At 46.7% G+C, this 110,541-nt stretch overlaps 3 protein-coding genes and 1 long non-coding RNA gene across 5 annotated transcripts; 2 read left to right on the top strand and 2 right to left on the bottom strand.

The window, feature by feature from the left end:
• Nucleotides 1–9,688: 9,688 nt before the first annotated feature.
• Nucleotides 9,689–46,061, bottom strand: LOC125341895 (vesicle transport protein SEC20). Its single transcript, XM_048334025.1, has 8 exons — nt 45,909–46,061; nt 43,649–43,741; nt 41,184–41,275; nt 39,139–39,240; nt 35,791–35,909; nt 33,560–33,757; nt 10,614–10,623; nt 9,689–9,701 (listed from the first exon to the last, which is right to left on the bottom strand). Exons 1-6 carry the CDS (start codon nt 45,990–45,992, stop codon nt 33,561–33,563), a joined length of 687 nt encoding a protein of 228 aa, XP_048189982.1. The 5' UTR covers nt 45,993–46,061; the 3' UTR covers nt 9,689–9,701; nt 10,614–10,623; nt 33,560.
• Nucleotides 10,509–14,845, top strand: LOC125341768 (homeobox protein Nkx-2.5-like). Its single transcript, XM_048333863.1, has 2 exons — nt 10,509–10,866; nt 14,217–14,845. The coding sequence occupies exons 1-2, from the start codon at nt 10,509–10,511 to the stop codon at nt 14,843–14,845; spliced, it is 987 nt and encodes a 328-aa protein (XP_048189820.1).
• LOC125341896 lies at nt 22,153–39,218 on the top strand. The gene is made up of 3 exons (XR_007209102.1): nt 22,153–22,164; nt 25,500–25,503; nt 39,091–39,218. It is a non-coding gene; the product is annotated as an uncharacterized LOC125341896 (long non-coding RNA).
• A 9,832-nt stretch (nt 46,062–55,893) lies between the features above and the next one.
• On the bottom strand, nt 55,894–109,130 carry LOC125342225 (CREB3 regulatory factor). Of its 2 annotated transcripts, none has more exons than XM_048334374.1 (9): nt 109,021–109,130; nt 76,197–76,382; nt 73,330–73,455; nt 70,524–71,607; nt 62,821–63,015; nt 62,045–62,234; nt 60,581–60,654; nt 59,482–59,604; nt 55,894–56,864 (listed from the first exon to the last, which is right to left on the bottom strand). In XM_048334374.1, exons 2-9 carry the CDS (start codon nt 76,203–76,205, stop codon nt 56,749–56,751), a joined length of 1,917 nt encoding a protein of 638 aa, XP_048190331.1. In that variant the 5' UTR covers nt 76,206–76,382; nt 109,021–109,130; the 3' UTR covers nt 55,894–56,748. The 2 variants fall into 2 exon arrangements, with proteins under 2 accessions (XP_048190331.1, XP_048190330.1); XM_048334373.1 differs by lacking the exon at nt 109,021–109,130 and adding an exon at nt 107,885–108,038.
• Between the last annotated feature and the right edge of the window lie 1,411 nt (nt 109,131–110,541).

Genomic DNA, 110,541 nt, shown 5'->3' with positions numbered 1-110,541 from the left:
AGAGCACATCTTAGCTTCTTTCTGTGTTTGTTTATATGATCCATTATTATTATTATTATTATTATTATTATTATTATTACTATCTTGCCACTCCTGGGGCCTGAGCACTGTCCCTGAGCTTCTTTTGCTCAAGGCTACAACTCTACCAATCGAGCCTCAGTGCCACTTTCGGCTTTTTCTGTGTATATGGTACTGAGGAATCGAACCCAGGGCTTCATGCATGCTAGGCAAGCACTCTCCAGCCAAGCCACATTCCCAGCCCTGCTCCATGATTTTTTTTTTAATTCATGGGATTTAGGACTGAGGTGTGTGGCTCAATGTCAGCTTGTGTTTAGTCTCTCACCTAAAACAGAGAGTCGAGATCCCTATGGCTTTCATGATATTTGTCCTAAACTTGTTGGTAAAGCTTTAATTCTGTGCCAGGCACTGATGGCTCACATCTGTTATCCTAGCTACTCAAGAGGCTGAGACCTGAGGACCCTGGTTGAAGGACTTGCCTCTCCCTCTAGGCCCATTCTTTCTATGTATTATGTATCCAAAGATGGAATATGAAGGATTGACCCCCACCCTATTGCCCCAGGCTCATACAGACACCAGGCAAAACCCCAGGTATGAGCTGACCTGTCTTCTAAGCCCATCTGTAAACAATCCATTACATTAAGCGTCCAAGGAGAAAGCCACCAACTTCCTAGATCTAGTGGTGCTTTCAATAACCTCTGTCTCCTTGCTCAGACCCCTCCCTTCTAAGCCTAGTGCCAAATTCACCCCCTCACACAACCTCCAAAACAGCTGGAAGGTCTGTACCCCTCGCTGTTCCTCAATAAACAGTCCTTGCCTGTTGATGATTCAATCCAGCCTATTCCATTTTTCCTACAGTGGTTCCAAGGTTCCAAGCGAGTCCTGGCAGAAAAGTCTGAGAGACTCTTAGGTCCAATAAACTACTCAGAAAAAGCTGGAAGTGGCACTGTGGCTCAAGTGGTAGAGCATTAGCCTTGAGCACACAGAGGCTCAGGGCCAGTGCCCAGGTCCTGAGTTCAAGCGCATGCATACACACACACACACACACACACACACACACTCTCCACCACCACCACCACCACCCAGGGGGCCTTTGCAAAGGCTGAAGACCTCTTCCTACCTCCTTTCCTTTCCATCCACTAAATCAGCTTCCACTCCAACTCCAACTCTCCAAGTGATGGGAGCTGGGGAGCCAGAACACTGCTAGATGCACGGGTCCTCCTTTGCTCCCCCAAATCTCAGAGGATCCAAAATTTCTACCCTTCCCTCCCTCAAGTCCTCTATGCGTGACCCCATCTTCGCTGGGGAAAGGCGGGCGGGTGGAGGCTCGGGTCTCAACCCCAAGCCCTGCCCTGGGGCGAGAGCTCCCCCCCACCCCCCACCCCGTCTGGGTCCCGGTGACCGGCGACGTTTGGGGACCCAGCGGGGGAGATCAGGTGACACGGCAGGTGACACTGGCCGCACAGGAAGCCGGCGCTGTTGCAACCGCCCGATCTGTTACTTTCTCTCCGGGAGAAACGCTGCTTACGAGTGGACGGAAGATGTCCCCAGCCGCGGGGCCCGCGGGGTCCGGGGCGCCGGGGCGGGGGACGAGGCCCGCGGGGGCCCGGGGCCGGGGCCGGGGGCGAGGCCCGGGGGGTCCCAGGGCGGGAGGCGAGGCCCGCGGGGTCCGGGGCGCCGGGCTGGGGCGGGGCGGGGGCGAGGCTCGCGGGGTCCGGGGCGCCGGGCTGGGGCGGGGCGGGGGCGAGGCTCGCGGGGTCCGGGGGCGCCGGGCTGGGGCGGGGCGGGAGGCGAGGCCCGCGGGGTCCGGGGGCGCCGGGGCTGGGGCGGGGCGGGGGCGAGGCTCGCGGGGTCCGGGGGCGCCGGGGCGGGGGGGACGGGACGAGGCCGGACCCCGCACATTGCGAACACTCGAGTCCACGCGCCGCGCGGTGGCCCGTGGGCCCCAGGTGACGACCAATCAAATCCTCCCCCCGGTTTTCCGCCGGGGCGGGGGGGGGCGGGGACGGGTCCCGCTCACGGCGATGTCGGGCGTGGGCTCCGGGTCCCCTGGGTCCGGGATTCGCCACGCGCCGGCGGGGAGATCGAGGTCCGGGGCCGACGCGAGCCGCTGCGCGCGCGCGGGGGGGACGCGGGGACGGGGGGCCGCACCCGCGGGAGAGGGGAGGAGGGAGGGGGAGGAGGGGCAGAAGGAAAGGACTAGGGGGGGAGGGGAGGAGGAGGGGGAGGCGGCGGGGGGGGGGGGAGGAGGAGGAGGGCGACCACCCTTCCGCAGGAGCCCCGGGTATCTGCGGGAGGTAGGGACCCGGAGCTGGGCCCCCGGGAGCGGGGAAACAAATGCGAGCTGCGGGGACTGAAACCCGCAGCTCCTCCGCGGAGACGGGGACGGAGCGAGGAGAGGGCTCTACACGCCGCCATCACCGTGACCCCCGCCGTCGCGGCGGCCCTGGCAGCTTCCCGCCGCGGGCTCCGCGCTCCGGCGCCCGGGTTTGGAGAAGGCGGCGCCGCCCCGGCGCACGCGGGACCCGGATCGCAGCGGCGCCGCACGGAGCAAACGGCACCGCCCACACAAACAACAACAACAACAACAACAACAACAGCAACAGCAACAGCAGCAACAACCGGGCCGCGCGTGCGCGCTGGGCTCCGCGACTGCAGCCGGACCGCGGGGAAAACAAACCCAAGAAACCGACAAGAAAGGCCTGGGCGCCGGAGCTTGATTTCGTTCTCTAGGCCTGGTCCAGAAAACACGCGAGCACACCCATGCACACGCGCGCATCCGTGCACACGCGCACCACGTACACGCCCGTGCACACGCACACACCCACGCACGCGCGCACACCCATGCGCACGAACACCGTGTACACGCACTGCACACGCACACCCACGCACACGTGTACACGCCCGTGCACGCGCACGCGCACCATGCACACGCACACGCCCATGCACGCGCACACCACGTACACACCCATGCACCCGCATGTAGCCATGCACACGCACACCCATGGCGCGCTCCCACACACGCACGCACACGCGTGCACCCGTGCAAATGCACATGCGTGCGCGCACACCCGTGCACACGCACAGCCATGCGCACACGCACGCGCTCATCCGTGCACGCGCGCGCACACAACTATCCAGAGTGACGGTAGCAAATTCTCGAGCCTCAGTTCGAGTGTGGTCTCCGGTATTGGGCAAAAAATATATAAATAAAGCGATCACGGAGAAGCCATAAAAGAATCCAGCGTCGCCGCGTCCCCGCGCAGACACCCCGCTTTCCCCGCACAGACACCCCGCGTCCCCGCGCAGACACCCCGCTTCCCCGCGCAGGGTCCCGCGTCCCGGGGCAGACACCCCGAGTCCCCGCACAGGCACCCCATTCCCCGCGCAGGCACCCCGCTCCTCCAGGAAGACATCCCGCTTCTCCAGGCAGGGCCCCGCGTCCCCTGACAGACACCCCGCTTCCCCGCGCAGGGTCCCGCGTCCCGGGGCAGACACCCCGATTCCCCGCGCAGGCACCCCGCTTTCCCGCACAGACACCCCGCTCCTCCAGGAAGACATCCCGCTTCTCCAGGCAGGGCCCCGCGTCCCCTGACAGACACCCCGCTTCCCCGCGCAGACACCCCGCTTCTCCGGGCAGACACCGCGCGTCCCCGCTCAGGGCCCTGGAGCCCCCGCCGGCCACCTCGCCCCGTGATGGGCGCCTCCCGCAAGCGCCTTGCTGAGAATCGCGCCCCGCGCCCCGCAGCGCCGCGCGTGTCTATCGCTCGGTTCTACCGCGATGCGAATCCACTGCGGGGGAAGCCGCCATGGCGAAGGCGCGGACCCTTGGCGGCCACGCAGGCGAGCTTCTCCCCCGCGCTGCGAAGGGGCCGCCTCTCCCAGAAGCGGTGCTCCCGTCGAGGTGTGGCTCAGGCCCCGCGGTGGCCCCGCGAGCCCAGGGCGTCCTGCGGAGCCGGCGCGATCTCAAGGTCGCAGGGGTGCGCGCCGCGTCGGGGCCGCGGTCCCGGGCGAGGGGAACCAGGGCACCATCCCGCTTGGAGCGAAGAGATCGCAGCAGGACCAGAGGCGCTGCCTGGAGGCCCCGACCTTCCAGATCGGTGTGGGGTGGGGGGGTGGGGGGTGGAAGAGGGGACCGCGGAGGGGCGGGAGGCGGGGGGTGGGGGGGGGGAAGAAGGGCCCAAAGTCAGGTAACAGAAAGGGTTGGGGCAGCCCTGCGGGGAGGGGCGTTTGCAAGCCTTTAGGTCACCTTCACCTTTCCCCTCTGACCCTTTAGCCCCCATGCCAGAGACACCTCCCCCCCCCCCCCCCGACCCCATATTCAAGCAGCTAGTCTCAGGGCACTGGTTCCTGTGGTACCCTCCAGACCTGAGCCTGCCCTGCACTGTCTGTCAGAGGCTTCACGCACATGGATTTTAGAATTCTGGGAAACATAGCCAGGCATCAGTAGCTGTCATCTCAGCTACTCTGGAGGCTGAGATCTGAGGATCACAGTTCAAAGCCAGCCAGGGCAGAAGACTCCATGAGACTCTTATCTCCAAGGAACCACCAGAAAACTAGAAGTGTCCCTGTGGTTTAAAGTAGTAGAGCAGGCTGGGAATATGGCCTAGTGGCAAGAGTGCTTGCCTCCTACACATGAAGCTCTGGGTTCGATTCACCAGCACCACATATATGGAAAACGGCCAGAAGGGGCGCTGTGGCTCAAGTGGTAGAGTGCTAGCCTTGAGCGGGAAGAAGCCAGGGACAGTGCTCAGGCCCTGAGTCCAAGGCCCAGGACTGGCCAAAAATAAATAAATAAATAAAGTAGTAGAGCACTAGCCTTGAGCGGATAAAAAGCTGAGAGACAGGGCCCAGGCCCTGAGTTCAAGTCCCATGACTGACAAAAACAATTCTAGGAAACAAAATGGGACCCAGATATTCTTTTTTGTTTTATTTTGTGTTTTTATGCTAGTCCTGGGCCTGGACACTGTCCCTGAGGTTTTGTTTTTGAGTTTTTTTCCCCTCAAAGCTAGCACTCTACCACCTGAGCCACAGCTCCACTTCCAGTTTTCTGGTGGTTGGTTGGAAATAAAGTGTCTCATGGACTTTCCTTCCCCCAGCTGGCTTTGAACCTCTATCCTCAGCTTCCAACCTCCTAAATAGCTCGTATGAAAGGCCTGAGCCAGGGGATGCCTGGTTTAAGTAATTCTTTCTTAATGGCTATTGATATTCTGTGCCAGCATATAATAGGATTTTTTAAAACCAGTCACCTAAGATAGTGTGTGGTAAATATTTTCATTCCGAAAACTGCAGTGAAAATGTTCTTATTTGCATGTGTAGATGTCTATAGAATGAGATGATGTATTCAAAAAGCTGTCATAAGCAAGGCTGGTGGCTCATGCCTGTGATCCTAGCTACTCTGGATGTGGACATCTGAGGATATCAGTTCAAAGTCAGCAAGGGCAGGAAAGTCCATGAGATTCTTATTTCCAAGGAACCAACAAAAAGCTAGAAGTGGTGCTGTGGCTCCAAGTGGTAAAGCGCTAGCTTTGAGCAAAATAAGCTCAGGGGCAGCACCTAGGCCCTGAGTTCAAGCCCCAGGATCAGCACCAGAAAAACAAAACAAACAAAAATAAACCCTTGCATATGGTGAATTTTGACAATACCAAATTGCTCCAGAAGAGGTTTATCATGAAAAATTAACATGAAAAGGGCTGAACATCAAACCTGATATCTCTATCCCTGGGGCCCTCCCATCCAATTAAGTGGTTGTGGTTTTTTTTTTAATTAACTTTAAAAAGTAATTTGCTCCACTCTGTTGAACCATATCAATTTCTTGTCCTGGGGCTTGAACTCAAGTCCTGAGCACTGTCCCTGACTTCTTTTTTCCTCAAGGCTAGCACTCTACCACTTGAGCCACAGCGCCACTTCCAGCTTTTTCTATTATGAGGTGCTAAGGAATTGAACCCAGGACCTCGTGCAGTAGGCAAGCACTCTACCTCTAAGCCACATTCCCAGCCTCAAGGATATCATTTTTTTTAACCTTGTCAGTTTGATAAGTGAAAGTGAATTTTCGCTCTGTTCTTCAATTTGCACTTTTCTTTCCTTCCCTCCCTCCCTTCCTCCTTCCTTCCTTCCTTCCTTTCTTTTTTCCTTCTCTCTGTCCAGTGGGGCTTTGTTATTTTTTTGCCATGTTTTCACTTGTTCTATGCAGTCATTAAAAATTTGATTTATGGAAATTCCTTGAGCCAATACCTTGTACCATTTTCTCTTTGTGTTATTCTTCTCTTTGATTCTATTTATGGTATTTTTGTTATGCCAGAGTATGTGTCCAACCTTGCGTGGTTGCTAAGTCTTTGGTTATTGTCATCCCCTAAAATATGCGAGCACACTGAAATAATGTGTCTCAATAAAACTGTTACTAGTGGAAGGGGGTAAGGAAATAAGCTAGCTAACATAGCTAAAGCTCTCTCTCTCACACACACACACACACACACATCAGGAACAGGAAATCTCCCTTGTAAATGAAGTTTTTGTGAGATTCAGGGTCTCAAAATGTCCTGTGTGTGTGTGTGTGTGTGTGTGTGTGTGTGTGTGTGTGTGCTGGTACTGGGATTTGAACTCAAGGCCTGGGCATTGTCCCTGTGCATTTTTTGCTCAAGCCTAGCACTCTACCATTTGAGCCACAGCTCCACTTCCAGCTTTTTTTGGTGCTTAATTGGAGATGAGAGTCTCACAGACTTCCCTGCCCCTGGCTGGCTTCAAACCCCAATCCTCCCACCTCAGCCTCCCGAGTAGCTGGGATGACAGGCTTGAGCCACCGATGCCTCTTCTTTCACTATAAAAAACAGAGATGACTAGGAAGGCCACATCAGCTCCGCAAAGGGATTGTGTGGTCGCATGAAATGAGGGTCCCGTCCGGTTTGGGGGACCCTCCCAGAGTCATTTCTCTGAGCCAAGCAAGAAGAAGCCTCCCCCTCCCAGCCCCAATCCCTACTCTAGGACATCTTTGAGGGCAAAAGTCTCACTCAAGGCTGAATCAGAAAGGACAAGAGAAGCCATTTGGATGAGGTAGACGCTGGTGCAGATAGGCATTCTGGTGGGGTGGCACCCAGAGTGGCAATCCACAGCTCCCCCTCCTCCCCCCCCCCAGCCTTGGGGCCGGGCTGGGGAGGGTCGGGAGGGGGGTCGGAAGCTCATCCATCAGCTGGAGAAAGAGCAGAGTCGTGTTCCTGGCCTTCTGTTTGCTTTCTCGCCAATTATTGCGGTCTCCAGTCCCGGTGTGTTGATGCAGTCATCGTCCGAAAGAAGTGCTAATGTTCATTTATCAAGGGGACCCGCCAGGGACTCCCACTCCTCGTGGTCCTTGCCCAAATATAAACACGGAGGAGGGGAGCGCTCCAGACAGAATCCTTCATCTGCTCGGCCCCGGGCCCGGAGCGAGAGGCCTTGTTGAAGATAAAGCCGAGGATAACGAGCCGACTCCAGGCGGGTGTCTCCGGGTGCATTAGGGACGAGGCCCGTGGTGATGCCTCGCTTATCTTTCAATTAATCATATATACCTTTGGGAGGGGGCTCAGCCCCTGGCTGATTGCAGGAAACGATCCCTTTTCAATGAATAATCATTTCTCTGCGCACCACGCGCTCCCCAAGCCCCCCCAAGCCCCCCATCACTGTGTGAATGTGATGGAATTCCAAGACATCCAGTCTTTAAAAGGCAAAGAAATGGTTGTAGAATTGTTGCCTCCCTCCCTTCCTCTCCACCCCCCCCCCCCCAGCTCCCCGGCCTGTCTCCATTCGTGTCTCGGCCTTTCCCAGGTTGAGAGCTGTTTGTTTGTCCTGCCAGGCGGGGTTTAATGTAGGCGCAGGCAGAGCCGCCACTGTGGGAAAAGAAAGACGCAGCCCCTGGGGGTGGGGTGGGGGGGAGAAGCCAGCGGATATAGAGTTTCCGTCTCCCCCCCCCAGACTGCACCCACCCCAACCATGGCGAATTCTGTTTAAAAATTAAATTGTGTGTGTGTGTGTGTGTGTGTGTATGTGTGTACACACTGCTCTACGAAGTAGGAAATTGCTACTGGAGATTTCTCTATGGAGATCAGCCAGGAGCACCTCAATTTCGATTTGTTTAAATGTGTATCATCCTCCTCCTTCTTCTCTTTGTATTATTATTATTATTATTATTATTATTATTATTATTATTATTATTGTGCCTCACTTCCTCCTTTCTCTTTTGAAAGGCCCAGAGTCTTTTCTGCAACCTAAAGAATGAATGAGCAGAATTATCCAGGGTGTAAAGAGGTGTGTGGGGGGCAGGGGGATACTGTGAATATTGTCTGCTTTCCTCCCACCCCATCCCCTAAAAAAAAGCCAAGGATTTCCATCCGTTTTCCTGACACCTGACCTACGGGATTTCGGAAAATAGGTGATAAATCTTCACCTCCTTGATTTACAACGGAAATGCTCATTGAAAAATTTCTTTTTCCAGAACTACTACTTCAAAAAAAAAAAAAAAGGAAAAAGTAAGACAGAGATTCCGGATGCGGCCTCGATGTCCCCCCATTAAACGGTAATATTTCAGGCGAAGGCTCACCCTAATCTCTCAAACTGCCATCGCGAGCGGACAGGAGGAGCATTACCAGGACCCTGACTTCTAGATCTTTCCATTTTCATCGAATCGGATGTGGCTCTCCTTTGCCAGGTGCCACTGCAAACTCCCCCCCCCCCCCAAAAAAGAAAATCTTCACGCAGTAGAACCCCCAATTGCTTTCAAGCAATAAGTAGTCAAAAGCCTTGGTGATATATTTTTTTAAAAAAGATCAACCAAAAATAAAAAGCTAGAGATCTGTGAGAGCACTGTGTTTGGGGGGTGAGCAGATGAGGGAGAAAGGTCCCTGGTGAGCCCCGCGGCCGTGGCTTGGAACTGGAGGAGCGGTGGCTTGGTGAGGGGCCCGCGCGCGCGCTGGGGGCCGGGGCCTGAACGCAGGCGTCCGGGGCGCAGAGGGTCCGGCCCCGGGCATGCTCGCTCGCTCGTAGGGGCCGCGGGCTCGGGAGCTCCAGGAATGGTCTCAGTCTGCTGTGGCCCTGTGTTCTAGTTGAGCGCTTCTACTTGCTTGAGAATAGGTGTCATCAGCTCGCACGTGAGGGGGGCCGTGAGCATCCCCCCCCTTTTTTTTCTTTCTTCTTGGCTCCCCAGGAAGCCAGGCCTTGGGGGTAGGGGCATCGGTGCTTTTCCTGGGCCCGGCCATCCTTAGCACCCCTCGCTCGTCCCGGAGCCCCTCTGTCTGCTCCCACCCTCTCTGAAATCGATCCTGGATTAACAGTGATCACCCCACCTGTCTCTCCTGCTTCTAGGCCCGGGTCCCGTTGACAGGTCGCCCTGGTTGCCCGGTGGGTGGCTCGAAGGAGCTCGGTCTGCCGGGGCTCCAGCCCTCGGGTGACTGAGCTCGGAGCTGTCGGGGCGGGAGGCTTCGCTGTTGTTTTCCCGGGGGCCGGAGGTGGTGAGGGGGAGCCGGGGTGCTGCGGCGCCCTAGGAGATGAGGCTGCCCAGGCCTCTGCCAAAGACAGTTCTGGGTTGGGGGGGGGGACGGAGTCAGTGGAGCGAGGGAATGGCTCAGATCCGCTTTGTTGAGTGGCAACTCCTTAAAGATAATGATGGTATTATTAAGAGGAGAGTCCTTCCCCAGCGGCGAGGGGCGCCCCCTGGAGTTGTGCTTGTGTAACACGGTCTCTTGCAGGTGGACAGCTGTAAGCTTGAATCACCCCCTCTTTCTTGCCTTCTTTTCCAGCTCCCTCTCTCAAGAGTGAAATCTTTGGGGAAGGAGTCGCTGGGGGTGTCGCTCTTGGTCTTGTCCATGAAACCCAACTTGCAGAAGCTTGCCCCTTCTGCCTGCACCCCAGAAGAGCTGTCTCTGGTGACCTGCTTCCATCCATCCATCCATCAGCCAGCGCCCCTGGAAATAACTCCCCTCCCCAACTCCCTTTCCTGACTCTCCCATTCATTCCTTTGGGCTTGCTCCCTCAATCCTTTCTCCCAACACCACACAGATCCAAACTCTCCCAGAGCCCCAACTCCATCACAATAAGATCTCTGTGAGTATGTGTGTGTGTGCACACGTGTGTGATCATTCAGGGCTTTACACACTCAAGCCAAGCCATCTCCGGCTACCGAAGCTATAGATTTCTATATGGGTCACTGCCCCTTTAAAAAAAAAAAAAGCCCAGGCAGATTTTTTTTTTCTAGCAGTATGACTATATTAGGTGACACCCAAGTGCCCGGCGGCTCCTCCGGCCACCCAGCCCCTGGCCCAATAGCAGACCGGATCTCCCCCTCCCCTGCCCTGGTCCCGCCTCTCCAAGCCCCCCCTCCCGCCCCCCAGTGCTGGGCCAGGCGTTACCTGCTGCCCAGCCAGGGGCCCGAGGGGCGGTGGGCACCATGCAGGGAGCCTGCAGGGAACGGCGGGCAGCGCTGTGAAAAAACAACCACACAACAACCCAAACGGGGTGCTGTGACTATGTTCCCCAGTTCCACGCTCACACCCACCCCGTTCTCGGTCAAAGACATCCTGAACTTGGAGATCCAGCAACAACAGCAGCAGCGCAGCCTGGCCGCCCGGGAGCCCCCCGTGCGCCCCGAGGCCGCCCTGGCGCCCTCCTCCTGCATGCTGGCCGCCTTCAAGCCCGAGGCCTGCGCCGGGCCCGGGGCGCCCGCGCCCGGCCTCCTTCCGGAGCTGCGCGCCGCCGCCGCCGCGCTGGGCCCGGCGCCTTCGCCGCCTCCCAAGTGCGCCCCTGCCTTTCCGGACGCCCCAACGTTCTATCCACGCGCCTACGGCGACCCGGAGCCGGCCAAGGACCCCCGAGCGGATAAGAAAGGTGAGGAGAACACAGCTGACTTTTTTTCTTTTCTCTGATCGTTTTTTGTATCCCCTATCCCTTCCAGCAAGAAGCCCAGGCCCGCGCTGGGGATGGGGATGGGGGGGGGGGGAGGGCCGCTGGGAGCTGGGAACAGAGAGAGAGAGAGAGAGAGAGAGAGACAGACAGAGAGAGACAGAGAGACAGAGAGACAGAGACAGAGACAGAGAGACAGAGAGGGAGAGGGAGAGACAGAGAGAGACAGAGACAGAGACAGAGAGGGAGAGAGAGAGAGAGAGAGAGAGAGAGCCAGAGAGAGCTGTGACTTATCACCAGGGTCCCCAACTCCCCACCCTGCATCCAATGGGAAATGTAGAGGAAATGTGGGATTGAAAGGATCAGAAACAAAAAACAAATGATTTTTTTTTAAATGTATTTTGGCCTAACAAAGACTCAGGCAGGCAGCACCCCGCCCCCCATTTCTTGAATCCGTTAGGAAGGGATCCGTTTGTGACACTTAGCAAGGGGATTAGAAGATCTCTTTAGCAGAATGATTTAAAATAAAAATTCCTCGTTGAATTTCGGGAAATCTTTTGTTTTTAACTTCCAAGGCGAACTATGAAAGAGAAATTCAAGCTCTGGGTAACACACGCTCCTGGACCCACGATTGGAGGAGGGCTGAGTACTTTGTATGGTCCCTGAGTCTGGGTGTCTGGGCCTCTCCTACTTTTGTGCCAAGGGGAAAGTTGGGCCTTAATTTTTAGCATGAAATACTACACACTCATAAGGAATCTGATTTAACTTTATTATTTTTTCAAGCATATTTTCAGGCAGAACCAGGGCCCAGATTCATTCACGAGACATGTAACTATAATTATTTATTATTTGTCTTTTCTTTTTTGTGCTGGGGATGGAACCCAGGTCATTGCACTTGCTAGGCAAGTGCTTTGCCATTGAGCTACTCCCAGCCCATGTTGTTTGTTTGTTTGAAGCTAAGCAACTGTTATGTCTTCAGCTGTACTAAAATAGTCATCAAAATGTAGATAAAATATTACAATTAAAATATTTTGTTATCATACATAATTTGTTAACTTCGTTAGCTATATATAACATAAAAACAGCTCCTTTGCTGGGCGCCAGTGGCTCTTGCTTGTCACCCTAGCTCCTCAGGAGGCTGAGATCTGAGGATGGACAGTTCAACACCAGCCAGGACAAGAAAAGTCCACGAGAGGCTTCATTCTGCATTGAACGGGCCAAAGAAAAAGGCAGAAGTGGAACTGTGGGTTTGGGTGGGAGAGCATTAGCTTTGGGCAAAATAAGCACAGGGACAGTGTCCAAGCCCTGAGTTCAAGCCCCAGGATACACACACACACACACACACACACACACACACACTCTCTTTCTCTTTCTCTCTCTCTCTCACACACACACACACACATTAAACACAAATTAAAAATAGTAAAAGCTAAACAGACATCTGGGAGTAAAGGAGACAGCCACAGAAGGTGGTCTTCTTGGGGAGGGGAATCCAGGCTTTCCAGCCCTAAGGGAGGCCCTTGTCCTTTTCATAGAAAGGGACACGGTTGGGGAGACCCCGGGCCCAACTTGGAATCTTTAGGATTCCACAGAAGGCCAAGGGGGCAGGGAGCAAACCGCCACTGAGAAGTGGAAAGCCAATGTGAACCCCTCAAGTTGTCTAGGGGCAGAAAAAGAAGGCCGGGGGAAATCTTGACAGGCACTAGATTTCATACGAAGCAAAATCCTAATGAGTGGGTAGGCTGGGTCCTGGCTGTGCCCACACCAGCCCGGGCACCGAAGGTGTCCTTCCTCGGCCTCGGCAGCTTTGAGCACTGGACTCAAACTTGTAGCCTTTTGGTGTTTTGGTTCCTTTCAGACACCGAGCCGGCGGGGATGATCGCTCTCCAAACACCTCACAGGTTCTCTTGGTCTTTTCATTTTGAGGCTGGGCGCCCACCTGGAGGAGGAGATGCTGATCCCTCATTCAAATTCCAAACCCAAGTTGTCTATTTGTTCAATTCCCGAAGCCACCTGCTTTGATTTTCTTGGCAACCAGAAAGCTCCTTGTGTGATCCATCGATCGCACCCCACAGGATTCAAAGTGCCCAAGGGCCGACACTTCCCTCGTTTTTGTTTTTGTTTTGTTTTGCCCCTTTTAGTGCAGGTCCCGGGGCTTGAACTCAGGGTCTGGGGGCCCGTCCCTTACTTTATTATTTGTTTATTTATTTATTGCTCAAGACTGGCGTTCCCCTACTTGACCTACTGCTCCAATTCTGCCGCCTTCCCCCCTTTTCTTTTTTAAATGGTAAGGAAAATCGGGTGGAGCTTTACTGAGTGAGTGAGCAGGCAAAGCAGACAACGAACAAGCCCGAGTGGGAAGCAGGAGACTCGCTCTTAACAGCGTGTGGGTGCTCTCCAAGCGGGTGGGGGGTGGGGGGTAATGAGAGAGACAGAGACAGACAGAGAGAGAGAGAGAGAGAGAGAGACAGACAGACAGACAGAGACCCTCTTTTTTATTTCTCCTGGTTCGTGGGCAATCGATCTCTTGTACATATTTCCGGCCTTGGTTGGCTTTGAACCCTCCTCCCTCTCAGCCTCCTTCAGACGCGGGCTTCCTGCCCTTGATGAATGGAGGCTTTTGTTAATTTGTTGTCCAGTGTGTGTGTGGGGGGGGTAGCCCTCTCACTGATGATTTAGTCTTTCAATTAATTGTAAAGGGGGGGGCACGGACAAAATCCAGGGCGAACTAAACACAGAGACAGTATCCAGGCCCTGAGTTCAAGCCTCAGGACCGACACGCGATCACACACACACACACACACACTCATTAAGATGTTCATATGAGTAAAAGAGGTTAATCAGACATCCGGGAGTAAACACACACACGATCATGAAAATGTTCATATGAGAAAAAGAGGTTAATCAGGTATCTGGGAGTATACACACACAATCATTAAAATGTTCATACAAGAAAAGGGTTAATCAGACATCTGGGAGTGAACACACACACGCGCACACACGCGCGCGCGCGCGATCATTAAAATGTTCATATAACAAAAAGAGGTTAACCAGACATCCGGGAGTAAAGGAGAAAGCTGCGGAAGGCGGCCTCCCGGGGAGAAGGCTGGGGGTGTCCAGGCTCCCTAGCGTGAAGGGAAGGAGCTTGCGCTTCCCACAGAAAGGGACCTCTCCACGGTTGGGGCGCGCAGTGGGGCGCAGTGAGGGCCTGACCGGGCCCGGCCGGGCTGGGCAGGGCAGGGCAGGGCCGGGCGGCCCCTTCGACGGCCCGGGCCGCCCTGACAGCCGCGCGGGTCCCTCTGTCCCCCCCCCCCCCCCGCACCCCCTTCCCGCAGAGCCGGAGCCGGAGCGGGCCCGGGCGCGCCGGCGGCGGCGGCCCCGCGTGCTCTTCTCGCAGGCGCAGGTGTACGAGCTGGAGCGGCGCTTCAAGCAGCAGCGCTACCTGTCCGCCCCGGAGCGCGACCAGCTGGCCAGCGTGCTGAAGCTCACGTCCACGCAGGTCAAGATCTGGTTCCAGAACCGTCGGTACAAGTGCAAGAGGCAGCGCCAGGACCAGACTCTGGAGCTGGTGGGGCTGCCGCCCCCGCCGCCGCCGCCGCCGCCGCCTCCACCGCCGGCCGCCCGGAGGATCGCGGTGCCCGTGCTGGTGCGCGACGGGAAGCCGTGCCTGGCGGACTCGGCGCCCTACGCGCCCGCCTACGGCGTGGGCCTCAACGCCTACGGCTACAACGCCTACCCCGCTTACCCCGCCTACGGCGCCGCCGCCGCCCCGGCCTGCGCGCCCGCCTACGGCTGCGCCGCCGCCTACCCCGCCGCGCCCGCCGCCCAGCCCGGCGCCAACGCCGCCGCCAACGGCTTCGTGAACTTGGGCGGCATCGGGGACTTGAACGCCGCCGTGCCCAGCCCTGGGATGGCGCAGGGCAGCCCCGGGGTGTCCTCGCTGCACGGTATCCGGGCCTGGTAGGAAAGGGACCTCGCCACGTCCGGGGGCGCCCCTTCGTCCATCCACCCAGATACCCAGCCATCCACCCCCCAACCCCCCATCCATCCATCCACGCATCCACTCATCCATTCATCCATCCATCCACTCATGTATTCATCCATCCACCCATCCATCCATCCATGCATCCACTCATGTATCCATGCATCCATCCATCTTTCCACCCATCCATCCATCCGTCTTTCCACCCACCCACCCATCCATCCATCCATCCATCCATCTATCCACCCACCCACCCATCCATCCATGCATCCACTCATGTATCCATGCATCCATCCATCTTTCCACCCATCCATCCATCCGTCTTTCCACCCACCCACCCATCCATCCATCCATCCATCCATCCACCCACCCACCCACCCATCCCTCCCTTCATCCCATCTCGCCAGAAGGGGACCCTGAGGGTTGACCCCGGAACGATTCCCCCCTGTGCTTTTCTATGGTGAGCAGAGGCGGAGCGAGCGCGGCCTGCGGTCCGGGGCGCCGTCCCCGCGCGCCGGTTCTTCCCCCGTCTCATTGCCACCTCTCGGGACCAGACGGAGAACTGAGAAACGGGGCGCTGGCCTGAGACCCACCGGGCGTCCCAGCCCCGGGCCCTGCGCGCCCTGGCCGCTGCCCGTCCCACCCACCCGCCCGTATTTATGTTTTACTTGTTGCTGTAGGAAATGAGAAGCCGGCCCCACTGAAGTGACTGCGCCCACACCGCCGGCCTGTGCGATTTTTTGAGCTGGCAGCGCGTTATAAAGGACATTTCTGCCAGCCGGGGCAGGCCGGGAATTGGTTGATAATAAAAAGTGTCTCGTCCTACCTAGGCCCTTGTCAGACCGTCTGAATGATTCCGTACCGTCGAGGGAGACCTTCTTTTCTTTTATTTGTATTTTATTTAGTATGTGCGCACACATGGGACTTGAACACAGGGCCTTGGTGCTCCAGCTCGAGGTTTTTTTCCATCAAGGATTTTAAATGATTACCTAGAGGGAGATGAGTCTCATGGACTTTTCTGCTCTGCCTGGCTTTGAAGCACAATCTGGGCCTCTTGAGTAGCTAGGATGGCAGGTGTGAGTCCCAGCTCCCAGTAGGTTCCTATTTAATTTTAATTTAAGTGTGTGTGTGTGTGTGTGTGTGTGTGTGTGTGTGTGTGTTGTTTGAATGTACGTGTGCTGGTACTGGGCTTGAATTTAGGGACTTACTTAGCTCCCAATTGGGTTTTCTGCTCATGCCTCTACTACTAGAGCCATCTCCTTCCAGCTTTTCAGTGGTTCCTAGGAGATAAGAGTCTCACAGACTTTCCAGCCCTGGCTTTCAACTGGGATCCTCAGATTTCAGCTTCCTGAGCAGCTGGGATTACAGGTGTGAGCCACCAGCACCCGAGAGAACACCTGTTTTAAGGTGTAGCTCTGACATTCCTGTGAGCCGCGATTATTCTTCGGCAGCACGGGTAGAATTTGGTTAGGTTCCTCTTGCTCCAGACAAACAGATCGCCTTATAGCTATTGAGCAGCACATAAGGCATCTGACTTAAAGGAACTCGCGCCTGTCATCCTAGCTACTCAGGAGGCTGAGATCTGAGGACCGAGGTTCAATGCCAGCCAAGGACAGGAAGAAACTACCAAAAAAGCCAGAAGTGGCACTGGTGGCTCAGTGGTGGAGCACTAGCATTGAGCAAAAAGAAGCTCAGGGACAGCACCTAGGTCCAGAGTTCAAGCACCAGCACCAGCAAAAAATAAAAAGAAAAAAAATTCGTGAGCCCATGTGGGCCGTCTCATCGTTTGATTTTTGTTTATTTTGTATGTAAAATGAAGAGCAAAAATACGCCTCCTTCTGAGCCCAGATTTTGTCTCAGGGTGCGGGGGTTCCCCACCCGCACACCTGGACCCCAAAGGGCAGCTGAAATGTTGCTGCTGAGCGTCTGCTGCAGTTTTCTGCACGGGCCTGCATGGTTGATTTTTCATTTTTATTCTTCCCCCCACTTCTGATCTTGAACTCAGGGCCCGGGCACTGCCCCGTAGCTCGTTCCTCTCAAGGCTGAAGGGATTTATCCGGGCTGCCTGCACACCAAACCCACCCAGCGCGACCCGCACCAGCCCCGGCCCTGTGCGCCTGCTTCTGGAGAGTGTGTCCCGGCCCGCCTAGGCCGGCGCTTGCGGGGTGAGGGGAGGCCCGCGGGGCTGGGCTGGACCGCGGGGTCGGGGCCAGGCTGGCGGGGGCTTTCTGTTCCCTAGCCCAGCGCCTGCATCCCGCGCTGGAGACCAGTACGGAGCCCACCGCGGCCCGGCCGACCGGGGAGCGCCGACGGGCTCGGCCCTAAGCGGCCCGGCTCCCTCCCCACGCTGCTCCCCAGGGTGGAGGCCCGACCCAGAAATCGCCGGACCCCACGCCGCCCTGGCTATTCAGAGGAGGAGATCTGAGGACATGGGTTCAAAGCCAGCCTGGCAGGTGAATCAGAGAGATTGTTACTTCCAACGAATTAGTAAAACGCCCGACAGGGAGGTGTGGCTCAAGGGGTAGAGTGCTCTACCCCTTCCCTCCCTTCCACTCTCTCTCTTCTCTCTCTCTCTCTCTCTCTCTCTCTCTTTCGCTCTCGCTCTCGCTTTCCCTCATTCCTTTTCCCTCTTTTCTTTTCTTTCTTTACTGGCCCCTGGGATTGAATTTAGGGCCTGGATGCTGTCCCTTTGTTTTATTCTTTCCATAAGAAGAAACACTCTACTATTTGGGCCACAGCTCCACTTCCTGCTCTCATGGGGACTTTCCTGCCCAGACTGGCTTCAAACCCGGGATCCTCAGATCTCAGCCTTCTACATAGCTGGGATTACAGGCATGAGCCACCTGCATCCCGCTGGTCTCTTTCATCTTAAACTTGTGTGCAGGGACATTAGAGGCAAGATCAAGATGTTATTTCCCATGTATTTTTGTTTGGGAGTTCATCTATTGTTGTGAGGTGTGTGTGTGTGTGTGTGTGTGTGTGTGTGCGCACGCGCGCGGTAGTCTTGGGGCTTGAACACAAGACCTAAACACACCGTCCCTGACATTTTTCACTCAGGCTGGTGCTCTGCTACTTGAACCATAGCTCCACTTCCGGCTTTTTGGTGGTTCACTGGAGATAAGTGTCTCAGGGACTTTCCTGCTTGGGCTGGCTTTGAACCTTGATCCTCAGATCTCAGCCTCTTGAGTAGCTGGGATTATAGACTTGAGCCACCAGCACCTGGCCTTGTTAATGTTTTGTCCTGGGGATCAAACCCAAAGTCTGCCTTAAGTAAGTGCTGTGTCTCTGAGCTCCAGCCCCAGACTCTGAGCTGTCTGATTCACTCTCCCTTTCCTGGTTAGCCTCTTCTTCAATGAACAGGTGCATCTATGTGCATCTTTCCCTAGACCTTCACAGAGGGACTGGCTGGCTGGTGTCTGTGGAGAGGGGCTCAAAGCCCAGGACCCCTGACCAAAAGCTTTAGGAAAGTTCCAGCACCTAAGGGATCTTCATCCCCAAGAGGAACCCAAGTGGTTGTGAGAAGCTGCAGAAATGCCCCAAGTCCACGGGGGGGGGGGGCACAAACAGGGTCTTATTGAGTCCCTTAGGGTAGATTCTTCAGTTAAAAAGGTGGGGAGGGGGATGGGAAGCTACAGTAGCTCATGCCTGTAATCCCAGCTACAGAGGAGGCTGAGATCAGAGGATCAAAGGAAAGTCCAAGAGACTTATTTCCAACTAACTAATTAACCCGGGTTTGCATAGTGATTCCTTTCCCCCTTATGGATGAAATCAGTCTTTAAAAAAATATTTAAGTCATTATACAAAGGAGTTGCCATTTAACAAGCAGTTTATGAATACATCTTGTTCAGTGTCACCCTTTCATCATTCTGAACCATCCCTCCCTTTTATTGATTAAAAAAAATCATTATTACGTAAATGACTTGGACGAGGTGAGAAATTCTGACCAAGGCAGAAACATAGGAAAGAAAGGAGGGTGAAGTGAAAAGCAGCTGGGAGCCCATGAGACACAGGGCCTGGCAGGGGCGGCTTCGAAGGACACAAAGGGGACTCCATTTAGATTTACTAATATTTCAAAACAGCGAAGCCGAGCCCAGTACCGGTGGCTCACGCCTGTCATCCCAGCTGCTCAGGAGGCTGAGATCTGAGGATCACAGTTCAAAGCCAGCCCAGGCAGGAAAGTCTGTGAGTCTCTTATTTTTTTTACTTATTTTACTGTCAAATTGATGTACAGAGAGGTTACAGTTTCATACGTTAGGCCTTGGGTACATTTCTTGTACTGTTTGTTACCTCCTCCCTCATTCCCCCTTCCCCTCCCCCTTTCCCTCTCCCCCCCCAGGAGTTGTTCAGTTGGTTTACACCATATGGTTTTGCATCTGTGAGTCTCTTATCTCAAGTGAGCCAACAAAAAGCTGAAGTGGAGCTGTGACTCAAGTGGTAGAGTGCTAGCCTTAGTCAAAAAGCTCAGGAACAGTACCCAGGACCTGAGTTCAAGCCTCAGGATTGGCATATATTTATATTATATATTATTATAAATATTTATCTTTATGTAAATAAACATACACTATATGTATATGTTATATGTATATATATGCATATATATATATATATAAATTTAAAAAAGACTCCAGGCACACAGTCCATTCTCCTTTATTTCCTTGGCACAGGTTTTGCCAAATCAGAACTGTTCCTATCCTTTTCCTTTTTCTCTCTCTCATTCTTTCTTTTCCTTCCTTCCTTCCTTCCTTCCTTTCATCATGGGGCTTGAACTCTCTCTGGGCCTGAGCTCTGTCCCTGAACTCTTATGTTCAAGGCTAGCATTTTACCACTTGAGCCACAGCACCACTTTCGGTTTTCTGGTGGTTTATTGGAGATAAGAGTCTCATGGAGGGGCTGGGAATATGGCCTAGTGGCAAGACTGCTTGCCTCGTATACATGAGGCCCTGGGTTTGACTCCTCAGCACCACATATGCAGAAAATGGCCAGAAGTGGCGCGGTGGCTCAAGTGGCAGAGTGCTAGCCTTGAGCAAAAAAGAAGCCAGGGACAGTGCTCAGGCCCTGAGTTCACGGCCTAGGACTGGCCAAAAAACAAACAGAAAGAGTCTCATGGACTTTTCCTGCCTGGGCTGGCTTTGAACTGTGATCCTCAGGTCTGAGTCTCCTGAGTAGCTGGGATGACTGGCGGGAGCTGCCAGGGCCGGGCCCAGCCTGTCCCTTTTGTCCTGTTCTGTTTCTTGGAAGGTGGCAAGCAGGAGAGAAGCTTGCCAGGCCTGCCACTCGGGTCACCTTGCCCGTCCCCCACCCTGCCCCAGCCCACAGCTGCGGGAGACAGCTGTCCAGCCGTCGTTACCTCATCCGAGTTGGTATTTATGCCAGGCCCAGTGCTCACACTGACCCTTCAAAGCTGCTGTTTGCCAAGGGGGAAACTAAAGTCCCATTCAGGCAGGTGCAGTGGCTGCCTATTATTCTGGCTACTCAGAGGGCTGAGATCTGAGGATTGTGGTTCAAAGCCAGCCTGGGCAGGAAAGTCGTGAGACTCTGATCTCAAGTAAACTACTCAGAAAAAACTGGAAATAGAGCTGTGGCTCAAGTGGTAGAGTGCTAGCCTTGAGCTAAAAAGAAAAAAACTGCAAACATCAGGGACAGTGTCCAGGTCCTGAGTTCAAACCTGGGGCTGATAATAAATAAACAAATAAATAAAAATAAATATTAAGGATGTCACCTACCTGTGGCCACTCCAGGAGTGAGGGGAGAGAGACTGTGTTTAGTGTTTAGATTCAGAGGTCTTCCTGGGAGTTCTGTTTTTTTTTTTGTTTTTTTTTTTTGTTGTTGTTGTTTTGGCCAGTCCTGGGGCTTGGACTCAGGCCCTGAGCACTGTCCCTGGCTTCCTTTTGCTCAAGGCTAGCACTCTACCACTTGAGCCACAGCGCCACTTCTGGCCATTTTCTGTATATGTGGTGCTGGGGAATTGAACCCAGGGCCTCATGTATACGAGGCAAGCACTCTTGCCACTAGGCCATATCCCCAGCCCTGGGAGTTCTGTTTTGTTTTTATTTTGTACCAGTCCTGGGGCTTGAATTCAGGGCCTGGGCATTGCCTCTTAGCTTTTTTGCTCAAGGCTAGTGCTCTACTACTTGAGCCACAACTCCACTTCCAACTTTGTTGGTTCATTGGAGAGTCTTATAGACTTTCCTGTCCAGGCTGGCCTCGAACCCCAATCCTCAGTTCTCAGCCCCCTGAGTAGCTAGGATGACAGGCATGAGCGGCCGCCAGCTCTGTCTCCTTTTCTAGATGGCACTTATGGTGAAGGCTGGCGCTGTTGTGGTGCTCCCCTTCACTGGATGTGTGTCCCCCAGGGGTTCACAGGGCCACATGGGACCTGCAGGGCCACCCGTGTTGTTCTGAGCCCACAGGACACAGGGTGGTGTGGGGTCACTGGGAGGTGTGCCCTTGGCCCAGATGAACACAGGGAGGCACCCCCAGTGACCCTCCAAACCCCTCATCAGAGTCCATATCATGGACTCTCCATTTCCGGAACTATCATCAAATAAAACCTTTTGTCTTGACAAGCCTCCTGACCTTGGGCGTTTTGTTACCATAGTGGGAAACGGGCTAAGGAAAATGGGAGCCCCCACAGGGCTGACAATGGAAAGGATTCTGGAAAGAGCACAGCTGGTGCATGGGTTGAAATGAAATCCAAATGTCCCAACAGCAAGCTCTCCGGGGGGGGGGGGGGGGTCGTCTGTGTCCCCAGCCGCCATCTGTGCCCAGTGCCGCCCTGTGGTCCCACTCACAGCTCCAGGTGGTGTTTAATGGATGGGCCTCAGCCACAGGAGAAGCAGCTTTTAAACCTGGCAAGGGGGCTGGAAATATGGCCTAGTGGTAGAGTGCTTGCCTCGTATACATGAAGCCCTGGGTTCAATTCCTCAGCACCACATATACAGAAAAAAGCCAGAAATGGCACTGTGGCTCAAGTGGCAGAGTGCTAGCCTTGAGCGGGAAGAAGCCAGGGACAGTGCTCAGGCCTTGAGTTCAAGCCCCAGGACTGGCAAACAACAACAACAACAAAAAACAAAAACAAAAACAAATAAACCTGGCAAGTTTTGGGGTTTTTTCCTGGAGGGAATTAATGAGCAGGCCCTACAGGAATCATCCTTAAAGCCAGAGTTGTAAGCACCCACACTTAGGAGCAGCAAATCGGGGTCCCCCACCAGATGGTGGGGCCAGCCCGTCCCTCCTTTGTGAACAAATAAATTGGATCCAAACAGCTGTCAAGCCTCCAGCCCCGCAACCTGGGGTTCAGAGTCAAGAGCAAGTCAAACGTTAGGGGGTACAGCAAGCGATCACCTAGCATTGCTTCCTTCCTAGAGGTGTGTGGGGGTGTAAGTGTGTAATTGCGTGTGTGTGTGTGTGTGTGCCAGTCGTGGGCCTTGCACTTAGGGCCTGAGCACTGTCCCTGAGCTTTATCATTCAAAGCTGGTGCTCTACCACTTGAGCCATACCTCCACTATCGGCTTTTTGCTGGGTCATTGGAGGTAAGTCTCGTGGGCATTTCCTGTTTAGTCTCACTTGGAACTGTGATCCTCCTATCTCAGCCGTCTGAGTAGCTGGGATTACAGGTGTGAGCCACCAGCATCGGGTCTTTTTTTTTTTTTTACAGAAACATTGAACTGTGCTACCTAGAAGCACTGGCTTGGCAGAGGGCAGAGGAAGCAGCCACATCTCTTAGAGAATGGCCTAGAAACACTGCCAAGCTATGACCTGATTCGCTGGGCAGGCACACAGCACAGGAAGAGCACAGAACAACAAAAGAATAAACACAGCAGGACTCTGTGGTTCATACCTGTCATTCCAGCTACTCAGGAGGCTGAGATCTGAGCATCATGGTTCAAAGCCAGCCTGGGGAAGGAAAGTCCATGAGCCTCTTATCTCCAAAGAACCACCAGAAAACCAGAAGTGGCGCTGTGGCTCAAGTGGTAGAGCGCCAGCATTGAGTGACAAAGCTCAGGCCCTGAGTTCAAGCCCCAGGATGGACAGATGGACACACACACACACACACACACACACACACACACACACACACACTAGCCAGTGTGATGGAGTCCCTCCTCCATCCCTCCCCTGGGCACCTGGGCCCTATTCCGGGCAGCAGAAGGAAAGGTGGACCGCCGGCTATTCCGGGGGCAGTGGGGGCGGCCTGGCCTGTCACCCCGTGCCGAGCTGTCACACGGCGGTTCTATATTTACCCGGGCAGGGGCTGGAGCTCGCCCTGCCCAGCGCCGGCTCGGCTCCCCGGGGCGCCATTATCGCTGCACACCCTGCCTTATCTCCCCACCACGCTCAGACGGCTTGGGGGGCCCAGCTCAGAAGCTCCGCACAGGAAATGTCAAATGCTTGCTGCGTGTCCCCCACCAGCTGGGGAGGGGGGGCTGCTGCCCCTCTATAGGGTTTCAAGAAGCTTCCAGAAAGCTTTGTCCCCTCCTGAATATCAGTGTGCAATCATCCCATATGGATCTATTGGGACCTCCTGGATCTATGACAACCCCACCACCACCATTTTATGCTTTTCATCTATTTATTTTTTATTATTTATTTCTTTTGCTGGTCCTTAGGCTTGAACTCAGGGTCTGGGTGCTGTACCTGAGTCTCTTCGTGCACAAGGCTAGCACTCTGCCACTTGAGCCACAGTGACACTTCTGGCTTTTTCTGAGTAGTTTATTGGAGCTAACAGTTTCATGGATGTCCCTGCCGAGGCTGGCTTGGAACCATGATCTTCATATCTCAGCCTACTAAGTAGCTAGGATGACAGGTGTGAGCCACTGGCACCTAGCTGTATTTATTTTTTAAAATTATTGTTGTAAAGGTGATGTACAGAGGGGTTATAATTGCATAAGTTAGGTAATGAATACATTTATTTCCTTGTTGATTTTTTTTTTTTTTGTAGTCGTGGGGCTTGAACTCAGGGCCTAGGTGGTGTCCTTGAGCTCTTTGCTCAAGGCTGGTGCTCTACCACTTGAGCCACAGCCCCACTTCTGGCTTTCTGGTGGTCCACTGAAGATAAGAATGTCTTGGGTTTGTCTACCAGGCTGGATTTTTTTAGTTAAATTTTGTTGACAAGGTGTTGTGCAAAGGGGTACAGTTACATAATAAGGCAGTGAATACATTTCTTATGACATCTTACACCCTCATTTTTCTTTCCTTTCCCTAGATCAGGTAGGCATATATACAATATCCAGTGTACCAAAATCATATACAGTAACCACGTAGGGTACGCCACAGGAAATTCACCTACAACTTTAAATGTCACGTCAACAATAGAATCCTTCTGTGTCCTTCTCTTGGAGTTGTTTTTGCTTATCCTTGTCTTATATGATCATGTGTACATGGCAGTTGAGCTATTGTGATCCACTGATAGGTCTATTCTAGACCTTTTTATGTTTAGTAGTTGTTTGGTTTTAGATACATAATGTAAGGTCACTGACCCAAACCTGTGGAAATACCATTTGAAAAGAGGTTTGTTGTTTTGCAGATCTGGTCTCTACTGTCTCCCTCCCTCCCTAACAGTCATATATCAAGGAGATCATGCCCCTTTGTTCTCTGTGTTCTAGGCTTGTCTCGCTCAACATTATGTGTTCAAGTTCTGACCATTTCCTTGTGAATACCTATATATATATATATTAATTTAATTTATTTATTAATTGAACACAATTTTTTTGGACAGGGTGTTGTGCAAAAAGGGTACAGTTACATAGTAGGGCAGTGTGTACATTTCTTGTGATATCTTACACCCTGTTTTTCTTTCCCTTCTCTAGGTCAGGTAGACATATATACAATATACAATGTATCAAGAACATATACAGTAGCCACGTGGCCGCGCCCAAGAAAATTCGCCTAGGGCTTTAAATGCAATGTCGATATTAGACAATATGTCGACAGTAGTCTTATATGAACGTACATACATAGATTTTTAGCTATTGTATTCCACTGAGAGGTCAATTTTTGACCTTTATGTGTTGAGTAATTGTTTGGTTTTAGTTACATACTGTTGGGTTGCTGCCCCAATCCTGTGGGAAATACTATTTGACAAGCAGTTTTTGGTTTCACAGACTTGGTCTCTACTGTCTCTCCGTCTCCCTTTCTTAACAGTCATATATCAGGGAGATCATGCCCCTTTGTTTTCTGTGTTCTAGGCTTGTCTCGCTCAAAATTATTTGTTCGAGTTCTGACCATTTCCCTGCAAATAACAATATTTCACCATTCCTAATCACTATGTAGTATTCCATTGTGTATAGGTACCATATTTTTTGGATCCATTCGTCTGTGGAGGGGCATCTGGGTTGTTTCCATATTTTGGCTATTGTGAATTGTGCCCCGATAAACATGGAAGTACAAATGTCTTTTTGATATCTTGGGGTTTGCTGTTTAGGATAGATGCCTAAGAGTGGTATGGCTGGGTCATAGGTAGGTCTATATTGAGCTTTTTGAGAAACCTCCATATTGTTCTCCAAAGTGGTTGTACTAATTTGCACTCCCAACAACAATGGAGAAGGGTTCTTCTTTCCCTGCACCCCCTCCAGCATTTGTTGTTGCCTGAGTTCAGAGTATAGGCCATTCTAACTGGGGTGAGGTGGTATCTCAGGGTTGTTTTTATTTGCATTTCCTTTACTAGCAGGGATGTTGAACATTTCCTCATATGTTTCTTTGCCATTTTTATTTCTTCTCTCGTGAAGTCTCTCTTTAGCTCCTTTGCCCATTTCCTAATTGGTTTATTGGGCTTGGAGGGGCTTAGTTTTTTGAGTTCTCTGTAGATGACAGATATTAGGCCTTTGTCTGTTGCTGTGCTGGTAAATATCCTTTCCCATATCGTTGGCTGTCTTTCTGTTTTGGTGGCTATGTCCTTAGCTGTGCAGAAACTTTTTAATTTGTAGTAGTCCCATTTGTCGAGTCTCTCCCCTATTTGTTGTGCCCCTGGGACTCTATTCAGGAAGTTCCTTCCTGTGCCTATAAGTTCTAGCGTCTTTCCTACTCTGTCCTTCAGTAGTTTCAGGGTTTCAGGTCTGATATTGAGGTCCTTGATCCATTTTGAGTTGATCTTGGTGCATGGTGATAGGCTTGGGTCTACTTTGAGTTTTCTGCATATGGCTGCCCAGTTCTCCCAGCACCAGTAGTTGAAGAGGCTATGTTTATTCCATTGTATGTCTTTAGCTCCTTTGTCGAATATCAGCTGGCTGTAAGAGTGCGGTTTTATTTCTGGATCTTCAATTCTAATCCATTGGTCTTCCGATCTGTTTTTATACCAATACCATGCTGTTTTTGTTATGATGGCCCTGTAGTAGAGCTTGAAGTCTGGTATTGTGATACCTCCTGCAGTGCTTTTTTTTGCCTAGAATTGCTTTGGCTGTGAATACCAATATTTTCCAGGCTGGCTTTGAACCACGATCCTCAGCTCTCAGTCTCCTGAGGAGCTAGGATGACAGGCGTGAGCCACTGGCACTGGGCTGGCCTTAAGCTCTGGTCAGGACCTGGAGACAAACGCGCATGCGCCCAAAGCTGAAGTCAAGTACGCTTTTGACCAATGAAACAACAACGCGAATCAAATCACTGGACATCAGCTTAGCAAAAAATAACAACAAAAAACCCCAAAACAGGAGGAAAAGATGCCCAGCCGTCCCCCCCCCCGACTCCCCCCGCCGTGGGCCCTCACCACACCTGCTGCGTGTGGGGAGCCGAGATCGGGGACCCAACCGGACCTCCAGTCCCCTTCCCAGACTCCCAGGCCAGCAACGCCCGCCCCCAGCACGCTCCCGGTATGGCCACCCTGCTGCTGGGGGAACCTCGGGGGTATCCGGGCTCCCCCAGAGCCATCAGGTTGGACAACCATTGGCCTGGTGCAGGGGTTTTGCCCCAGGGCCCCCTAAATCTCTCGAGGCCCCCCATGATGTGTGCCTGCTCTGCCCACAATGCCACAGCCAGGGCCTCAGATCAAGGTCTCAAGGTCAGAGTGTCTGAGGGCCTCAAGGTCAGAGTGTCTGAGGACCTCAAGGTCAAGGTACCTCAGGTCAGAGCCTCAAGGTCAGGGGTTTAAGGTCAAGGTGTCTAAGGTCAGAGTGTCGAAGGTCCAGGTGTCTAAGGTCAGAGTCTGGTCTCAAGGTCAAGCAAGGTATCTAAGGTGAGGGTCTCTAAAGTCACAGTGTCTAGGGTCAGGGTCTCTAAGGTCAGGGTCTTAGGTCACAGCCTCTAAGGTCAGGTCTCTGAGGTCACAGTCTTTATGATCAGAGACTCAAGGTCAGAAAAGGTCATATGTGTAAGGTCAAGTCTCTCAGTCAGTCTTAAGGTCAGAGTGTCTAAGGTCCCCGTCTCAGAGGCCGGGTCTCTGGGGGAGTCTGGAGGTTGGGGTGTCTCTCTGACATCGCCCCGAGTGGATCCACTTTGCAGGCCACAGCTTGCGCTGCTCTACTGCTTGATGGGGGAGAGGGGAATGGCCTGGCCCGTCCTCCCCCAGGGCCTGGAGGGGGGAAAGTTTGCTTGCACAGGGGATTGATTCTTATTTTATTTTTAATTTCTGGTCTTGGGTTGCAAAGTCAGAGTCTGGGCACTGCCCCTGAGCGTTTGTGCTCAAGGCTGGCACTCTACCACTTGAGCCACAGCTCCACCTCTGGCTTTTTGGTGGCTCATTGGAGATGAGAGTCTCAGGGACTTTCCTGTTCAGGCTGACTTTGAACCATGATGCTCAGATCTCAGCCTCTGAGTAGCTGGGATGACAGGCATGGGCCACCAGCACCTAGATCTGGTTCCAATTCTGAATGTGTTCAAATGCAGAAAGGAAACCCTAGCCAGGAGCGAGTGGCTCACGCCTGTCATCCTAGCTTCTCAGGAGGCTGAGATCTGAGGATCGTGGTTCAAGGCCAGCTGGGGCAGGAGAGTCTGTGACTCTTTTTTTGCTGGTCCTAGGGCTGGAACTCAGGGCCTGGACACACTGTCTCTGGGCCTCTCTGTGCTCTACCACTTGAACCATAGTACCATGTTTGGCTTTTTCTTTTTATGTGGAACTGAAGAGTCAAACCCAGGGCTTCATGCATGCTAGGCAAGCACTCTACCACTAAGACACATTCCCAGCCTCTGGATTTTTTTTTTGAGTAATTCATTGGAGGTAAGAGTCTCTCAGAGGGCTGGGAATGTGGCCTAGTGGTACAGTGTTTGCCTAGCATGCATGAAGCCCTGGGTTCGATTCCTCAGCACTACATACACAGAAAAGGCTGGAAGTGGTGCTGTAGCTCAAGTGGTAGAGTGTTAGCCTTGAGCAAAAGAAGCTCAGGGACAGTGCTCAGGCCCTGAGCTCAAGCCCCAGGACTGGCACAGGAAAGAAAAAAAAAAGACACCAACTGTTCCAGTGACACCTGTAGGTCAGAAGGACTGGATGTGACTTGGGGTGTCACCCAGATTCTGGACCGCTGTTAACTCCTAGAGCCTGGGTGTGCTGGGGCCTATGAGGGGGTTCTGACTGAGAAAGCAGTTAATTCTTAGGACTCCCCCCACCCCACCCCCCAAGTGTGTCCGGGATCACTTGACTGCGATGGCTCCTGTCTGCAGACAGTCATTGCTCCACTTCCGGCCACAAATGTTTGAAGTCCCAGACGCTGAGTAACTGGAGTGGCAACACTGAAAGATGGATGGAAATATTACCTTCCTATGGAAATTGGTTTTTGCAAAGCAAAGACGTTTGCCATCGCTTTTTTGGATCTTCAGTGTCCTGTGGGAACGTCACTGCTCCAAGTTGGGGGGCTGGGGAGGGAGGAGTGTTGGGGCATGTGATGGAATGCTTCACTCCCTGGGGATCGCCAACACCCCGGTCCCTCCAACTTCCTTAAGGTGGCTTCCCTCACTTCAACCTGCTTTTCCATCTCTTAACCTTGTTTGACAGAACGAACTGGGGAAATCATAATCTGCCATTCAGAAAAGCTTCTAAGGGCTGGGAATGTGGCTTAGCAGTAGAGTGCTTGCCTCTCATGCATGAAGCCCTGGGTTCAAGTGCTCAGCACCACATACACAGTAAAAGCCAGAAGTGGCACCGTAGCTCAAGTGGTAGAGTGCTAGCCTGAGCAGAAGAAGCTCAGGGACAGTGCTCAGTCCCTGAGTTCAAGTCCCAGGAGTTGGGGGTGGGGAGAAAGAAAGGAAGAAAGAAAAGCTTCTAAGAGCAGGGGGCTTTATTTACTGAGCACCTACTAGGAACTAGTCCTTCTCTCTGGAGAGTGTATTTTCTTGTGGAATATTTCATTATTAAATAAGAGCATATCAAATAAGAGCGTATCATTCCTTTATCATCAGAAAAAAAAAATAATGTGCCTTCCCATCAAAACAAAATCAGCTGGGAACTGAAGGCTCAACTCCTGTCATCCTAGCCACTCAGGAAGCTGAAATCTGAGGATCACAGTTCAAAGCCAGCCCAGGCAGACATGAACCAACCAAACAAACAAAAAGCTGGCAATGGAGGGGGCTGGGAATGTGGCCTAGTGGTAGAGTGCTTGCCTCGTATACATAAAGCCCTGGGTTCGATTCCTCAGCACCACATATATAGAAAATGGCCAGAAGTGGCACTGTGGCTCAAGTGGCAGAGTGCTAGCCTTGAGCAAAAAGAAGCCAGGGACAGTGCTCAGGCCCTGAGTCCAAAGCCCAGACTGGCAAAAAGAAAAAAAAAAAAAAGCTGGAAATGGATGTGTAGCTCTAGTGCTAGAGCACCAGCCTTGAGTGAAAAAAGCAAAAGGACAGAGGCCAGGTCCTGAGTTCAAATCCTAGTACTGGCACACCCACACCCACACAAAAGCAGCAAGCTGACCCATAGCAAGGCCAACGCCATGGCCCTGGGCTTCTGGTATGGTGTGGGACCCGAGACGGCTGTTGGGGGTCTGCAGAGACATTGGGGGGGGTGATAACACGCCCCCCCCCCAGCCCTGACAGTACGGCGGAGACTCCACTCTCCTATCTCTTAGATTACTCGCAGCTATTTTTATTCTGCCTGGCCTAGGAAAATAGCAGAGTTGGGGCGAACCCCAGGGCAGGGGCCCAGCGAAGCCCACCATTAACCCAGCAAGAAAAAGCAACTTGTTTTAGTGTCTTAAACAAACAAACACAAACTTCTTATTTAGCTTCTTTTCTTGGAAGCATCTAGAAGGTCCCTGAAAAGTCATCTCCCCAGGTCATTTCTGGCATCTTTCAGAGCAGTGTGTATGAGAATTTTCCTCCCCTGGTTTCAGGTGGGTGGGGGTGGGGGTGGTGACAAGACTTTAGGAAATGAGCGTGGAAAAAATGGCTTTCACTGGTGGCTCACACCTGCCATCCCAGCTACACAGGAGGCTGAGATCTGAGGATCGCGGTTCAAAGCCAGCCTGGGGAAGGAAAGTCCGTGAGACTCTTCTCTCCAACGAATCACCAGAAAACCAGAAGTGGCACTGTGGTTCCAGTGGTAGAGTGCTAGCCTTGAGCACAAAAACTCAGGGACAGTGCCCAGGCCCTGAGTTCAAGTCCCATGACCAATCAAAAAGCCAGAGAAGTACGGGTAGGGTGGTATATTCTGGTGTATTTGAGCTGCATTTCAGGAGCCGGGAAAGGAGTGTGTAGGAAGGGCGGGGAGGTTGGGAGGAGAGGCTGGTGCAGGGTGGAGGGGTGATCAGAGACTCTGCATGAGGAGATGTGGGACACCAGGCACACAGGGAAGAGATGGAAGCTTGTGTTCATGGCTGACCAGAAAAGGACCCCAAAGCCCAGCTTCTCAGGGGATCTGAGGGCAGCCGGGGCAGAACTGTTTGGGAGACCCTTATCTCCAATGAAGCACCAAAAAACCTAAAAGTGGAGCAGTGGCTCAGTGGTAAAGCAGCCAGCACTGAGCTAGAAAAGCTCAGGGACAGTGCTCAGGTGCTGAGTTCAAGCCCCAGGAGTGACACAAACAAAAATGTTAGGCACTGGTGGCTCACACCTGTGATCCTAGCCACCGAGGGGGCTGAGATCGGAGGACCTCAGTTTGAAGCCAGCCCAGACAGGAGTGTCTAGAGACTCCAACGAAACCCCCCCCCCCAAAAGCCAGAAGTGGCAGTGTAGCTCAAGGGGTAGAGTACCAGCCTTAAGCCAAAAAAGCCGACAGTAACCAGGCTCAAGTTTGAGCCCTAGTACTGGTGTGTGCGCACGTGCGCGCGCGCACACACACACACACACACACACACACACAGGTGAGCAGATGAATAGAGAAATAGCACTCATATTGAGTGCATATCCTATGAAACTAGGAAAATTGAGAGGAAGAGTGGGGTTGGGAGGGCTGGGGACAAAGATAAAAGGGGTGAGACATTTAAGATGCATTGTACTTATCAGCTGATTTGAGTGGTAACCCCTCTGTACAACTAAAGATAATAAAAAATATAATAAAAAACAAAAACAAAAACAAATGGTCAGATATCACAATGACCAAGCGTGTGAACACTGCCCCCTAATGGCTGGAGAAGGCAGCGACGGCAGGCAGTCAGCCTTGTGCTGAAAGACATCACTCATGGCATTTTAAAATAGGCCAAAAAAAAAAAAGAGCCAAGTGTCACAGGAGATTTTTTTTTGAGGGAGCACAGGGCCCACGCGTTTCCAGATTGGGCGCAGGATGTTGACAATTAGTGGGAAGTAGAGAAGAGAAATGTTAGGACAAGAAAAGGCCATTTGATAAGTGCCATCTGCCGCGCACAGCTGGAATCTGCGGGGGAAATTTCCCATCTGGACCTGCTGCTCAGCTTTAAGTCGACTATAAATAAGACGCATGTGTGTGCAATTTGCAGCGCGTGTCTTCTGGGGCCAGGAATGGTTTAAGGATGACATAGATAGCTGGGTGCCGGTGGCTCCCGCCTGTCATCCTAGCTACTCAGAAGGCTGAGATCTGAGGATAGGGGTTCCAAGCCAGCCCAAGCAGGAAAGGCCAGGAAATTCTTACCTTCATTTAATCACAGAAAAAGCCAAAAGTAGTGGCGCTGTGGCTCAAGTGGTAGAGTGTTAGCCTTGAGCAAAAGGAGCTCAGGGACAGAGCTCAGGCTCTGAGTTCAAGACCTAGGACTGGCCAAAAAAAAAGACGTGTGTGTGTGTGTGTGATTTATGTGTATGTATAGTCTTCCCCCTTGATCTGTTTGTTTGTTTGCCTGTCCTTAGACTTTTCTGCCCAGGCAGGCTTCGAACCTTGATCTCAGACTCCTGAGAAGCTAGGCTGACAGGTGCGAGGCACCAGCATTTAGCTGAGCCTGGCGCTCTTGCTTAGCTTGCTTGCTTAGCTTTTTGCTCTTGAGCCACAGCTCCACTTCCTACATTGTACAAGTTAACAGGAGTTCAGTCACAGGGATTTGTCTGCAAGGGCTGGCTTCGAACTGCAAGCCTCAGATCTCAGCCTACAGATTGGATTCTCAAACAGACTCTAATTTCTGCTCTTCCATTTTACAGATGGGGAAGTTGAGGCATGGGACATGGCTCTGTGGTTCTCTAGATTGAGAAGGATCAGTTTTGTTTTGTTTTGCTTTGTTTTAAATAGGTCATGGGGCTTGTACTGTGGGCCTTGGTGCTGTCCCTGATTTTTTTGCTCAAGGCTAGCACTCTACCACTTGAGCCACAGCGCCACTTCCGGTTTTCTGGTGGTTCAGTGGAGGTAAGAGCCTCATAGACTTTCCTGCCTGGGCTGGCTTTGAACTGTGATCCTCAGATCAGATCTTAGCGCATGGCTGGCCAGAACTCAGGCCCACCTGGGCCCACCTGAGTTTCCCGCTGGTGTCTCTCTCTAGGTTCACCAAGGCATGCGCAGAGTGCTCAGGGTGCCTGGCACACGGGATGACGGCTACTTGGCAGAGCTGCCAGCCTTGAGCACAAAAGCTAAGCGAAGCTCACCAACCCTTGAGTTAAAGCCCCAGGGCTGGCACACGCACACACACGACAGAGGCATGCAACCCCAGAGGGATGTCTTGTTAAAGCAAACACAAGTCTTTCTTTTTTTTTTTTTTTGGCCAGTCCTGGGCCTTGGACTCAGGGCCTGAGCACTGTCCCTGGCTTCTTCCCGCTCAAGGCTAGCACTCCGCCACTTGAGCCACAGCGCCGCTTCTGGCCATTTTCTGTATATGTGGTGCTGGGGAATCGAACCTAGGGCCTCGTGTATCCGAGGCCGGCACTCTTGCCACTAGGCTATATCCCCAGCCCCAAACACAAGTCTTTCTATGAAATAAAATCAAGTTTATTCGCAGACTGACCATGAATTCACATCATCCTTCATTCACCTCTTCTCTTCTCTCTTCACCAGATCTGGCTTTCGTTTTTTTTTTGCCAGTCCTGGGGCTTGAACTCAGGGTCTGGGCACTGTCCCTGAGCTTTTTGCTCAAGGCTAGCTAGCACTCTACCGCTTGAGCCACGGTGCCACGTCTGGCTCTTCCTGTCTGTGTGGCACTGAGGAATCGAACCCAGGGCTTCATGCGTGGTAGGCGAGCACTCTACCACTAAGCCACGTTCCCAGCCCCCAGATCTGGCCTTTTTAGGGCCTGTTTAAGGGGCAGCCCCCCAGGGGTCTGCAGGTGGGTGAGCGTGGGTCCCCATCTCGCGTGACGCTGGGAGCACGGCGGGACGGCCTGGGGCTCCCTGGGGCTCCATCGGGTGGCCTGGATCAGCCGAGGGCGCCTGGGCGCATAAGGGCCAAGAGCTATCACAGAAACGGGAACAGGCGCTTTTTCACAATGTACAGGACCGTGGCGAGGAAAAGGGCCAGGGCGAGGAAGATGAGGAGTTTGTCCGTCAGTTCGCGGCGGTTGTATTTGGTGATGAGCTTCCGGCCCAGCTGGATGGTCCCCGACATGGACTTGAATTCTTCATTTGCATCCAGGATGGTTCGAGAAGAGTTGACTGGAAAGGAAGTGGGAAGGCACCCAGACTCAGAGACCCAGCACCCCCAAAGTCAGGGCGTCGGCTTTGGCGGCTGGGGGCCCATCCCGGGATGAGCACCCAGAATAAGGCCCCCCCCCACAGGGCGGTCCTGCCCGAAGCTCCACCCACAAGGCGGCCCCGCCCTGCCCGCAAGGTGGTCCTGCCGGACGCTCCACCCACAAGATGGCCCCGCCCACAGGATGATCCTGCAGGGGGCCCACCCACAAGGTGGCCCTGCCCCAGGCCCCCCCCACAGGGCGGTCCTGCCCGAAGCTCCACCCACAAGGCGGCCCCGCCCTGCCCGCAAGGTGGTCCTGCCGGACGCTCCACCCACAAGATGGCCCCGCCCACAGGATGGTCCTGCAGGGGGCCCACCCACAAGGTGGTCCTGTCAGAAGCTCCACCCACTGGGCGGTCCCGCCCTGGTCCCGCCCACACAACACAGTCCCGCCGGGCCCCGCCCACACGGTATGGATTGCCAGCCCTAGAATGAGGACTTGGCAGGCGGAAAGAAGCCTGCAAATTCACAGCCCACGTGGGCTCCCGTATTTTACTTTCCCCCCCCACTTCCTGAACTCTGTTTCTTTAATTATACGAGGAGAGGCACACAGGCATGGTGCCTCTGAGTTCCTCTCCTGAGTGCTACCCTCCTTTGGGCTCTCCTGGGTCTGGAACTCAGCACGGGGACAATGGCCCGGAGCTTTTCTGTTCAAGAAGCTAGCACTGTCTTAACAGTTGAGCCACAGCGCCACTGCTAGCTTTTGGGGGGAGGTGATTAACTGGAGATACGAGTCTTGAGGACTTTCCTGTCCTGGCTGGCTTTGAACTGTGATCTTTAGATCTCAGCCTCCAGTTTCTGGTAGCAATGGCCAGCTTCTTTTCTTTTCTTTATTTTTGCTGGTCCGGGGATTGAAGTCAGGGCCTGGGTGCTACCCCTGAGCTTTTGTGCTCAAGACTGGTGCTCTACCACTTTGAGGGACAGCTCCATTTCTAGTTTTCTGGTAGTTAGAGATAAGACTCTCATGAACTTTTCTGACTGGGCTGGCTTTGAACTTCAATCCTTCCATCTCAGCCTCCTGAATAGCTAGGATTACAGGTGTGAGCCATAGGCTTATTTTTATATTTTGTGTCAATCCTAGGGCTTAGACTCAGGACCTGAGTGCTGTCTCTTCAGATTTTTGCTCCAAACTGGGGCTTTACTACTTGAACCATGACTCCACTTCTGTGTTTCTGGTGGTTCATTGGAGATGAGTCTCATGGACTTCCTGCCTGGGCTGGCTTCAAACAATGATACTTGGATCTCAGTCTTCTGAATGGCTAAGATTACAAGTATGCGCCACCAGTGCTGGCTTGTTTTTTTGCCAGTCCTGGGGCTTGAACTCAGAGCCTGGGTGCTGTCCCTGAGCTTCTTTTGCTCAAAGCTAGCCTCTACCACTTGAGCCACAATACCACTTTGGGCTTTTTCTGTGTATGTGGTGCTGAGGAATCGAACCCCGGGCTTCATGCATGCTAGGCAAGCATTGTACCGCTAAGCCACCTTCCTAGCCCCATGGCTTTTCTTTTAACTGAGATCCCAGCAGCCTTTTCTGGCAGCTGTGGCTCCAAACCTGTCAGATCCTATGGGGCCTAGTGAGGTTACCAGTGCTTCTGACTCCCTGGGGGGATGGGGTGGGTGGGTATCTGCTTCTCATGGGATCCCCTGCCACCCCGGGGATGGCTTTTCTGGGGAACCTGGATGGAGTGCATGGTCCACAGCATAGCTCCAACAACCCAAAGCAGACATCAGAGCAGCGCGCCCCATCCCAGGCAGAACCCAGCTGCAACGTGACTCCCACTGATGACGCCACCGCCATGATGGTGTCACCCCCATTGATGACGGGGTCCCATTGGCTATGTCACAGAAGCCAGGACACTGGGGGCAGCAGAGGTGTGGAGGAGCTGGGCCCCAGCCCCAGGGTGAGCCATGAGGCTCCTGCGCCTCTGGGAGATACCCCACTCCGGGCTGGCCTTACCCAGCGTGTGCACGGCCTCCTCGCTCTGCTGCACCTGCTGTGACATCATCCTACTGATACCCATGAGGCTCTCAGTGATGGTGCTGGAAGTCTGGGCCAGGCTCTCTTTGGTGGTTTTCCTGAAGATCCAGAGAAGGGAGAAGCAATGTCAGTGACAGCTGCCCTTGGGGAAATGGATGGAGCCAGAACTGATCACGCTCAGTGGGGCGAGCCAAGCTCAGAGAGACAAAATGGCGCTTGCATTCTCTCACACGTGGAAGCTAGATCTGAAGCAGGGCCAGGCATGAGAGCTACACAGGACTCTAGGCAATCACACACAGACTAAAGGAGGCTGTGTGGAGAGGAGGAGCCACTCCTCTCTACATCAGAGACACCCTACAGCCAAACAACTCCAGGAAATGCAAACATGTTTTTATTGTTTATGTTATGTTGGTGGTAGTGGTATTTGAATTTTTTGTTTTTGTTTCTCTCTCTCTCTCTTTCTCTCTCTCTCTCTCTCTGCCAGTCCTGGGGCTCGAACTCAGGGCCTGAGCACTGTCCCTGGCTTCTTTTTGCTCAAGGGTAGCACTCTGCCACTTGAGCCACAGCGCCACTTCTGGCTTTTTCTGTGTATGTAGTACTGAGGACTCGAACCCAAGGCTTTATGTAGGCTAGACAAGCACTTTACCACTGAGCCACATTCCCAGCCCTGTTTGTCTTTTTAGGGGGGACAAAGGAGAATAGAGAAATGGAGGGGTGAGGCAAATGCTATTTAGTAAACACTATGTGGCAAATGACCTTCTGTGACCTGTGGGCAGGGGTGGGAGGGGAAACTGGAGGAGAGCAAAGGAAGGGGTGACATTGTCCAGAAAAATAAAATTACTTAGCTGGTCCCCGCAGCTCACGCCTATAATCCTAGCTATTCAGGAGGCTGAGATTTAAGGATGGCACTTCAAAGCCAGCCTGGATAGGAAAATCTGTTCTTATCTCCAATGAACCACCAGAAAATCGGAAGTGGAGCTGTGGCTCAAATGGTAGAGTGCTAGCTTTGAACATGAAGCTCAGCGACAGCGCAGGAGTCCTTAAGTTCAAGCTCCATGACAGCCCAAAAGAAAACTCATCTGACTTATGAAATGGTAACTCTTCTGTATATATGATGTATATGTAAGTATATATGTATATTTTATAGACACACAGAAGAGTTTACCATTTCATTCATGTCTGTCTATCTATCTATCTATGTAGTTAAGAACTAAAACAAAAAATTACCTTCACACAGCTCACCATTCAATGGCATTTCATGTTTTCACCTATCGCATTAGTGCTCTGTTGTGGTAGTTGCTCTACAGTTTTTTTTGTTTGTTTTGTTTTGTTTCTGGCCAGTCCTGGGCCTTGAACTCAGGGCCTAAGCACGGTCCCTGGCTTCTTTTTGCTCAAGGCTAGCACTCTACCACTTGAGCCAAAGCACCACTTCTGGCCATTTTCTATATATGTGGTGCTGGGGAATTGAACCCAGGGCTTCATGTATACGAGGCAAGCACTCTTGCAACTAGGCCATATTCCCAGCCCCAGTTGCTCTACTCTTATTTTTTATTTTTTTGGCCAGTCCTGGGCCTTGGAGTTCTTTTTTTTTTTTTTTTTTTGGCCAGTCCTGGGCCTTGGACTCAGGGCATGAGCACTGTCCCTGGCTTCTTCCCGCTCAAGGCTAGCACTCCGCCACTTGAGCCACAGCGCCACTTCTGGCCATTTTCTGTATATGTGGTGCTGGGGAATCGAACCTAGGGCCTCGTGTATCCGAGGCAGGCACTCTTGCCACTAGGCTATATCCCCAGCCCCAGTCCTGGGCCTTGGACTCAGGGCCTGAGCACTGTCCCTGGCTTCTTCCCGCTCAAGGCTAGCACTCTGCCACTTGAGCCACAGCGCCGCTTCTGGCCGTTTTCCGTATATGTGGTGCTGGGGAATCGAACCCAGGGCCTCGTGTATCCGAGGCAGGCACTCTTGCCACTAGGCTATATCCCCAGCCCCTCTACTCTTATTTTTGCAATAGTTTTACATTGTTTTTTTGCTGGGCTGGGGGCTTGAACTCAGGGCCTGTGCACTGGGGGTTTTTACCACACTACCACTTAAGCCACAAGTTCACTTCTAGCTTTTTGGTGGTTCACTGGAGGTAAGAGTCTCATGGACTTTCCTGCCCAGGCTGACTTCAAACCAAGATCCTCAGATCTCAGCCTCCTGAGTCACTAGGATTACAGGCGTGAGCCACTGGCACCTGGCTAATTTTTTTCTTGATGAAAAAGCCAGAAGTGGTACTGTGACTCAACTGGTAGAGTGTTAGTTTTGAGCAAAATAAGCTCAGGGACAGCACCCAGGCCTTGAGCTCAAGCCCCAGGACTGACAAGGAAAAAAAAGTATTCATAATCTCAAAAAAATAATAAGCCAATAGCCTTAGAGAGCACTCCCCAACAGAACTCCCCAAAATGTGGATGCAGCTGCATGTTTAAGCCTGCCATGGTATGTAACAGGGCTGGTTAATACAATGAAAAGCACATACTGAAATCATGTTTAAGAGTGCTAAAGCAAGAGAGCGCCCTTGTTTTAATACTAAAGGAACAGAGGACAATGGAGTCCACATGTGGCATGTTTTCACTCTATAAACAATATGGAAAGTAAGTAGTGGGAGAGAGGATATGACAAAATGTTCATGAACAATAAGATTAGATACAGTGCTTTCTCATTTTGTAATTCAGGATTTGATTTTACCCATTTACTACAAATAAGCCACAGATTTCTCTCAGACTTTAAAACTTACTATGTCTGGGCACTGGTGGCTCATGTCTGTCAGCTACACAAGGGGCTGAGACCAGAGGATTGTGGTTCGAAGCCAGCCTGGGCAGGAAAGTCTGTGAGACACTTCTCTTCAATAAACCACCACAAAACCGGAAATGGTACTGTGGCTCAAGGTGGTAGAGTGCTAGCCTTGAGTGAAAAAGCTCAGAGACAGCACCAAGCCCCCCGAGTTCAAGCTCTAGGATCAGCACACAAAAGCTAAAATAAAATAAACTGAAATAATCTCTTACTGGGAAGGAAATATTGCTTAGTGGTAGAGTGCTTGCCTAGCATGTATGAAGCCCTGGGTTTGAGTCCTCAGTACCACATAAACAAAAGGCAGGAAGTGGCATGGTGGCTCAAGTGGTAGAGTGCTAGCCTTGAGCAAAAGAAGCTCAGGGACAGTGCCCAGGCCCCGAGTTCAAGCCCTGGCAAAAAAAAAAAAAAAAAAAAAGAATTAAGTACCAACTGTAGGCACAGAGAGAGGTGCTCCAGCAGGGGTTCTGGGGTTCTGAAACGGAAGAGACACAAAAGCAGGGCTACCTTTGCCGCAGCAGATCTCCTCCTTGGAGCAGCTCCGCTTTCTCTAGGTTGTCGATGGCAATTTTGCAGGTGAGATTGGCTTTCCTCCATGAGGTCTGATTGCTGGAAGAAGAACAAAGGGGTCACGTGATCACATCCACACCGCACAATGGGCCAATGTGAACCCAAGCCCCAGCTGCAGTGATGGCACTTGGCTTAACTTGTGATAGCTCACATGCGCACGGAAGATTATCCAGTTTTCTGTGTCATTGTTTCAGGATGACAGACCATTTGAAACCTTCTCAACTGTGCCACATCTAAAGTACGTTCACTATCAGTGGAGTTTTTCTTGCACCAATTCTTAGATAAAACTGATCCTGTGCTACAAAAACAATCCTATTTATTTATTTATTTATTTGTGGTTCCAAAGTCTAAAATAGCTAGGTGTCAAGGGCTCGTGCCTGTCATCCTATCTACTCAGGAGGCTGAGACCTGAGGATGGCAATTCAAAGTCAGCCCAGATGGGAAGTCTGGGAGATTCTCAGCTCCAATGAACCACCAAAGAAAAGGCAGAAGTGGAGCTGTGGCTCGAGTGGTAGAGGGACAGCTTTGAGCACGGAAGCTCAGGGACAGCGCCCAGGTCCAGAGTTCCAGTCCTAGGACCCGCACACAGGTGCTCATGCGTACCCATTACCCCCCCCCACACACACACACACATACACAAAGCAAGATACAGGGCCCAGGAGCAGTGGCTCATGTCTGTCTTCCAGTACTCAGGAGATGGGAGGCTCATGTTTTTGAGGCCAGCCCCAGAAGAAAGGTAGTGAGAACCAATTTCAACTAAAACAGCTGGGCACAGGGGTGCGTGCCTGCCATCCCTGCTACAAGGAGGGCGTAAGTAGGAGGATCACAGTGTAGACCGGCTGGACAAAGAAAATTTTAAAAAGATCCTGCCTGAGGGCTGGGGATATGGCCTAGTGGCAAGAGTGCTTGCCTTGTATACATGAGGCCCTGGGTTCAATTCCCCAGCACCACATATACAGAAAACGGCCAGAAGTGGCGCTGTGGCTCAAGTGGCAGAGTGCTAGCCTTGAGCAAAAAGAAGCCAGGGACAGTGCTCAGGCCCTGAGTCCAAGCCCCAGAACTGGCCAAAAAAATAAAAAAAATAAAAAGATCCTGCCTGAAAAATAACAAATGCACCAAGAGACTGGTGGAGTGGCAGAAGTGCAAAAACACCTGCTTAGCAAGCATGAGGCCCTGAGTTCAAACCCTGATATGGCCGGAAAAAATTAAAACCTTATGAAGGGGCTGGGGATATAGCATAGTGGCAAGAGTGCTTGCCTTGTATACATGAAGCCCTGGATTCAATTCCCCAGCACCACATAGATAGAAAACGGCCAGAAGGGATGCTGTGGCTCAAGTGGCAGAGTGCTAGCCTTGAGCAAAAAGAAGCCAGGGACAGTGCTCAGGCCCTGAGTCCAAGGCCTAGGACTGGCCAAAATAAATAAATAAATAAAACCTTATGACGCACAAGGGCTGAAGGCATGGTGCAATAGCACATGGAAGCCCTTCAAATTACAGTACCGAGGAAGAAACGAAGAAAATATCCATAGAAACACAGTGTAAGCTGAGGAAGGGGGATGTCAGCTCTCGCCTGTAATCCTAGTTATTACTCAGAGGCCGAGATCTGAGGGTCACAGTGGACATCACATCAGGAAAAGGCTGTGAGACTCATCTCCAATGAATCCCCAAAGAGAGCTGGAAGAGGAGGAGCTGTGGCTCAAGTGGTAGAGCCTTGAGTGAAAGCGCTCAGGGACAGCGCCCAGGCCCAGTACCCAAAACATTAAAAAAAATATATGTATTAAAAAATATATATATATATAGTGGAACGCTAAGTATATTTTTTGAACTGCCCACGTGACCTGCTTCTTCTTCCCTTATTCCTCCATCAGAGAATCACTCATCTGCTGAGACCATCTGGCCTGGGTATAACTGGCAACGGGACTGCCTCAGGGGCAGCGGCAGGGTAACTAGGGGGCCCTGGCGGCCGGCCAGGCCCTGCCTACCTGAGCATCTGCTTTTTGTGGTTCTCCACCTCCTGCAGCAGCATATGTTTCTCTGACTCCTTGTCTTGTTCCTTAGCCGACTGCTCCAGCTCCTTGAGGGGTGGGAGGAACAAGAGCTGGTTGTTGTGAGGATTTTAGTTTTATTTTATTTATTTCTTGCCAGTTCTGAAGCTTGAACTCAGGGACTGGGTGATTTAAATGGAGAGAACAGGGCTGGGGATATGGCCTAGTGGCAAGAGTGCTTGCCTCGTATACATGAAGCCCTGGGTTCGATTCCCCAGCACCACATATACAGAAAACGGCCAGAAGTGGCGCTGTGGCTCAAGTGGCAGAGTGCTAGCCTTGAGCAAAAAGAAGCCAGGGACAGTGCTCAGGCCCTGAGTCCAAGGCCCAGGACTGGCAAAAATAAATAAATAAATAAATAAATAAATAAATAAATAAAAATAAATGAGGATAACAGTCTTACAGATTTTCCTTCCCCAAGCCGGCTTTGAACTTCGATCCTCAGATCTCAGCCTCCTGAGTAGCAGGGATGACAGGCGTGAGCCACTGGTGTCTGGCTCTGAGACTCTCATCTCCAATTAACCATCAGAATGCTGCCAGTGGCTCACGCCTGTTGCCCCAGCTACCCAGGAGGCTGAGATCTGAGGATCGCGGTTCAAAGCCAGCCTGGGCACTACTCAGAAAAAGCTGGAAGAGGCACTGTGGCTCAAGTGGTAGAGTTCTAGCCTTGAACAAAAAACAGCTCAGGGACAGTGCCCAGGCCTAGTTCTAGCGCTAGGACTGGCACCCCACCCAAAAAATGAACAAAAATGAAGACAAATGAATCAATGCTGCAGAAGATCAACTGGAGTGCAGGACAGCACTAGAACCTGAAGCCTAGAGCAAGAGCTGGGTGTTTCCAAAACTGCTCTTAAAAAACTTGCAAAAGGAAGGTGACAAAGACAAGAGCCATGCTGTTTCTTGGTGGTGCAACTGGCCAGTTTTTCCACCAACTTTGGGACAGACTGTCTGCACCTCTAAGCAACAGCAAAGTAACTGGCCAGCTTGTGGGGGTGAGGTCACAGTCAGAGAACTCGGGGAGCCTGGGAGACCCCACCTACCCACAAAACAGATCCCTGTGCCCAACCACCTGTCAAGGGCATAGTGTGGAAATGCTGCCTCTGTATTTTCAGATGGCACAAACATTCTAGTTGAAGTCACCCGTGTGAAACAGAAAGGAGGAATCTGGGCAAAGAGACAGTGTGCAAAACTTTGCCCAAGAGATGGTGCCTGGTTTTGATGCCTAAGCAGAGAACGAGGGCCTGGGCTGGAAAGTGGCAAAGAAAACCATTGAAATGACCCCTCTGTATTAAAAAGCTCTAACAATTCCAAGCGAAGCTGGACACCAGTGGCTCATGGCTGTCATCCTAGCTACTCAGGAGGCTGAGATCTGAGGACTGCAGTTCAAAGCCAGCCCAGGCTCCAATTAATCACAGAAAAATCCAGAAGTGGTGCTGTGCCTCACAGAGCTCAGAGACAGCACATAGACCTGAGCTGGTGATCTAACCAGTGCCTGGTAGTTTACATTTATGATACTAGTTATTACTCAGGAGGTTGCAATCTGAGAAACAGGTTTGAAGGCAGCCTATGCAGGAAAATCCAAGAAATTCTTTTTTTCTTTTTTTGTCAATCATGGGGCTTGAACTCAGGGTGTGGGTGCTGTTCCTGAGCTCTTTTGCTCAAGGTTAATGCTCTACCACTTTGACCCACAGCTCCACTACCAATTTTTTGAGTGGTTAATTGGAGATAAGAGTGTCATGGGGACTTTTCTGCGTGGGCTGGCTTAGAACCATGATCCTCAGATCTCAGCCTCCTGAGTACCATGGATGGACTGGCCAAAATTCTTTTTTTTTTTTTTTTTTTTGGCCAGTCCTGGGCCTTGGACTCAGGGCCTGAGAACTGTCCCTGGCTTCTTCCCACTCAAGGCTAGCACTCTGCCACTTGAGCCACAGCGCCACTTCTGGCCGTTTTCTGTATATGTGGTGCTGGGGAATCGAACCTAGGGCCTCGTGTATATGAGGCAGGCACTCTTGCCACTAGGCTATATCCCCAGCCCATGGCCAAAATTCTTATTCCGAATAAACCACCCAAAACCCCCAAAATGAAGGTATGACTCAAGTGGTAAAGCTACCAGCCTTTAGCACAAAAGCTCAGGGGTAGTGCCCAGGCCCTGAGTTCAAATGCACGTGTGCACGCACACACACAAACATCCAATTTGTGTTCAAATACCTGAGTAACACCTGGGAGCAGGTGTACACCTTCCTTTATTGTCTAAATGTTTTCCCCTCTGTCCAGTTGGTATCCGAAGCCCTCCCACCCTCCCCCCCACCCCCCGCCTCAGCAAAGCTCCTTCCGGGATGGATACCCCAGGTGCCCTTCACTGTTACGCATCCTTGGCCCCAGAGGCCCATGGCCACACTCACCTGTATTCTGTGCCGTAGCTGCTGGAACTTCTCTTTGACTTTTGTGTTCAGTTCAGTAAGAGCACTCAAGGGTCCGGAACAATCACGAATATCCTAGAGGATATGGGAGAGAGGAGTGTCGTCTCCACTGTAGTGACATAAAAAGATATCATCTATCCTGTGAGAACACTGACCTGAGCCTAGCTACTCAGGAGGCGGGGATCTGAGGATTGGGGTTCACCTGGCACTGTCCCTTAGCTTTTTTTCCCCTCAAGTCTAGTGCTCTACCACTGGAACCACAGCTCCACCTCTGGTTTGCTGGTGTTAACTGGAGAGAGTCTCACAGGAACTTTTCTGACTAGGCTGGCTTTAAACTGTGATCCTCAGATCTCAACCTCCTGGGTAGCTAGGATGACAGGGCGTGAGGCACCAGCACCTGGCTCTTTCATCCTTCTTTAATGTCAGCGAACAGAACGGGACTGTCATATGGCTCAGCAGTAGAGTGCTTGTCTAGTATGTTCAAAGCCCTGCATTTGATTGCCAGTACACCAAAAAGTTTATTATGTGTGTGTACACATGTGTGTGCATATACAGACACACAGTGTCTGCCTTGAACTACTTTAATGATCAGTTCCTTAAGTTTACCAGGAGTCATCCAGGCAGCACGGAATACTTCATGGAGCTCCCACATCCAGCAAGAACAGACATCCAAGATGCAATGATGTAACTTAGGTCCCCACAGCTTGAAAACTGGGGTGCTTCCGTTCCTGGCAATCTAAGACAGACTCACTTGGTTTGATTTTCACAAACCATCTGTTACGAGTCACAATGTTTATAGACACAGGGCTAGACTGAAAATGCATTTCTAGAAACCAACTCAGTTCTAAAACTTGGCCTATGTATTCCGATCTCAGCCGAAGCCCCATTCATTGCTGTGCAGCCTTGGGAAAGTTGCTTAAGTGCTCTGTGCCTCAGTTTCCCCACTTGGCCTAGGTCAAGAACATGTCTGTGAAAGGCACTTAGCAGAGCAGCCAGAGCACTGGAAGAGTGTAACAACCTGGTTTATCACTCTTTTCCCCTTGCAGACACAAGAGTTGAAAGGCAAGAGGATACAGAAGGGCACTGGAGCAACTCAAATAAATGATGTGAAAAGGTAAGCTTGTTTTATTTTGTTTGTTTATTTATTTATTTATTTATTGCTTGCTTGCTTGCCAGTCCTGGGCCTTGGACTCTGGGACTGAGCACTGTCCCTGGCTTCCTTTTTGCTCAAAGCTAGCATTCTACCACTTGAGCCCAGGGCTTCATGCATGCAAGGCAAGCACTCTACCGTTAAGTCATATTCCCAGCCCCGTTTTGTTGTTGTTGGTTTTGTTTTTTTTTAAGCTTGGGTATAATCATTCATTCGTGCCAGTCCTGGGGCTTGAACTCAGGGCCTGCACATTGTCCCTGAGTTTTTTTGTTTTGTTTTGTTTTGTTTTGCTAAAGGGTAGCACTCGACCACGTTGAGCCACAGCTCCACTTCTGGTTAACTGGAGACAAGTCATGCACTTTTCCTGCCTGTCCTGGCTTTGAACCCCTCAGATCTCAGCCTCCCGAGTAGCTAGGATGACAGGCAAGGGCCACCCCTACCTGGAAAAATGTTTTATTTTTATTTTTTTTTAAATTTTATTTCAAGATAGGCTTTTTGCTACCTAGCGCGGTTGGCCTTGAGCTCATGAACCGACTGCCTCAGCCTCTGGAATGCTAGGATCACAGGCTGTGCCACACTGCCCGGCCCAGCAGTTCCTTCGGTATCTGTCTCCCTCCCTCCCTCCCGTGTGTGCATTTGCACATGTTAAACATGCACTCTACCACTGGGCTGCACTCCCAGCCCCGCTCCCCCTGCAACTGTATTTATAGGAATCCAATCTTCCGTTTACGGAGCTACAACTGCTCCAGAAGTTTTGTTGTCTGCACCTCCTGGAGGCGAAAGTCAAGTCATGTTTGCATGGCGTCCTCGGCCTGTTCCCTCGCTGCTTCCATCCATCTCACAGCCTCGCACCCCAGAGTCCGATCACCCGGGGCCGGCTTCCGCTTCCGCTTCCCCAGCAACGCACAGCTGAGGTTTCCAGGACCTTCCGCGGCACACGGAAGTAGCCTGTTTAACACCAAGGATGAAAGCTGCCACCGGCCATCGCAGGGGCTCGGGAGGCCAGCCCGGGTGCGGACGAAGGCCTCGGGCCAGGGCCGAGAGGGGGTCGGGGGGGGGGGTGGCGCGCGCGCCGCAGCAGGGGGTCCCTACCTGGATCAGCGCCTTCACCTCCAGGTCGAACCTGACGATCTCCTGGTTGCAGATACGGACGTGGACATCCAGGGGGGCCGCCATGTTGTTGGGAACGCCGGCTACGGGTCGCGGCGAAGCCCAGATTCAGACGCGTTTCCGCCCCGCCCCTCCCCTCGGCTGCGTGGAGGCCACGCCCATAGCCACGCCCACAGGGCAGTGGACCGGTCAGGGCAGCGCTCAAGGAAAGTGCCAGTGGGCTTGTCTCTGGAAAGAGCATATATAGTTGATATATTTATCTCTATATATTAATTTATAATATGTCATATATTTATGTTTCGATTACACGTTATGTAGTATGTTATATAGTACATAAGATATAATTTATATGTATTTATCATGTTATATATGATATAAACAATATATTACATATATGATATATAAATTATATATAAATATTATACATGGTATATGTAATATGTAAGTATGTAACATGATATATCATGTATATTGTATGATATATACAATTTTATATTATATACAACATACATATATTTATACAATATATTTATATTATGTATAATATAGTATATAAACATGTGATATTTATATATTTATGTGTTATACATATATATATAATTTATGTTGTGGTATTGGGGTTTGAACTCAGGGCCTTGTACTTGCTAGGAAGGCACTCTACCACTTGAGCTGCTTCACCAGTCTTTCCTTTTTTTTTGATTGGTTGTGGGGCTTGAATTCTGGGCCTGGGTGTTGTCCCTGAGCTCTTCATCTCAAGGCGAGCACTCTACCACTTGAGCCACAGCGCCACTTCCAGTTTTTGGTGCTCATTGGAGATGAGTCTCACAGACTCTCCTGCCCAGGCTGGCTTTGAACTGCAATCCTCAGATCTCAGCCTTCTGAGCAGCTAGGGTTACAGGCGTGAGCCACCAGCACCTGGCTTTTATTTCCTTTTAAACACTGGATTTCCAGTATGCTCTACAATGACTGAATTATAGAACAAAAGAGAAAATGAAATTCTGTGTGAGCCCATACTAAGGCTTGAACTCAGGGCCTTGAGTGCTGTCCCCAAGTTTTTATGCTTATAGCTGGTGTTCTCCCACTTGGTCCACTGCTCCACTTCTGGCTTTTTTTTTTTTTTTTTGGTAGTTAACTGGAGAAAAGAGTATGTTGGCACTCCTGCCAGAGCTGGTCTAGAACTGCAGTCCTCAATGTCAGTCTCCTGAGCAGCTGGGATTATAGGCATGAGCCACCAAATCTTGGCTTGAACATTTTCAGTGTATGAAATTCAAAGCAGGGGCTGGGAATATGGTTTAGTGGCAGAGTGCTCATCTAGCATGCCTGAAGCCCTGGGTTCGATTCCTCAGCACCATGTAAACAGAAAAAGCTGGAAGTGGCGATGTGGCTCAAGTGGTACTGTGCTAGCCTTGAGCAAAAAGAAGCCAGAGACAGTGCTCAGACCCTCAGTTCAAGCCCCAGGACTGGCAAAAAAAAATTCAAAGTAGTACTTCATCAGGGTACTTTCTCATTCCAACATATGGATTAAGCAATCTGTCTAAAACACACAGATGTTAAGCTACCTTCAAGGCTTACGTCACTTCTGTCTTTGGGGTTTCTTCCTGTGTACAGTTGAATTGGTTAACTATTTGACTGGCATGGGTTTGATACTTTTCTTTTGGTGCCAGTATTTGGACTTAAACTCAGAGCCTCTTAGGGTTCTGGCACTTGGGCCACACCCCGTTCCTTATGTAGGTACTAAAAAATCTTTTTTTTTTTTTTTTTGGCCAGTCCTGGGCCTTGGACTCAGGGCCTGAGCACTGTCCCTGGCTTCTTCCCGCTCAAGGCTAGCACTCTGCCACTTGAGCCACAGCGCCGCTTCTGGCCGTTTTCTGTATATGTGGTGCTGGGGAATCGAACCTAGGGCCTCGTGTATCCGAGGCAGGCACTCTTGCCACTAGGCTATATCCCCAGCCCAAAAAATCTTTTAAAGTTACTGTACAGGGCTGGGAATGTGGCTTAGGGATAAGAGTGCCCACTGCATGCATGAAGCCCTGAGTTCGATTCCTCAGCACCACATAAAACACAAAAAGCCGTAAGTGTTGCTGTGGCTCAAATGGTAGAGTGCGAGCAAAAAGGAAGCCAGGGACAGTGATCAGGCCCCGAGTCCAAGCCCCAGGACTGGCAATAAAATAACTGTACAGAGAGATTTCATTTCTGCTTATCCATTTATAAGCACAATGTATCCTGAGCAGTGTCCTACACTTTCTTCATTCTCCTCCATCTTTCCAACCCCACTCATTTCTTTTAATGCTGGTACTAGGGCTTAAACTCAGGGCCTTGGGCATTTTCTCTCAAGGCTGGTGCTCTACCTTTCAAGCCACAGCTCCGTGTCCAGCTAGGACTTTCCTGCCTGGGCTGGTTTTGGACAGTGATCCACAGATCTCAGCTTCCTAAGTAGTTAGAATGGTGTGAGCCACCAGCCCCTGGCTTAGAAATGCCAGAGCAAATCCTCAACAAATGGTGGTCCTTTTCATTTCATTTTCATTATGTACTATCATGCAGATTTCTTTCTTGTATGGATCATGGGGCTTGAACTCAGGGTCTGGGTGCTGTCCTTGAGCTTTTGTGCTCAAGGCTAGCACTCTACCACTTGAGCCACAGCTGCACTTCTGACTTTTCTGGTGATTCACTGGAAATGAGCCCCAGGCATGGACTTCTGTGTCTGGGCCGGGTTTGAACTGTACCTTCAGATCTCAGTCTCCTGAGTAGCTAGGATTGCAGGAGTGAGCCACAATCCTAGAGGCTTCCAACCTCTCCCTGGTTCTTGTCATCTATTTCCATACTGAATTGTCATAGATGACTCTAGTTCCAGACTTTCTTTTATTGATCTATCACCTATTCATACACAAAACAGCATTGTCTAAATGTTTTGAGTTTTAATATCCACTACTAAACACTCAATTTATCCATCCCCCAGTAAATCCCAGCTATTATTTTTTTCTCACAAAAATTTGTATTCCATTTGAAACCACATTTTATTAGGGAGTCATCCCATTTGTATGTAGCTTAGTATGGTCAGCCCTATCAGTACCTTTTTGAGATCCTGCCATACCTTCCCATTTGTCCAAAAGCTTTTTTTTTTTTTTTTGCATTCTTCATCCCACTTTTAAAGGTTTATCTAGACTTTAACATATGCCGTTAGTACTGGCAATCTTCTTTTTATTCATTGACTTTGTTATTATAGAGGTGATGCATAGAGGAATCTATTGGCAATTTTTTTAAACTAAGAGGTTGGCATTCAAGGTAGTCCCATGTTTCATACCCTTGAATAGAAGGCTATTTAAAGTATGAGTTCAGACCCTACACTAGCTCTGTATCATGTGCATTTGGGCCTTTCTCCCATGATGCTCCTTGTTGGGGAATTCCTAGGCTATCCAGACTTCAGGGACGTGCATGTGGCCTTACAGTTTTTGGATTCTAAGCTGATTATTTCCCCGACATGGATGTATTTCCAAACACTGCCTGTGACTTGGCATGGTCCAGCCGAAATGAGTATGGATTGGTCTTGTGGAGTGCAGGCAAGCACTGGGGCTCAGAATCCTAACCCAGGTCTGGGGCTAGTCCTCTCTCTTCTGTACCATGCACTTGACCATGAGCCTCACCACTCGGCCCTTGAGTAGCAGCTGAGTTCCCTAACTGGAAAGTGGTGAGCAGAGACTAAAGGAATGCCACTCCCTACTCCTAAGGGGATTTAATACCTTCTATTCTGAACCTTCTCAGCTGGGATATGACAGCATCTCAACTGTTCTGCCTCGGTCTTCATTCCAATGTGGCTAGAGGGCTCACCAGGTTCCTACCCTCGGCAAGGAGGATGAATGGAATGGTTTTTCTTTTTTTTTTTTTTTTGGCCAGTCCTGGGGCTTGGACTCAGGGCCTGAGCACTGTCCCTGGCTTCTTCTTGCTCAAGGCTAGCGCTCTGCCACTAAAGCCACAGCGCCACTTCTGGCCATTTTCTGTATATGTGGTGCTGGGGAATCAAACCCAGGGCCTCATGTGTACGAGGCAAGCACTCTTGCCACTAGGCCATATCCCCAGCCCCTGGAATGGTTTTTCTAACTGCTGCTACCCACATGAAGACTTTTTTCATTTTCAGTGCAGGTCCTGAGGCTTGAACTCAGGGCCTGGGTGCTGTCCTTGAACTTTGTTGCTCACTACTAGTCCTTTACCACATAAGCCATAGCTCTACTGGCTTTTTTGGTGGTTCACTGGAGCTAGGAGTCCCACAGACTTTCCTGGCCAGGCTAGATTTGAACCGTGATCCCTAGGTTCTCAGCCCTCCTGAGGAGATAGGAAGACAGATGTGAGCCACTGGTGCCCAGCTAAGACTTAATTTGTTTTCTTTCTCTTTTGTTGGCTGTGGGGTTTGAACTCTGGGCCTGGACACTGTCCCTGAGCTCTTCTGCTCAAGACTAGCACTGTACCACTTTGAGCCACAGTGCAACTTCTAGTTTTCTGGTGGTTCATTGGAGATAAAAGTGTCATAGACTTTCCTGCTAGGATGACACGTGTGAGCCACCAGTGCACAGCTTCTTGTATTGTTTAGTTAGCCAGTCCCAAAGCCTTCTGCCTGAGTTCCTGGGGGCGGGGGTCTTTAGTCCCCCCAATAGCACAAATCACAGAGGAGTGTGTTCAACAAATGTTTGTTGGCTGAAGCAATACACACTGCACTCTTACAGTGGCCTTTGCTAGGGGGCCCCGTGTATGCACTTTGATTAGGCCTGGAGACTTACTTAGAATGATGAAAACACACGGACACATACTATTATTTCAAATCAGGAGAAACCTCAAATGGTTTATTTTTTTCTCTGAGATATCACGTGCCCAAAGATTCAAAGAGGACAAAGAAGTAGAAGCTATTCTCTACGAAGAATACAAATGTTTTATATCCATCAAGAATTCTATGTTGTAGCTAAATGTCATCGAAATATTGAAAAATCAGTCTGACATATCAAAACAAGACCGACAGGGGGCGCAGTGAGCGCGAGCCGCTGTGTGGGGCTGGGAGGGGTTCCTTTGGGACCTGCTATCCTCAGAAGTGGGGGGTGGGGGGGGTGGGCTGCCGAGGATAGGCAAGAAGCATCAGCAGAAGAGAAAGGAAGAAGGAAAACACAAGGCAAACGAGGTCAAACTTTTTCATCTTCGTTATTTTTTTTTTATTTTAAATTACAAAGGATGTGGCATACACTGATGAATCTGTATCTGACTAGAAGTGCTTCTGGGTTGTAGGTGACAGAACCCCAAGGCAACTTTGTGCAATGAATTGCCTTTTCTGCTGAAAATGAAAAATCCAAAAACAAAACCAAACATACAAACAAAAACCCGGCATAGCTATTAACCAACATTAGAGTCACTTGTTTTTTAAACAGCTCATGCGCCAATGAGAAAACTCTTTCTAGACAAGAGACAAGACTGAATCTAATAAAAAGGGTCATAACTCCAGTTGGGGAAAGTAGGAGGGAGGATTAAACAAAACTACAGAATATTGATGACAGTATTACAAATAGAACCGTAGGTGACTACGCAAAGGAGATTGCCACATTGTAGGATGCTTTGAATTCTTGCCCTTCTACCCTTCTCTTGTGGCTTCTGTGCTGGCCGTCACTATTACGCACCGAGGCTAAGCTACAGGGCAGATCCTGGGGAGAGAAGGTTAGGAAAAAAGCCAACAGCGGAATACAATGTCATAAAAATACGTGGTGAGGAGGCAGATACAGTACACAATACATTGTTTGTTATTTGGTTCTGCGAAAAGAAACAAGGGGTGAAAGGCAAGACCCAGTCATCAGTCTTGCTCTTGGGCACCCAGAATGGGGTCAACTACACCACTGTGTTGAACGAAGGAGGCAAAGCTAGTTCACCCATACTTGGCACACAGAAATACCCACAGTGCTCTTGGCTCAGCCACCATGACTCAGATCCAACGGCCATTAACAAGGGTCAAACGCCTCAAGCCACCTCCACACTTCTTGTTTCTTAAACAAAAAGAACAGTTTGGCATAGTTTGGTTTCTAGGTGTCATTTCTACTCTTTCAGTCAGTTTGTTAAGCAGGAGGACTATGCTTCAACACATAATCCTGTCTGCCAGGGGAAGCGTGTCAATTCTCAGTAGTACATTTCGCCATCAGTGTGCTTACTTGTTTCTCATTACGAAACCACCATTCTTACAAGTGGACATTCACTGTGCATCCAGACGCATTTGAAATATTAAACAACAACAACACCACAAGTCATCTTCTCAAAATGCCCTGCTGAAGATTTCGAGGGTTACAAAAGAATCCACAAGTGTTACGGCACTGGAGGAGATGCGTTTGTCACGATGCGAGGGAAGAACGAGTGTGCGGTTCTGTGCAAAGTAGCAGAAGCGGCTCTGTTCCACCACAGACTTCATGAGAACGATTAACACTGAAAGCATTCATTCAATGTGTTCTCGAAATTCAAGTTTCAAGACTTGGAGAGATGCTAACATTGGTAGGTACTTGACTAGAAAACACTTGAGACAAGAGTTTTAGGAAGACTCTAGAAAGGAAAGGAACGCAAGTTTTTTTTTTTTGTTGTTGTTAATTTCTGCTGAAGGCAACTTGAATTCATTTCTTAGGAACTAAATCTTAGCAGCTAAAAAAATATATATATGTTTTTTAATGTATGGAAGTAAAGAAAAGCACATCCATGCTGGAAATATTGGTGAATAAACTAACAGCTTTATTAATGAAGGCAAACATCAGATAATCATCTGAATATTATATATATAAAAGAAATCCATACTAACAGCATTGTATTTCAAAAGTACTATACTTCTGTTTCTTTGAAAGAGACTTGTCATCTGTTGTATAAAACCAACAAAAAATGGGCACTCTTCTCCTAAAAAGTTATGGAAAATGAAGTAGTCAATTTTAAGCAGATGAATTGAACACACCTTTCTCTAACCGTACACTATTGCTAAGCAGCAAATCAAGTCAAGCATCAGAAAGATGTAGAACAAATTCATGAAAGGCAGAAGAGAAGGGATGTAGTGAAATGACTGTGAATCTGTCCCCCCTTCAGATTCAAAGACCATTAAAAACTGGCCTTTCGTACAAATATAAAAGAACTACAAAGAGAGGGAATGTGAACCCACCCCACCGGAAATCCTTCAGGAGGCATTTGTGGCAGCTCAGATTCTCTTACAAAAGGGCCCAAGGGAAAGATTGTAGGACGGGGAAGGGAATGACTATGTGTAGTTTCAAATGTACAAGTAAGGCACAATATAAAGCCAGGTCATCATCTGTCATGAGAGCCGCAGGAAGGGACAAGGGTCATACATGGTACAGTAGTAGGACAAGCAATCATGTGGACTGTGCACGTGTGGCACCCAATTGGAAATCAGACAAGATCTTGACAAGACTTAGCAACTGGACAGCATGCTTTCAAAGGGAGACAACACTACAAAGAATCCAGTGTATCTGAAACTAGGAAGAAAGTTTTTTGTTGCTTTTTTTCCCCCTCTGTAATCATAGTAGTAGTACTAGACTCAAAAGTTTATCATTGCCTTTTGGAACAATGGGTTTGTTTGAGGTGAATTTCACAATGCCCTCATAGAAAAGGAAGGCTCTGGACTTCACTAGGAGCGATCTAATATACCATGTATGAACACAGAAACCCTTTAGAGAGTTCTCTATTGATCATCACCCAAAAATACATGCTACGGTTTTCAAACACAGAACATGTACAACTGTTGGGGTTTTTACATTACCTTATAAGATCTGTGTGTGTGTGTGTGTGTGTGTGTGTGTGTGTGTGTGAGAGAGAGAGAGAGAGAGAGAGAGAGAGAGAGATACACAAAACATACATATCTTAAGGACAACAGAGGAAGCAAGATTATTACTGGCATTAAAATACAACCATTTCTAGACGGTTTTAAATGCCACAGAGTCCCCTGGTTAAAATGTAAAGCTGCACAGCTTGCCTAGGCCATCTTGAAGGTAAAGTTAAAATAGCAAGAGCACTCGCCTTCCACTCTACATTTTACTGCCAGGTTTTTTATTAGATCAAGTATCAGTGTAGCATTCTGACCAGCCCAGATTTAGCAGCAAATGGCAGGAATCATATAAAATGCAATCTTTTCTTTTAAACAAAGTGCTTTTTCTAAGATATACATACATATATAAATAGGTACAAAATAAAGTGTCAACATTAAAAAGCTCAACTATTTAAAAGCTTTCAACTATTTAACTTAAGTCAGACATAGAAAACACTGAAATGCAAGGATATGGAATCCACTAAACAGATTCAGTCTTTTTTTGTTGTTTTTTGTTTTGTTTTTGAAATGCAAGACCAAAAAAATCAAATTCTGGTTTACAGACAAGAAAAAAGTATCAAAAAACCAGAATTCCTAACAGAGCAGCTAGAAAGGGGCAATTTTATAAACCTCGTCAGTTGAATCTCTATCACAAAGCGATTTTCACCTGACTGCAAAACTGCCATATTTTGGGACACCTTTCCATTTCCTAGACACACATACTGTTGGAACCTCACAGGTTGCAAACTCTATGCTTTGCCTTTTCCCACCTAGAAAGGAAACAGTGAGACGATGAACTTGAACTCTGTCAGCCACTGGGATTTGCACTTCTCATCTGTTTAGCGTGAATGCACCAAGGGGCACATTTCCACCAAACACATGGGATACTCTTGTGGGTTACAGTTCAGCTAACGTGTCAAGACAGTCTGCCTCAGGTTGTATCTCCAGATGTAAAGGAAGCTAGAGGGCTGCTGGGTTGTTCCTGTGTGTTCTAGAATCGAACCTTCATGTGCTATGTAACTTCATGTGCTGTCACTTACAAATGGAGAGAAGGAAGGGAAAGGACGTAGAAGGAAAGGAGCCATGTTGTACAAATTAGAATGAAGACAGTAAATGCTACCATGAGGGAATGGAGAAATATATGTTTTCCCGGTAGGTAGGTCTGAAATTTTTGGTTTACTGGTTTTTTCTGTGTTTGAGTGTGTATGTAAGTTTCACACTAGATATGTTTTTTTTCTTTTCAGTACAGTTTGAAAACCACCAGGTTTCAAAGCAAACAAAAATATTTGAGAGTACACCAAAGGAACAGATAGAAACATCTGTGGGATAGGTTTATAATGCTGCCTTGATAGAAGAAATTCTCATCAAGAGGTAAAGCTCGAACATGGCTACACTGACTACAGAAGCTGTTCGATGTGAGCCAAAAAAGAGCACCTAAAAACTAAATGTGTCAACATCTCCCAGTTCTAGAAACTATAGAAGAATAAGTCACATGTAAGTTTGAAGAAGCTAGTTTGAAAATACCTGTACAAAAATATAAAAATCTATAAAGTTTCTGTTTCTGTGGTAGGCCTGTGTTGATCTTTGAAAATATTACATGCACAGTAATACATCGATTGGAAAAGTGGCAACTAAAGAATTAGATAGTTTTAGCTTTTTTCCTCTCTTTACAGATATATATATATATACACATACATAATACAATAAAAATAACCTGTATTTTGGTTGTTTGGTGGAAGTATACTACAATAAACTAATTAAACTGTCATTTTCAAAGTCAAAAACTTTTATCAATAGCTTAATAAAATGAAATATATTAAAATTTCCTACAGTTAAGTGCAGAAATAAAAAGACTTATACACACCTAAATGGCCACCAACTTACCTACTATGGAAGCAACTAGAGGAACAGCAAAATAATATATTTGTATGTACGGATGCTCCTTCTATAGATAATTGGACCCAAACAGAAATAAGATTCACAGTTCAGTAAGATCCCAACCCTGACCTTTTATGTTTTGCTCCTTTTTTCATACATTCATACAGTATCATATAAGCTGTGCAAAACTTTACTTGGACTGGCAGTCTGCCATATCAGTTGCATTTGTCTTTGGTACAAAAAAATAAAACAATCGCAATAATGTGCAAGTATTTGTCTTCTTCCGGTCAAGTACCGAAATAGTTTTCTAGAGCCATCTTTTTTTTTTTGTTGGTTTTTTTTATATACAATACAAAGACTCTGTGGCATATATCTACATTTCAACATAGTCCTATATACATTCAAAAAATCTGAAAAAGTTGGAACAAAAAAACCCATTTAAACCCCATAAGTTTTCCATCTATATATCTTAATTTTTTCCTCAAGGGTTTTCATCATACAAAATATTACCAGTTTTAGAGTTTTCCCAAAATACAAGGCACAAAGAATATGCTTTTTTCTTACTTGCACAGACATCTGTATATATTTATATTTATATATATATATTTATATATCATAATGAACTCTGGAATTGAATGTCTACCATGGCACACAAACACGAGTGCCGGGTGCGCCATGTACAAGTGAGATTAATGGCTGTGGAAAAGTAGAACAGAAAGCAATCATTCTAAAAAAAAAATCTAAATGGACAGTTAAAAAAAATGCTTCCTTAATATTTTTTTTGAGTGATTCAGAGCATAAACCTGCCATGATGCTTGGCATTATACTGAGATATTCACCCTTCCAAATGTTTTCCCTTCAATACACATGTGCAACTTCTACCCCAAGGTTTACTTAGCATGTGAGTGCCACTGCTACTGCCAGGAGCAGGCTTAGCTGAGGTTTATGCTCTGAAATGCAATAATCAAGTATTTTGGATCATGCTTCACTTATGCTACAAGTTCTTAAAACAATATAACCTAATTGTAAATGTTTACATAATGCTAACTGACATGCAAAACAGAATGAAAATATACAATGGATAACATGAGAAAGAACAGACACTTCTGACCAGTGGTCCAGTGGGGCTGGCTACACTTTTGATGCTGGTATTCGCAGTCCTACCAGGCCACCGGTGGGATTGCCTTCTGCTGTCTTCTCTAACACTTGGTTAACAAATTCTGAGGTTTGCCCAGCAACTGGGAGGCCTGTGGAGAATAAAACACACACCTGAACACACCAGTGGGGAAGGTGTACCAGGAAGGGAGGGGAGGGAAAGGAACAGTGTATACCCAAGGCCCAGGTGGATCTCAGCTCCATGATACTGCTCCCAAAACAGTGCTCTCCTACTTGTTACTGCAGCCCAGAACATCCTTCTACCCATCACACTTCACTCTAAGATGGTAACAGAAAAGTGACACCAAGAATAACCAGGTATGGTAGTACACACCTGTCATCCCATCAACTTGGGAGGCTGAGGTCAATCTTTGAAGACAGACTTTGTCTTAAAAAACAAAAGCAGAATAACCATTGGAGAATAGCTAATCACAGTTTAGAGTAGAGAAGATGGCAAGCTCCGAGCCTGCCAACAAGGCCTGCTGAGCTTGAGTCCCCATTTCTCGTGGCCAGGCGCTTCCCTCTGCCTTGACTTCATCATGACTCCTAGTGGGATCTGATTGCAACCAAAACTAGATCTGAAGGCTCTGGTTAGTCATTTAAAAAAAATTACTGTGTACAATTTATGTTCTTTGGAAATGGGAATGACTACAACAAAGTGGGAACAACAGAAGGATTTACAGTAAGGTCAAGAACACTTTGAATCAATAAACCTTTACAATCAATAAATCAAATCCTGACAATCAATAAATAAACTCTTGAGGAAAATAAAGCCAGAAGTGGTGGCACCCCAGCTTGATAGTGGTACCAAGAAATCACTCTATCCAGCAGATTGAGAACAGCCTGGAACATACACGGAAAGACTGTCCTCCCTGATCCTCACAACAAAGACATTCAGTGACTTAGCCACTACTTCTATAAAGAAGAATTGCTATGAAAATGCTGATTTGCTGGGCACGTGTGGCCCACACCTGTCATCCTAGCTACACAGGAGGCTGAGAGCTGAAGATTATGCTTTGAAGCCAGCTCGAACAGGAAAGTCTGTGAGTCTCTTCTCTCCAATTAAACATCAAAAAGGCCAGAAGTGGCACGGTGGCTTAGGTGATAAAGAGTGCTAGCCTTGAGCACTAAAGCTTAAGGGCAATACTCAGGCCCTGAGTTCAAGCCCCAGGACCGGCACATGCAGAAAAATGATTGATTTCACTGTAGTCACATGATCACACTTAGCACCGGCAAATGACAAGATGATGATTGCTGGAAATACAATGATACGTGATGAATTATTGCCAAGAAATTTAACTATATCTTGTCATGAGGGAACATATAAATCCAAACACTGGGACAACTTAGAAAATAAAAAACTGGATTTTTCATTGAAAAAAAAACATAATAACTCTGAGAGACTAATATATATATGTATTTATATAGGTGTGTACAGGCATATATATAGTAATGTGCAAATATATCAGAGATAAGGGCATCCATGTGCAAATATATCAGAGACAAGGGTATCCATGAAACGACTAGAACAATATAAAAACAGACTGTATTAGATATTAGGCCAATACTCAAGTACATGGATCTAACAGTGTTGGTATCACAGCTGAGCTAGAGAATGTCCTTGTTTTCTAGAGATACATGCCAAAATAGGAATACAGAATCATGATGCTTACAAGTTACCTGAATACACACACACACACACACACACCATCGCCCAATATATTTGGGCAGGAGCACAAATAAAATCTTGCAAAGTATTAGCAACTTGTGTGAGAGAGAAACGGAAAGAGAGATTTCTGACAGAGATATAGAGAAGAGAGAAAGAGAGAAAGAGAAGGAGAGGAGGAAGAGAGAGAGAGAAAGAAAGAGAGAGAGAGAGAAAGAAAGAGAGAGAGAGAGAGAGAGTGCCGATATTACAGTAACCACATTTGAATGTTTCCTCAATTTTAGGGGGGTAAGGGTACTGGAACTTAAACTCTGGGCCTTGAGCTCTCACTGACTTTTTTTGTTCATGCCTGATGTTCTACAACTTCAACCATACCTCTAGTTCTGGCTTTTTGCTAGTTTACCGGATATATAAGTCTCAGGGATTTCTCTGCTGGAGCTGGCTTCAAGAGCCTCCTAACTGGCTGGAATTATAGGTGAGAGCCACTGGCTCCCAACTAAAACGTTTTTCTTTTGGTTGGTTGTGGGACCTGAACTCAGGGCCTCATCACTGTCCTTGAGCTTTTTTGCTACAGGCTAGCACTCTACCAGTTTTAGTTTTCTGATGGCTAAATGGAGATAAGAGTCTCACAAGGGCTGGGAATCTGGCCTGGTGGCAAGAGTACTTGCCTCCCATACATAAAGCCCTGGGTTCAATTCCTCAGCACCACATATATAGAAAATGGCCAGAAGTGGTGCTGTGGCTCAAGTGGCAGAGTGCTAGCCTTGAGCAAAAAGAAGTCAGGGACAGTGCTCAGGCCCTGAGTCCAAGGCCCAGGACTGGCAAAAAAATAAAAAATAAAAAAAAGAGTCTCACAAGACTTTCCTGCCTGGGCTGGCATTGAACTGCGATCCCCAGATCTCAGCCTCCTTGAGTAGCTAGGATTACAGATGTGAGCCACCAGCACCCGGCTTTAAAAAACTTTTAGTGTCCCTTGAAATCATACATCTCACACTACATGCTCCTAAGTTTTAGGCTGTGGATCTATCTAGCATTATTCTTACCAAGAGTATCTTTAATGAGAATTTCAAGCTTCTGTCCCATGTTGGGTCCTCTCTCCTCTCTTGGATTCTGCACCCTGTTTACAATCTCTTGCTTGATGGAGTTGATTACAAACAATAAATTATCTGCAAGACAGAATAAAAATGCTTGGAACATGTCCTTTAACAAAAAAAATTATTTAATAACCTCAGATACTCAATTAAAATCAGGAGGGCAGTTGGGCACTGATCAAGAGTAGTATGAAACCATAAGACCAAACCTTATTATGGCTACAACAGCAATAAAAACCAACCCAAATCAAGTCAAACTGGAAGGACCTGCCACATAGCTCAGTGGCAGAGTATGCCTGATATGCATAGGCCCTGGACTAGATTTCTAGCCCTAGTTTAAAAAGATAAAAAGAAAAAGAAAAAAACAAAAGCAAATAAACAAAAGTCAGAGTACTACTCTATTCCAAAGCAGAGGACCTGGGGAGAGATCTAAGAAGTTGGGTTTAACAAGTACAAACACATTCTGATGAGCAACCCCATTTCAAAGCACATGTCTACACTATTCTCACCAAGGTCAAAATATGATCCAAGGGAACTTAAATACTAAAGTGTTTCTTTTTCTTTTTTTGCCAGTTCTGGGGCTTGAACTTAGGGCCTGGGCACGATCTCTGAGCTTCTTTTGCTCAACACTAGCACTCCACACATGATCCACATTGCCATTTCCAGCTTTTTCTATGAATGTAGTACTGAGGAATTGAACCCAGGGCTTCATGCATGCTAAGCAAGCACTCTACCACTATGCGACATACCCAGCCCATACTAAAGTGTTTCTACAGAAAATATGAAATGAGAATCAACTCTCTGATGCAGCACACAATTATGAAGGGGAAGGAAGGATCAGGGTCACCAGTGGGCTGTGATAAGATGTGTCTGTGGAGCTCAGCTTCCAACACTCACACCAAGAGACAAGGATGAACATGGGTATAGGAGGTACTGGGTGGGTGAACCCTAAGAAGGCTGGCCAGAATGAAAAGCAAGGAATAAAGCTAAACAAGAAGTGCAGGAGCAATGGAAACAGGAAGCTAAGACACTCTTCAATGTTTAGGTTTACCATATTCAGTGTTGAGGCCCCATAATTTCACTTTATTTGCTTCATACTGGGCTTTTTTCTTTAACCGACAAGCTCTGTGAAAGAAAGGAGCTATTAGTTCACTTTTCTTATAAGAGAGCCTTCAAAATATATTCCTTTGCTGTAAGACATTTTCTTTTCTTCTTTTATGCTACTCCTGGGACTTGAATTCAGGGCCTGCGCGCTATCCCTGAGCTTTTTTACTCAAAGCTGGTGTTCTACCACTTGAGCCACAGCTCCACTTCTGGCTTTTGGTGATTCACTGGAGATAAGAGTCTCATGGACTTTCCTGCCTGAACTGGCTTTGAACTGCAATCCTCAGATCTCTGCCTCCTGAATTAGCTAGGGTTACAGGTGTGAGCCTCTAGCACCTGGCTGCTCTTATAATTTTAAGGTAATGAAAAAATGTTCAATATCATGACTATGGTGGTAAGTTTTATGATGGGATGTTTGTCACAACTATGTAACAATGTACACTAAAAGGAGGAATTTTAAGCTGGGGAAGTCAGTTGCTCAAGATGGGTTATACCTGTAATTCTAGCTAGTCAGGAGCCCAAGGTCTAGGGATTATGGTTTGAAGTCACCTCAGGCAGAAAAGTCTATGAGACTCTATCTCCAACGAACAAGCAAAAAGCTGTAAGTGGAGTTGTGACTCAAGTGGTAGAGTACTAGCCTTGAGCAAAAAAAAGCACAGGGACAATGCCCAGACCCTGAGATCAAGCCCCAGGATGTGCCCCCGCCCCCAAAGGGTTAATTTCACTCTAAGTAACCTTTACTTCAATTAAAAAAAAAAAAAACTTGACTTACCAAGAAAGCAAACAAGGGGCTGGGGATATAGCCTAGTGGCAAGAGTGCCTGCCTCGGATACATGAGGCCCTAGGTTCGATTCCCCAGCACCACATATGCAGAAAACGGCCAGAAGCGGCGCTGTGGCTCAAGTGGCAGAGTGCTAGCCTTGAGCGGGAAGAAGCCAGGGACAGTGCTCAGGCCCTGAGTCCAAGGCCCAGGACTGGCCAAAAAAAAGAAAAAAAAAAAAGAAAGCAAACAAAACAGAAGCTATATATTTTTTTAATTTTTCTATCATAATGGATGCACTTAAATATACCTGAACCTCTCTCCCTTCAAAACTTTGTTCCAGGCAGAACACCTGTAATTCTGGCACTCAGAAGGCTGTAGCAGGATAATTCAAGAGATTTTTGAAGCCTGGCCTACACAGTGAAACCTTGTCTAAAACAAAACAAAATGAAATCTTTTTTTTTTTTTTTGGTAGAAAGCAGAAATGCTGTCTTTTACTTTCAAAGGAAAATAATCTCATGGTGGGATTTAAGAAAGAAAAAAATGTTACTTCTCAGTTAAGGGCTGAAGGTCACCTCTTTTACAAAAACTCAGGGTTTAACTTCACATCCCAAACGTTTTTTCCACCAGAGTGAACACGATTAGCATTACCTGGAAGCCAGCTTGTTTTTCTCCTTCCGTGACCTTGGCCGAGCTGTGAGGGGAAGTTCACTGACGGGAGTGAGGTCGCTAATCACCTTATTTAGCTTCCGTAACTCACTGCCAATCTGGAGCAATTTTTTAGGATTTGGAGTCAGGTCTTCTACGTCAGTTCTCCGTGACTTCTTTACTGCATATTTTCCTACAAAGAGTTGAAAAGTTGAAGTCATTTTAGTGATCCAGAGATTTTCCATAAGGTACCTCCCACCCTTATATTTTTCAGTCTTGGCGCATGTTAGAAGTCTTCTTAGCCCATTTAACAACCTACCCTAGAAGTCTGCCAGCCCTGCGTTCCCACTTGTGGCTTTAAGAGACATAGGCTAGGTGTGAAGTTCAGTGGTAGAGCACTGAGATCTGAGGATAACAGTTTGAAACCAGTCTGGGCAAGACAGTCTGTGAGACTCTTATCTCTAATTACAGAAAAAGCTTGAAGTGGTGCTGTTGCTCAGAGTGCTAAGAGTGCTAGAACTGAGCAAAAGAAGCCCAGGACAGTGCCCAGGCCCAGAGTTTAAGCTGCAGGACTGGCAAAAAGAAAAAAGAAAAAGAATTCAGCATCTCTATTTAAAGGGACCCTAGAATCAAGAAGACTGTCAATATAAGGCCAGCCTAGACTATCTAGAAAGCTCAAGGTTAGCTTTAGCTACCAGCAAGACTGTTGAAAATGAAACAAATCCCCTCTCTCCCAATGAAGTTACTAAGTACTCAAATTCCAATCCCTCCTCTCTTACCGTGATGTGAGCCATTTTTCTGATATACATTGCTTGGCAGCGTATCTCGGTTCCACTCGGAGGGCCTCAGAATCCTCTCTTGCTGGGACGGAGTGAGCTGTTCACTATACTCCCAGAAGTATCTTCTTTTCCCTCTCTTCCGGGAAGAGGCAGAAGTCATCTCCTTCAGGTCTTCTACTGAGTCATTCTCATAGCCTTTAAAGAAAAAAAAAAGGGGGGCTGGGAATATGGCCTAGTGGTAAAGTGCTTGCCTCGTATACATGAAGTCCTAGCAATACATAAACAGAAAAAGCTGGAAGTGGTGCCGTGGCTCAAATGGGAGAGTGCTAGCCTTGAGCAAAAAGAAGCCAGGGACAGTGCTCAGGCCCTGAGTTCAAGCACCAGGACTGGCCAAAAAAAAGCATCCCAGTGTGGTAAGCTCCAGAAATGTCAATACACCAATCAGGACAACCCAGAAGTTCCTTCTATTTGTGGCTGGAGACATTTCCTTTCATCTGAAAACATCACTGGCATGTCAAAGAGAATAAATGAGGTATATAGGTAGCAATATAGTAATCTCCCACTCATGAAATATTCGGATTAATATACATTGTTAATCTCACTTGAAGACTTTTGTTTTTACAAGTTCGAAGGTAATATATTTTCTCTTTGTATCTTCATATGGGATTGAAAGAACTACTAAGTATAGTTACAGGGACATCAAAAAGCAACTTTAGATACTTGTACTTAAACATGATTTTTAAAATGTATTGTTTTATTTTATTTATTTACTTTTTGTCAATCATGGGGCTTGAACTCTGGGCCTGGGTACTGTCCCTGAGCTCCTCAGCTCAAGGCTAGTGCTCTACCACTTTGATATACACACAGTGACACTTTCTGGTTTTCTTGACTGGGCTGGCTTCCAATCACGATCCTCAGATCTCAGCCTTCTGAGTAGCTAGGATTGCAGGTAAGAGCCAAAGGCACTTGGCTTTATTTTATTTTTTTTGCCAGTCCTGGGGCTTGAAGGCCTGGGCACTGTCTCTGAGCTTCTTTTGCTCAAGGCTAACGCTCTATCACTTGAGCCACAGAGCCACTTCCAGCTTTTCCTCAGTAGTTTATTGGAGACAGTCTCTACTGACTCTCCTTCCCAGGCTGAATTTGAACCATGACCCTCAGTTCTCAGCCTCCTGAGTAGCTGAGATTACAGGTGTGAGCTACCAACTTAAACACTATCTTTAAATAGGTTTCTTTTAGTATTTATACATCTAAAACATCTCAGCAGAAAGCTATGTCTGCTTCCACAATGGTGTCCTAGCATTGTGGTTTTCTTCCTACCTCCTCCTCTATACTATTTGGAAAAGTAGAGAAGACAGTTCTTAAACTATCAACTAAAACTTAATGCCTATTCTAATCAGCCCTTTTCTGGAAGTAATTTATATTTGTTGTGTCTGTGCAGGCACATGTGTGTGCATGCATGCTGATACTAGAGCTTGAATTCAAGACCTAGGCACCATCCCTGAGCTTTTTATCTCAAGGTGGGTGCTTTACCACTAGAGCCACAGCTCCACTTCTGGCTTTCTTGTTGGTTCATTGGAGATATGAGTCTCATGGATTTTCCTGCATGGGTTGGCTTTGAACTGGGGTCCTCAGATCTCAGCCTCCCAAGTAGCTCGGATAACAGGCATGAACCACTGGCTTTCCATTCAACTCGAGTTTCATATAGGCAAAGATGACACCTTTTCATCTCTGTATAGCCAATACCCAATACATATACCACCTCAAAAAAAGTGTTTGAGGACAGAAGTGTGGTTCATGTGGCAGAGTGCCAGTTGTGAGTTAAAAAACCAAGCTAGAGGCTCAAGGCCTCTGAGTTGAAGCCTTAGTACCAGTACAAGCACTCTAAAGTATTTTAATAAATGGTTTTGTTAAATCCAATAATTCATTTTTTTTGATTTATCACAATAAAGACCTAATATGAAGTTCCTTCCTGATATTATTATCAAAGAAAGTCAAAAGGCCACCTTCACTGTCTAAAATTCTAACTTCTCACCAGGCACAGGTGGCTCATGCCTATAATCCTAGCTACTTAGCTTAGCTACTTAGGAGGCTCAGATCTAAGGATAGCAGTTCAAAACCAGCCCAGGCAGGAAAGTCCATAAGACTCTCATCTGCAATAAACCAGCGAGAAGCCAGAGTGAAGTTGTAGCTCAAATGATAGAGTGCCAGCCTTGAGTACAAAAGCTCAGGGATAGCGCCCAGGTGCTGAGTTCAAATTCGTGTGCCCATGCATGTGTGTGTACATGTGTGCATAAATTCCAACTTCTCATCTCTGGTCAGTAGAGATCACTAATATTAAGCTGGTAAAGTCAAGTGTGAAATTATTTAGTGGAAATTACAAAATTAATTCTAATATATTGTAGGACCCAAATTCTTGGTCTTGGAATCATGTAATTTCATGACTCTCAACAGTTGTGGCTTGTCCACAGAATAAGCTCTATAAAAACTTGGCAATCACACAGTAAGAAAGACTGAACCTCCATTCTGCACCTTTACTGGAACTTGGTATGCTCAGACGCTGGGGGTAGCTATCTGCCAAGACCCAGCATCAAGAGATCTAAGTCTTCACAAAAAGTCCTTTGTAAAACAAGTGCTACAAATTAAACCACCCACCCACCCTACAACCAGTATTCAAAGAAAACTATCTTTATTTGTCTGATTTAAAAAATTCATTATTCTCACCCATAATTCACTTTTGTATCCCCAAAGTTGCTCATTTAAAACTGTCTTTCAAGGAAAGAGGAAATTTTCATTAGTCAAGCTGAAAAACACTCTAATACCATAAAATTATGTTACATTGATGGCAAAAGCCAGTTAATCATGTGTGCAGTCAAGTAATACTAGCCAAAAGATTTTACTTCACGGCTGGGAAGGTGGCTTAGAGGTAGAGTGCTTCCCTAGCGTGTATGAAGCCCTTGGTTCAATTTCTCAGTACCATATAAACAGAAAAAGCCAGAAGTGGTGCTGTAGCTCACTCAAGTGGTAGAGTACTAGCCTTGAGCAAAAGAAGCTCAGGGACAGAGTCCAGGCCTTGAGTTCAAGCCCCAGGACTGGCAAAAAAAAAATACTTAGGATAAACTTAACTAATAAAGTAAAAGATCTTTTCATTTAAAACTATTTTCTAAATACTGATGAAAGAAATTGTAAATTGGGGCTGGGGATATGGCCTAGTGGCAAAATTGCTTGCCTCATACACATGAAACCCTGGGTTCAATTCCCCAGCACCACATATATAGAAAACCGCCAGAAGTGATGCTGTGGCTTAAGTGACAGAGTACTACCCTTGAGCAAAAAAGAAGCCAGGGACAGTGCTCAGGTCCTGAGTCCAAGCCCCAGGACTGGCCAAAAAAAAAAAAAGAAGTTGTAAATGACACAAAGAAATGGAAGGCAGCATGTGCCCCTGGGTCTGAAGAGCATTGTTAAAGTGTCCACACTACCCAAAGCGATCTATAGAATCCAATTCACTTCTCATCGAAATTCTAGTGACACTTTTTCATAGAAACAGAAAAAACAAAAAGATGAAACATTCATATGGACTCAAAAGAACACCAATAGCCAAAGCAATCTTTTTTTTTTAACATAGGTCCCCTTGTTTATTTATTTATTTGCCAGTCCTGGACCTTGGACTCCAGGCCTGAGCACTGTCTCTGGCTTCTTTTTGCTCAAAGCTAGCACTCTGCCACCCACTTGAGCCACCGCGCCACTTCTGGACATTTTCTATATATGTGGGCGCTGAGAAATCAAACCCAGGGCTTCATGTATACGAAGCAAGCACTCTTGCCACTAAGTCATATTCCCAGCCCCTCCCCCAAGCAATCTTGAGTAAGAAAAACAAAAAACCTGTAAGCAATTGGGTACCAGTGGCTCATTCCTGTAATCCTAGCTACTTGGGAGGCTGAGATCTGAGAATCATGGTTCAAAGTCACCCCAGGCAAGAAAGTCTATGAGACCATTATATCTAATTAGCCACCAAAAAGCCCAAAGTGGAGCAGTGGCTCAAGTGGTAGAGTGACAGCCTTGAGAGAAAAGGGTATGGGACAGTGAGCACCTTTAGTTCGTCTCAGTACTGGCACACACACTTAAGTTGTAAAATCATAGTGCACGATTTCAAAATACTACAAAGCTCTACCCACAAAATACTATGGTACTGGCACAAAAAACACAGGTGCCCATGGAACGGAATACAACCCAGAATTCACTCATACATTTATAGTCCACTGATCTTCCACAAAGTTGTCAGAAAGACAGTTTGTCCAATAAATGGTGATGGGAAGAAACTGAATGTCCTTATGTAGAATAAAATTAGATTTTTATCCAATATTGTATAAAAATACAGTCAAAAGGGCTGTCAATGTGGCTTAGCAGTAGAGTGCTTGCTTAACATGCTTTCACAAAGCACTGGGTTTGATTCCTCAGCACCACATAAGCAGAAAAAGCTGGAAGTGGCACTGTGGCTCACGTGGTAGAGTGCTTTGAGCAAAAAGAAGCCAGAGATAATGTCCAGGCCCTGAGTTCAAGCCCCAGAACTGGCAAAAAAAAAAACCAAAAACACTCAAAATAGATTAAGACCTACAACAGTAACATATGGGAAAAAGAAACACATGGGAAAAGCTTCTTGACACTGGTCAGGACAGTGAGTTTCTAGATGAATCTAGAAGCACAAGATATAAAAAGACACAGATATGGGATTACATGAAACTCAAAGGCTTCCTGAACTGGGGCTGAAGGCATGGCTCTGTTGGTAGAGCACTGACTAATGAGGAAAAACAGCAGGTACTAAGACCTAGTCCTGGACCACCAAAAAGAACTTCCACACAACAAAGAATAAAAAACCACAATCAACAGAATGAAGAAACAGATGGTAACATGAAAGAAAATATATGCAAATAATATATCTGATAATGAGTTACTACCCAACTACATACTCCAACACAGCAAGGAGAAGGGGAATATGATCAAAGTTCATTATAGACATGTATGGAAATACCACATCAAAACCCCATGGTATAATGAACATATTCTAATAATAAAAATTTTAAACATTACTGCAGTGTAACTCAAGTGGTAGGGCATTTGCCTAGCAAACATGAGATCCTGAGTTCAAAGTACAGCCAAGGGGAAAAAAAAGCATGAGAAGTAAAATTTTAAAAAAGCCTGGAACCATAGCAAAGTAAGCAAAACCTTAATAGACATTTCTCACAAACCATCCAGGCCCAACAATTATATTAAAATATACTCAACACCGCTAGTCCTCAAGGCTACAAAAACACAAACCACAATAAGTTCCATCAGATCCAGCAGTCCTGCTTCTGGGAATATAGATAAAGGAAATGAAATCTACTTCGTGTGCTTTCTCCTGTTCACCACAATATTCTTTGCTCAAACATCATCCAAGGTATACAACTGACCTCAATGGCCATTAATGGCTTTACAGATGAAGGAAATTCAAATGTACATATAGGAATTGTTACTTAGCCTTTGAAAAGGTGAACATTTTGAACTCCAGGAAATGGAAACATACTGCCCATTTCCTTAATCATTATCTATCTCCCTACCTCAATCCTCAACAGGCAACTACACAACTGATCTGAACAATAGATCTAGGCTCTATGGACAGCACTACAATTCTCCCAGGGGAGACACTATTTCTTTAAACATGGTAATACAGATTTTATTAATATGGTCCAAGAAAAACAGTCCTGGTAAGTAGAAAATACAGTTATTTTTTCTAGATGATGCAGCGTTCCAATGTAAACCAAAGATAAAGAATTCTTTTCCTTCACATTCAGCCTAAAGTACCTTTTACTTACTTAAAACTATCCCAACCAAACAACTTGTTCATATTACATGCATGAGTCTAACCATCTGTGACAGAAAAATTCAACCAAAAAGAATAATAATGCTTCACTGGTTAAAATGTAGTTACTGTGCCTTAAGAATTAAATTAAAAATTAAATATCTACGTTTATACTGCCTAGCATTCCGGCAATCATCAGCATAATAAAAGGGCTTTCTGGCAATTTTGTTTCTTTTTTAGTAACTTAAGCTTTATTCAGAATTGCTAGTATTAGTATTACCTTTGAAGCATGGGCCTTTTGTTCATATATGAAAGTCTTCTTTATGCATTCACATGCATTTGTGTGTGTGTGTGTGTGTGTGTGTGTGTGTGTGTGTGCATGTGTGTGTATTTACCTGGGTACTGTCACTGAGCTTTTGTGCTCAAGCCTGGAGCTCTACCATTTGAGCAACATACAGCTCCACTTTTGTCTTTTTGGTGGCCAGAGATTAGCGTCTAACAGACTTTCCTGCCTAGGCTGCCTTTGAACCAAGATCCTCAGATCTCAGCCTCCTGAGTTGCTAGGATTACAAGCATGAGCCACTGGCCCCCAGCTTCAGTGTTGCCTGGCAAGACTATTTTCATAAAAAATCTGCATCAGCCAACATTAACAACAGACCAAGAATGTAAAGACTAACTTGAGCAGTTCCTCATAGCCTTTCCTCTTCTCTATTCTATAGACTCTTATACTCAGATTTGACTCCACGACGTGTGCTTGGCAGGCACGTTACCATGTTAGCCATACCCCTACCACTTTTTGCTCTGGTTATCTTTCAAACAGGGTCTCATGTAGATGCCTAAGAGGATCTGGACCCTGATCCCCCTATCTCTGACTCTTTTTAAATTATTTTGGGGGGTTTTGGGGCTTGAACTCAAGGCTGTCCCTGAGCCTCTGTGCTCAAGGCTAGTACTCTACCACTTGAGCCACAGCTCCATTTCTGGCTTTTTGGTGATTAATTGGATATAAAAGTCTCAGGGTCTTTCCTGCCTGGGCTGGCTTCGAACCATGATTCTCAGATCTCAGCCTCCTGAATAGCTAGGATGATCTCCACTCTTGAATAGCTCAGGTTATAAGTATGGCTACAGCATGTGTTTTCTTTTTTTTATTTATTTAAGGAATATTTTATTAGCTTCTGTAACCCAGCATGTGTTTTCTAAATTGAGAAAATAACTGTGGAAATGAAGATATAGCAGACACAAAGAAAAAGCTTGCCTTTACATCATTAAGTTGGTTTTGTTGGCTATGGACATGAGTAAAATGTAAAATGAACCAACATCATCATTTGGTTCACCTTTCTAGGTACTCTTAACCATCTCAACTATAAGATAAATTGTACAAATATCTATCTATCTATCTTGTTTGTTAGTTGTCAGGCTTGAACTCAGGCCTAGGAGCTATCCCTGAGCCTTATCACTCAAGGCTAGTGCTCTACCACTTTGAACCACAGCATCACTTCCAGTTTTCTGGGGGTTAACTGCACAGGCTGGCTTTGAACCACAATCCTCAGATCTCAGTCTCTGAGTAGCTAGGATTACAGGCATGAGCCACTAGTGACTGGCAGGAATATATTTTAAACCCAAAGATTCTTGGTATCTTTGCACAACCACTAAGAGGGTGACCACTCAGGGCACTTAATAGGAGACAAATAAGAATATGCCCTCACAGAATCAGTGTGTGCACTACTGTGTGAGCACAAGTGATCATTGTTGCAAAGGCCTGTGAAGACACCAACACATTCAGTATCAACTAAAAGAAAACCAAACAAAAACTTCCCCTTTCAAAAGTCAGTCCTGAAAGGACCAGCTTGGTAAACACGAGTTCTAATACCTGGTTCCGAGAATGTGTCACTAATATCATCATCCTTGTCATCTTCATAGTCCTCCTCCTCTTCTTCCTCCTCTTCATTTTCAGACAATTCGTGCTCGCTTCCAAAGCCTTCATCATGGTCCTCATCATCAACATCCTCCTCCTCATCGTCATCATCTTCGGGACTGCATTTGGCTGGCTGTTCTCCCAAACTGTCGGAGACAAAAAGTGAATAATTGTGCTCTTCTTTTTTCTGGGATGAATCGGAAACCAAAGTGCTGGCAGAAAGGCTGCTACTCTCTCCTGTGGCAGCAGCCCCAGGCCCTTCCTGCGGTAAGGGACTGAGTAAGAGCTCCTGGGTTTCTTTGAAAGGCAGAGTGGGCGTGGCATGGCCCTGGAGAGGCTCCACCCCCTTCCTCTCTGGTCTCTTGGCCACTACCCCACAGTAGCAGGTGTTCTCCTTAGCGGCGTCTGCAGGTGACTGGCTCAGCAAGGGCCGGCTGTGCTGTACGGCGTGGATCTTGACTTTTGCCTTTTTTACATAGTCTTTACATTCAACATGAAAGTTCACTTTTTCATTGTGATAGATGTTGGTCTTCACCATGATTTGTGTGCTTGAAGTAGGCTTGCTTGCTTTTTGGACACAGTCTGACAAAGGTGCCTCAGTCTGAAGAGTCTTTGAAGAACACACAGGGGCAGCAGCTCTGCTGGTCATCTTTTTGCCAGGGAAAGAAGAGGGCAAGGGGTTTTGTTTGACACTGAAAAGCGAATCGGGATAATAAAGGGAATCAGAGACAGACTGAGAGTCTTCACTATTAAGCTGGGCCAATGTTGGAGTTTTACTGATGACCTCTTCATCTTGGTAAGGGCTGGAAAAGTCGTCGAGACCCAAGTAGTCGACTTCTTTTGTTCCCCAGATGTCACAGCTGGTGAGTTTGGTGTACTTTGTCAAGTCTTCACAGTATGTATCCCACTGCTCCCAGTTGGAGGTTAAAGTACCCTCACTATCCAGGACATCAGTGAAAGACTCCAGATTCTCAATGTCTTTGCAGTCCTCTAGAAGGAAGTTATCTCGAGGATTCTGTTGGTAGTTCATCTCTCTATCCTAAGAAAGGTTGATTGAAAAAAGAAAATCACATACCATGTTTTAGGAAGAAAATTCTCACCCCACCATGCTCAATGGCAAAGATCAAGTTGATAAATCAGTACTCTATGTCTCTTTGGTCTGTTTTAAGATAAGGGTACTGACTGACAAGACATGTTCCCATTCTATCTGTGTCATCATTTTGTTGGCAAAGAAAAAGAAGAACTGGGGACTGGGAATGTAGCTTGGTGGTAGAATGCTTGCCTAGCATGCATGAAGTCCAAATCAGTACTCTATGTCTCTCTGGTCTGCTTTAAGATAAGGGTATTGACTGACAAGACACATCCCCATCCCATTTTTTTGGCAAAGAAAAAGAACTGGGGGCTGGGAATGTGACTTGGTGGTAGACTGCTTGCCTTTCATGCATGAAGCCCTGGATTTGATTCCTCAGTACCAAATAAACACAAAAAGCTGGAAGTGGCACCGTGGCTCAATTGAGAGAGTGCTAGCCTTGATCAAAAGAAGCACAGGGACAGTGCCCAGGCACTGAGTTCAAGCCCAGGACTGGCAAAAAAAGAAAAAGAACTGCATTTCTCAAGAGGGTTGGGAATAATATGACCCTAGATCAAGGACTCTGAAGCTTTACAATGAACACTCTGACTGAAATGAGTTGATATTTCTGATCTGAGGAGGATTTGGAGGTTTCTTCAGAAATAAGCTGCAATTAAAAAGCAAAAATGAAAACCTTACCTTCAGTTCTTAAATAGGAACTTAAAAAGGCAAGGAGAGAGCTGGAACCCAACCACAGCATGATAAAATCTTTACACTAGACTTAAAACAATTCTTGAGCACAGGGAATATGAATTACAGAGATGAGATTTTAAAATGTCAGCAACACTGTGGCCACAGTGAAGAATGAAGCTTAGCTCTAATAATCCAACATGAAAGACCATCCACCACTGACTTTATTTTAAAGTGATTATGTTATAGAATACTATATAAACATATCATCCCATTTAAAAGCATACTGAGCCAGACTCTGGTGGCTTTCGCCTGTAATTCTAGTCACTCAAGATCTGAGGATCACAGTTCAAAGTCAGCCTGAGCAGAAAAAGTTCATGAGACTCTTATTTCCAATTAATTACCAGACAAGCCAGAAGTTGAGTGGTGGCTCAGTTGGTAGGGTACCATCCTTGATCAAAAAAAGCTCAGGGACAGAATCCAGGTACTGAGTTCAAGCCCCAGGACTGGCAAAAAAAAAATCATAGTTTTCTCATAAAAAATTGGACTTGAGTGGGGCATTGGTGGCTCATGCTTGTAATCCTAGCTACTCAGGAAACTGAGATTTCAGGATCACAGTTGTAAGCCAGCCCAGGCAGGAAAGTCCATGAGAATCTTATCTCCAATGAACCACCAGAAAACCAGAAGTAGAGCTGTGGCTCAAAGTGGTAGAGCACTAACCTTGAGCAAAAGGAGCTCAGAGACAAGACCCAGGTCTCAAGTTCAAGCCCCATGACTAACAAAAAATAAAATAAATAAAATAAAAACTGGATTTGAAGATACTAAAATAGCCTTTCCATAAACCCTTTAATGGGTTCATATATTTTTCCACATGTCAAAAGAATCAAACTCAGTCCAATCATATCCTTCTCTTTCAGACATTTTACAGATTAAACCTTAAACCCCACTTCCATATTTTTACCCCAAATCAATTAAGGCTGAAACTAAGAAAATGTTGCTTACCAGCTCATACATGAAATCTGGATCTGAACTATTTGCCAGGAGATCCGTGCTCATTAGAGTCTGTTCCGAAAAGGTGTGGCTCCGAAAGGCATCCCCGAAAGGCGGATCCATTCCGCTTACACTAGGCTACAACAGAGTGATGTTCACTTGAGAAAGTCAAAGAGTACTTTCAAACCTATGTATTACATGCAAGCCCTTACCCTCCTGGTTCATTAGTAATGACTCAGTAGTAAACTGCTTATTTATTTCTGCTTTGTAGTATACTTAAGAGCTCGAACTAACAGTAAACTGGGGGTGTATGTGATGTTATAAACAATAAGGAAAGAGCCAGGTGCTGGTGCTCACACCTACAATCCTAGACACTCAGAAAGTAAGAAATCTGAGGATTGAAATCCAATGCCAGTCTGGGTAGAGATAAATCTGAGAGACTCATCTCTAATTAACCAGTGAAAAGCCAAAACTCAAGCAGTAAGCATGCTAACTATGAATGAAAAAGCCTTCAGTCCTGAGTTCAAGCCCTTAATACTGGCACAAAACACAAACAAAAATGTAAGAATAGCAATTGTTAATACTATTTTAATTTTAAAGTTTATTTAGCCACCAAAGTCAGTGTACCTAAAGAGTACTTGTAATCCTTTTGTGTTTGGTCAGTTATGGGGCTTGAACTCTGGGCCACTTCCGGTTTTCTGGTGGTTAATTGGAGATGAGTCTCACGGACTGGATTCCTGCCTGGGCTGCTTAGAGCCCCAATCTTCCTATCTCAGCCTCCTGAGAGGCTAAGATTACAGGCATGAGCCACTGGCACCCTGATAACCCTTTCTTTTTTTGTACTGGTCCTGAGGCTTGACCTCAGGGCCTGGGCACTGCCCCTGAGCTATTTTGCTCAAAACTAGCACTCTACCACTTGAGCCATGGTGCCACTTCCGGTTTTCTGGTGGTTAATTGGAGATAAGAGAGTCTCACAGACTTTCCTGCCTGGACTGGCTTTGAACCATGATCCTCAGATCTCAGTCTTCTCAGGAATAGGATTACAGGAAGTGGCACTGTGGCTCAAGTGGTAGGGTGCTAACCTTGAGCTGAAGAGCTCAGGGACAGTGCTCAGGCCGAGTTCAAGCCCCACAACTGACAAAAAAAAAAAAAAAAGGAGTAGGATTACAGGCTTGAGCCACTGGTGCCTGACCTCCTCAATTCTTTCTTTAACAATAGTCTCTGCTCTAATCCCCACTTAGAGACTGCCCTGGCTATTTATTCCCTGTGGTCTTAGAGGTGTAGCAAGTAGGTCTCACTCTGTCACTCCCAAGCAGGTTCAATGTCTTCTTTCCCAGAACAAAAGACAATGTGGACATCTTTTAGTCTAAATAATAGGATCAACGAAACAGCCTCCAAAATCTACACATGACTAGAAATGTGGTATGACCTGTGACCTCAGTCCTGATCTTTGAAAGGGTACAGTCCATTCTGTGACAAGGCAGTGGGGAAGAATGCGCCCACAGTCACTTTCTGTTGGTTTCTCTCTGCCCACTTTGTACATTTCACCACCTGTCCAAACCACTTCAAGAGGCAGGTTCAGACCTCTGAAGTGGCTCAAATAACACAAAGGCCTCACTCTGAATGCTAACTCTGATGAGAAGAGAAAATTTAAAATATCCTTTGCTTTTATGTCCTTCTTTTGCAAGCTACTGCAGAAAGTGTGAAATGCTGTTAACGTATCTGTTTATACTTCATGCAGATGTGCCTTCTACATACAGGAACCCGTTTCCCATACACTCTTTCATCATGCACTTCTCTTCCTGGGCACTTCCCATCTGTTTCTTTGCTTTCTCTTATTTTCCTCAGGCCTTAGAACCTTTATGCCTAGAAAAATGCCACTTGAGGAAGTAAGTTTTATAGCCCCAAATTCAAATACTCAAGAAATGGCAAACTAAATCTTCTTTGGGTTAGGTCTGCAGAAGGGGCCAGGGTGGTCCATTTGGCACCAAGACTGAAGTAGAGGCAGCCTCCGATCATTTTAGCATTAGCTAGTTAATCCACTTCTTTCCTGCTTTTTTCCTCCCTGTCTCACTAGATGGTCCCAGCTAGCTCACAGAAGCTCTGTATGGCCCACAAAAAGCCGACTAAGAGTCCCTGCTCGCTCATTATTTCCAGGTTTCTCTCCAACACTGGAACAAACAAGGGAGAGGCAAATGCTAACCATGGAGGGGGGAGGGAGGGAGATGGGATAGCAGAACGGCTTCACCAGTTGTGTCAATGATTGCCTTGTACCAACATGGATCAGTTAAAAGCAGTTGTTATAACAATCATTCTTCTAGAACTGTCAGAAATGGAAGCAGGATGTCACAGAGGATGGAATGGAACTCTGGTGGCAGACTGATTTTCAGAGTTGTCAGATGGATCCCAATAAAGCTAGCAAATCTCTCACCTCCTCACCTACTTATCCACCAGGCTCCCTAGGTCAAGTTCACTGAAAATACTTCAAAGCTGCAGCAAAGGAAGAAACAGAGGGCAGTGGAAGATAGGATATGTACTTCAAACTAGGTGAGTGAGATCAGAAATAAGCTGACTTTAAAAAGGAAATGTGTCAGCTGGGTGCTGGTGGCTCAGGACTGTCATCCTTAGCTACTCAGGAAGCTGAGATCTGAGGATCATGGTTTAATGCCAGCTCAGGCAGGAAGTCCATGAGACTCTTATCTCCATTAATCACCAAAAGGAAGAAATGGAGGTAAAAAAAGCTCAGGAACAGTGCCCAGGCCCTGAGTTCAAGTTCCAAGACTGGTACCAAAAAAATAGTTTCAGAAACATACAAAGCCAACAATATCTGCTTCCTATAATGGAAAATAGAAAAGTCTGTCCAACTCCTCATGATTTACCTGAGGCATTTCCAAGCCCAGATCCTGCGAGTCCAATTCCAAACGTTGTCTTTTTCTTGTTTGTAAATCCTTTTCCAGCTTTACCTTTTATTCCAAGATCAAAGATGATTTTCACAAATAGCAGATTTTTCCCAAATGCCGTCAACTGCTTGAATCGCTGCTTTCTTAGAAAATAATTCTGTGACTCTATCAAATAACACAAAAGAAGTTCACTAAGCTCCATTGAAAACAAGCTGAGCTTTCAAAAACATTAGCAAAGAAAACTGTACAGTTGAAATAAGTCTTATGGTTACGTTTTCAAGAATTTAGTTATGCCTTAGCACCAACTATTATGAGGCTCACCATTTTATTCACCTTATTTGTTTTTAAAACAGGATCATATAACCAGTTTGTAGGAGGCAGGACCAGTTCAGAGTGCTGGCAACCTCCAGTACTCTGGAGGCTCAGACAGGAGGACTGAGATTTGAGACCAACCTGAACAATACAGCAAATTCCAGATCTGCCTGGATTTGTTGATAAAAACAAGCTAACAAATCAGTAACATTTACAAAAAAAGTCACTTGGAAGTTGGGTGTAGTGGCATACACTTGTGTAATCCCATCACTTATGAGATGGAGGTAGGACTGAGTGAACTAGTCTAAGAAACCAAGAAAGACCTGTCTCTGAAAACAAAAACTGCTGGGTGCCAGTGGCTCATACTTGTCATCCTAGCTACTCAGGAGGCTGAGATCTGAAGATCACAGTTCAAAGCCAGCCCACACAGGAAAGTCCAGGAGACTTTTATCTCCAATAAACTACTCAGAAAAAGCCAAAAGTGGAGCTATGACTCAAGTAGTACAATACTATTCCTTGAGCAAAAGAAGTTCAGGGACAATGGTCAAGCTCTGAGTTCAAGCCCCAGAAATAGTACAAAAAGTAAGTAAAAAAGAAACCTGGGGTGCTGGGGATATGGACTAGTGGCAAGAGTGTTTGCCTCATATACATGAAGCCCTGGGTTCGATTCCCCAGCACCACATATATAGAAAACAGCCAGAAGGGGTGCTGTGGCTCAAGTGGCAGAGTGCTTGCCTAGCAAGCATGAAGCCCTGGGTTTGATTCCTCAGCACCACATAAACAGAAAAGTGGCACTGTGGCTCAGGCGGAGTGTTAGCCTTGAGCAAAAAGAAGCCAGGGACAGTGCTCAGGCCCTGAGTCCAAGCCCCAGGACAAGCAATACATAAATATACCCTCAATTTTTCTGTGATATATTAATCTGAAAGTAAAACTCTCATTCACTTTGTTCTTTATGAGGAAAAGTATCTCAACACTTTATTGTATAATAATTACTATGAAATTAATAAAAAAAATTTCAATGCTAAGGACTGAACCCAGGACTTTGCATATTCTACACAGGTGTTCTACTGCAGAGCTAGATCTATAGCCCTATATTTGGTGTGTGGGTGTGTGCACAGGCTTATCTTGGGCCTTGAATTCAGAGCCTGGTTGCTGTCTCCGAGCTTTTTTGCTCAAGGCTAGTGTTCTACCACTTAGCCACAACTACAGCTCCACTTCTGGCTTTTTGGTAGTTAGAGAGAAGAGTCTCATAGGCTTTGCTGCCCAGGCTGGCTTTGAACTATGATCCTCAGATCTAAGCCTCCTGAGTACCATCTGTGCCCAGCTCTAATCTATATTTTGTAATCTCCAATTCTACCAGGAGAGTAATAAATACTTAATAGCTGGCCATGGAATTTAACATGCCCACTACAATAAGTACAATCCCACTCAGAATAGTATATCCAACATTATTCTTTGACTTACAACAAAGAATTGTCATTCAAGAAATAACTACTTCAGCAGGTTTTTATCAGGGTGTTGTTGAGGGGAAAATGAGGAAGAAGATACTGTGTTTCAGTGGATTTAAGAGCAGAGCTAAACAAATGACTAAATTCTCAATTAGGAAGAACTAAACAGCTCTTCATCCTCTTCCTCTCGGCTGTGGTTCTCAAAATGGGATCTCAGGACCATCAATACCAATTTTGAAATATGTTAAATATGCCAAGTCTTGGCCCCCAGCTCCACCACTGAAACCCTAGCACTAGGCCTCATAATGTTTACTTAAAAAGCTCTCCAGGTGATTCTGACTTGTCAAGTCTGAGAATGGTTGCCACTCCTTGCCCTCCTTCAGTGTAGATGCAATGTCATTTCTTCACTTGATATAAAGAACCAAGTTGTGCGTGTGTGTGTGTGTGTGCACGCGCATGCGTGCATGCTTGCAAGTTCTAGGCTTGAACTCGGGGCCTGGGCGCTATCCTTGAGCTTTTGTGCTCAAGGCTAGTACCCTACTACTTTGAGCCACAGCTCCATTTCTGGTTTTCTGGTGGTTAATTGGAGATAAGAGACTTTCTTCATGTGCAGATGGACCTCATGCTTTGGTCCAACTTGTGGTATGTGGTCAGTCCAAAATGCTTGTACTGGGTCAGTCATCTTTTCTGGACTTAGTATTTAGTCCCAATCCCACACACAACAAAAGGGACAAGTGTAACTTGGATGGGTCTATAATCTGGATGTGGAAAGAAAGTCACCTAAAGTTTATTCTTATTGATAACAGGGTTGGAAACTCAGGAAGAGATGGAGTCCTATTCAATGTACATTTCCTGGTGTCTAAAGACACTGTTGACAGCCTAGTTTCGAAGGAAAACACCAAAGAAGGGTTAAGTGTCACTCACAGCTCTCACTTACACTTAACAAAATACTGGGTCATCATCTTTTTAAGCCTCATGTTTTTCATCTCTGGGAGGGGATGACACACTATTTTAGTTGGTTGTGTTGGTATATACTTATGATCCCAGCTCCCCAGGCAGGAGGTAGGAGGCTTGAGACAGGAAGCTCAAGAGTTCAAGGCCAGTTTGGAATACCTATCAAGAACCTGTCTCAAAAAAACATGAAAAGACAGAAAGAAAAGACTGATAGTTCACAGCTGTGGAACTACTTAAGGATGATAAAATTTAAAAATAACCATAAATTAAAAAATGATCTTATTTCTTTTCTGCCTGGAGATGTGGCTCATATGGTAGAATGCCTATCTAGCAAGTGTGGGGCCCTGAGTTCAAACACCAGCACTGCTAAAAACAAAGCCCCCTCCCCCAAACTATTACCCTGTCTGGCTACTAGATTTTCAAAGCCATATAATGTCTATACAAATGCAAGTATAGAAAATTTTACTTTAAAACAGAACGCTTTTTTGGAGTTTGCAAAGAGGGCATTTGTTTAGAAGATAAGAGTCCTGGTTTTATTTTTTCCACCAGATGCTGGGGTCTGAATCAGGGCCTATGCTTGATTGGCTTGCTTACTTATCACTTGAGTCACACTTCCAGCCAGGAGTTTTGCTTATTATTTTGGACACAGTCTCATTGACTTTTCTGCCTGGAATAGCTTCCAATCTTGATCCTCCAAATCTCAGCTTCCTGAGGAGTTAAGATTACAAATGTGGCCAAGCGCTGGTGATTCACATCTGTAATCCCAGCTACTCAGGAGGCTGACATCTAAAGATCGAGGTTAAAAGCCAGCCAGGGCAGGAAAGTTTGTGAAATTCTTATCTTCAATTAACCACCAGAAAAATGGAAGGGGAGTCATGGCCAAAGTGGGAGCTTTGAGCAAGGGTTCAGGGACAGGACCTAGGCTCAGAGTTCAAACCCCATGATAGACCAAAATAGTGTGTGTGTGTGTGTGTGTGTGTGTGTGTGTGTGTGTGTGTGTGTGTGTCCCATTGCTTCGCTCTGGTTTCCATTTTGATTCCATAACTGAAACCACACAGCTATACAAATTAAAGCAGGTTACTTAGTAACTTTATTCTTTTCCCCTTAAATATGTAACTGGGATATTATGAGAATAAGATGATTTTATTAGGAGATAGTAATGCATGTGTAACAGTGATTATTATCCATTGGTCTATTTTGCTAAGGCTTTCTTCAGCCAATAGTCAAGCTCAGAAATGAAAAATCTAGGCAGGCACTGGTGGCTCACACCTGTAATTCTAGTTACTCAGGAGGCTGAGATCCAAGGATCCCAGTTTGAAAGCCAGCTTGGGCAAGAAAGTCTGTGAGACTTTTATCTCCAAATAACCATCGGAAAACAGGAAGTGGCACTGTGGCTCAGCAGTAGTGTGTTAGCCTTAAGGGAAAAAGCTCAGGGACAGCATGCCCAGATCCTGAGTTCAAACCCCACAACTGACCAAAAAAAAGAGCAAAATCTGTGACAGCTAATGGCAGCAAGACTGAATGTTATAAAGACAGCAGTTCTAAAGCAAGGGTTTAAACTTGTTTTCCCATACCCTCCAGTGTGGAAAGACTGAACAATTGGTTCTTCTAGCCTACTACTGTCAAGTAGCAGCAAGAGGATCGAAGAACTGTGATCCATTTTCAGTAATAAACTAGAAAAGCAATGTCCCAGAGAAAGGCTGGAGGCATGGCTCAAGTGGTAGAGCAATAGCCTACCAAACAAACTGTGTGAGTTCAAACCACTAAAAAAAATAAATAAATAAAATAAGCGTTTTGGACCCACTGCCCAGAAATGCTTAGCACTCTCCCAAATAGTTCTTGAGAAACAACCATGAAGAAAAAAATTAATAAAGAACAATAAATGACTAGTGGTAAGAGTGCTTGCCTCGTATACATGAAAGCCCTGGGTTTGATTCCTCAGCACCACATATATAGAAAACGGCTAGAAGTGGCGCTGTGGCTCTAGTGGCAGAGTGGTAGCCTTGAGCAAAACAACAAAAAAAGAGGCCAGGGACTGCTCAGGCCCTGAGTTCAAGGCCCAGGAATGCCCCCACCACACACCAAAAAAAGAATAATAAGTGAGTAAAGGCTTGCTTCTACAGCAAGTCCAATTACACAGCATCTTCCATAATGAGACACTGCTCCAACACTGAATTCTCCATTCAGGCACCATATACAAAGAGGAATCAATGTGCAGACAAGAGTAACAGAGAGGGTGGGAGGAAAAAAGGGAGGGAAAGGAGGAGGGAAAAAGGAAGGAAGGGAGGGAAGGAGACAGAATGAGAAAGAAAAGAAAAAGAGAAAGAGAGGGGGCAAGCTGTAAACTGATAATTACCAACAGATTTTTTTAATCCATGGCCTCAAAAAACACCACCACCTAGGTACAGGAAAATAATTTTGCAACAGAGAACCAGTTATCTGAAGCAACTGGGAGGGAAATGATTAATTTCTGAGCATCAGTGGTACAGAATGGTACCATAATTTTGGCTTCATTTTTTTTCATAGCTCTTTCTACCAAGTTCCACTCTGCTTTTTTCTTTTTCTGGTTCTCTGAGGTTTGTTCTGTATATTATGCAAGATGACAGGGAAAGTAACAAGTACAGTCAAAAGACTTCTTGTAGTAGTTTGTCCTAGGATTGCTCTGGCCATTAACTGTAACTTTTTTTTTCAGTCTTGGGGGTTTAACTCAGGACCTCACATGTGCTTGGCCTACTTGCTCCCCTCTGGCACCCTACCATTTGAGCCACACTCTCCAGCTTTGTTAGTTTTTTTTGTAGTTGTTTGGGTCCTAGGGCTTGAACTCAGGGCCTGGGTGCTGTCCATGAGCTTTCTGGCTTAGCACCAGTGCTCTACCATTTGAGCCACAGCTCTACATCCAGCTTTTTGGTGGTTAATTAGATATAAGATTCCTGACTTTCCTGCACAGGCTGAGTTTGAACTTCAATCCTCAGATCTCAGCTTCCTGAGTAACTAGGATGACAGGCATAGGACACTGGAAACTAGGGGTCTCACACTCTTTTTTTGTGGGCTGGCTTCAAACTATAATCTCTGGATCTCAGCCCCTGGAGTAGCTAGTATCACAGAGCCACTAGCACCTGGCCATTAACAGTAACTCTAAAAGCCAAATAAATCTAAGAGGTAACTAGTATGCTCCAATGAACGTACCATGTCCCAGAGCTCCTGACTCATGCCCCTTCTGAATCACACAGCTGACCCTGAGCACACATACTTTAAAAAGGTCACATCAAGAAACATGCAAGAAGCTGGGCACTTGTCATCCTTACTACTCAGGAAAATGAGATCTAAGGAGCACAGTTCAGGCCAGCCTGGGTAGGAAAGTCTGTGAGACTCTTATCTCCAACGAACCACCAAAAAGTTGGAAGTAGAGCTCAAGTGCTAGCCTTGAACAAAGAAACTCAGGAATAGGGCCCAGGCGCTGAGTTCAAGCTCCAGGACTGGCACAAAAAGAAAATAAAAAGAAACATATAAGATACTGACTAGGAGCCTCAAACAGGAGAATGGTTTATCTTTCAGAATCCCCTGATGCTCAAGATAGGTGCTCATTTACTTGGCCAGGGGAAGCCTACCTTGGAGAGAGATGGTTATTACCGAGGGCTTGGAATATGGCACGGTGGACTGAAAGCAACCACCATAATTACTCCGTGAATGAGAAGAATCTGGTGACACAAAAGTTATAAAATTCAGAGGAGGGAAAGAGTGGAAGAAAAGAGAATGAACAAGGAGTTGAGGAGACCCCTGAAATTGACAGAAAAGAAGACACGGCAGGAGAAAATGCACAGAGTCCCTGGCCAGTGCCCAGTGATCCTAGCTGGGGAAAGGAATCCAAAACCTCCAATACCAGATACAGACTGTCTGTACACAATACACATTCTTCACAGCAGCCCATGGAACTTCCAACAAAACAGATCGCATCCTAGGAGCAACTGCAAAGCTAAACAAATACAAGAAATTTGAGAAAACTTATATTCTGTCTAAACATAATGGAATTAAACTGAAACTCAACAGCAAAAGATATTACAGGAAATATCTGAGTGCACTGGGAGCAAACCACACACTGTTGATTGTCATGTGGATCGCTGAAGAAATTAAGGGAGTAAGCAAAAAAGTTCTTGGAAATGAATGAAAACAAAACCACATTCTACCAGAACCTCTGAGACACAGAAAAGGCAGTGTGGAGAGGACAATTTATAGCCACGAGTGCTTAAATAAGAAAATATTTTTTTAAAGCAAGCACTCAAATAGCCTTATGATGCAACTCAAACTTACAGAAAATAAGACCCAAACCTAAAACTTTTCTATTTTTTGTCAGTTGTAGGGCCTGGGTTTTGTCCTTAAGCTTTTTCACTCAAGGCTAGTGCTCTACCACTTTAAGCCACAGCTCTACTTCTGGTTTTCTGGTGGTTCACTGGAGTTAGGAGTCTCACAGACTTTTCTGCTTGGGCTGGCTTTGAACTGCATCCTCAGATCTCAGCTTCCTGAGTAGCTAGGATTATAGGCATGAGCCACTGGAGCTAGGCTAAACCTGTAACTTTATACAGAGACAGGGAGTGAAATGAAGGAAGAAATTAATAAATCGGAGATTTTAAAAAAACTTTACAATGAGTCAATGAAACAAAAAGTTGATTCTTTGAAAAAATAAGATCAGTAAGCCTCTAACTAGTTTGACCAGAAGAAGAAAAGATTCAATAACGTTAGAGATGAAAAGGTAAATCTCATGATACTAAAGAAACCCAAGGGATCATGAAGGGAATACTTTAGAATTTTACATTCAAGCTGGAAAATCTGGAAGAATTAGCTATATTTTTAAATACAGGTGACCACTCAAGACTGAACCAAGAGGATATATAAACCACTTAACAAGAGTTCTAGCCAGGTGCTGGTGGCTTAAGCCTATGATCCTAGCTACTCAGGAGGCTGAGATCTGAGGATTGTGGTTCAAAGCCAGCCCAAGCAAGAAAGTCCCCATGAGACTCTCATCTCCAATTAACCACTCAAAATCTGGAAATGGTGCTGTGGCTCAAAGTGGTAGAATGACAGCCTTGAGCAAAAGAGCTCAGAGACAGCACCCAGGCCCTGAGTTCAAGCCCCAGTGGCCACCCCCCAAAGGTTCTAACTAGCAATGAAACTGAAACAGTACTAACAGTCTCCCAACAAAGAAAAGTCCAGGGCTAGATAGACTGTGGCCAATTCTACCAGGCCTTCAAAAAAAGAACCAAGATCAATACTCCTCAAACATTTCCATGAAATAGATAAGAAAATAATATTTCTGAATTCATTCTATGAAGAATTCATTCTAAAACCACACAGATGCAGAAAAATAAGAGAGTTCTAGACCAATTCCGTTGATAAACATTGATCAAGATGGATTCAGCTCAGGGTTCAACATATGTAAATCAATAAACATAAAATATCACATGACCACGACCAACAACAAGAATCACAGGATCATCTGAATCAATGCAGAAAAGGCTTTGGCAAAATTCAATATCCTTTTATGATAAAAGCTCTAGAGAAACTAGGAATAGAGGGTCATAGTGGAACTTAAGAAGCATATTATAAAGTGAACTCCAGGAAATGGAAGACAGGTTCTTTCTCTTTGTTGCTCTTTTTCTTTTTGTCTTGTTCTTTTTTATCTGTCTTTGGGAGCTTAAGGGAGGGGGGAGGGCACAAATGGAGGGACAGTGGGTGAACAAAGGCAGCAGTGGCAATCACTAGATACTATGTCAAAAATGAGCTATATTTGTAGGTGGGGACAGGAAGGTAAAAGGGAAAGAGCAAGAGGGAGGAAAGAGTGACATTGTCCAAAAAGAAATATACTCTTTACCTGACTTATATAACTGAAACTTCTTTGTAATCCCTGTCATAGTAATAATAAAAATTAAATTTAAAAATATAAGCTTGTAGCTAATATCACAAATGGGAAAAGCTGAAATCAGTTCTCTAATATCAGGACTGAGTCATAGATGTCCACTCTTCTCACATTTATTCAATATAATACTAGAGTTTCTAGCCAGAAACGCACTAGTCAGGAGAAAGAAATAAACAAGATTCAAGTAGGGAAAAGAAAACAAATCATCCCCATTTGCTGATGATATGATCCTATATTTAGCAACCCTACGCACCGCACCAAAAAACTTTTATAACTGATAAATATCTTTAGAAGGGTAGCAGGATACACATTTAATACAAATAAGTAGTTTTCCTATAAACCAACAATAAATAGGCTGAGGAAGAAATCAGGAAAAGAATTCCATTCACAATACCCACCTCTAAACAATAATATACCCAGGCTTTAACTTAACCAAGGAAGTGAATGAAAGATCCTTAAAATGAAAACTATAAAACTTTTTTTTTTTTTTTGGCCAGTCCTGGGCCTTGGACTCAGGGCCTGAGCACTGTCCCTGGCTTCTTCCCGCTCAAGGCTAGCACTCTGCCACTTGAGCCACAGCGCCGCTTCTGGCCGTTTTCTGTATATGTGGTGCTGGGGAATCGAACCTAGGGCCTTGTGTATCCGAGGCAGGCACTCTTGCCACTAGGCTATATCCCCAGCCCCAAAACTATAAAACTTTTAAGAAGGAAAATGAAGGGGCTAGCACTCTGCCACTTGAGCCACAGCGCCGCTTCTGGCCGTTTTCTGTATATGTGGTGCTGGGGAATCGAACCCAGGGCCTCGTGTATCCGAGGCAGGCACTCTTGCCACTAGGCTATATCCCCAGCCCCAAAACTATAAAACTTTTAAGAAGGAAAATGAAGGGGCTAGCACTCTGCCACTTGAGCCACAGCGCCGCTTCTGGCCGTTTTCTGTATATGTGGTGCTGGGGAATCGAACCCAGGGCCTCGTGTATCTGAGGCAGGCACTCTTGCCACTAGGCTATATCCCCAGCCCCAAAACGGCCAGAAGCGGCGCTGTGGCTCAAGTGGCAGAGTGCTAGCCTTGAGCGGGAAGAAGCCAGGGACAGTGCTCAGGCCCTGAGTCCAAGGCCCAGGACTGGCCAAAAAAAAAAAGAAGGAAAATGAAGACACCAGAAGATGGAAAGATCTCCAGGGCTCATGGATTGGCAGAATATTGTGAAAATAGCCATACTGGCAAAAGCAAAACTACAGATGCAATGCATTATCCATCCTATATCATTCCTTACGGAATTAAGAGAAATCAATTCAATAAATCATGAAAGGAGAGGCACAAAAGACTCCAAATAGCAAAAGTAATTCTACTTAAGAAGAATACTGCCTGGAGATATCACAATGGCAGACATTAAATTATACTTACTACAAAGCAGACCTGAAGACCTATACAACAATATAGAAGACCTAAGAATAAAAAAACATAGATAGAGTCAATTCATTTCTAATAGAGGAGCCAAAAACATATAGTGGAGAAAAGACAATCTCTTCAACAAATGGTATGTGGAAAACTAGGTACCACCTTCAGGACTCTAATACTAGACCTCTCTCCCTTACCCTGTACCAACCAACCAACAAACTTTAGCACACAGACAACTCCAATTGGATAAAAAAGCACAAACAGAAACTTTAAATCTCTGACAGGAAAGCAATGGGAAAACTCTGGAAGACACAGGCACTGGCAACTTTTTTTTCTGACTAGATCTCCAGTATGGGAGCAAGAATTGAGAAACAGGACATTACAGTAAAGAGTTTCTGTACAGAAAAAAGTCACCAGAACTAAGAGACAGCCCATGGAATGGGAGAAAATCTTTGCCAACTATTAGTATCCAGAATATACAAAGAACTCAGAAAGATTAGAATGCATGCGAACTGAACACACGAAATGGTTTGAACACACAAAATGGTTGATACATGAAATGTTAAACATCCTGTATGGGGGACGAGGAAACAAACAGTACAACTAATGTATCCAATGCCTAATGTATGAAACTGTAACCTCTCTGTACATCAGTTTGATAATAAAAATTTGAAAAAAAAAGAAATGTTAAACATCCTTAGCCATAAAGGAAATGCAAATTAAAACCATACAAAGATTCTGTTTCACCTCAGTCAGAGTGAAAACAAATAGCAACAAATGCTGGTGAGAACGAGAGGAAGGAGGAACCCTTAAACACTGTTGGTGGGAATGTAAATTAGTGTAACCAAGATGGAAATTAGTATGGAGGTTCCTCAAAGACTAAAAATAAGACCTTCACCTCTCTGTACATCAGTTTGATAATAAAAATTTGAGAAAAAAAATAAATAAAAATAAAAATGTTAAAAATAAAAATAAGACCTTCCTTAATGACTCCAACATTTGTTATATATCTCTTTGTTTATATCTGCAGTAGAGCAAATCAGTATACCAGAAAAACATGAAACTATATTTACTGCTGCAGCACTATTCGCAATAGCAAAACAATGGAAGTGTTTTGCTGATGTTCCCAATGAACTGGATAAAGAAAAAATGCACACACACACGCACACATGCGTGCACACACACACACACACACAAAATAGCCTTGAAGAAAAATCATGTCATTTACAGGAAAATGGATGCAATTCAAAGACATCATACTGAGCCAAGCTCACAAATCACAGCATTGTGTTTTATCATAGCATCCAATGTTTTTAAGCATACTCATGAACATGTACTTGTAGACCCATGTCCATTTATATAGCTATATAAATATATAAAACACAGAACATGAATCTAAGAAAAAGGAGCTACTATGAGGAGATGGTGAAGGGAGAAGATGAAACAACCTCGGGGGAATAATTTTGAAATATATTTTGAAAGGATGAAAATGGTCAAATAGATCATTTGCAATTATGAAAGTTGGAGAAGGGAATCCTTTTGAAAGTTTTGTTTTGGGAAGGAAAAAGGAGGGAGTGGGGAAGGGGTGAGACTGAAATATGTTGTAAATATAGAATTGTAGCACTGAAATCTATCTCTCCCTGTGTAACTAATGTAATCTCTTTCTCTCTCTTTCTCTGTCTCTCTCTCACACAAACTCTTTTTAGAATGAGAAATGAAGGGTAGGAATGTGGCTTAGCAGTAGAGTGCTTGCCTAGCATGCACGAAGCCCTGGGTTTGATTCCTCAACACCACATAAACAGAAAAAGCTGCAAGTGGTGCTGTGGTTCAAGTGGCAGAGTGCTAGCCTTGAGCAAAAAGAAGCCAGGGACAGTGCTTAGGCCCTGAGTCCAAGGCCCAGGACTGGCCAAAAAAAAAAAAAAAGAGCCCAGGGACAGTACTCAGGCCCTGAGGGCAAGCCCCAGGACTGGAAAAGAAACAACCCAAAATGAAAAATAAATAAGCAGACAGTATATATAACAGCCAGAATCCTCACTCCTCCCCTTTTACATGGCACTAACTTAGGCCTTTCAGTACCTTAAAGGAAATAAATGGCTCCTTGCAATCCTAGGTTGCCATCCTGAGTCACTCAACACTCACCAGAGTAACTGTTAAATTCTGTGACACACCCATCAAGATGGCTATTACCCAAGAAATGGAAAATAACAAATGTTAGAGAGGGCAGAGATAAATGAGAATCCTCGTAGGAATAAAACATTGTACGCTAGTGTGGGAAGTAGTCTGGCAGTTCCTCATCGTTAAACATAGAATTAGTATGTAATTCAACAACTCCATTCCTGAGAATATATACTTAGAAGAATTTTATGTAAGCACTCTGATGTGTGCGCACCATGTTCATAGAGGCACTATTCACAAAAAGCTTAAAAGATGGTAAAAGAAGTAGCCATTGACCACTGAATGGACTGAGTATAGTATATATAACACAATATTATTCCATCATAAAAGGGAACAAAATTCTGATATGTACTCCAACTGGAATGAACCTTAAAACTTTAAATGAAACAAGACAGGAAAAAAGCAAAAGGAGAGATGTTGTAGTGCCTAGAATAGACAAGGTCAATAAAGATAGGAAGTAGAGCCAGGATGGTGTCACACATCTGGAATCAAGTCCTGGAACTTGAACTCAGAGTCTGGTTGCTGTCTCTGTGCTTTTACTCTCAAAGCTAGCTAGCTTTGTGGCCACTTGAGGCCACAGCTCTTCTGCCTTTCTTCTTGGTAGATAACTGGGATAAGAGTCTCACGGACTTTCTTGCCTGGGCTGGCTTCAAATCATGATCTTCAGATCTCAGCCAGCTGAGAAGCTAGGATTGCGGGCATCAGCTACCAGCACCTGGCCATTCTCATTTTTCTTATCTTTTTGGTGGTACTGAGGATTGAAGTCAAGGTTTTTGTATGTGCTAGACAGGCATTCTATAACCTGAGTCATGCTTCCAAACCTGTTTGCATTTATTTCTTTTAGTGGTGGGTCCAGCTGAACTAGGATCCTCCTGTGTATGAGTCCCCCCCATCACTGGAATGACAGGTGTGCACCCAGAATTTCATTAGTTTAGATCTTGGGAACTAGGATTACAGGTATAAGCCACTACACCCAGCCAGAGAAAGCACTTTTGATCCCAGCCACCCTTGGATACCACAGAAGACAAAATTATTCCATTATATTTGTGATTTCACAAAGCACACTGATGAAATTTAGTGGAGTAGCAAAGGCCATTATTTTGATAAAAATATCTCAGTGAAATAATCAGGCTAAGTATTAGGATGACCCCTGTATATCCTACCCCCCTACCTGGCCTTTTTTACAAGGATATGAAAGTTGTTCAAGGTCATTCAGAAAACGAATGCCTTTGAGCAAATCTTTGATCACAGAAACCTATCTTTATTCTTTGTTCCTCCATGATAATATCAGTGATGCTAAAAGAATTCTCATCTGATCTGGGTATTTCTTTGTTCCCATCCCATCCTTCATATACACAATGCCACCACCCCACCAAAGCATCCTTGTCCTAGTACTAGTAGTGCCATCACTCTTCTGACAGTCACAGAGGGCTCACCTCAGCTTCGACTACTCGTCCCCTTCCCTAACTGATGTGCCCAATCATGCCGAGTCTCTTAAATGAAGACATTTTGACCACTGGACTTGGGACTGAACACAAATGCATCCATTTGACCTTGCTCTTCCCACTTCCAGAAACTTTACTTGTTTCTCCATCATCCTTAAATTTACCATTCCAACCAACAGTCTTGTCTCTCCTGATATTACCTCTCTCCAGTTCTCAGGACTCACATTTCTTTTCTCTATTTTCTCCCCCTTTCTTTCCTTCCTTCCTTCCTTCCTTTCTTTTATACCTGGTTTATCGAGTGGGTTTCATTATGTAGCCAACTGACTTCCAATACCCTATGTAGCTCAAACGGGCCTTAATTTCTCCTTGAATTCTCCTGCCTAAGCACTTCTAGTGCTGGGACCACAGTCATGCTTGCCATGCCTGGCTTGAGGCCTACATAAAAGTTATTCACCCTGATGGGGCACTGGTGGCTCACACTTGTAATCCTGGCTATTCAGGAGGCTGAAATCTCCAGATCATACTTCAAAGCCAGCCTGGGAAGGAAAGTCTGTGAGACTCTTACCTCCAATGAACCACCAGAAAACCAGAAGTGAGGGCTGGGAATATGGCCTAGTGGTAAAGTGCTCGCCTCGTATACATGAAGCCCTGGGTTCGAGTCCTCAGCACCACATATATTTTTTAAAAAAAGCCAGAGGTGGTGTTGTGGTTCAAGTGGTAGAGTGCTAGCCTTGAGCAAAAAGAAGCCAGAGACAGTGCTCAAGCCCTGAGTTCAAGGCCCAGGATTGGCAAAAACAAACAAACAAAAAAAGGGCTGGGGATATAGCCTAGTGGCAAGAGTGCCTGCCTCGGATACACGAGGCCCTAGGTTCGATTCCCCAGCACCACATATACAGAAAACGGCCAGAAGCGGCGCTGTGGCTCAAGTGGCAGAGTGTTAGCCTTGAGCGGGAAGAAGCCAGGGACAGTGCTCAGGCCCTGAGTCCAAGGCCCAGGACTGGCCAAAAAAAAAAAAAAAAAAACACACCATAAAACCAGAAGTGGAGCTGTGGCTCCAAGTGGTAGAGTGCTAGCCTTGAGCAAAAACACTCAGGCACGCCTCCCAGGCTCTGAGTTCAAGCCCCCACAACTGACAAAAAAATTGCCCTATCCCATCACATCATCTTAGCACTGTGTTCCTAAGTCTTCAACAGTGATTTATTAAATCACTGTGATTAAATAATGATTATTATCCACTTCTAATAATGACCAAAACACACATATACAAAAGAAAACCCTAGCTTTCCAATCCTTTCTTTCCCTACTCTTCTACAAATAAAGGCTAGTACTAAATGTAACTTTATTGTCCTGGACCCTTGATTGTGCTTACAATTCTCCTTCATTGGCCTGAGGATGTCCAGCAGTGGGAGTTTGGTTCTCATATCATTGTTCACATTTTTCCTTGCCTTCTTTGCCAACCACTCCCCTTCACTGCCAGATTGTAAATCTTTTGAGATTGGCCATATCATGTTTCTATTTCATGCCAGTGCCAACAGCAATGCCTTTCCCAGGACAGAAATCAGACAAAGTTGGCTGATAATGAATGGAAAAATCCCCAAGGCCACAGGTCCTTCTGCATCATGCCTCAGAGGTACAGTACTCTTTATACATGAGGAGGACAGCACAAAGAAGTTAGGCATTCAATACATACTTACTGAACATCTTTTATATGTTCCAAAGTATCTTAAAATAGCTTCTTTTTTGTATGTGTGCCAGTCCTGAGACTTGAACTCAGGCAGGGCCACTATACCTGTGCTTTTGTGCTCAAATCTAGTACTCTACTGTGTGAGCCACAACTCCACTTTTGCCTTTTTTTTTTTTTTTTTTTTTTTTTAACATTCGCGGGGTTTGAACTCAGCCTGGGCTCTGTCCCTGAGCTCTTTTGCTCAAGGCTAGCACTCAGTAACTTTGAGACTCAGCTCCACTTCCAGTTTTCTGCTGGGTGGTTCATTGGAGGTAAGAGTCCTGTAGTCTTTCCAGCCTGGGCTGGCTTTGCACGGAAATCCTCAGATCTCAGCCTCCTGAGTAGCTAGGATTACAGGTGTAAGACACTGGCACCCTGCTTTCTGGGAAACTCTTATCTGCAAATAACCACCAGAAATCTGAAAATGGAGCTGTGACTCAGTGGTAGATCGCTGGCCTTGAGCTGAGTTCAAGCCCTAGGAATGCCACAGATTTTAAGAAAGAATTGGGTTTTCTGAGTTCTGCAGATATTTATAAAATGCAAATAGCAAAAAGGTCAGGACTCTCTTGGGCACTCACAGACTGGAGTAAAAGCCACATCCAGGGACACACACACCATCTCCCTCCCCGCCCCCCCTGCTCTGGGGGCAGGGGGGTCAGGCCTTCTTCAAAGTTTGTTATTTCTACCCACAGTTCCAAGTCTTGACGCTGTCTCAGGAGTGGCCCATTAGAGAGACAGTTTTCAAATTCCCAGCAAGTGCTGCTCTACTCTGTGAAGGAGGCAATACTAGAGCCCCAAATGCACAACTGGCATGGAGGTGAGGTGCACAGGGCTACAAGCAGAACTGTGCAGCCACCTCTTGCAACTCTGACAAAGGCTCTGTGCTTTTTAGCTCTAAAACTCTTGAAAATGAGGAAACACTAGGTACTAAGGTTCTACTTAACTTGGCTCGTGGTAGCACAACTCTACTCACTGTCCTACCTCAGCCTCCTGAGTGCTGGCCTACCAGACCTCTCCCACCATGACCGTGCTTTGTACGAAAATATTGGGAACTTCATTCCAGAGGTCTCCCTGCCTTCCTGTAGGTGTAAAAGCAAGAACAGCCTCTTACTTTGCAGGGATATTAACTCAGGCAAATAGCTTCAGTACAAAACAATAAATGGTAGCTATTTTTATTCTAGATTCCTTCTTTGGCATGCAATGAAGTTCCTGGGATGCTTCATAGGAGAAGTTATAAACCCAAACTCAAAATCTGGTTGTCTAACTGAATTCCCAACTCATCACAAACACTCAGCTGCCTAGATTTAGGTTATAGAGGGATACTCAGGCAGCTCGTGTCCTGACACGACACTCTTTTCCCCAGCTGTAAGAGGACAACTATTACAATTATGCTGATTTCATTAGCAAAGTAACCTTGGGATTCACAAAACCAATGTGTACACCTACAAACTAGTAAAGAATAAGAAGAGAATTACAAGGGGAAAGAGATCTTTGCTTTTACTGCTCAAATAATTTTATATATCACTTTTTTATGCTTACAGTGGCTTTACCATAGATTCTATGCAACTTGAGGGAAGGACTTAAACAGCACTGAATAGAAGCAGAGGCTATCTGGGGAGAGGTAGGAAGAATAGTGAAATCTGGTTCTATCACTCCACCAGGCATTCAGTGTTCTTAGCCCCACACCAGAGAGCCAAATTCACTTAGAGTAAATTTGTTAGTTTTTAGCTTGGGAGTTTGGAAAGCCAGAAAATTACTGAACACAAAAGTAACAAGGACCTTACAAATGTATTCTACTGGGAATATATATGTTTAAAAACAAGACAAAGTTAGTTGAAGATTTAAAGCAGGGTCCTCCAAATGGACTACAGCCAGAAATCAACATTCAGAGATGGGTTTTGTTTAGGTCCCTCAAAGGGTTTCTACTATCTCAGTTGGGGTGGAGGGGAGGTACTGAGATTTTTGGGTTCAGGGCCTTACATTGGCTATGCAGGCACTCTTCCACTGGAGCCACTCCACTAGTTGCTTTCTTGCACTGGTTATTTTTCAAGGTTTTATGACCGGGCCAGCCTGGACTGTGATCCTCCTGTTTTGTGTTGCCTTTTGTTGCTGGGATGATAGACATATGCCACCATACCCAATCACTGATGAAGATGGAGTCTTGCTAACTAACTTATGGCTAGGCTCACCTCGAATCGTCATTCCATGATCACTGCTTCCCAAGTAGGACTAATTTACTTACTTTAACATCTTGAATTTTAACTGCCATGACTCTACTTTTGAAGAAGTAATATTTTGAATAATTTAGATTTTTTTTTCAGTCCTGGGACTTGAACTCAAGGCCCACGCTGTGTCCCTAAGCTCCTTTTGCTCAAGGCTAGTGCTATACCACTTGAGCTTCAGCATCACTTCCAGATTTTTCTGTGATTAATTGAAGATAAAAAGTCTTTCCTGCCTGGGCTGGCTTCGAACTGTGTTCCTCAGATCTCAGTCTCCTGAGTAGCTAGGAGTACAGGTGTGAGGCACTAGCGCCTGGCATGAGTAACTAATTCATCAAGAATTTCCTGGGGCTGGGGATATGGCCTAGTGGCAAGAATGCTTGCCTCGTGTACACGAGGCCCTGGGTTCAATTCCCCAGCACCACATATATAGAAAATGGCCAGAAGTGTCGCTGTGGCTCAAGTGGCAGAGTGCTAGCCTTGAGCAAAAAGAAGCCAGGGACAGTGCTCAGGCCCTGAGTCCAAGCCCCAGGACTGGCCAAAAAAAAAGAATTTCCTCATTCCCATGGAGAGAGAGATAGATAGAGAGAGAGAGAGTTATCAAACAACACTAGGCACATATTCCTTGAAAGAAGAATGCTCACACTGGAGTCATCCCCTAGTAAATGGCCCTATTCTCTCTAGCTTGTTCCAATCTCTCCATTGAAACCCATTCACAGATGTGGATGCTATAGTGAGAGCTAACTTTCTCACTTGTAACCTTTCTTTGGTGCCTGTCCTAGGGCTTGAACTCAGGTCCGGGCACTGGTCCAGAGCTTTTTCACTCAAAGCTAGTGTTCTTGAGCCACTTGAACCACAGCCCCACTCCCAGTTTTTTGGGGAGGGAGTTGGAGGTAAGACTCTTATGACTTTCCTGTCTGAGCTGGCTCTGAACTGTGATCCTCAGATCTCAGCATTCTGAGTAGCTAGAATTATAAACGCAAGCTATTAGCTTGACTTTTAACTTTGATAGCTCTGCAATTGACCTCTAAATAAAAGGTAATGTTGAAAAAGTATTTTAAATGAACATTTAAGAGCTTTATTCACAATAGCCTAGAATCTAGAAGCAAGGCAATGTCTTATCATCTGGTTCAAGGCAATTATTGTGGTATATCTGTGTTATAACCAAGAAGCAACTGATACATAAAACAAGGAGGATATCTCAAAAGTTCTGCTAAGGGAAGGAAGTGAGACTTAAAGACAGTGTATTCTGTCATTGCTTTTGTAAGAAGATCCAGAGGAGACAAAAGTTCAGTAATACAAAGTAAATCAGTGATGGGCAGGTCAAGGGAGGAAAGCCAACCACAAAAGAGGCATGGTAGAATTCTGTGCAGTGACAGGGAATGTTCCAGATATAAATCCAGTAATGGCTAGATGACAGCATATAACTGTCAAATCTCAAAAATGAAAGAACTTTATTTGTTCTGACCTTCCCTCCCTCCCTCCCTCCCTCTTCTTCTCTCTTGTTTTTCTTTCTCTGTCTCGCTTCTATCTCTCTATCTCTCTTACTCTCAGTGCTGGGCGTTGAATGCTTTTATGTGCATTATATTTCAAAAGAGATGATTTTTAAAGACAGTTACTAGGAAACTATTCAAATACTACCAAATTTTTTTTCTTCAGTAGTGTGGCTTGAACTCAGGGCCTGGGTACTGTCCCTGAGCTTCTTCACTCAAGGCTAGCACTCTACCACTTTGAGTCACAGCACAACTTCCGGTTTTCTGGTGGTGAGATAAGAGTCATGGCCTGGCTTCAAATTGAGATCCTCAGATCTCAGCCTCCTGAGTAACTAGGCTGACTGGTATGAGCCACCAGTACCTGACTCCAAATCTACTTTTAGAAGTTCCATGAGAGGGCTGGGATGTAGCTCAGTGGCAAAGCGCTTGCCTAGCAAGTGCAACGTCCTGGGTTCGATCCCCAGTACCAAAAAAAGAAAACACACAAAAAAAAATACAGTTAAAAAAAAAGAAGTTCCATGAGAAAGATGAGCTTTGAATGGAATCTCACAATAGAACTAACTTTAAATGCACAGGAAGCAGAAAGCATGGCACTTTAGTAGGCAGTTTCTGTACTGTAGCCTAAGAAAAGAAGCACCTTTAAATATAAAGGAAAATAGGCTGGGAACTGGTAGTTTATGCCTGTAATCTTAGCTACTCAGGAGGCTGAGGTCTGAAGACAGAAGCTGGGCAAGAAGCCAGCCTGGGCAAGAAAATCTATCACTCTTATATTCAATTAAGTACCAAAAGCCAGTAGTCCTGTGGCTCAAGTGGTAGAATGCTATGCTTGTTCAAAACTGCTCATGGGCAGCACTTAGCCCCTGAGTTCAAGCCCCAGGACTCAGGACCAAATGTGTGTGTATATCTGTATATATGTACATATGTATATATATATATGTATATACATATACAAAATACAAGAGTGTGAAAGAAATCTGTAATGAAAATGAAAGGCCAAGCTACTCAGGAGGTGGAGATTGGAAGGATTGTGAGTCAAGGCCAGTATCAGCAATCCCTGCCTGTGAGAGACATAAGTAGGAGAACTTATTTAAAAAAAAAAAAAAAGAATGGAAAAGGGCCCTAAGCACAAACAACAGAGCTACTAAGACAAAAGAATAAAAAAGTAGTTAAAAGTAAAACTCTAAGAGAATAAAAAGAATGAAGCAAGATGATAAAATAATAGCAAATCACATAAAGTCAAAAAGCCAAAGGTATGCCAGGTACGAATGGCTCAGGCCTTTTAATCCTAGCTACTCAAAAGGCTGAAATCTGAGGTCTGATGCCAGCCCAGGCAGCAAAGTCTATGAGGTAACATCTCCAATTAACCAGCAAAAAGCCAAGAATAGGGGCTGGGAATGTGGCTTAGTGTTAGAGTGCTTGCCTACTAGCATGCACGATTCTTCAATTCCTCCCTCAGTACCACATATACAGAAAAAAGCCAGAAGTGGCACAGTGGCTCAAGTGGTGGAATGCTAGCCTTGAGCAAAAAGAAGCCAGGGATAGTGCTCAGACCCTGAGTTCAAACCCCAGGACTAACAAAAACAACAACAAAAAGGCCAAAAACAGAAGTATAGCTCAAGTGGGTGAGTGCCAGTCTTGAGAGAAAAAAGCCAAGTGAGAGTGTGAGGCCCTGAGTTCAAGCCCCAGTACTGGCACCAGTACACGTGGATGCACGTACACACACACACAATGAATGAATGAACGGTCCTTTGATGTTCAGATTAGGAGAGAGAAGAGGTGGGTTAGATCTTGATAAAAGATTAAAAGTAATCCTAAAAATGAGAGGAAGAGTCCAACCAACCAACCAAAGTTAAAACTACAGAGGAAAAAAGTCCAGATACCTGACAGTGTAGAGCAGGCCAAAGACAGAGAACAAGGTGAAAGCAAATCCTTACACTCTCCTAAGTCTTACAAATCCATTTATTCTCTTCCAGCCACTCCAACCCCACCTGATGCATCTTGTTTATCTCCTCAATTGGATCAGAATATTCTCTTCACTCATTTCTACAACTTGGTTCAAAGACTACTTTTTCTTTTTTTCACCAATCCTGGGGCTTGAACTCAGGGCCTGGGCACTGTCCCTGAGCTTCTTTTGCTCAAGGCTAGCACTCTACCACAGCACCATTTACAGCTTTTCTGTTTATGTGATACTGAGGAATTGAATCTAGAGCTTCATGCATGCTAGGCAAGCACTCTACCACTAAGCCACATTCCCAGTCTTAAAGACTACCTTTTCTATGAAGCTTTTCCAATACTCCCAGGTAGGGTTAGAAGTCTTTATTACATACTTCCAGAACATTTTGTCCTGAAATACTGTCATAACACTTGTCAGCAATGGCTGTCTACCCTCCTAGTCCACAACCAATTGCAATAAAAGATTCAACAGTAAGGATGAAAATCTTACTAAAAAGTAGTTTTAAAAGCCTGTTAGGCCGGGTATGACAGCTCATGATTGTAATATTAGCTACTTAGGAGGTAAACATTGGGGAGGACCTTGGTTCAAGGCCAGTCTGCACAAAAATATGAGATCCCCTTGTAAATCAATAAGCTGGGTGTGGTGGCATGCGCCTGTCATCCCAAATACATGGGAGTTAGGTCTAAGCAGGAGGATGGTGAATCAGGCCAGCCAGCCAGGGCAAAAAATAGGAAGCTCTATTTGAAAAATTAAAGCAAAAAAGTAGTAGCCACACCTTCAGCCTTCAAAGTAGGGTTTTCAAAAACAATGTGTGTGTGTTTTGTGGCTGGAGTGGTAGAGCACCTTTCTAGCAAGTACCAGTCTCAGGGTTCACCTCAACACGACACAGAAAAATAGTCCATGTCTCATCTCACTAATTTCTTCCCATAACCATAGACCTTTTTAAGGTCTACTCTTTTTTTTTTTTTTGGTATTAATTCTAGCTTGAACTCAGGGCCTGGGCAATGCCATAAGCTACTTTGCTCAAGGCTAGCACTCTACCACTTTGAGCCACACCACTACTTCTGGATTGGAGATGAGAGTCTCATGGACTTCCCTGCCAGGGCTGGCTTTGAACTACGACCCTCAAATGTCAACCTCCTGAGTAGCTAGGATTACAGGCAAGAGCCGCCTGCACCTGGTACTTATGTTTTAAATTTCTTGGTGAATCTGTAATAGAGAATACGGCAATTCCATCAAGAACGGGGTGTAGCAGTCTAAGAAGAAACTCCTACAAAATCGGAGGAGCACTTTAAACCCTGGAAGATGAAACATTATAGCAAAGAAAGTGTACAACAAATATCTGAAGGAAGGGGAGGGGGGTTCAGGAGAGACAAAATTGGGAGAAAATGAGGGAAGAGGTGAGACTGTTCAAAAAGAAATGTAGTCATTACCTGATTTACGTAACTGTAACCCCTCCATACATCACCTTTAAAATAAAAAAAATAAATTGAAAAAAAATCTGAAGGCAAAGAACAAGAAATCAGCAAGCTCATGAGTTTATGTCAGGCATAACACCCAAAGATATTTAAATTAAACTATGGTTATATAACAGGGAATGGAAATGTGTTTTTTGGTACTGAAAGGCCAGAATGATCAGAGCTACCAGGAATTAGTAGATCAGCAGTAGTTTAGAAAGTTGTTTAAGGAAAGTTCTCCAATACAGAATTTGGAAGGAAGGTCATAACTTTGGTGAGATGCATACAAAGTGTGTGTGGTTGGTGGCAGAACACAAAACAGTCATCACAAAGTAGATAGTACTTCCCCCATATCAAACAAGCAGTTCCCCACATCAAACAACTCTCTGCCTAGCCTATCACAGGTGTGACTCAGAATACATGCTTCTCCCCTAAGAAGTGACTCTGTTACAGATATAATAACTACCACAGACCTATAAGAAATAAGAAGTTAGCCAGGCTCCAGTGGCTCACACCTGTAATCCTAGCTACTCAGGCTAAGATATAAGGATCGCAGTTTGAAGCCAGCCCAGCCCAGGGCCTTTTTAGGCTCTGTGAGATTCTTATCTCCAATTAACTACTCAAAAACCAGAAGTCGTGCTGTGGCTCAAGTGGTAGAGTGCTAGCCTTGAGCACAAAGAGGGTCAGGGACTGTGCCCAGGCCTTGAGTTCAAGCCCCACAACTGATACAGAAAAAAGAAAAAGAAAGAAAGAAATCGAAGGCTAGTGAAGCATTGAGGGCTCACACCTCTCATCCTAGCTACTTAGGAGGCTGAGATCTGAGGATAGGTGATCGAAGCCAGCCAGGGCAAGGAAGTTGGAGGGAGGGAGGGAGGGAGGGAGGGAGGGAGGGGGGGAGGGAGGGGGGCGGGCGGGCAGGCAGGCAAGGAAGGTTCCATTCACATTTGTCAAACATCCAGAGACTAGGTGTGCCAAGAGTTAATGCCAAATCCAAAGAACCACTTCTTTTTTGTACCTGGTAGGCACACATATTTAGCAAGTTTAGAGTTCATCTGAAAACAAATGAAAACCAAAGCATCTTTTCTAAACATCATAAAAAATAACTCTCTTGATTTAAGGATCAATTTGAGAATAAAGGCTTTTTTATTTGAACAGACTGTGATTAGTTCTTCCTTTCCAAGTAAGAAATGGCCAATATGTCTGCTAGCACACTTTCATTACCTTCCTGATATGCACACTTCTTAGCCATGGTCTCATTTATTTAAACAGCTTAAGAGCAGTGAGAGGTGTGAGGCACAGTGGGGGCAGCGGGTACAGGGAAAGCAGAGGCCGCCTCTGACCTCTGTGAGTTCAGTGTCATCAGGAGACACACTGTGTTAATAAGCAAGTGCTAAGAAAGAGAACCAGAGGAGCATGGGCACCAAGATAGAATAATTCCCATCCAGATCTGAGAGGTGGCTTCAAGAAGCCTTATATATTAATAATATTCAAAGGACAACAGCTTGAGAACATGGCAACTGAACATTTTTCCAGTGTCCCTATGCCATGGAAAACATATCACTCCCATTCCAAGTGGGTTATTAACAGCTAGCCAGGCTAAATAGACGATCAATATGTTCTGCTTTTCCAGGTACCAGTGTCTCACATCTATATTCCTCACTACTAAGGAGGTTGAGATGTGAGGATTGTGGTTCAAAGCCAGCCTAGGCAGAAAAGTACCCATGAGACTCTATCTCCAACAAACGACTCAAAAAAGCTGGAAGGAACATTGTGGTTCAAGTGTTAAAACGCTAGCCTTGAGCACAAAGAGGCTCAGTAACAGTACCCAAGCCCTGAGTTCAAGCCCCAGAACAGGAAAGAAAAAGTTCTGCTTTCTAAACTTTTATCCTTTCACTTGAAACCAAGCTTAACTCAACAAACATAAAGAAATATTATATAGAAACAAGAAAAAGCTATAGATTAAGACAATATCTGCCTATGTTAATATTTTTAGACTACGGCATCTCTTTTCTAAGGCTATTTCTTTTCTAAAGAGAAAAGAGGCATGTACCTTTAAAGTGTTTAAAAATATTCTTTAGCGGGCTGGGAATGCAGCTTAGCGGTAGAGCACTAGCCTAGTATGCATGAAACCCTGGGTTCAATTCCTCAGTACCATATAAACAGAAAAAACCAGAAGTGGTGGTGTGGCTCAAGTAGTAGAGTACTAGCCTTGAGCAAAAGCTCAGGGACAGTGCCCAGACCCTGAGTTCAAGCCCCAGGAATGGCAAAAAAAAAAAAAATTCTTTAGCAGGTAGGAACTTGTGGCTCATAGTTGTAACCCTAGCTACTCAGGAGGCTGAGATGTGAAGAACTGAGGTTCAAAGCCTGCCGGGGCAGGAAAGTCCAAAACACTCTTATCTCCAATGAGATAAGAAGCCAGAAGCAGAGTTGTGACTCAAGTGATAGAAGGCTAGTCTTGAGCATAAAAGCTCAGGGACAGCAACCAGGCCCTGAGTTCAAGCTCCAGGACTGAAAAACAAATCAACAACAATAAAACAACCCACTTTCTTTACCAGACATAGTGATGCATACCTATATTCCTAGAATTCTTGAGTTTAAGGCCAACCTGGGGATATATAAATTAAGATTCCAGAGAGAGAGAGAGAGAGAGAGACAGACAGACAGACAGACAGACAGACAGAGAGATAGACAGACAGAGACTGAGATTGGGGGGATGGTAGTTTGAGGCCAGCCTAAGAGAAAAATTCATGAGATTCTCTTCTTAACCCAAAGCTAAGTTTTGTGATTCATGCCTGTCATCCTAGTTATGATGGCAATCCTAAACTAGGTGGATCACAGCCATGGAGCATGCTCAGGCAGGAAGTAAGGCCCCATGGAAAAATGGCTCAGTGATAAGAGAACTTGCCTGGCAAGGACAAGGTTGTGAGTACAAACTCCAGTACCACTCAAAACAGTCCTACCTCACCTACTATTTAGGTAGCTGTACAAGGATATCAAGCAACAGCACAATCACTATAGCTTCTAATCTGATATATTTAATTGAATATAAGAACTCAAGATCTAGGGGCTTGGGGATATGGCCTAGTGGCAAGAGTGCTTGCCTTGTATACATGAGGCCCTGGGTTCGATTCCCCAGCACCATATATACAGAAAACGGCCAGAAGGGGCGCTGTGGCTCAGGTGGCAGAGTGCTAGCCTTGAGCAAAAAGAAGCCAGGGACAGTGCTCAGGCCCTGAGTCCAAGGCCCAGGACTGGCCAAAAAAAAAAAAAAAAAAAAAAAGAACTCAAGATCTTACCTATTCACTTGACTGTTTGTATTTACATATCTTTGTTAGGAATGATATGATAAAGGCAACTTTAAATCACAATAGGGTCAAACATTGATAAAATGATATAGCATATATGTGTCATATAATCACATATTATAAAAAACATATATGTACATATAACAAACTCATATGCACATATAGAATGCCTACCTTTAATCTCAGCACTCAGAAGGCTGAGGCAGGCAGAATCCAAGTTCAGGGCCAGTATGGGCTATAAAAGTAAGATCATCTCAGCTGGGAATGTGGCTCAGTAGTAGAGTGCTTGGCTAGAATGCATGAAGCCCTGAGTTCGATTCCTCAGTACTACATAAACAGAAAAAGAAAGAAGTGGTGCTGTGGCTCAAGTGGCAGAGTACTAGACTTGAGTGAAAGAAGCTCAAGGATAGTGCCCAGGCGCTGAGTTCAAGCCCCAGGACTGGCAAAAAAAAAAAAAAAAAAAAAGGAAGACCATCTCAAAAATAAAAACTGCATCTCTATAAGAGTGATACCAATATCTGCATTAGATTTTTAGGAAAACAGTGATATGGAAATGATGTAGCTATATTTAATAAAATGTTGCACATGCTTCTACTGCTGGGCACTGCAGCCTATTGCTCAGACATTATCTGAAAGGTGTGTTTACATACTCTGCTATACTGTAACATCTGAGTGTTTAAAACTCAAGAGAGGATGGCAGTTCAAAGCTATCCCAGACAGGAAAGTCCACGAGACTCCAATGAACCACCAGAAAACCCGAAGTGGCACTGTGGCTCCAAGTGGTAAAGGGTGAACTTTGAGCAAAAAAAGAGCTCAGGGACAGCGTCCAGGCCCCTAGTTCAAGCCCTGCAAGTGACTAAATAAATAAATAAATGCTTCAGCAAATTTAATATTCCAACTGGGCTTTGACAATGAAGGTGGGCCAAGTGAAACAGCCAATTCTTTCTAATAAAATTAGAACAGAGCTCCAACTTTTTTGTTGTTGTTACCCTCAGATACTGGGACTGAACCCAGGGCCAAGGGCAAGCACTCTACCACTTATACTAGGGCCTCCAGCCCTTTTGTATTTTGATTTTGAGATAGACCTCAAACCCAGATCATACTGCTTCTAGCTTCCTACTAGCTGAGATTACAGGAATTTGTCATTAAGTCTGGCTAGCAAACATATTTTCTATGGCTGTTTTCTTATAATTTAACATGGAACAAATTAGAGATGACAAATGATTATATGTCCTACAAAGTCTGAACATTTCTCTGTGTCTTTCTTTCCTCCCTTTTCTTTTCCTCTCTCTCCTCTCCCCCTCTCCTTCTCCCCCTCCTTTTCTCTTCTTTTTCTTTCTCGTGCCAGTACTAAAAATTGAACTCAGGGCCTTGTGCTCTTGCTCAGCTTTTTCACTCATGGCTGGGGCTGGTTTCAAATCACAATCCTTTCAGGTCTTAGCCTCCTGAGAAGCTAGGATTACAGAAACAAGCCACCAATATTTACTATTTGATTCTATCCCAAAAGCCCATCAGCGCTTGCTAGAATAAGTAAGAGTAGCTAGACACTGTGGCACACTCCTGTAATTCCAGTTACTCAGGAATCGAATCACTGAGTTCAGAGCTAGTCCAGGCTATATAAAGAGACCCAGTCTCAAAGAAAAATCACACACACACACACACACACACACACACACACACACACACACACACACGAGAAATGGTCAAATATACAACTGGTCTACCACTTTACCCAATTCTGCAACTCAATATTGAACATGACCAAAGACTCAATGAATAATTTTCCAAAACAAGTACAAACCCAAATGGAAATAAGCCTCTGCAAATTCATTTCCAAACCATAAAATTGCCAATATTGATTACAAGTTCAGTTTTAAAAGCAAATTGTAAGTTGTGTATAGTATTTATACCTGTAATCTCAGCACTGGCAAGACAGAGGCAGGATGAGTCCTATCTTGGGCTATACTGCCTCAAGGATAGCCTGGGGATATAAAGATCTGGTTCAAAAATGTCAACTTAAAAATGAGCAGAGTGCAAAATGGAAAGTGTTCTCAAGAACTCTACCAGAGTTCTAGCCTTTAATAAAAAGCTCGGGGACATACAGACCTGAGTTCAAGCCACAGGAGAGACCTAAATAAATGAATAACAGACCAATATGCCTGGCAACTGGTAGCTCATGCCTGTAATTCTATATACTCAGGAGGCTGAGATTTGAAAATAGAGGTTTGAAGCCAGCCCAGGCAAGAAAGCTCATGGGGCTCTTATTTCCAAAATTTCATGAAAAAAGCAGAAGTAGAGTTATGGCTCAAGTGCTAGCCTTTATTTTAAAGCTCAGGGAATGGCTGGGAATATGGCCTAGTGGTAGAGTGCTTGCCTCATATACATAAAGCCCTGGGTTTGATTCCTCAGCACCACATATACAGAAGCAGCCAGAAGTGGTTCTGTGGTTCAATTGGCAGAGTGCTAGCCTTGAGCACAAAGAAGCCAGGAACAGTGCTCAGGCCCTGAGTTCAAGCCCCAGAACTGGAGAGAGAGAGAGAGACTTATTTTTGGGCTGGGAATATGGCCTAGTGGCAAGAGTGCTTTCCTCGTAAGAGCTCGGGGAGCAATGGTACTCACTGGACATTGTGCTGAAAATAAACTATACAACTTGTGGGTGGGGACGGGAGGCAGGGAGAACTGGGAGAGCGAGGAAGGGGTGACGTTGTCCCAAAAGAAATGTACTTTATTTGACTTACATAACTGTAACCTCTCTGAACATTACCTTTATAGTCACAATAAAAATTTAAAAAATACTAAACCCCAAAAAGAGCAAGCTCAGGGAGCTGAACACTGATGGCTCACACCTACAATCCTAGCTACTCAGGAGGCTGAGATCTGAGAACTGTGCTTCAAAACCAGCAGAGGCAGGAAAAGTTCTTGAGACTCTGATTAAGCATCAGAAAAACCAGTAGTGGAGCTGTGGCTCAATGTGGTAGAGTGCTAGCCTTGAGGCTCAGGGACAGCGCCCAGGCCCTGAGTTCAAGCACTAGAACCAGTACAATAAATAAGCAAATAAATAAATGCAAAGTGAATCTGGTTCTCTTACTATTTTAAAACTATGCTACATCAATTTAAAAAAAAATCAAGACACAAACACCTTGTACTTCCATTTTCACCCGTATTTAGTTCAGAGTACCACCAGGAACCACATTAGTTATTCCTTTACAATGATCTAGAACTCATATCACCCAGTAAACTAAGTCCTGATCTTTATTAAAAGTCTGTTTCCAGCCAGGCACCAATGGCTCATCTCTGACATCCTAGCTACTCAGGAGGCTGAGATCTGAGAACAGTGGTTCAAAATCAGCCTGGGCAGGAAAGTCCAGGAGATTCTTATCTCCAATTAAGCACCAAAAAGATGAAAGTGGCACTGCGGCTCAAAGTGGTAGAGTGCTATCTTGTCTAGGCCAAGTTCAAGCCTCACAATAAAAATGTTATGCTTGCTGGGTTCCAGTCAGGTGCTGGTGGCTTATACCTATAATCCTAGCTACTTAAGCAGCTGAGATCTGAGGATCACAGTTCCAAGCTAGCAAGAAAGACCATCAGACTCTTATTTCCCATTAGCTACAAAAAAAAAAAGCCAGGGTGGAGGTGTGGCTCAAATGGTAGAGTGCTAGCCTTTAGCACAAAAGCTTAGGGACAGTTGCCAGGCCCTGAGTTCAAGCCCCAGGACCAGCACACACAAAAAAGCTATGCTTAAGAACTAAATAAAGCTAACGGCTGGGGGAATCATGGTTCAAGTGGTAGAGGACTAGAGGACATGCTTAGCAACTGTGAGGCACTGAGTTCAAACCCTCCTGTCCCCTCACCCCCACCCCAGTGCCCATCCGCATATAACCCTAAAGCTGAGCCAGCATGGTGGCTCAGGTCTATAATTCTAGCTACTGGAGGATGACATTTGAGAGTCAGAGTTCCTGCCCAGTCCAGGCCAACAAATCCATGAGACTTTTTAATCTCCAATAAATGAGCAAAATGCCAGAACTGTATGTGTGGCTCAAGTAGTTGAGAGCTATCAATAAGTGGACCAAAAAAAAAAAAAAAACACACACACACAAGGCCCCGAGTTCAAGCCTTATACTGACAAAAGAACTAGAGCCAAGACAAGATCTCAAAAAAAAAAACGATAAAACGTTTTAGATTAAAATAATTTGGAGTTATGCTTTTATACACTATTTTTTGTGTGTTTGTCTTTCTGTTTTGCAACATAGTCTCACTATATAGGCCAGGCTGGCTTTGAACTCTTCTTGATCCTCATGCCTCTGCTTCCCAAGTGCCAGAATTATGCATACCATTCTTTTTTGCCCATTGTGGGGCTTGAACTCAGGGCCTGGGTGATGTCCCTGAGCACTTTTGCTCAAAGCTAGTGCTCTACCACTATGAGCCACAGCACTACTTCCGGTTTTCTGATGATTGATTGGAAGTAAGAGTCTCACAGACTTCCCTGCCAGGGCTGGCTTCAAACCTCAATCCTCAGATCTGAGCCTCTTGAGTAGGTAGGATTACAGGCATGAGCCACTAGTGCCTAGTTGCATACCATCTCTTGAGTCAATCAAACAAAACAAATACAAAAAAAAATCAAGAAATCATTTATCAATTGTTATTTTTCTCCAGTTGGAAAAATCGTATGAATTCTTTTAGTTGTTGATGTTGGCCATGCGACTTGAACTCAGGGCCTGGGTGCTGTCCCTGAGCACTTTTGCTCAAGGCTAGTACTCTACTATTATGAGCCACAGCACTACTTACAGTTTTCTGGTGATTCATTGGAGATAAGCATCTCATGGACTTTTCTGTCTGTGCCGACTTTGAACCACAGATCTCAGCCTCCCTAGTAGCTAGGATTACAGGGGAGAACCACCAGCACAAGGCTTCATTTCTTAAATACCCTCAACTCTGGAAGCCCTAGGAGGGCATGCATGATCTTTCTCCAAAATGCTCAACTATACCAATGAAGTTGCAAGTTCATGTAAAGTTTCAATTAAACATTGAACACGGCCAACAACAAGATCTCAAAATAATCACAATACAATTAAAAGACTTTCCAATTACACCTTTGTATACCTCCTTTGGTATATCTCCTAGCTGTTTAACACGAAAGAAAACTAGACAAGCTATTTAAAAGTACAATGAGGTGACAACTTGTTTGCCAGTCAAGAGTTAAATGTTTTACTTCTTTTTTAAAAAGAACGAAGCCAGACCTTGATCCTCTTTTTCACCTGTGGCTAGCATATTTTCCAAAGTTCTAAAGATTATTCAAACCTCAGTCCTTAAGGCTGTTTTGTTGGTTTTTTCCCCATAAAATTGATTTATATCATCTACCAATATGTATCAAGTGAGGAGAGCTGGTGGCGCCCGCCTGCAATACTAGCTACTCAGGAGGCTCGGAGGATCACGGTTCGAAGTCAGCCTGGGAAAGTCTATGGGATCCTTATTTCCAGTTAACCAGCAAAAAACGCCTAAAGTGGAGCTGTGTGATTGAGCCCCAGCCTTGAATGAAAACGCTTAGTTGGGGCAGCTTCTAGGCCCCAGTACCGGCATAGAAAAAGAGAGAGAGATAAATAGGGAGAGAGGGAGGGAACGAGAGAAGAGGGAGGGAGAAAGGGAGAGGTAGCAAGTGGCAAATTACTACCAAGCCATGGCGATAACGGGACCTGATCATTAGAAGGCATCCTGATTTAAATTAAAAAAAAAAAAAAAAAGGAAACCGCACCCAGCCCCAGCCCCGAACTTTCAGTTTTCTCTTTGCAAAACCCAGAAAAGCAGCACTTCCCTTTCCTGCCAGCCTCCAACCCGAGGCCTGGTGCAAACATTCATTCACACCGCTAGTTATCCAGTACCTCCTGAAGGTGGTCACACAGGCAGAGCTGTTTGCTCGGTGGGGTTAAGGGAGGAGGCGACTACAAGGCGGGGCGGCCGATCCGGAGGGAGACTCCCGGAGGCTGAGCCCGGTCCAGCCCCAGGAGCCGCCCCCGGGGAGGCTGGTCTACCCTCGGCACGCCGCGGGAGGGGAGCCGTGGGTCCGGACCGCTCCCCTGGAGCTACAGCCAGGTCTTGCTTAGTTGCGCGCGGACACCCGGAACGCCCCCGACCCGGCGCCCGCGCCCTTTGCCCCGTCTCCGCCCCCCCCCCCCACCGGTCCCTCCCATCTAACATGGCTGCCCCACCCGGCCCTCCCGGCACAGCCTAACCCCCGTGGTGCCGCCTCCCCGGCGCCCATTGGTGAAGCAGCCCCGTCCCCCTTTTCTATTGGGCCGGAGCCGCTGCCACTCAACGCGAAGGCTCCGCCTCCGAACCGCTTCAAGCTGCCTTGAGCGGACATATAAACAAATCCCGAGAGAGGGAGGCTACCGTCTCCCCGGTCGCTTCTGGGGCGGGGACGGAAGGGGGAGCGGCCCAGCCTTTCCCGCAAGACGCCCCTACCGGGGTCCCCTCCGCCCCGCGGCCCCCGTCCCGCAGCCGGACCCCCACCTCCGCGGCCCCGGCCCTTCCTCACACGCCCCCCTCTCCCTCTCTCCACCTCCCCCGCCGGCCTCGCCTCCCCTCCCGCCGGCCCCTCCCACCCGCTCGCTGCTCTGACAGGCCGGCAGCGGGCAGCCGCGGCCGGGGGCTCCGGGAGGCCCCGACACTCCGGGCGCCGGGCGCTGCCCACCCTCGGCCTACACCGCCGCCCGACTCCGGGCCCCTCGACCGCCGCCCCGAGCTTTTATGTAACCGTCCCGGGCCGGGGTGGGGGAGGGGACGGGGCTCCCGTGACCGGCCGTCCGGCCGGCGGCGGCAGCGCGGCCCCGCGCTCCGCGCGCCCTCGGCCCCGGCGGCAGCCCCGGTCCCCGCCCCGCGCCGGCCTCGCCCGACAGCTCGGGCGCTCCTTCTCTCCTAGGCCGGCGGGCCCCCCTCGGTCCCCAGCCCGGAAAGCAGAGTCCTCCTCTCCAGCCCCATCCCTCTACGAACTCCGGCGGCGGGCCGCGGAGCTTACCTGTGAGGCCGGGGCCGGAACCAGCTCAGGGGTTGTGTCCGGCTCCGCTGCTGGGGCCGCGGCCCCTCTCCATGCTGCCTCGGGTTTGTTTTGTTTATGTCCTTCCTGACGGGTTCCCGGAAATCGCGTGACTCGCCCCCCTCACGTGGGCCGCGGCGAGGAGGAGGAGGGAGGCGGGGGCCCGCCGGCCGCGGGCCAATCGCGAGGCGGCCTGCGGCTCGGCCAATCAGAGGCGTGCCTCGGCAGGGCACCCCTGTCACGTGATATTGGAGGGGCGGGTTGCCGGGGAAAACCAGGAAGAGAGGGCGGGGCGGGGGCTCGCGTTCCCTGTGCTGCCGCCGCGTAGGCGGGGGGGGGGACAGGGGCGTGGCCTGGGCCCGGGGGCGTGGCCTGGCTGCGCTCGCTGGTTCATAGGAGATGCTGGTCCTTTCTCCGGAGCGTTGAATCGGATAGCGGAAATACGTGACGGGGCCCTATGTGTCCCCAGCGCCCATCAGGGGCTTAAGTTCTCTGAGACCCGTGGGGTTAAGGCAACGGTAGCTAGGTGGGAAACCTTGCCTACCGTCTCTTTTATCCGTGCCATGCTGGCTCTCTGACCATGCCCTCATTGATCCAACTCGTATTTATCGTGCCAGTCGACCCGGGCTCAGACGCTGTGTGTGCACTCTTTTAGGTGTGTGTGCGTGTGTGTGTGTGTTGGGGAGGGGAGGCTGGTACCCAGGCGTGAACTCAGGATTTCAGACTTCTTTCCTTGCTCAGGGCTGGCGTTCCACCACCTGAGCCAGGCCTCCAGCCCGATTGTGGGCGTGCACCTTTCCGAGGGAGAAGGCCTAAACTCGGCTGCCCCCACAATGCCCCCAGAAGCCATCTAGCAGAGAAGCCTTCCTGGCACACGGTCCCCAGGCTTTTCTATTGTTTCCCAAGTCGGGTTTGTGGGGGCCTTGTAGGCCAGATGGCTCCCCTCCGTGCACAACAACAGGAACGCCCGCTTTTCAGACAGAGAAAGTAGTAAGGTTGGTTCAGAGGAGTCACTACTATCAGCAGATAGTAGATGACCTAGTTAGGTCTGAAACCTTGGACTCTTATCACAGCCTGTGCTTCCAGAATGTTCTTGGTACTTCTTAAGGGTGCTACATTTATCAAGTTCACAAGAGATAATTTAAGCACAGGATAGGAAAATTGGAGAACCAACTTGGCCAGATTCCTTCAGAAGGCCCGTTTTCTCGTAGGAGAAAACATGGTTTTCTTTTGCATAGACCAGATGAGTGTCAATGGCAAAATCAAAGCCCCCCCCCCCATAGAGCATTCTCAAGAGGACTGAGACTAGCAAAGTTGTTTTTATTCTACATGCCATTTATGCCTGATATATTCAGGAATAACAATTTGGATTTCAATCCTTTATGGTGTGTGAACTAGCACACATTTAACTTTTTTTGGGGGGGGGGTGTGTCCTGGGGCTTGAACTCAGAGCCTACCGTGCTGTCCTTCAGCTTTGGTACTCAAGGCTAGTAGGGCTCTACC

Source organism: Perognathus longimembris, chromosome 25 (genome assembly GCF_023159225.1).
Source record: "Perognathus longimembris pacificus isolate PPM17 chromosome 25, ASM2315922v1, whole genome shotgun sequence".
Taxonomy (NCBI): domain Eukaryota; kingdom Metazoa; phylum Chordata; class Mammalia; order Rodentia; family Heteromyidae; genus Perognathus; species Perognathus longimembris.
The sequence above is the reverse complement of the archived record's forward strand: the minus strand, read 5'-3'. Positions and strand labels throughout refer to the sequence as shown.

Coding starts and splice junctions, on each gene's coding strand:
- LOC125341895 (XM_048334025.1), bottom strand. CDS start 45,992: ATGGCGGCCCCCCTGGATGTCCACGTCCGTATCTGCAACCAGGAGATC. Junction 43,742..45,908: donor AGGTGAAGGCGCTGATCCAG/GTAGGGACCCCC, acceptor CATATCCTCTAG/GATATTCGTGATTGTTCCGG. Junction 41,276..43,648: donor AGCTACGGCACAGAATACAG/GTGAGTGTGGCC, acceptor CCACCCCTCAAG/GAGCTGGAGCAGTCGGCTAA.
- LOC125341768 (XM_048333863.1), top strand. CDS start 10,509: ATGTTCCCCAGTTCCACGCTCACACCCACCCCGTTCTCGGTCAAAGAC. Junction 10,867..14,216: donor CCCCCGAGCGGATAAGAAAG/GTGAGGAGAACA, acceptor CCCTTCCCGCAG/AGCCGGAGCCGGAGCGGGCC.
- LOC125342225 (XM_048334374.1), bottom strand. Junction 63,016..70,523: donor TGACACATTCTCGGAACCAG/GTATTAGAACTC, acceptor TTTTCTTTAAAG/GCTATGAGAATGACTCAGTA. Junction 62,235..62,820: donor GAAAAATGGCTCACATCACG/GTAAGAGAGGAG, acceptor AACTCTTTGTAG/GAAAATATGCAGTAAAGAAG.